This window comes from Chroicocephalus ridibundus, chromosome 2 (assembly GCF_963924245.1).
Source record: "Chroicocephalus ridibundus chromosome 2, bChrRid1.1, whole genome shotgun sequence".
In the NCBI taxonomy this organism is placed as follows: domain Eukaryota; kingdom Metazoa; phylum Chordata; class Aves; order Charadriiformes; family Laridae; genus Chroicocephalus; species Chroicocephalus ridibundus.
In genome coordinates this window covers 36,300,391-36,444,569 of record NC_086285.1, presented here as the reverse complement: position 1 = coordinate 36,444,569, position 144,179 = coordinate 36,300,391, and the positions used below count along the sequence as shown (strand labels likewise).

The 144,179-nt window shown below is 40.1% G+C and overlaps 2 protein-coding genes across 9 annotated transcripts; both read left to right on the top strand.

The window, feature by feature from the left end:
* The first annotated feature begins 1,217 nt into the window (after positions 1 to 1,217).
* On the top strand, positions 1,218 to 4,071 carry LOC134511306 (cytochrome c). Of its 2 annotated transcripts, none has more exons than XM_063325037.1 (3): positions 1,218 to 1,376; positions 2,440 to 2,616; positions 2,786 to 4,071. In XM_063325037.1, the coding sequence occupies exons 2-3, from the start codon at positions 2,448 to 2,450 to the stop codon at positions 2,932 to 2,934; spliced, it is 318 nt and encodes a 105-aa protein (XP_063181107.1). In that variant the 5' UTR covers positions 1,218 to 1,376; positions 2,440 to 2,447; the 3' UTR covers positions 2,935 to 4,071. The 2 variants fall into 2 exon arrangements, with proteins under 2 accessions (XP_063181107.1, XP_063181108.1); XM_063325038.1 differs by having other exon boundaries at positions 1,222 to 1,372.
* A 36,905-nt stretch (positions 4,072 to 40,976) lies between these two features.
* OSBPL3 (oxysterol binding protein like 3) lies at positions 40,977 to 135,447 on the top strand. Of its 7 annotated transcripts, none has more exons than XM_063325031.1 (24): positions 40,977 to 41,194; positions 61,662 to 61,784; positions 84,985 to 85,227; positions 94,861 to 94,980; positions 95,176 to 95,229; positions 95,439 to 95,552; positions 96,342 to 96,512; positions 99,897 to 100,023; positions 100,854 to 100,957; positions 101,099 to 101,191; positions 101,794 to 101,950; positions 104,324 to 104,454; positions 107,291 to 107,398; positions 110,223 to 110,357; positions 111,051 to 111,144; positions 114,218 to 114,468; positions 116,327 to 116,464; positions 119,340 to 119,403; positions 122,389 to 122,467; positions 124,520 to 124,664; positions 126,166 to 126,310; positions 126,991 to 127,117; positions 127,691 to 127,813; positions 129,351 to 135,447. In XM_063325031.1, exons 3-24 carry the CDS (start codon positions 85,135 to 85,137, stop codon positions 129,445 to 129,447), a joined length of 2,670 nt encoding a protein of 889 aa, XP_063181101.1. In that variant the 5' UTR covers positions 40,977 to 41,194; positions 61,662 to 61,784; positions 84,985 to 85,134; the 3' UTR covers positions 129,448 to 135,447. The 7 variants fall into 7 exon arrangements, with proteins under 7 accessions (XP_063181101.1, XP_063181104.1, XP_063181100.1 ...); XM_063325034.1 differs by having other exon boundaries at positions 40,977 to 41,207; positions 94,864 to 94,980; XM_063325030.1 differs by having other exon boundaries at positions 40,977 to 41,207.
* The last annotated feature ends 8,732 nt before the right edge of the window (positions 135,448 to 144,179 follow it).

Below are 144,179 nucleotides of genomic sequence, written 5' to 3'. Positions count from 1 at the left end.
GAAATAAACTAGTCAGGTAATCCCTGTAGGCGTAGCATAAAGAGAAGTAAACAGAGGCAGGACATCTGGGAAGAATTTTAGGTGCCTCAGACAGACTGTGAACCCTGGAGTACCTTACCAACAGGAAACAGGGGAGGGAAAAATTCAGCCAGGAATAGGAAATAAAAAGGTGTCTCTCAAGAACTGAAAGTGTGCCTACTTGTTAGGTCACCCATTCTTGCAAGAATGTTCAAATAAAACGTGCTTCGTATCGTTCACTGCCTGAGCTGTTGTTACTGGATAAGGAGCGTTTCTCACAGGATCACCTAGATTGGAAGGGACCTTTCAGATCATCAAGTCCAACCATTAACCTAACACTGACAAGTTACCACTAAACCACGTCCCTAAGTGTGACATCTACGTGTCTTTTAAATACCTCCAGGGATGATGATTCTACCACTTCCCTGGGCAGCCTGTTCCAATGTTTGATAACCCTTTCGGTGAATAAATTTTTCTTAATATCCAACCTCGACCTCCCCTGGCACAACTTGAGGCTGTTTCCTCTCCTCCCGTTACTTGGGAGAAGAGACCGACCCCCACCTCTCCACAACCTCCTTCCGGGTAGTTGTAAAGGGCGATAAGGTCTCCCCACAGACTCCTTGTCTCCAGGCGAAAAAACCCCAGTTCCCTCAGCCGCTCCTCGTAAGACTTGTTCTCCAGACCCCTCACCAGCTCCGCTGCCCTTCAGAAAGTCTTTAGAACTCCATGGCACACAGGGCGGGAGGCAGCGCCCGGCCCGGCCACACCTCGGCTCCTCTCCTCGCCCCTGAAAGGCGCCAGAAACCGGCGGCCGCAACCCCTGCCACACGCGCCCGGGGGGGAGGGGGAGGCGGGGCTCCTTTACGTCCCGGCCCGGGCCCCGCCCACCGCGCCGCCACGCGGCCGGCCCCACCCGCCCCCTGAGGTCGCAGTCCCCTCGCGGCGCCGCGCGACCCGTGCGCCGTCTTCCGCTGTGCGCATGCGCACAGAACCCGACCTCCCGCGCGCCCTGGCGCTCCTGGCGTATCAGAGTTACGTCTGACGCCATTCCGTAGGGGGCGGGGGGGGAAGGGACCCGCCGCCCGCCGCCGCAACCTACCCCGCTAGCCCGCAGCGCCGTGACGTCCACCATGGCGGACAGGCGTAGTAACCAATCAGAGGTCCAGAGGGCGGCATTGGATTGGTTGCCGCCTCGGATGGGGCGGGCCGAGTGCCGGCGCGGGTTGGTTGCGGCAACACCGGTTTACATAGGGCGGAGTACGGCGTGTCCTTGGGCTCAGACGCCGGACGGTGCGAGAGTTAACGGGGTTGCGGTCATTGCCGTGGGCGCAGCGTCAGCGGGGCGGCCGGACAGGCAGGTGCGGGCAGCAGCCGGTGGGGCAGCCGCCGCCGGGGCCTGGCCTTGGGCTCGACTCGGCCTGGGCCTGGCGCCGGGGCCAGGCGGGACCGTTAGCCCGGAGCGGGGCGGTGGGGAGGGCGAGGGACGGGACGGGACAGGACGGGGCGGGCGGCGGTCTCGTCTGTCCCGAGACCGCGATTCCCGCCTCCGTGGGCTGGGGCTGGGGACCCGGGCGCCGCGGCCTAAGGAGGCGCCCGGGGCGCGGCGGAAGGTCACGGCGGGGCCTAGTGCTCCCACCTCGAGAGGCCGCGGCCCGAAGGGATGTAGGGGGACCCGGCCTGGCCGTGCTCTCCCGGCGGCCACTCGAGGTAGGGGGTGGCGCGGCCCAGGTCTTTTGCCCTTGTGGTGTGAGTGCGCCAGGCCCCGCTCCAGGGGTCGGGCCCGGGTCGCGGCGCTCGCTTGGGGGGTCCCCCCGCGCCGGGATCCCGCTCCCTGGCTCAAGGTCAGGCAGCGCCGGGGTAGAGGTGTAGGCCGGAGGTGCGGTTGCCCTTGGGCGCTTTCGCCAGGCCGGGCGCAGGCAGCGCTGGTGGTGTCGGGAGGCATCCCGCCTTCGGGGTACGGGGGGGAGCGTGCCAGTGCTGTGCCTGCCGCCCGCTGCCCCTGCCGAGGTGGTGGGCTGGTGGGCTTTTCCAGCTGGAGAGGAAAAACATGCAGACAGCCCTGTCCCTTTACACACAAGGTTATTCGTGACTAGAAAACTTTACTATTACAGTTACACAAGCTATATGTGGAAGCTCAGTTTACTCTTCAAAAACTCTCTCTACGCTGTTCAAATGCTGTGGGGTAATTACTTTGGCCGAGGGCAGGTTTCTCCTGAATGTTTATCGCCTTGGTACTTTTTACATAGTCTAATGATTCTATGCTAATCTTCAAACCCAGGAGCTATAGCTTGTGGTGGATAGGAAGTGTGCCGGAGAATTACTAGACTGGTAGGCTATATATACAGTTTTGTAAACCAACAGGATGCTTTGAATAGGTGACCTTGAAATTGCGATACTGACCTCTGTGTGTTCTTGGTCTAGTACTGAAAATGGGAGATATTGAGAAGGGCAAGAAGATCTTTGTCCAGAAATGTTCCCAGTGCCATACAGTTGAAAAGGGAGGCAAGCACAAGACTGGACCTAACCTGAATGGCCTCTTTGGACGCAAGACTGGACAGGCTGAGGGCTTCTCTTACACGGATGCTAATAAGAATAAAGGTAAACTTCAAGCTGTTCTTATGAGTTACTAGGGACAAAAATACTCAGTTCTTGGCAGTAGTTCTAGAAAGTACTGATGTTAGCCCAAAAGTAAAATAATATGGAGGAAAAGAATATAAATATGTTTGTTATTTTAAAGTCACTGACCATCTCTTTTTCTTCTTTCTAGGTATCACCTGGGGTGAGGATACTCTGATGGAGTATTTGGAAAATCCAAAGAAGTATATCCCAGGAACAAAAATGATTTTTGCGGGTATCAAGAAGAAGTCTGAGAGAGCAGACTTAATAGCATACCTCAAAGATGCCACTTCAAAGTAAAAGTTATCTGCTGCCTTATTTATTTCACAAAGGAGATGGCGATGGAAATGTCTGTGATGAGATTGGTTTTTAAACTTTCTATTTTTACATGTACTGTGTCTAACCTTAAAATCTGTCTCACCCATCAGATACGGTGTGTCACTGGAGTACACGCTTGTTTGGCAGCCATTAACTTAATGGAAACTATGTAATTGGGTTGATTCAAATGACTATAATGTTCAGTCATTCTTGATCATAAATTAAAAAAAAATAAATAAACATTTCCTGCCTCTTCATTGTTTAAAAAGATATCTATTAATAATCAAATGAGTAATCATCAATGGCATAACAGCTTTGACAGTCCAACTCTTCCAGCTTAAAAAGCAGGGCGGTTTTTGGCATCTTCCACCATTCATCTTCTGTTACGTAACTTCAAAGATTTTAAAAAAAAAAAAAAAAAAAACCAAAACAGCAAAGGCTAAAAAAACCCAAGATAATATTTTTCTAAATTTAATCAATGCTAGGTGTTGTGGTATATATTAATCTGTCTAAAGCTTGCGATAAGAATTCATTTCATCTGACTTAAGTACTATTTGTGAAATGGCAGTTGTGCCCAGCCACTTTCTTTTATCTTGGGGAAGCATGTTACCTAATTTATCCAGACCGACAGCTGCATGCACCAATAGAGTATAACTCCCCTTCAGAAACATCTTCAGTTTTTTACATGGTATTGAAACCTTTTGTTCAGTAAATCTTCCAAAAACAGGCATTCTTGGTGTAATGAATAAACAGAAAAACATCCTGTTCTGGAAATGCAAGTGCTAAAGACCAACTGAGAGTTATTAAGTCTTCTTAATTCAGCAGAAGCATTCACCTAAAATCTACTGTTACAGGCAATTTCAGATGAAGGGGTACAGGAATGAATGCTCTGGTGGACTAAAAGGAAACAGTCTTCCTCTGTGCCTGGCTGTAGCTGATATTACTTCTGAAGGTTCTGTTTCGCACAGTGTAAAGCGGTATTTTTAATGTTTTAACTGCATTTTTTTCATACTAAGTGAATTGTTCAGATGAATGTATTTACTGTATACCAGTAAGGCATAACTCAGAGCAATCAATACTGTAAATTAAAAAAAAAAATTAAAAGTCTTGTTTGCTGTATGTGTCTGAAATTAAGCGAAAACCAGCGGGAAAGTAGAGAAAAAGTAGGGTGTCCAGCTTTACATCATTAGGAAACAAAACTAGAATTAGCAAAGTGTTCTCTTTAGCAGCACTTTTGGTGTATTTCCTGAGTGGAATGGGAGAAAACGTAGCTGGAAAGCTGTAGCTGTGCTGTGGGATTGGCTGAGTTTGAGATAACGTCATGTAGAATAGTGTGCTTCATGACTGAGTTGCAAAGACCTGTTACTCAGAACTAATGAGTGGAAAGAATTAAGATTACTAACAAGTTGTTCCAATGCTACAATATGTTTTGTGACTTTTTGAAAATTAAACGTGAAACCAGCATTTCCTGCAAATAGAAAGGCAAACTTAATATTAACTAACAGCAGCTTCTTTACTAAAAGCTTGTTAAGAGATACTGTCAAGTTGTAGTAGTTAATGACACTTCCAGTTTTCGCAAGTGATGTCCATCAAAGCACCTTTATGACTATGCAGAACTTAGATTTCAGTGTGCCAGAATCCTGAGAGAGTAGTTGTAGATACACAATGGAACCTTACCCAGCTCTGCAGTCTTCTGACATAGTTACGGTGGATTGCATGGGGAGAGTTGTGACAATTTCTGTTCTGTTGGCACCTTTATGAGATAACAAAATACTTTGTGATTGCTAAACTGCTCTTCCCTACTTGAGCTGGAGAAGAAGTGGACTGTGGAGAAGAGGATTTTGCAGTAAGGTGGCATTTAAATCTGCACGGGCAACAATTTACAAAAAGTCAGTCATCCGTCATCAGGAGTAGGTAGAGTGATCCTTTGTCCAAAGTAAGTAGGGGACGTGGTTTAGCTTGGCTTGTTCGATCTGTCTGTAACTCAGATGCCTTGGTGCAATGACAAGTGCAGCTTATACGTAGCTCTGAAGACGGAGGAAATTGACCTTTTTAATTCTAGACTGGGGATGCATCCTTGTGTATGTTTTAGGGAAAAGACCCTTCTGACCCTTGAAGTTTCATCTTTCCCTTTGTGTATACAGCCCTAAACAGCAACAGCTTATAAGATTTGCTGTAGCCATTTACCACTGGACAAGCCCAATACTATAGTATTTCTACTAGTGGATCAGCAAAGTAAGAATATTGAAATGGAAGAAAATTAGATTATCATTTGTTGAGATAAGTATTAATGGAAGTGTCTGGGTGGGTTTTTTGGAGGCTGGGAGGGAGGCATACAGATTATTTGCAGAATCAAGCTTTAGTTCTTTGATTTGTAGTTTTACGGAGTGGGAAGAGTGGGGTTTGCCTTTGTTTTATGAAGTAGCAAGTTTAGTGTTTTTCTTTCCCAAAGCAATATCAGTCTAGACATTTTGTATTTCGGTAGTTCCTTTACAATTCCGAATTAGGGAATCAAGGCACCATTGCCAAACATTGCACCATGCCATAAAAATGATTCTTGGCTATGAGGTTACAGATTTGATGGGGCATGCCTTTAAAACTGATCTTGAGATATTTTCACATGTAGTTATGCAAATGCGTGAAGATTGTCAATGTCAGTAATGACTGGAAAAAAGGTAAAATTCAAAAGTACACTTTTTCACAGTATGACTTTTCAAAACCCAAATGGGACAGGTAGGATACTTTTAAAGTTATAGAAGTTATTATTTATGCATCCCAGTGAAATTCAGTAATACATTTCTTATTTTTTTAGTCTTAACAATTCAACTGTAATCACTCTATAAACAGCTGAATTTGGGAAAGTTCCATTTGTAGCCATCTATGCAATTGTAGATAATTGCGTCATTTAAAGATGTGTTCATTTTAATAGATCTAGTTTTGTGGGGGATTATATAATGCTTTTTTTGGTATAAAATATAGTATCAGTGATCCAAAAAAAATTTGATACGTTATGCTTCTTTTATGGGGGAGAACAGAAATTAAACAGATAATAGTTAAGAACTATTAGATATTCTAGTCTCTCCTGTATATCAAAGGTCATTAAAGTGCACACATTTACCTCTGTAGTAAGCCTTTATTTTGCCTTTATCTAAAACATATTTGCCTAAACACATTTATCTAAAACACATCCTAAAAATTCTTCCAGGGCCAAAGCCAACAGAAATCTGTGTTACTGCACATAGGATGAGTTGTACCACTTCAAATTGATGTCCCGAAAACCAGGTTATTCTGGAAAGGGAGCAGCCCAGAGCTGGCAGGAGAAAATGTTAACCCTGGGGAATGGTGTGAAATCCTGTCCCTTTCCAGCGCTGTAATGGCTGAGCCAGGACTCCAGGTAGTTACTGCTTTCTGCCCATGATTCAGAACTTGCATGTAAGTATTTGCGTGGTTTCTGCCAAGATCGTTCTTTTGATCTGAAATACCAAAAATATGATGGTCACCGTCTGAAGAATTAGTTTCTGCTCAGAGGTCTCAAAGGAGGTGAGAGATGTGGATGACGTGTTTGCTTCTGTAACAGGATACAGATTCATATCCCCAAATTTCCAGAAGGCTGCATTAACCACCAAACTGAACACATTTGCTGGGAAGAAGATGCTCTGTACCTCTGTCGGAGCTGTCATTATGCAAAAGGAGAGCCAGAAAGAAAATGAGCAAAGCTAACTATAGCATAGTGTTCAAAACACATACCTTGGAGCAAGGGAGAAGGTGTGTTCTTTCCAGGTTGTTTATGTATTTAATTTTAAACAGTCTTGGATAAAAATAAACCTGGCAGTGGAGTTCAGAAGTCATTACTCTGCTGGTTTTACATCTCATTAGCGCTGTTCACTGCAGCTTGCTCAGGCAATGTGAGCCCCTGCCTTGTTCCTTTCAGAATCACCCACTTTCCAGATGCGTCTTCCCTTTCCTTGTTCTCCATGTGTCAAAACATGCTTCTGTATGTACGACTGTGCTGTCCCTGTCTTACCACACTGCCAGTCTTTTGGTCATAAACACTCAAAAGCTATTGACGGAAACATCGAGTCGTGTTCTCATCCTTACAGTAATCTGCAGAAATTCACTGCTGATGTCCCCATTCAGTCGTGGCTGTCTGGTGATAATTTCCTCTTGAGATGTCTGATGGTTCATAATCTATGTGGCATTGCCTTTTATTGATCTTTTTTAATTCTATATTTTTAACAGAGCTAACTAAAGCAGGTATTTTTATGTGGCTTTCACCTGCACTATGTCTCAGGTTTGGTTTTTTTTAGTGACGTGCCTCTTGGTGATGTGAGCATTCCCTGATGCGTAGTGCTTCCAGAGAAGTAGGAAAAATGCGCCACATACATACATACACTGAATTTCAAAAATATCATTGGTGTTGCCTACATGTCACTAGTAGCCTCAAGAATCTGGTGCTCTTACTCAGGTTTCATTGGAGGAATGTGCCTACGCTGAGCGTAACCAGCCTTTCCCTGAAAGCATTTCTCGCATTACTCCTTCCATTGCTGATTCATTGTTTGGAGAACAGAGAAGAGTGGAAATCGGACTTCTCTATATCTTACCATGTTTCCGATAGGACTCTGTCGTTTTATTTCCAATTATTCTGACAGTTTACCTACTATTGATATTAGATCTGGAGTTCTTCCAGTGCTTTCTTCAAAGGAAATGTATCACATTTTCAATTCCATGAATTTTTGCCATAGTGAATGATTTTAATTCTAATTCTCATGTACAAATTATCACTGGTTAGCTTACCCATCTGGTCTTTCTCTACTTCATTTTACATGTTACTGTTACAATTTGTACTTCTTTTGTGTTGGCTGAACTGCAAGCAGCTCCTTGTACTTTCCTATTCAAATGTAGTCTTTAATTTACACATCTCTTAACTCTGTAGTGGAGGGGTTTTTGAAGTTTCCAGGTAATTACTTTATTTGAAAAATCCTTCTTTCATTGCCTTTTTCGTTGTCCAATTATTTTTTTTTTTAATTCATCGTAAAGGGTTCTTTTTTAACTGTTCCTCAGACAATGACGTTATATTTAATTATTTTGTATACACCATTGTTTTGGACCCAGCTATTCTCATGTATTGAACAAGGATTGTGTCCTTCACATGGATACCTTTGAAATAGTCTTTTCTTGTAAGCCTCAGAAACAACACCTCCAAAAACCAATGATGGTTAAGCGCTGAGAAACTTCGGTGGCTGGCACTATTTAATCAGTTTGTTGCTTACGCCAAATGAACAGGAGGGGGAGCCAATGTACTAAAAAGCCGCGGAAGAAAGCATATGCACGTAAAGGTAATTTTGAACAAACCTCCGACAGTTTGAAAGACGAAGTTGATTTGTACAAAAAGCAGTTTTACCGCACGAGCTCAGCAGAAAGCGCTGGCGATGGTTAGTACAGCCGAATGCACTGATGTGTTTGCAATAAGTTTAGGGTCCTCTGGATTCTTAAAGCGATTCATATTTCATCAGGATAGCTCAAATTTGAAATGCCCTGTATTAAATTTCAACCTATTAAAATGGTAAAAGATTCAGTTTGAAAGCAAAATGTTTCTTTCTGACTACTCAAAGAATTTTAATCAGGAGTGGCAATCTCTAATGTGTACTCTGGCTTTGTTTCTGCTGTGGAGCTCACCTTGATATCATCAGTTGAAGTATTACGCTTGAAATGGATATACAGGTTGTAATATAGTTTCCCCACTAGCAGTTAGGTAAGAAAATGATGACCTTTGTCAGTAAAAATGCACTTTAATTCTGGTTTTAATACTGTTTTATGGATGGCGTTTGATGATAGACTTGAATTCCTCTGAAAACCATGATATTTCCTCATACTAGTATAACTGAATACTAGCACTATTGCAATTTAAGGTCCCAGGAAAACTAACACTTGTAACATTGAGTCAGAATTTTACTTAGCTGGGATATTTCTCATGGGGCTATCAATGTTAATTTAGCTATCGGTATGGATTTTTTGGCACATGCTCGAACATGAAAGCCTTTGCAGCCCTTCAAAAGACCATGTTGCCTTTCTTCATATCAATCCGGGGTCTGTGCGTACGTTGCAAGATAAGCTTGTTCACAGTGCCTAACTCTATCAGGAGCGGTGTGATCAGACATTAAAAATTTAGCTCTTATGTGTGTTTGCTGTCACTCTGAATTCTCAGAAAGATGACATCTCTCTCTACACCAGCATGCAATGACACATCAGAAAAAGCTTCCCACAGAAAGAAGCAATCCAAAGGGAGAGCTTTGCAGTTGAAAGATATTTCAACATCAGAAAATCTATCAAGAACACAGAGGAGTCTTTTACAAATGAACAGGGTCACAGGATAGATATCGAGATGACACAAATGAAGCAAAGAAAGGGGAAACAAAGTGGAAATGAAACAAGGTTAGCGCAGGGTGAAATATTATATGTTCAGCTTTTACAAGGACTGTGCCTGTGCGTTAGCCTATGAGTAGATGCCAAGTATTGCAGTATGAAAGGAAAAGCAGCGGAAACCCAGAAGCAATAAAAAACAAACTTGCATACTTTCAGCTGAAGGTCTGGCAACTCTGCGTGTGTTCAGTGAATATCCCTTTGGTTGGATGCCTTTAATTTTGCTTCAGGTCTGTGAAGTCATCCAATTGATGCTACCTGGCTCCAGGAGTCTGTACTTTGCTTTCACTGATTTTAGTGATATATATTCCACATTAGCAAATCAGCCAGCTGAGAAGTGGTGTGATGTTCACTCCATCCACGTATCGAATGATGTTTTGCAGGGCTGTAAGCTCTGATCCTTCTGTAACACTAGAGCCTAACGTCCCCACTTACGCAACATGCTTGAGTTACACTGTAGTTGATGGCATAGCTTTAAATTTTGCTCCAGCTTCAGATCTTACCTGAAAAGTACAGGTCAGTAATCTTCAGTAGCTACGGTGAACATAATATAGATAAAAGGGCAACAAAGAAGGACTCTAGCACAGGAGAGAGTAGCCATGCAGTGGAATCAGCATGAAAAACAGCCTTTGTTTCTTAGCCCGAATATATTACAAACATTGATGGGGATCATGCCCTAAGTTATATTTACGTTGCAGATTTTTTTTTTTTTTTTTTAATTTAAGGATGCTATTTCTCTGAGCTGCTCTATGCCAATCCAGAACTCAGTTGAAAAGTCAAGTCATCAAAAAAGTCATCAAAAAGTGAAGATGAAAAGACCCAAAGCCCAGTGATTCCACATCTTCTATAGTGCCATCTGTCTGGCTCTTTAACTGTCTGGCTCTTTAACACCAGTTTTCACTTTCTAGACAGTGCAGCCTGATGCTCTGGCTGATCACGTTAGCCAAATTTATGTTTTTCTCACAGAAAATGGTGTCTAATTACCTTTTTTCATTATTTTAAGAAAACTGTTTCTTTGGTAAAGCAGTTGGTTTTATTTTTCTCTTATCAATCAAATCAGCGCTGGGTATAGCACTGATGCTATTACCAGGATAGTAGGAGAGGGAAAAATCACAGTGAAGGCTTCTCCCACTGCCTGTGGTGAACTGGGATAGTCCCCTTCAAAGGTTTCACATCATAGCCTGGAGACAGCACCGTCACAAGTTGTGCATCCACGACCATTTGGTGCCTGGGGGCTGGGGTGTTCTTGCTACGGCTCTCGGAAGCCTTTCCCAGTCCCTTTCTCGTGATCTAATCACATCAAGTCTATGCCCACTCCTACGGTGGTTAAAAAAGGGGATGGAGGAAGAGACACAAATTGTTACCATGTGATAGTATCAGATCCCTACATCCATGTGATGTAGGGATTCAGTCTGGGAGAGTTTCCAGTTTGGGCTGGTGTGCTGAGAGACATTTTACCACCCAGAGTAATCTTTAATCTTGATCTTCGCACTGCCCATTACCGTTAACTCTCTGCTACGCCTCGCATCCCCTCACTGCAGCAATAACTTCCACCAGGTCTTGGGCACGTTTGACTTCTTCAAAAAGGGGGACAATCTCCACAAGGAAAAGTGGAGTGATTTCCAGGTGGGCATGATTTTCTTTCTATTGTATTACAATTTCCAAACATCCTTTCTTTCCAACCTTAGGTCACAGGTTGTGGTTCTTGCTTTAAAGAGCAGCACAGGACGCTCTCCAGAACAGTGATTTCTTAGCCGGTCTTTTGATTTCTTCAGGTCTTTCCTGGGCAATCCAATCACCCTTTTTTGTTTTACCAAAAGAGTTGGGCTCCTTATTTTCTATAAGATCTAAGTTTGCGGGGGGGGGTGGGGTGGGGTGGGGGGTGTCTGGGTTGGGTTTTTTTGGTTTTTTGTTGTTTGGTTGTTCCTTTGTTTGTTTGTTTTACAAAAACTAATAGGTTTTAATTTAGAGAGTGTCTGAGTGGCCCAGCTAGTCTCTTCCTCATGGGAGAAGAATATAATAACACAATCACAAGGGGTTTGCTTTTTTTCTTATTTCTCTGACTGCTTGAAGGTGACCCCGAGGGACTTAAAATATTGGGTAATTATTGGGTAAGTATTTCTTATAACTTCATCTGATGAAGTTCACTTTATTGGTGCACGTCAGATGCTCACTTTCTCTTCATTTATGGGCCTAATGTAATTTGAGAGCTTGTAACTCCACTGAAAGTAGTAGTAAATATCAGGTGTCCATTTTATGACAGCACTCAACATCAAAAGGTTTCAAAGGCAATTTTCTTAACTTTCAGTAGCCCAGGTGCATGAATCTAAACAAAAGCTTTTTACTGTCGTGATGAGATCTTTAACTTGGGAGTTTCATATTAGACCAAGAAAATATGAATGAAATTTTGAAATGTCTGACCCTCTGCTGACCCACCCCGCTTTCCTTTGCTGTTTTTCAGCTATTACAGCTACACACCTCCAGAGAATCAAATACGTGGCTGTGGTGATTGCTAAAACATTCAGCTAGCAGATGCTTGTTTTAAGCTATTTTTAAGGGAGTTCCTGCATGAACACAATAGCTTGTTAATTTTTCTTTTATTTTTGTTTAGCTGAGGTCATTGCCTCTCTCAGACACACGTGGAGGGTGGAAGAGGAAAGAGAGGGGCTAGCAAACTCTGGCCACTGTACAGAGCAATTTTCCATAGCTATGGATGTGCCCTGTATAGGTGGGACTTTCTTTTTTCCTGTGACTTGTTTGTGGGTACCATTTCTTTCCAGCCACAGAAGAGTAGACCTTATTATCCCTTTTGTAAAACCACCTTCTGAAGGAAGACCTGTTATTTTGCTGCCTAAGCCCGTCTTTTCCACTAAATGTGTATTTCAGTAGGTGGAACCAGTCTGACTTTGTACACTCTTTGGCCCATTTCTGAAACTGTTTCAAGTTTTAAGTGGTGCAAGGGGTTTCCTTGATTAAGAGGAGCAGAGTTTTCACTACTGTCAGGAGTGGTACCCACTTGGACTTGTAAAATTGAATGCTTTAAACTTTCTAACTGTGGGCAAATACGCACTTCGTTAAAATTTGCAAGTGAGTGGAATTTTTCTGTCTTGCCGAGCTTGGTAGCCATCACATAGTGCTACAAGCATTGAATAGACTTCGCTTAGTTCAAAGATGCTAGGGTTTTTCTCTTATGTTTTAATGGATATATGATACTGTGAACCTGCCAATATGTGTTTAATCACAGAAAATGCAAGTGTCAGTAAGTCCACACAATGTGTACAAGCGTGCCAGAGGCGTGAACTTAACTGTTTATTTCTTGTCAGTCTCAGGAAAATCAAGGTCTTAAAAAACTACAGGTGTCAACTAGAAATTAATGTGGCCATATGTCTCACACACGTCTGCCTAAAGTTTGACTCCTACACTCAAACTTCATTGGAGAGGATTTACTCTAAATATTGGCCTTGGTTTTAGTTCCCTGCCACCGTGACCAAAATGAGAAACCTCTTTTGGGCACTGTATTGGCAGGGAAAGCTGTGTGTAGACCACTGTATTAAAGCATCTCAACAGGGGCTTGCAAGGCTGGTGCGTGTATATATTTATATATGTTAGGCCTGAAGGTTTGGGCTTTTGTTTTTCGTCTTTGTTTGTTTCTTGCTGATATGTACTTTCCTGGATTAGTTCTCTTTAGTGTCAAAGCTTGCCTCAGAAAAGCTCAGAGGCCAATATTTGTATTCCATGTTTAAATTCCATGTTATGGAAGACATAGGAGAGGCAGTCCAGTACTTAAAAAGAAGCAAATGTTTTGCTGCTCTTGCCTTGAATCCCTTACAGCAAGAAAATCTAATTTAGTGACTGAAGCAACAACTTTGGTTAAAAAGACATCCTATAGCTGGAATCCCAGATTTAAGTCCTAGAGGGATCAACTCTTCATCCGGCATTTATCCAGCATTAAATTGTCTGTTCAGAAAGAGCTTGTCTACAGTGAATGGATGATGAAACTCCCCCCCAGCTCCTTCTGAAAAAATTGTGGTTTCTCTGTTCTCTCTGAACAAAGTCTTGTCTTGGTATTGCTCTGCTGTTTGGTCATTGATTACTATCTCAAATATATATATCTGGTCTACTTTCTCTTCCTGCTTCACAGTGTATGTACAGATTACCAGATATTAAAAGTCTGCACCATATAAGTTACTAAAATAATAATTACAGACTCTGTGTCCTGAGTGATTTTTTATTTTTTTTTTAAGTAATGGTCCCTAGCAGTTCAGAACTAATAAATTGGATGTTGGATAAAGATATCTAGCCCAGGACAATGTTTTCAGCAGCCCTGTTTTTGCAGCTCCTTTCCTACTATTCATATGCATTTTCTCAATCTGTGTCTGAAGCTCAGGAGGAAAATAATCAGCTTTTGTGGGATTTAGACATTACAGTGCTTCTCTATTTCTAAGCACTCAAGTAATAAAGTCTTTGGTAATCATCTCCAGCGTACAGTATTACCATCTTTCCAAAGCTGTCATTGCTGTTAAGTTTAATGGCTACTCTACAACTTAGAAGCAGCTATGAAAATCAAAAAGGATGGCACCACAACTAGAGACTGAAATCCAGAAAGCTGTGGTTCTTGCTCCAAGAAAAATATTGAATGCATTAGCAGAATATGACTTCATTAACAGCATTAAAAGTTACCATTTACAGGAAGGCAAGCTCTACTTTGGCACATATTTCAGTGAATGACAACAACTTTTTGAATATTTCAACTAACATGCATCGACAGCGAGTTGAGAGTAGCAGGTCTAAAAGCATTTAAGATTACAGCAGTGTTCTTTAGAGTAATATGAAGAATTGTTATTGCACTAATTTTTTTTTCATTTTAAAAAGACATTTTGCAGAACGTTTAGTGTATACTAATGTTCGTATATAATTAAAACCACAGGCACGTCTCCTAGCTAATTATGTTGGCCACTATCTTTCTAAAAATACTGTATTTTATACTTTACTTTTTCTATAGAGTAGAAAGAGAAACATATTCTAAATTTTGCTCCTTCCTGGCTTTTAGTTTTGCTTAGGATTGACTCTGTTTCAGGACTAGGGGGTTGGATTGTTTCCTTCTGCTTCTCGCCATCCTCACCTGTATACATGGAACCTACATAATTCTCATCAGTCCTTCCTGCAGCCCTGGCTGGATTTGTTTATTATCTCTTATTTCTATCTAGCCAGCAGTGAGTCCTCTCCTAGGCTTCCGCCACTGCTACTGCCACACTGAGATTTAGCTTTTGTGGTGTTATCTGTTCTGGGAACAGCGGTACAGATTTCTTGGATTTCTGCAAGCCACCTACCTGAATAAGAATATAGCACTCCGCAGCTCAAAGACTGCTATTGTTTCCTGAGCCAGAAAAACAATATTGATTATATTTCTTATCTGTTTTGACAGTTTTTTTTTTCTTCTGTTCTGTCTCATGATTGTTACATGAATAGCTGCTATAATTTTGATTTAGGACAGCATCATTCAATGTTTCAGAAAATCAAAATCAATTTCAATTAGTCTTTTCCAATTATCTTTTACTTAGAGGAAAAAATTAAAGTGGGTAGGAATGCTATAGTGTCTCTGGAGATTTCTTGTTTACAATTGTAAGGCTTGATTCTTTTCTCTTTTACAGTGATACAAATCAGGCATAAATGTACAATGTAAATGTACACTGCTGTAAAAGCAGGGGGGAGAGAGGAAAGAATCTGGGCTTAAGATGGGCAAATTGGTGAGTATTTAGATGCAGGTAGAGTGCATGATCTTCAAAACAGAGGGGGCAAAGACAGGAGCTCCAGGAATCCGAAGTGGACTGGGAATCTGAACTCAAATCCTGCAGAAAAGCATGACAGGCAGCTGGTTTGTTGCCCCTGCCCTGTCTTGCCACGATTATCTGTTCTCAGGTATGGCTCTTCAGACACGAAGACATACAGGTAAGATACCTGGCAGACAGAAAGGGAATATAACCACGTAAGACAAGCCTTCCCTCCACATCCAGGAACTGGGAAAGGAGAGGAAAGACTAACAGGCTGTTTCCATGTCCTAACTGGTTCTGGGTGGCTGCAGGGACCAAGCAGACCTCACCATAGCTTAGAGTACCCAGGGGGGTTCTGGAAACCAGGAGAGCCTCTCAGCAGCTGCGATGCCTGAGGTGCTGCAGATCCACCAGGACCTGCCTCTCCGTGCCCAGGCGTGGGAGCAGCTGGCGTAAAGCAGACTTCTCTCCCAGGCAGTTAGAGAAGTCATGCAAAGCCTCATTTGCTGTCACCACATCCTAACAGGGCCAATAGCCTCTTCTGTAGTGGAGCTGGTCACTATTGCTATTGTACTAAGAGGGGTGAAAAATGAAGTTTAAAGAAATGCAAGAAGAAAGCCATAAAGTAAATAACGTCAAGATAAAATCAAGCCTGATCTTTATCTCATTGCAGAGTGGGGACAAGAAATCAGCAAGTTCTTGAGGGAAGGAGAAGGGCACTACATCAGTTAATAGTGGGAACTGCAAATGCATGATGTTTGTGCCTCAAATATTCACCTTGTTGCTCACATCTGATTTCCTACCAATGTTTTCAACAATAATGGCCATTAAACACCACCACATATATACACAAAAGCTTGTATTGTGGAAATGGTATTCTCTTCCTCGGTCATTAGGCACACCCTGTGGCACTAAAGAACTGCTGGTGCAACGCAAGGACTTGTTCCCTCTTGCTGCCACCAGCACTGGATCCCCGTATCTGTCCTTCCTTCCAGTTACTGAACACGGGCTTTGGCACCCCTGACCGAGCTGCAATGTCACCAAAAAAAGCAAAGTTTCCTCAAGTCACTGAAAAATCAGCTACATAATTCACATTTGGTAAAGGTGTGGGGAGGAAAAAAAGTACAAATTGTGGGAGCAGCCGGTGTACTCCATATCCAGCACCTAGATGAAGAAATGCACGCACACTGACGTAAAAGGACGAAAATTCAAGTGTAGAAAGGAGTAAGGAAGCATGGAAGGGTCGAAGGGGCTAAGGGGAAGGTGAAGAGACTTCATGGGGGAAAGAAGGTCCTCAAGACTCCCATTCCTTAGGAAGGAGAGAATAAAAGGACTGGCGGTAGTCAAGGGAAAGGAAAACTGGCGAAGTGATCAGGTGGAACTTGGGAGGCAGACCTGGTGATGTTTACTGGAGAAAGAGCGCTCAAGGGAGACAAAATCATAAGGAAAGCAGAAGGCTTTAGGAAGAAGCAAAGCAAATGCAATTTAAAAGGACTGAAGTATTTCCATTAAAAGTGTGAGAAATGAAAAAGACTACAGAAAATTCACCTAGACGTAAGATGATGCTGGAGAAGCAGAAAGTAAGAATCAGAGCAGGACTAGGATGCTGCTTGCTCTGTTTTATTGTTTGGCCCATCCAGCATTCTACCCTGTGAGAATCCCTAGATTCTGCTCCTTTGAATACAGTCTACACCAGCCTCTTCTTTTTTCATTCTGAAAAGCTGACTGATCTTGCACTCATACAGCTGCAAGTCCATAAAAATTAAAAAACGTAATCTTACAGCAAAAAGCAATATTACAATAGCGAAGAGCTGGGCCTTCACAGGGCAGCAGCTGCAGGAATGGGGTCTAATTTTCACTCTGATCAGCTCTTCTGCTGAGAATTTTCATGTATCTGTGGTCTCATTCTGTGCAATAAGCAAGAGGCAACAACTGAAAAGTATGGAGGAGCTTCATATTATGAATTATGTAGTTACACCATTAGTGATTAGAACATATATAACAGGAGGACATATACACACACTGAAACAATTATAAATTATTCAGTTGAAACCACACTTACCAAAATGCCCAAGCAAATTGTGCTCTTTTATATGGTTTTGAGCTTTGTATCTTATTGTTCATAAAGATGTGAATCCTTTAATTTCTTTAATTTGTTCTCATGTAGAAGAAAAAGAACGCCCATGATCCCATTTTCTTTGGAGGAATTTCAGAGCAAAGAGTATCTCTGGTAGTGCTAAATAACTCATTGAACTAAGCCTTATGTGCAAACTCATAAAATGATGGTAATTCTTGGAAGCATTTTTCATTGCTGAAATTGAGAGCCCTATACAGTCGTCTTCTGATTAAAGATGCTTTGGAAATACGGAGTGGGGAAAATTACCACCCAAGCTCTTTTGTTTTCCTTTTAATAATATTGACATACAGTTCAGTAACAACCAAAATGTTGCTTATATGTAAATATATGGAAAGCTTCTATCCTCTGATAGTAAGTAAATATCTAGGAACATCTGAAGCACAGGTTTAATTTCAGCTGGGTTTGTTGAGAGCTAGTGGTTGTTTAGCTTAAATAAGTTTTAATTAGAATAATTAGGGTTATAATATGGTGTGATTTATGCTGTTTGCTTAGCTTTACTTAGCATGAGTACCTAGATTCACTGAAGCGTTTAGGCCACAATAGAGTTAATTTTCTTAGTAATTTTCCTAGCAGGTAGTACAGTGCTGTGTTTAGTCTTCCAGTATACGAAAAGTGTTGGTAACACACTGATGTTTTGTAGTGTTTTCCGTAAGTCTGGGACTTTTCAGTTCCCTGTGTTCTGCCAGCGAGCACAGCTGCACAAGAAGCATAAACCAGAAGATAAAGAGGCTCCAACTGTCAGCAGAGACTGCAAATCAAGAAGATAAGAGCACTCAACAGCCGGCCTGCCTGGACACAGAAAGAGAATCCAATAAGGTCTTAGAAGACACCAGGCCAAAAATCACCATTGGATTAAGAGACGTGTGAACGTGAGGGGCGGGTGTATAGATCGGAAGGGTATAATGCCCAGAGATTTCTTTGTTCGAGGTTCCTCCTTTTTCGGAGGCACCCAGTTCAGCCTGACCTTGCTGCTGCACCTTTCAATTAAATTACTTATTTTTATAAAATCTGACCCCTGAGACTCTGCTGAGGGAAACCTGGGGTCAAGCTTGAAGAAGGAGGGAATGTGCCTGAGAGTAAGCGTGTGTGTGAGGAGCCAAAAGGGGCACCCGTTGGCTCACTGGGGTCACCTGCAGCGAAGGGACCCTGGTCCGAGCAGTGACAGACTCGAGTGGTGCGTGTGTGCAACTCCTCAAGTGGTGTGCGAGTGCTCGGGCAGCAGCTTCTCCTTTAACATGTTTTAAAGAAGTTCTCATGCCTCACAGGGCAGGCGCTTTACTGCATTTTTGACGATAGTATTTTCATTCCTGATGAGCTTTCTCTGTTTCTTGAATTTGTGCTTAGGAGAAGATCTGGTTAAAAGGATGTTTCAGCAACCAAGTAAAAACTCCTTTAGGAGGCAATGTACTCCAAGGTGGCAGCAGAAATGGGAGCTTCCACTGTTCTCTCCTGCTCTAGGCTTGCTCTGACTTTTCACCCTAAGGGTTGGGTATACCTGTGCTGCACAATGCAGCCCGATGGAAAGATTTCCAGACTAATTCTTACTGCGTTAGCGTTGCTATCAAAGACATGAGAGCTGCATTAGCACAGCACTGCGTGAGAGCCAAGTTTTCCTGCCGAGAAACTAGCTTGGATGCCTCTACTCATTTAGCACTAGGTCAGGCATCGCAGCCAGGCACAACGTTCCTGCCTGGAGATGTGGGCAATGTTTATGAGGGGAAGAGCACTGACAGCTTCCCCAGGCATTTCACCAGGCCAGCCTGCCCGTTAGCAATCCCTGCGCAGTGGCCTTCCAAAGGACACGATCGGTCACAAGTGACACAGCGAGGCCGAAAGACCTTTGCATTTTTGGCTCCTGACCAAACTCCTCCATGAGAGGAGAGGCAGACGGTTGGCAGGGGCTAACCGGGAACATCGATCTGGGTATTGATTTCTTTCTTCCTCCAGCCTGAGTAGAGCGGGATCCTGCCCCTCCTTTTGGAGGGAACTGGCGGTGCCGGAGCCCGAAGCAGAGCAGTGTGTGTCAAGTGCCGATGGAAACGCCGGGGGAGGCTCTGCAGTCATTGCAGCCGACGCTTTGCCCAGCACCAGGAGCAGTGCGATCGATTTTGCTCCGTTCTCTTGTCATCAAGCTGAGTCAAGACTCAGTTCTCCTAAAAGCTGCCTCAGAAAAATGTCAGCAGAAGATCTGCTGCAAGTCCACGTATTGTTCAGAAAGCTCGTGGGATTAGCTGGGCCTAATGCAGTAGGAGAGTATATAATCTTTCTCTTCGGTTGCTGGAAATCTGTTGTTATGCCAGGCTCTGCCTGTCCTGAGAGAGAAGGAGTATTGTGCCAAATTTCATACTGAGTGAGTGCAGTTCTATAAATCATATTAATGCTTAGCTTGTTAGAACTACAGGCAAATAAGAGAAGGCTAAATGAGCAATATTCCGTACTTAACTATGTATGAGGTCCAATTCAAACAGCACAAGTTGGACGTACTGTCAGTGGACTCACTAATAAAGCCGTTTACTGGGGAACACTCACTTTACTTTATCCAAATGACAAGAAATCCTTTTTGGCATTGCATGACTGTGACGCTGCAAGTTTTGCAGTGCAGAAATAAACTTGAAAATTTAATTTAACACTGAGCAATAGCTTGCTGATCACAGACTGTAACTTTTATCTTAAGGTAAATCACTTTTCTCTAGACAACAGCAATTAATGCTTAGACATGGAGGTATAATGGGCAGTTCAAAAAGAGAGTAATGTGTTCATCCCTGTGTCTCATAAACTCATTGTCTGGAATGTACATAGCTCTGCTTAACCTTCAACAATGTCCTCTGCAGAACTTCCTGCAAGTGTTCCAGACATTTGCTTCTTAAAGGATGACCAAAAATATAATCAGATGAAAATGGTTGTGATTTATTCTTGAAGCTGTTTGTTGCAAGATTCTGACCCAGATTCAGTCCTCCTTAGGGCGGTTTTGCGCTGCACTCTGGGCAGAATACCCTTGAAAAGGGCAGAGCTGGTGGTGTGTTTGTGGACTACACTCCAAGGTGTCCGAAGCAGCAAAAGTCAAACTCTGCTTGCTCTGTGGATTTTTTTTTTTTTTTAATTCAGAAAAAACTAAAAGGAAAAAAAGAAAAAGATCTAGTCTGTAAAGAACATGCTGTCTAAAGCTTGTGTTGAGATCATGTTTGGTAAACAGTGCACAACAAGACATCAACGTGATTCCTGCCAATAAATCTGAAATCAGACCTTACTGTTAGAAAAAATAAAAGAGGAAATCAGCAATTCTAGCTATCACCCTTTGGGTTTGCACTTTGGCACTGATCCTGAAAATGCCAAGTTGGCACTCAGAGTTCAGCTTGACAAACACGACCTTACTTTTACCTTTTGCTGAAATGCTCTGTAACATAATGGGTCTTCATTTCCTGAGATGGGCTTTTGTCATTCCAATACTGCTAGGAAAAAGAAAGGTCACAGGAAACACCATCATCTCCCCTGGCTTTAGCTTATACCTGAAACTTACTGTTCTTCCTCCAGCCTGTCCTTTCTGCATTCTCCTTCCTCACATTTTCATTTCTCTTCTTCACCCTCTCCCCCTCCTTTAGCAGGTAAGACTGCACACCTCCGTGATACCTGGATTAGAAAGCTGTGCCTTAAAGAGGCTGAATGCTAATGCCAGCTCACCAGATTTCACAGGCTGTGGATTTAACCTAGCTGTAAGGGTGCAAGGGCTGCCACAGCAGCACAAGCCTCATCCGTATCTCCTGCACTTTCACTCTGCTGTGTTCACTTCGTTTTGTCTTTGCAGAAACACAACTAATTTCTCAACAACTCCCCAGGGAAAGACTATGCTTTCTGTTCTTCTTTTCCAGAGACTCTTCAGATGTGCTTCAGCCTCTGGCATGATCAGGTAAGTGCATCAATAAGGATTCCTGTCTCACTGCTGCCAGACCAGACAAATCCATCTTGATACAGAGAAAATCAAGTTTGTTTGTCTCACGCACAGAGACACATATACACGTATAGCTTCCTACTTGTTCTTTCTCATCCCTTTGGGCCTGATTGTCACACCAGCAGGCTACAGCATGATGGAAGGAAGTTTTCATTCCTGTATGATTAGATTTGTCCAGTAACATCCCACATCATGAAAGAGAGCCAAGATCAAAAGTAACCTCCACGATCTGCCATTTGTGGCTGATAAGCCGTGGTGTGCATTGGGAATATCAGCAGATGTTGTATTCCCCTACAAGTAACAAACCTGTTCTTCAGTGTTCAGCCTCAATTGTCTTGCTATCTGTCCTAGGACTGGGCAGGCAGTGGTAGGTGGACTCAGCACTCCAAACTACATTTACCTATTTACTGTCATTCAGAAAGATGATTGTGCTAGCCCTGCTCATTCACCTGGCCTGTTTCACCACTAAAATTAGCTTGCCACACGAGTATCTTTCACTTAGAGGTTATTATATAGGAATATAAGAGCACTGTTAGGACTCTTCTGCACATACCTGTTAGAGGAGGCCGGCACAGCTGATTTGCAGAGGTTGGGGCCTAATTCTTCAACATGAGCAAAGCTGAGATGGAAATATCTCCCCTTACTTCAGCTCATGCAGAAGTCAGAATGGAGAAAACAGCTGCTGTAACTGATAGCAGAAGTAGGCTGTAGACAATCCCAAACTGTCGGTAAGTGCATGATATAAGGTTGGGTAACCATGTCAAAAGATTCAAAGACTGATGCAACCTGTATGGTTTCTATCAGTGTCACAGTTTTGGCTTTCCTCATTAGAAAATAAATGTTTTTGTATCTTTCTCAATGGAAGATTTTAAAACAAGAGTGAAGCAGGTGTGCAAGTGTCAGAAACAATCCCCATACTCTCCCTGCTGCCAGCGTCTTTGGGAGCCGAGATTGGATTGATGTTTTCCTCCTTTAATTATGTCAATTTTAATTTGCTGGCTGTTCATAAGGAAGCCTCTAGCCTGGAACAGCTGCTGGGGCTGTGTAAAATTAACCTGAGCCATGTCCAGGCTCTAGCAGACGGGTGCTGCTCTGCACAAGCTGACACATTTGATGCTGACACCCCATCTTGAAGCTAAGCACAGAAGGCTGAAAGCTGGATATGCCCTGGAGATCCGTATGTCCTGCCTTCCCCCAGGTATATCTTCTTAGGCCTCACAGAGATGGATTTGCAGAGGGGAATCAGGAGGAGTGTAATTCTCCTCATCTGCAAGTGCCATAGCATATTTTGTATCATGAGATGGGGGAGTGACCGTGGCAGGTACCCCTTTCTCCCTGAGAGCAATATCATGACTGCTTTATAACTAACCCTGAGTTATGGACATGCAGATGAGATGATACCTTTGGAAAAACCCTTACTACCTCCCATGCCCTACTTTCCACCCCAAAGAACATGGTAGAGTTTCTTGAACTGAGGCAAATCCGCCTTGCGTGGAACTTTTTACAGCAGCTGAACTTCAGGGTGATTCGTGTGGTAGCAAAGGTGGTTTACCCTGAAAACAGTAGCTTGGGTGATGTTGGTTTAGGGCGGCTACCTCCGGGCTTTTGCCTGGAAATTTTTATCTCAGGACAAGTTTTGTTAGTGCTGTTGCTCTGGTTTTACCTGTTCTCTGAATGATATTATGCAGACTCCAGTGCTCCCAATGCAGTGCTTGGCTGCAGTTTGCCCAAGACTCGTTCTGTCCTGTCACTCTGAATGCTCTTATTTCAAATTAAGGCTGTGTTTCATGGGGAAAATCAGCAACGTTATGGTGAGTCAAGAAGAAGAATGAAGTCAGTTGGCATAACTCAACAAGGCAGAAATGTGCACGTTGAAGATTTCAACCTACAAAATGCCTTTGAATCAATTCGGAGCACTCTTTCACCAAGGACTAAATCCCTGAGGATTAAGGACCACTTTAGCTACATTAGGACCACTTTAATCCTAAATGAGGATATCCATTTGGGGCTTTAGCGCATGTTGAATTCCCATAGTCAGATGAATTGGCTTAATTTACCAAGTGTCCCCTTGCAGACAAACCCTAAATCTCCTTTGTTTTGCACTTTTGCCATGTCCTACAGCAAAGGACTGCTGCGTCACGCCTGCTACCCCATGTGTCTAAAATCCTCTTTCCTTTTCTAAGTCAATGACTCATCCCTTTCGTCAACTCTTGACTCTCTTTGCAAAGTTTTGTACGCTGCAAGCTATATAAAGAAACAAATTGCATTCCACTGTATTAGCAAGCAGCCTGGAGGGGCTTTTTATTATTTTTTTTTTTTTCTGTACAGTGCCAGAAACCAATTTTCCCAAATCTTCAAACTTTCTGAAACACTTGACTCACATTCCTGAGTTATCAGGACTACTTCATGCCTTGAAATTACTGCATATGTCGGATTTTACTCCTTCATTCACTGTGTTCTTTATTCACAGATGATAATTTTTTCCAAAATTATTTAGACGATGCTACAATTAGCATATTTCACATAGAACTAGCAAGTCCATCTACTCTCTCACTGTAATTAGAGAGAAATGCAACACATTTGAAAATAAATAGCCCAGGCATGAGGTGGTTTTGTGGAACAATACAGAACAAGTGGGTGGACAGGAATGTGGAAATAAAGCCAGGATTCTGAGTGGTAAAAATTGGCTCATCTCCATCAGCTTGTTAGTACTACAATAGCTTGAACTCTCTCATTTGGCAATAAGCTATGTAATGATAAAAATACATAGTATAAGGACAAACGTGTCCTTCTAAGCTGTTCTTTCAGTGGAGTTCTGCTGGCAGCAGCACAGCTTCAGAAACAAATGATCTAAACTTAGGTTTCTGTATTTGCACTCTTGGCGGCAACTCACGTGGAGTTACAGCAGGGGAACCGTGCAGAATGGGGGTGTGTCTCTGTGACAGCTAGAATGACTGGAGATATACAGGAGGTAAATGAAGAGATTTCTCCATATTGTAGTGATCTGAGTGACCAGGAAGTACGATGGCCATTAAGCAGTGGAGAGAGAAAAATACTGAAAAATTCCTTGGATTTTTTTCTCCTTCTTGCTAGCAAGGTTGCTTCTTTTCCTGGGTTAAATTCTGGAGTACTGTTTTCAAAAATGACAACATATCTTTGGAAAAATCAGGATACAGGTTCCAAATTCAAGGTGCTGTTGGAAGTTGTAATTCCATCCTGACAGTCATCCCTAACTTCATATCACGAGTCTCCTACACCACAGCTTCTGTTTATAGTTCCTCACGGGCAGACTTCTGGTTTGTGAAATTAGTTGGGCTCCCTAGGCATCTTCCAGGAGACCACGGGCAGTCATCTGCTTCAGCCATCATTTTGTTAGCACTAAGAGGAGAAAAGCAGATCTTTGTGACCTGGCTTCCTGGTGTAGTATCTATGGATAGAAATGTGTCTTGAAGCAAAACCTTATCTACTTTTTTTGTTGCTGTTTCAGGAATTCAGGTCATTAAATCCAGTTATTGATATTGATCTTTATGTGAGATTTTTGTTTGTCTCATTTTTCTATAAGTCAAAATATTTTACAACATCTTAGAAAGATCACGTCATAGATGCACTATATTTATTAGGCAGAAGCCTGATAAAATGTGGCCTTTTCTCCTTATGACTCTCCAAATATATTCTTCCACTCATTTATTTGCTGCTTCTGGCTGACAGCAGCTCTTCTAATGGCTTGATATAGCATTAAATATCATGAATTTGCAGAATATGGAGCATCAAAGAAGAGAAATACATAGTACTGTGTCCTCTCTCATTTCTCAGGCTAACATAAAATGTCATATGCGTCTGTTATTGAATTGGAAACAAGTTGTTGCTTTTCTTTAAATTTAGGTTATGGTAAAAGGCTAAGAGTACTCCCACACTCTTACATGGGAAATATTATGAGTATGAATCATCTTGATTGCGTTTTCTTCCTCCCTGATGCTAGCAGTAGGGCTATTGATCTCTCCCAGCAATGAGGTTGCGTGTACTGTTCCATTCCTTGACGTACATCTGATGGCTGGAATTGGGACCAGTACTTGGTTTTCACAGTTGTCAGCTGAGTTTCACACGTGTATTACTCCTACCCTGAAATTCACAGGACAAAAGTATTCATGCAGAGCTCTACTGAGCTATGGGTATAAGGGCTATTATTAGGATAGTGTTGGGAAGCAATACTCATTTTTCATTTATTATTGAATAAAGTATCTCAACAAGGTTATTTTGTGTAGCTAACTGAGGTTGCCTACAATGAATGATCCAACAGTCACCTGCATTGCCACTGATGACACAGAGGAGAACCACAGGAATACTGGGGAACCAGAATTTCCTCAGAATTGTTAGTGTTGATAAAGGTGAGATGTCTGTGGCCTTTCAGACAACATCTGCAGCTCAGAGGAGGCTGGGTAGGAAAGAATCAGAATTAAGAGCCTGAGAACTTGCACAGTGCTTCCCCCCTCACACAAGATGGGCCATCTGGGCTCAGTGCCCAGGGAGAGCCGCCAGGGACTGCCATCACCACTTATCTGCAGACAGAAGGACATGAGTAATGCTTTGGATGTCACCCCACACCTCTCCCGCTGCAGAGTGGTGGTGTTGCTGCAGCAGAGCCACAATCACCCCCTGGAATTCAGGTGGGCAGCAGGAATGCTGTCCCACTCACATTTTTCGTCTCAGACAAACCTCTGGGCATAAGTGACACTTTGGCCTTGGCTAAGAAGAAATACAGAGCTGAACGTGAGGCTTTTTCCCTAGATTCTTGGTGGTTCTTCTGTTATTGGGAGCACCATGCACCTGCAATCCTTCGCCAGGTTCTCACTTCTGTAGGTTCTCACTGTCCAGTGTATAAGGATGCTAACTGTTCAGTCTTCTTAGTGGGCTATTTTTCTTAGAGAAAGAAAGAGCGGGTTTGTTTGTTTTTTTTCACTTTTGTGTCTTAAGGAGATAAAGTCTTTGTCAATAAATTTTGAACATGTTGACCAATTTCAGCAAAAGGGATGGCTGGGCAGAGATCTCAGAGGCATGTGAGATCCGACAGGTGACTGGATGGGGGCAAGAAAGAGGGAGCAGCAGGTGGAACTCAGCTGAGATTTCTCTCTGACGGCAGCTGGTTAAGCAGTGATTGTGCCTGTAGCTCTTCTTACCCTGTGCTCCCTCGTGCTCAGCAGGAAGTCTGAAGGCTATAAACAAGGGACGTAAGTAGATCTTTGGATGTTGTATGAACAGATCAAGGGACTGTAAGTAGAGCTTGAAGGGGAGGAGGATTTAGGAGAGAAAAAGATTGGGGGCACAGTGATGGCAGTCCTGCAAGAAACATAGGTGAGAGTTGGATTACATATATGGATTAGTGCTCAGGACACAGAAAATACATTTGTAAGACATCAGGCTTAATTTGGATTACTGCAGTCCCAATTGCCATAGCTTTGTTTTTGTATCAGCTCTCCTGCATCAGCAATGACTAGAAAGGCAGAAGCAAACTTCCACAGCTACTTGAAATTTTAGCATGGCAAAAAATAGAGTTTCCTACCCAGGGAACAGCTCCCTGATAACTGCAGTAAGCAAATGGAAGTGCCACAACTCTAAAGTGCACCTGTGTGTGTGTCAGGAGCGGCGGTCTCTTTCAGTGCAGTGATCTGTACGAATTAGAGGCAGAAGTCACTACAGAGCCAGCTCACGTAAGTAGAGCTTACCCGAAGTGTAGTGTTTAACACCTTCTCCTACTCTTGGCTTTCTGATGTGTTTAGTGTGGGTGTTCTGCAAACGTGAATAGGCCTTATCAAGCTGTGACCTTGAAGGAGCTGCTGTTATGCAAGAAACAAGGTTACGCTTGTACAGTGCTTGTGTAAAAGTCCCTAGCAGTCCACCATAGAGGTTTGATGGGGGTTGAAGAGGTGAATGAAGGTATTTTCACTTGGCCATATGCCTAGTTCAGAGTTCGTACCAACCAGAGACTAAATCTACATGTTACCTACTTCCAGGAATAGCATTTGCAATAGATCTGATTGCTGTTCCCTTTGTCAAGGTATCTGTGTCACCCTTTTGCAGTTCAGTGTTATGTTCTTATACGACTTGAGCTTTACTGAAGTTCTAAGGCAAATGGCAACACCAATAATATCTCTTTGAGCCTCCAAGAAAGTGGTGGGATACGATAAAGTGAAAAGACTTGGGATAATTACCTCCAGACTTCCAGGATACATGTTACTCATCATGTATGTGATCTGATGTGAAGTATTGTGGAACTTTACAAGGACCTGAAAAAGGAAGTGCTGTGCCTTGTCAGGGAGCAAATGGCAGCTGGAAAGCCTGGTTTCAGAGAGCAAACCAGAGGCTTTGCGTGATATTCATTTCACCAAGCTGAAAGGCTCTGTGACAATATTCTTTGTAGACAGGCAACAGACACAGTCTCCAAAAAATGGTCCAATGCAACAAAAAAGCACAAGTTTATTCTGCAGAAAATAAGACAACCATAATTTATATTGTCCTAATCTAGGACTGGGAAGAAATAACAGTAAAAAATGACTTGACAAACCAGTGACACCCTTCTTTTCTTTCCAAAAGTTACACTAGAGGCAGAGTCCTTGCTACTTTATCTTGCTCCCCTCACCAGTAAGTTTCAGAAACTCTCTGAGAAGATAATTGTTTGCAGCTTTTATGATTACATCACTGGAAAGCTGTCAGAGGAAAATGCTTGCCCTGAGCTACCACAAAGTACTGCGCTGCCAAAGAAAGTAGCTCTTTTTAACCAAGGAACTAGACATCTCTAACTTTTCTCAGCTCTGCTTAAAAGACTTGTTGAAAACAGTGACAAAAGGCTACATCCACATGGACAGCTTAACATGCTCACAAAGCACATATTTGACCATCAGAAAGTTGTCAAGAATTTATTGTGGAGACAGAGGAGAAAGGAGAAGCAGATTGTTAATACAAGACTAGTGCTCATTATATGGATGAGCTTAATGCACAGTAAGGTGTAAGATGTCATTGCAAATCTCCAGTGCTTCACTTCATGAAACAGACTTGGGCTTAGTCACTCAAAGGCATGTCACTTTTAGCTGCGGGCAATTTGTTTGAAAAATAAGCATTGCTATGACTCAGCTATACACTAATCAATTTTATTGCATTGTAAATCAATAGTATTCTTGATAAATTGTTTTTAATTGCACACATTTTAACAGTTTGCAAACTTCTTAATAGTGATGAGTTTCTATACTAGCTCTTTTTACTACTCTGGAAAAGGCCCTTCCCATGCACAAATATTTAGAATATCATCAGATTTTTGAACCAAACTAGAGTTTACCTTTTATACCATGTTACTCTGACTCAGGTGCCTACTTTCGAGGTTAAAAGTGTCAGTGTTCCTCTCCCACTGAAAGGTGTGCTTTGGAGTGCTTTTGTATCAACTGAGGAAAACGGCCTTTATATGACAATGTTCTTTTTAATCTTTTGTATCACAACAGCAAAGAAATGTACAAAAGTCACACAAGCCAACACCACCTCTAGCCCAGGAAATGCAGGTTACTTTAAAAAGGGCAGTGCCATGGATGAGACATAGTAAGTGATAATCCACAGTGGATCCGGGAACTGACGGTTACTTAACAACTAACGAGATTAGAAATTTTACCCTTCTTAATTATTTCACACACTCACTCACTCCCACCACCACCCCAGTGTTATGTTGACTAGGTCTCAACTTCCCTTCCAGCAGGGACATCACTGTCCACCCAGGAAGGCCATCCCCTGGCATTCACCTACACACAGCCCTCTGGTATGTAGGATCATCCCTCACTTTCAGGACCTTTCCTCTAGCCAAGATCTTCACCTTCCTTTTTCCAGACCACCTTCTTTTTATTGAAACCACTTCTTTTTGGGAACCCTTCATTTTATCACCAGATATTATTTCCAGAATTCCAGGATCCCATTTTTCTCAGTCAGAATAGCCAGTGTGCAGAAGCACAATACACACGATCAGCCTTGCAATTGGTGGTTTTGTCTCATGTCTCTTCTTTAATTGCAGGATTCAGGATGTGCCACTTCTGTTTAGTCCAGGTGTTACCAAAATTTACTACCAGCCTGTACCAGTTGCAGTTAGTAAGTAGCAGGCTTCTGCTTGACAGTTCAGAAGTTCTCACACCTACACATATACACCCAACTATCTGTCCCCTGTTCACTTTCACAATTTAAGCCATTTTTTCACCTAGGACAGGCAGGACAGAAGCTTTCCACATTCTTCATCCACTGCATTAGCTGTGACTGGGATTAAAGGTCTTGGGGTGAATGCTTGAGGACAACTAGATTTTAAACTATATCTGGCTGGAGAAACACTGCTGAATCCTACCTGAGCTCTACTAGAAGAAAGAATCCGGTTGGGAATAACTTGGTCGTTTCTATCTTTTCTGGTACAGTCTGTGAGGGCCACCCTCAGGTTGCTGAGCCAGGTACAGAAGCACAATCCTGCCAAGTTAGTCATGAGGGAGATGTTAGGATAAGCTAGACAAGATAATAACAAAGTTAATACAAAACACCAGTAAAACTTGGCATCAGCACACACAAAGAGATTTAATAGTAGGCAACTCTGCCAGTACAAGGTTCTCCAAGCTAGCATCAGCTCAACCCAGTAAGTTCTAGAGCGCATCCCCATGAGAACATGGGTATATTGCTTACCAATTCAAGCTGGCTCACATGGACCTGGTGTGGCTGTCTCTGCACTGACAGCACAGTTACCTTGCCACCTAGTTAATTCTCCCCGTGCTGACTAGGAGACTGTCATTGTTTTGGGTTTGGGTGGGTTAATATAAACTAAAACCCACTTGCCTATATTTCATAAAAGCTAAAAAAGACAAGAAAGACTGGATCTGGTGGCTACGATAGCAGTATTTTACCAGAATTCTGCTGCATAGTTGCAAGGCTTTTACCCAGCTTTTATTAGAGGCTCTTTTGCCTTTTTCTTCTTTTGTATTTCTAGGAGCTAATTTCCATTTACAAAGTTATTTCAGTTGGATCAGATAGCTAGGCTTTACTTCTTTTAAAATGGCTGAAAATTATTTAAGTCTATTCATTGTGAAAAGAGGCCCCAGAGTGTTGGGCATTCACAATGGAAAACTATTTCTAGTCTGTTTTCTCAAGGAAACAATGCCTACTCAGCCAAGTTGTTTGTTCACCCATCTATCAAATTAGTTCTAATAACCACGAACCTGCAGACTGATTTCAGGCAGATTTGACAAATTTGCAAAGTTTCTGCAAATCATGTAAAAAAATCTGTGATTAGGTAGAAAAAGCCTATAATTTCCTTCATGATGCAGGAAAAAGAGGAAAAATTCAGCCATTGTTCTTCTGGGTGAGAACAGGCTGTCCCGTTAGTCTGTGCTACTAATTGACCAGGTGCAGAGCTCTAATTCAGCTACAGCACATCTGGCCTCTTCCCTGTCTGGTAATTAGAGGACCTGGAGTGAGGTGAGACTGTTGTAGGAGAGCTTACGGACATGTAGGCAAACCGGAAAAGATGAGGGAAAAATGAGGGTTATTGAGTGGAGCTTTGTGGGAAACATGTAGAGAAACAAATCTATAGAAGATCAGGCTTCATTAGTTCTGCTACCCATGAAGTACTGTCTTCTCTTTCCCTCTGGAGTTTCTTACTCCAAAGTTGTCAGGGTTTTTTTGGCCATTTATATTCAGAAATCTCACCTGAATGACTCATATCTTTTCAGCTGGCAGTTTGAAGATGTCATTGCCATTCAACCTATATTTACTCGATAAAAATGACAGCCACCTTTCCAAGCACCTCCTCCCTGAGATACTTTAGGAACACATAAGTCCAAGCAGCACACTCCGTTTTTCCCCACACACGATTTTTCCCCTTTTGTCTGTGTCACTTTCCTTCTTTTTCTTCTTTTTGGGAGTGAAAACTGAATATATACCTCACATTGACACTGGGTAACTTTTATGATGACAGTCATGATTTGTGAAAGTGTCAGCTGTTTATGTCTGGATTATTTTCTTTTGATTGTGAGATTTCAAGAATTGAAAGCATAGAGATTTTTAGCATGTACCTGCTGAACAAGGTGCTTTTCAAATTCAAGTTATTCTCAGTCTCAAATACATACAGAAGTGACAAGGCAGACACCTGATGAGGTGAGGGGGGAAAAAGGGAAAAATAGAGGAAAAATAGTAGAGGGAATGTTTGGCTTGGCACTTGTGGTACATGTGAGCCTGGTGAAGGATCAAAGGAGAAAAGAGGTAGATGAAATGAGGGAATGGGAAGGCAAAAAGCTGCACAAGAAGGCAATGTGGGATGTCTTTGAAAAAAGCTTCAAACCTTCTCTGTAGCAGCCTTTTGTTAACTGACAAAGTGAAGACCAGAAGAACACTGCATGGTATCATACTGTTTTGTTTATTACCTTTCATTTTCTTATTACAAATGTTAATACTTTATTCACTTTTCAACATCTGCTGAGCACAGACATCGGCAGATGTCTTGGACGAGCTGTCAACATGCACTTGCATCTTGAGCACCACAAATTGATTTGACAGCTAAACTGGACAAATTTAAACAAAAATTGGTTACAATCAAGACTGAAGTCTACCTTTTCCTTGCCAAAATAAAACCCTGAAAAACACTGGTTCATTTGACACAAATATTCCATTCAGGCTCAGAGAAAAGAGAAAAATATAATCTAACCCTCCAACATCACTGTTCCTGTTCCTTCAGTGAGTAAGTGCTTACCCATGATGTGGGAGCCCTAACCAACTGTCTAATGCATTTTCTGCGACAGCGGGAAGGAATCAAGTTTTTTTTGGCATGCAACTAATTAAACACACTAGATCAGGTAGGAGCATTAAAGCACTGCGTCTTCTTGGGAGTAGTTTAATCACTGCCAAAGTCAGGGATTCATTCTCTTATTTTTGCGAGTAAATGAAACCCCTCAAGCCACACCCTTTGGCACAGCTTGTGCTGTGGTAGCTCTGGCATTCCCCACTGAGGTACATACCTTCCTCACAGGGGAGGAAGGGGAACTGGTTCTCCCATATCTTTGACAAGTGCTCTAGTTACTACTTCACTTTTTTTTATCTGGCCCTCAAATAGTTATGGGTCTTTTCTTGCTGAAACTATTTGGCAAAGTCGATTCGTATTTGCAAACAGTCTTGAGATGACAGCAATCACGCTGGCAGTTTTACTGGTGTTTTTTTAATGGTCTTCTTGCCAGTTGTACTTAGAGCTGTCCTTGGAGGTTACAGTTCATTCAGAGCCCATTGCATACAAGTGTTCCGCAGCCTATGGTCCTTCCAACAAGCCTTATCTTGAACTTTCTCTGTTGGCATTTCATTTACAATTATATTGTTTCCAAACATTTACAGTAGCTTTATTAGATCCATCTGGTATTCTTCATAATCCTCCCAAACTGTGCCAAACCCAAATAATCTGTATCACAAGTAAATTATACTACTCTGAATAATATACAGAACACTGACTCCAGACAGGGTCCTTGGGGCATCCTGCTATTAACCTTTTTCCATTTTAAGAGGTAGTAATTTATTCTAGCTCTTCGTAGTCTCTCTCTCAGCTAGTTTTTAATTCATGACAGAACTTTACCTTTCACCTCTGATTCTCAAGTTCCTCTACAGTCTCTTTGAAAAAGACTTTATTGACAGCGTTTCAAGGCTTTAAATTAATTGCATCCCCTCATCCTTCATTAGCCATTATTTTAATATTGAAATAATGCCTACATCTTAGAAAAGAAATGCTTTTCCCACCATTAGCATGTGACTTTATTTTCACTTATCATAGCCAGTGCATGGGAGGCCTATTTGCTTGCTTTTCTTCCCCTATTGTTATGACTCTTTGCATCCAGCCTGTAATAGTCACCCATCTGCCTCAGAAATCCACCTTTAATTCTTTACCTCAACACTGAGCTAAAACTCTATAACCCATATGATTCCTAAAATCAACATGAGTTCCACTTTAAAGAGTGAATACTACGTTATTCATTTTCTCATTGCAAAGTAAATGTTTGCCATAACACATTGCCTTAGCTCTTTTAGGTCAGATAAATAGCCCATTTAATTCAAAGTGCTTTTTTCATTTTGTGGCATGGATTTTCCTGAATTCAGCTGCTTCTTATTTTAGCTCTCACTAGACATTCCTATATCACCTGCTCCCAGTTAAGTAATGTGATTTAATTTCATCTTTTCAAAGATGTCTCCAGGAGTCTTTTACCTTTATTACTTCTAACAACCAAGATAAAACACAGAATTCCCTACAGGTAGTTGTTTCCTTCCATTCCATTACACTAACTAGTGTGATAATGAAGGTACATAAACAGCTCCATGTCTCTGCCAAATATTTTTCTTCTTCAGTTATAAATGGAGGACTTTCCCTTTTTAAAGACTTTACACTTGTTCACTCTTGGTTCCTACAAATATGTACAGACCAACGACCTCAAATTTTTGCTATAGTATTTGCTTAACTTTTCAACAGCTTCTTTGGTGTTTTTTAATTCCATTGAAAAATAGCAGCATACTAAAATAAAAACCGTAACAGCTGGTAAATCCATGTCTATCTGTATTCAAAAGGAGATTTTAAAAGTGGCTGGCTTTAAAGCCTTGTAACGATATCCCTTTTCCACACCTCTTCTGGAGGCAGGAAAGTGGAAAGGCAGCTTCACTTCTCTGTCATGGCTGAGGGCACTGTTAATTGAATTTGTGCCAAGTGACGACTTACCGGATCAGCCACTGACTGGATTAAGGTGACCATGATGAACTGGCTATACCTGGGCTGCAGGTGAGTAAACTTCCTTTCATGCCTTTTGCTAGTGACCTCTCTACTTGTGTTTGCCCAAGGCAAGCTGCATGGGAGATTTGCTTTTCCTCTATTTTACTTTGTCAGTCAGTCGTATCAGACTGTGGCCACAAATACTTTTGTTCTTCTCTTTCTCAGCAACCACCTTTGAGTTCAATTTAAGGCTTTTGTTGCTTTATCATTGTCAAAACTTTCTTAACCACAGAGACCCATTCCTCAGCAGCAAACCCTTAGAAAAACAGCACGGATGAAAGGATGCATTGAGCAATAGACTGGGTAGCCTGTTTTACCTCAGTTATCATGGGGCAATAGTGGGGTGACGCAACTGTTCTCCCAATAGCTGCATGGATTTTCATCAATGTCTGGAGATGCAAGGGAAAATTCCAGCCACTCAACATGTTGGTCCGTTCAGTGAGGCATCTGACCCAAAGCTCATTGAACTTGAAGGATGATTTTTCCATTGATTTCAACAGCTCTAGATCTGGTCTAATGCAGCTGCCTGGAACTGTAATGCTACTTCAAATAAAGGTGAAGATTTCATTTCTTGGACATCCCTTCTGCCTGGAACCATTGCTAGCTTCTGGCCAAAAAAAACCCAAACAAAGTCTGTCTGGATTTACTGACTTGTTTTGTGTGGAGTCAGGGTTATGATGTCTGGGAAGATGTATTTTCCTGTCAAATAAGGTCTGCTGGCAGCACTGAAAATGGGAAATAAGCCATACTAGTATACTTATGAATTGTTTTGAAACTCAGGCCATGATACTAATGGCTGTGTTACAGAAAAAGGAGAAGCTACTACTGTACATCAGCAGAACTTAACCCACCCAGCTTAGCTTTCCCCCATTGTGACTTGGCAGCCAGACTGAACAGTTTTCCTGTTGGAAATCTCCTGATGAGAAATGAATAGCTAATTCACACCAGCAACAGGCATGCTTTCTAATCTCCTCTAGTGAAATTCTTACCTAAGTACATGTACCTAAGGGTTGTGGCAGTGCATAGGTCTGGTACATTAACTTTTTACTTAGGTGCAGGTTTGGGGGTGCAAAGTATGAATAGACATAAATTGGCTGTAACTATGCCTAGTCTGAGAACTGGGAGACTGTCTGATCACTGGAGCAAGAAAGCTCTGGAACAGCTCTTTGGTTGGAGGCCAGAAACACAGCTTTCAAGTGATTGTGAAGAGAGTTGATTATCTGCTCTTTCATTCTGACTCCAGTCAGTAAAAACTGTTTGTGAACAAGTTTAATGTCTGTAGCTGGACTTGTACACATTGTCGGGGTCATGCTCGTTACTGACATTATTGACCCTTGCTAAGTAAATCACATGCACTCAAATGAAGCACTAGCAACTTTAAAGAGTTCACACAATGGAAAACTTTGCCTATGCTGGCAGGAAATGTACCTTGCAGGTAAAATTTACAAAGTTTGAACAATATAATTTATTTTTACTTTGAAGTGAAATGCATGTATCCCATGGCCTTCCAGAAAATGCCTTCCAGATATAAATTCAGTGCCTTATCCTACCTTTTGCTTTCATGGTCCCTAAAGAATGAAGTAACTTGACGTCAGCAGTTTTTGTGCATTAATGTTTCCACATTTTTTTTCCTATTGTGTATATTCAAAGGAAAAGAATAGCAAAGCTAGCCCTAATAAGAGAAATCTGGATCCTATTCCCACTGCAGAAAACATGACAAGTCTTCAAAGATTAAAGAATCTGTGTGCAGTTCCTCTGAGAAAAGGAGAACAGGGACCTAACCTCTGGATTTGACGTGCTCTACGCTGTGTGCAATAGTTACAGAGAAAGAATAACACAAGAAGTATGCCTGGGCCTCACCCAGAGCCCAGCGAAGTAAGTTGAAACTTTGGTTGCAATGGACAATATACTGTCTTCTGTCTGCAACTATGTAAGACTTTAGAAAGGCAAAAGACCCATGGATGTGGAGTATCTCTGCTAATTCTTTGTGACCCACGGGAGGTTTCTGTCTCTCCTACTCCAGGGAGAACCCTTCACTAGCAACCCAAACAACCAGGCTTGCATCAGCAGGGAAGGACAATTCGTCCCAAAGTACACTGAATTACACTCTTTTCTAACAGCTGTATTGCCCTCTGCCAGCTGAACGGCATCTGGATGCCAGATTCTGCAGACCTGTATCACATCTCTGTAAACATGCTTTCTGAATACAGTAAACTTCCATGTACTCTGATATTTTCTGCTTTAAGTAATATGGAAAAAAACAGGACTATTTTTTTCCATCTGACTGCATTTTAGATAAATATTAAAATCCCAGAATACTTGGAAGAATGAGTAATAGTCACCAATGAGGGGGAGGAGGATAAATGTTATAAAACAGCGTCTGGCGTGTATGAAACCAGCACAAGACTGACAAATCCAGAATCTTAAATTACCAGTTTGTTTAGCTTTTCTTCTTAAAGGAAAATGCTACTGTTAAAAAAAAAAAAAAAATCAGAATAATTTTCTCTTGAAGACCTTGGAGTTGCCTCCCATTTCCAAGTCCGTATTAAAGTAACTGCTTGAAGCGTGTCCTTGTCTGTGTGAAGCAGAAGCTTAGTGATTCTTAACTGCCTGTTTCTCCTGTGGTCTGGACAATAGATTTCCTCAGTCACCATACAGTGGCCACTTGACATTCATGAGTTGGCCCTCAAAAGTAGTAAGGCTGGGAGCTAGACCCAATACAACTGGGCCCTCCCAGTTTCCCTAAAGTTAAATGGAACAGACAAATGCAAGTCCAAACAACATCAAGAAAAGTACTTTTAGTACCAGTGATGAATGTCACGACTTGGAATTCAGCTCTTTCCAAATCCACAGATCCTATTGTGGCAGGTGCTTCACAAACACACACACACACAAAAGACGGGGTTTTCCAGAGTCTGCAGTTTTGGCTTTTTGGGTTTTTTTGAAGAACGTAGGGTGCATGCCTTCTCTATTTTTTTGGTGGGTGGGATGGATCAGCAGTGGTGTGGAAAGAGGCTGTAAAGCTATCACGTATCGTGTTACCCAGCAGTGTATACACTATCATGGTCATGGCAGCCACAGTAAGTCTGTGCATCTTATTAATGTTTGCTGCCCGGTTCATCCTACTCCAGCTTTTTAAGTCTTGGGCCAGAGCAAACTTCATTTGACTATTTGGCACAGGGACTCTCTTGAGGAGCAATTTGGGTATAGGGAAAGAAACATCTGCTTACTTTCTTCACTGTGGTACAGTCCACAGGGGCAATTCCTTGCTGAGTGCTAAGCTCGTGGATATTTATTCCTTTTCAGTATTTATAACTTCTGGCCACACATCTGCTTTGCCAACATGGAAAAAAATAAGACTTCCTGCTCTCTCTGCCCTCATCTGAATGAGTAAACTGCAGCCAGTTAGCCAGTTTGTAATGTTGCTGTGACAGCAGCTCTGCTTTCCCCCACAGCTGTAGAGCTCTGATCACCATAAAAATGAAGGGCAAAACTGAGACTGACAAAAGTATTTGCAAAAATTAATGAGTTTTGCAACACACATGAGACGCTGTCACATGGGCATTACAGCATCAGGTGCCTCAGAGGTAAACTTGGTACCTCTGAGGTATTCAGAAGGGCTCCAAAGGGAATTTAACAAGGCTAATTCCAGCTGGAAGCCAGACAAGCCATGGAAGAAGGCCCAGTGACTACAGTCATGTGAAAAGAGGCCTGGGTAGATTAGGGAGATAGGCAAGAATTTAGAAATATGAGGAAGAAAGACACAGGAAAGGTAGTGACAGTAGCTTACATAATACCAGCCTATAAATGCAACAGGACAACGGCAGCATTTGCCAAAGCATTGTCAATGGGATAGAAGGCTTCTCAGAGGTAATTGAGAATAAAATAAAAGGTACTGGCATAAGGACAGAAATGACAAGATGGGGAGGGCTGGTGGAAAAAGGACAGCTACCAAGGACGGATTTATTTTGGTGCACAAGGGAAGACGTTGCTGAATTTCAAGACAGATAACTGCTGCTCAGGACTGAAGATGTATGTGCATAGTCATCAGAAAAGACAGATTAATCCAATAACTGCAATGTATACAGCTCTGCTGCTGTTCATACCTTCTCGGCCACAAGGATACTGATAAATATATTGCTCTGCTGTGAATGTAGCAGTTCTTCACAAGTCTTTTTTTGTCTTAGTTGTTCAGGACAAACTACAGGACTTAACTTGTATCTCACAATGAGCCTTTCTCTGTCTGGTCCATACACATGGTATGAAAGCTTGTTCACCATCACAAGACTAAGATTGCTTAAACATGAAACATCATTGCATGTCTTTGAGTTCAATAGAGATGCAGTAATTATTTTCACCTCATAATTAAAAAAAAAAGGCTGGAAATCAAATGACAATCCCTTTCATTACACCACTGAAAACATTATTGTGAATAGTCTACAAAACCACAAGAAAGAGCAAGCAAAAAGGACACACATAGTGGCAGAGTTTTAATTCAGGCCATGTAATTTAATTCTGAATTATATTACACCAAAGGGAAACTGAATTAAAAAAAAAATACCTGTTGGATTATGCAGAATGGAGTTCCTCTTCTTAATAGCTCTGGAAAGATTACAGTGTCATGAGGTTCCATCAATCAGAACAGAAAAACCAAAGAGCAAGGATAAATCGAAGGTTAAGTGCATGGTGCTGAGGAACACCCTAACCACCTTCCTTTTGCTATTATAAACCGGATGGGTTTGTGTTGATGGACCTATAAAGAATGAAAAATAGCAATCTATATTCTGACAGAGGATTTCTGCCTATATATTTCCCCTGATGTATACAACCATCTTGTATTTTGCCACCTCAGTTAACAGACTGTCGCGATTTCTGTGTGTTGATTTTCTAACAGAAAGAATGATCTTATTCTCAAAGGGCTGCCTATTAATTCATTAGAAGTTTCTTTAGCGCAGGAAAAGAGAGCACTCCAATATTTTTTTCATTGTTTCTGTTCAACAGAAGGGCAGAACAAAAGGAAAGGAAACTAAGCCTTAAATCCACAGGAAGAGCAAACTCCTTCCAGATGTAACTCCAGTGAAACAGTTTAATACAGCCCAGAGATGTGCTCTGTCCATGTTTTTAGCTGTGATGAGCACAGGAACAGTAAATGTCCTAAATATTTCAGGAACCTCAAATACTGCAATATGGTAGGACTCAAGATGGAGATCTTGGACTGGAAGAGAATTTTATTTTTGTTTTGTTCTTTTCCTTTTCATTGCATGGCCTGGAGACTGCACATCCTCAGGGAGCCACCCAGTTCCTTTCTAAATCAAGAGGTCTGAGTTTGGTTTCAGTGGGAGCTGGAACAGGCTGTACATGCATAGGAAACATGCTGTTACCTAAAAGTACGTTATTATACCATGTAATCACTAGAAAGGTGTACTATCCACATATTCCAGTTGCCTAATTTTCCTTAACCGACTTTCTGCTGCAGCTTATTTGGTCCCTTTAGTTCAACAATTGTGCTCTTTAAAAGGGCAGTGCTAATTTTGTCATAAAACTCACATTTATAAAACCAAACTTCTATAACACCTGAAACCCAAGGAATTGCTATATACTATTATTAAACTCCAGTTGTTTGCAAGCTGATAAATACCCTCTGGTAATGCCTGAATTCCCACACAGTAGCAACTTGAAGTTATGTTAAACAATATAATCAAAATTAAAATTGCTTCTGTTGATTTTCAATTGATTTTGTTGCTTGATGCTGACCAAAACCATCATTGCTTGGGTTTGCATTGTGGAGGCAGCATCTCCTTAAGCTATCATCAGGCTGAATGGCTCCAGTCAGCAGCAACAACAACAGGCGCCCTCTCTGCTGCAGCAGCACATAGGCCATCTCTGAAAGCAGGATTCAAGGTGTTTGGGTTGTTTTGGTGTCTATGGTTTCGGAAGCCCCTGCTGGATAGCGTTCTTAATAAAGGTGTCTCTCACACCCTTAGAAGATTTCATTCAAAGTCCAAAGCACTGCTCCCAGGTTATGCTACCACAGGTCCCTATCCATGAATACCCTTCCTACCTTTTCGGATGTCACTTTAGCTTGCTTTTCCAAGTGCTTCTGCTCTTCTAATAATACTAATAATACTGCTCTTCTAATAATACTTCTAATGCAGTATGAATGTCATGAATGAAGAAAATAATTTCTGTTTCCCATAATCACTCCAGCTGAACAAAAGCACCAAGTTCTGAATGGAATTGAAAAGCAGCTGATCAGTTTTGGGCACATGAGGCTGAGTGGGGAAATCAGGGGGGGTTCTTCCCGCCCCCCTCCTTCTCTCTAAAGCGTGGATTAAATCGCACTTTGGAAATCCTGTGCCAGGTCACATCCCGAGCAGGAAGAATTTCGGAAGGGTCTGGCGCACACATTAAAGGGTTCGTGGAAGCAGTCCAGAGCGCTTCTCACGGCGTGGGTCTAATTAGTCATTCAAGTTGTTTGCTTTTAAATGAGGCACACGTTACTTTTAGGACGGCGCGGGTCTCTCCCACCGGCGGACCAAGGCCGGGGGCGGGGAGGCGTTGATCCCCTCAGGCCGCTGTGGGGGTGGCGGGTCCCTGCCGGGCCCTCTCCGTCGGCGCCCCCCTGGGGGGACGGGGCGGGGCGGCCGAGGCAGCCATCAGTCCTCCGGCTCCGAAGGATCAGCTCCGCGCCTCCCCCTGAGGCACCCCCTCGCCCTGCCCCAGCTGCTGAAGGCCGGCTGCCGGGCTCAGCCCCGGCTTAGCCCGCGGCTCCCGTCCCCGCGTCCCCTCAGGGACCGCTCCCCACCTGGCCGCCACCCGTGACGTCATGGAAACACCCCGCCTCAACGGCCGGGGGGGATGGCGGCAATAACGCCTCCTTAGCACGTGGGGGGAGTAAACGGGCGCTTCCCGTTGGCCAGGGTGGCTGTCAATCAAGCGCGACGGTCCCGCCCACAGTCCCTCTCCTGGACGGTCCCCAGGAGCTCGGCGGGAGTGGAGGTGCTGCTCCGTGCGCCTCCGCCCACCCCTCGGCGCAGGTAGAGCGGCTCTTTATGGTTGCGGTTGTCGCTCCCGCCCGGCTTCTTCCTCCCTCCTTCTTGCTGTCTGTGGGGCGCCGCCGCCCGGGGGCCATGGCGGGGGCGCCCGCCGGGCGGTAGCTCGGCTGGGGGCAGGTGAGCAGCTCAGGTGGGTGTCCGGGCTGGGCTGGCGGGCCGCGGGGCCGCTTCACCGCCGCGCCGTAGGGAAGGGGCGGCGGGGCGGGGCGTAGCCCGTGGGTGGGGGGCGGTTGCAGCCCCCTTTCCTGAGGCGCGGCGACGTTCCTGGTGGTCTGCGGGGCGGCTCGGGCAAGGCAGGGTGGCGCCCTCCGGCGAACTCGTCACGCCAGAAAAGTGGCTTTTTACCACATAAAATGCACCATTGTGGCCCGGCTCGCAGCGGGAGCCCCCCGGGGGCCGCTGGCCGGCGGTGGGCGGGCGGCTGCTGCCGCCGCCGGAGCAGCGCCTCAGCCCCGCCGAGCCCCCTCTCCGATCACCCCCCGCGGCTCTCGGTTGTCCCCGGCCCCGCTGTTACAGCCCCCACGTCCGCTCCGGAGCGGCAGCCAACTTAAAACACCTTTTCCTGCTTCGGGAGAGTGCTGCTGAGGGCTGCTCGTCCTTTATCTCGCTGCCGGTGGCACCGAGACGGAGGGAATTGCAGATGAGCCGTGATACAGCGGGCAGCCGGTTCCCGAGCGGCTCCCGGGCGGCGAGGCGGCGTTCCCGGGAGGCAGCGGGCAGGGGCAGGTCTCCTGCCTGCTCTGGGCAACCGAGCTGGCAGCCGGCCGGCTGCTACATGTAACTTCAGAAATTTTGGGCGTGTTTGCAAAGCTGTCGCTTCACCAAAGCTGCCGTTCTCTGTGCTCCTGTAAAATAAAAAATGCCACCATTATTTCCCACATCTTTAAGAAAATAGGTTAATTAAGTCCAGCCTCTTCAGTTTCCAGGTTGATTAATTTCCACTTGAGGACAAATTAGGCAATATGAGCATTTAAATGCTCCATTACTCGACAACTTTGGTACAGTTTGCTGACAGTGAAGTACTCTTTACCGACGCTGATTTATTTTTACTAGGAGGCTATCTGGAATGGCTAGAGAAAAGGACATCTAATAAATTTTCTTCTTCCTTGTAAGGCAATTTGTCTGCCTTATGTTTTTGTCCTAGGCCTCTAATGATGGTGACAGTGTTCTTCCTTCTCTGCTGTCTCGAGAAGGGACAGAGGGAACAGTTGGCTTTTGCTTCATCCCTTGACTTTCATCAATTAATCATAGAGTTCAGAATGTTTCACTCTACTTAATTTCAACAGAGCTTGTAAGTCTGGTTTGGGTATTTAAAGCAGGTGTTTTCATGGACGTTTTCTGTAAAGCCCTGGGTAACAACAGTCTTAATTTTAATGAGCTTTGATTTTATTATTGAAAATGTTTAAAATAATATCTGAAGTAATCTTCCCTAGTCTGTACTCCAATAGACTAAGCTAAATATTCTCTATGTGGCTTCTAGTCCATTGACAAAACAATAATGTTTACAGTTCCTTATTCTCTTTTTCTTTACTCTGATATCCCCCTCCCCACACCCTGTATTTTGGCCCCATTTATGTCCTCTCTTATCATCGTGTATAATATGTGGGTTTGCCTGCAGGAAAGGTGGGAGGGGAATTTTAGGGATTGGAGATGCTCTCTGTGTATGACTGTGCACGTGTGTGTGCTGAACAGTTGTGGTTGGGCTGAAATTACCGGCATGTTCACCAGGGACAGGAAATGATGGTGAGACTCAGCTGGAGTTTGCTTACTGCAACACTGCATGTGTGGCTAGCTCATTCACTTTTGCAAACGTAAGTATACTGGGTTTTATACAAATCCTTATTTGGTTTTTTTGGTAGCTGTGTGTATGTCATTATACAGAATTGGGTCTCGTTCAAACCACATCCATTATAAATATATGTATGTCAGTCTAACAAGCTTTCCTTCATTTGTTGCATTCTGTAGGGTTTTTTACATGCTCTGTAGAAGGTAGAGTGGAATAGGGCATTCTGGCAGTCTGAGATCTTATGGTTTCTAATAAGCTGAATTTTCAGTTGCTACAAAGAGTGCTCTTGCCAATTTATATATTAATTATGTTTTTCAATAGGAAGGCTTTTCTCATTTTGTAGCTAATATATTTTAGGCTTAAACTTGATTTGCTGTAATATGCATTTCAAAAAAATGCAGTGATGAACTAGGCATCAAAATGAGTGTGGGACTGTGCAGTCATGGGGTACTTCTATACGTCGGAAGAAGCGTGGTGTTTGTATCAGCATATTTTGATCTTATTGAAGTCAGTAGAAACTTCTCAGCTGATTTCAGTTATGTTGAGATTTGATTCACCAAAGGTGTGAAGCTTTGGGTGTAAAGGTGTTACACCTGAAGCAAAGGTGTAAAGGCTTGGGGCTACTGTGATACACCACTATGAAGGAAGCCAGTGAAACTCCTAGGAGAATCTAATTGCCTTTTTCTGTATCAAGTTTCCAATAATAGGATGCACTTCTTGTGAGATCTGACAAACAACTCTCCAGACTGGGTCTAATGTGTTTCTGTTACCAAATTTACACAGCTCTGCTCTTCGGAATGCTGGATTTTCATGTTGGTCTTCTGCCTTTGTGGTTGTGTTCAAGCAGTATACTCTGGGGGACAGACTTTGTTTTTAGTCTCCTGCAGCTGTCACTTGTGGTACAAGTATGTAAATCCTTGAATGTTGTGCCTGGAAGTACATGTTTCACTGCTTTAGCTCCTCTTTTATCTGAAGGACAAAGAGGTTTTGTGTATGTAACTTTCTGCCCCATTGTGGGTGCTTGTCCTTATTCTGCTAACATAAAGTATATCTCCTCGATGTTAATTTCTAATTACCTTAGACTGAAGTTTGCTGTCTGCCTTCAGGCATGAGCGATGTGGGTGTTGATGCTAATGAATATGACAATCTGGGTAAAGTTGGAAACATAATAGCTAAGAAAAGCAGGGCTGTGGGTCTGATCCTGGGAGGCAGGATATCCGTAACTACTCCTCCTTTCAATCTGTTTTAGCTTGTTGCTCATGCAAAGTTCTTGAAGCTGCTTGTGACTTTCATGTAGTGTGTATGTTCAGAAATAGCAGATTCTATTATATATGAAGTTATGACGTGAATCAACACAGTGTTGGAGTAGTGGTTTTGGAGCTCTGTCAACATGGAACTCATGGAATGTTGTTGCAAGTTGCTTGAAATATTAGAAAAAAAAGTTAAGGGCAGTCTCAGCAGAGGAAGAAAACAGAAAGCTTGCACAAATTCTGTCTGATTTTCTATAGTCAGGTGTCCCAACTGAGATAATTGTTAAATGATCGGAGTTATTTATTTATTTATTAATATGAATTCGGGTACCTGCCTTGCTAGTAAAAGTGGTGAGAGCACTCTAAGAAGTGCCATCTGAGACTGAGAAACGCGTTCCGTCAGCTCAGCCTCTGCTGCCCTGCCTGTCTGGTGTGCCAGAACAGCCCTGACTCAGTGCAAGTTCCTTAGGGTAGAAGTCACGTGTTAGTACATAGCAGTAAGCACGACAGCGCTTAATCCTATTTCAGTGCCTGGGCGCTCCATGATGCTAACCACGAAAGTAAAGAAACAGAGTTGAGCCGCTTTTGATGTGGAGGGTGTTAAGCAATTTTTGCAATGCCTGTTCACTCGTGCTTCACAGTCTTTGGATGAAGGCTGTTCTAGACACAGCTCTCAAACCTTTTTCTGTGGAAAATAAGTACTTATAAGCATGATTTGACAGGAATCCCTGTTATGTGCAAAAGGAGAGAGGAGTAAGATTGAGAACTGACTTTCACTGACCTCTAAACCTTAAGCTGAAGTAGTGCACTGAAAATTGCTATGGGTTTCTATCTCTTGGAGGGATCTCCAAACTTACTAATCGTATATCTGTCTGTAAGACAACCTGATATAAAGGCAGTGGCTGCCTAATAGCATCTGGTAAGTCACAGAAGGAAGGCTGTAGATATGATTCTTTATGTGCCTCTGTGCATTGTTTTTCAATTTTGTAACAGTTTAGACTGAATTTAAAAAATCCTTCCTTTGCAGTCATTGAATAGCATAATATCTGAGCTCTGCATTCCTTGTTTGATCAAGAGGTGCATGTGTATCTGTGTTTCTAGATTTCTCACTTTAAAGTCCAGTTGTTAAATTACAAGTACTTGAACTGAAGATTCCCTCTTTAGTCTTTAAGTTGTGAGGTTTTGATGGCTGAATCATATTTAGATTGGCAAACACAGCTGCTACCATGTCAACACTTAATTACTTCCTTCTGGACGTTTTCTTTGGCACTTTTGTTAACATGGGTGTGCAGACACAGCTCCCTTTCCTCTGCCTTCCAATGTAGTGCATGAATTGGGAATTAAGGAGATTTTTATTTTGATGTGATAGCTTCAGATTCTGCCTGCATGTTGGTTGAGCTGAAATTTAAAAAACGGCCACAGCAAAAACACGGTAGTATGTGGTGCTGCAGTTGTCATGCAGCACTCGTATTTAACTGCTATTCTTAGAATGAAGATGGTAACATTACAAAATAGCAAAAGTGAGAAACTAATCCTTGTTTGTATCAGTGTTTATAATTATTCTGTGTTTGTGGTAATGATACCTGTTGGATCTCAGTAATGACTTTTTGTTGCCATTAGAAAAACATGAAGCATTAGGCTTTCTGTCCATTCAGTGTATCCTCTGATGAGTGTTTTCAAAGAGTAGAAGTCCGAAACGTTCCCCTGGCTGAATATAGTTGTACTCTTCCCTCATCTTAATTTCTGCCAATTCGGTTATTACTGCTTGTGATGATACAGCAGAGTCTCTACTGTCACAAGTGTCATTTCTTATCTGTTGTGGTGATCACTTAGGTCACTTTTAGGTCGCCCCTCTCTGATCTGACTTACGCCGCTACTTCTTGTGATTCTGGAGGCTTTTCCTAGTCACAGCAAATACATTGTTACTGTTCTGGTTTTAGTCTGTTCCATTTTTATATAGTTGCTGGTGAAATTAAATGAAGCTCCTGGTCTTAATGGTTCTGATAAAGAACAACTGCGTGGATATGCTCCATTTGCCTTACGTGTTTACTTGTTTTTGCCAGGAGAGTAGCTGAAACCACAGAAGAAACAATTTCTGAACAGCTTGTCAATCACAAAAAGAACCGTGTGTGCAGGAGACTTTATCCTTCTCTGTGCACAAGCCCATCTGTGTCACTGTTAATTCTGCTTGTTAGACAAGGTTAAGTCCTGCCCTTGAAGTTTTCACATGGGCACAGTAGGATATAGGTCTCTGGCGCTACTTTCTTCCGTCTCACCAACCACTCATGTTAAAAAAAAAATAAATATAAAAACAATAAAAAATTTTTTCAATGTCTCCCTCTTCACCAAGATAATTGCTTTGTCAGTGTGTCTAGAAAAATAGCCTTGAGGAGGGATAGAGAAAGTTTCTTCATGCTCTTAGTTCCCCAAGTGAAATGTGAAGTGTACAATTCTTATTTTTACAGAACTTTTGCTGTCCTGTCTGCAGTTGCAACAGATGGCTTTGAAACCAGCCGTGATAAGTTTTATTGTCAAAAGGGTTCTGCTGCCGCCTCAGGCTGTGAGGCATAATAGAAGTATCTCCCCTGAACATGCTATAGAACGCGCCTTGCTCATACTGGCACCTGGGACTATGCTGGCTGCAACTGTATTGCTAGAAAAAGGAGCTTGTTTAATAGCCTTATAAAATACTGTATTCTGAAGGAGAGTGAATAGTTCTGTCCTTTCTTTCTATATCCCTTGCTTGAGACAAAGCTTTGACAGCATAAACTGTGAATGTAAGCACAACTTATAATGTAGGGGGGGAGGAGGAGGGAGGAAGTTTCGCTATGAATGTGATTCAGTTACTAACTGTCTCAGATACCTTAAAAAAAGACACGGTGACTGTCTGTTGATCTTCAGCGGTACTGCTTGAGGGCTTTAAAATAATGAAGTGTAAAACGTCAGTAGCAAGGGGGATCCCGAAGACATGCTGGTGATTCCTGTCTGCATAGTGGGGAGCTGATGAAGCTAACACCAAAGGATGTGGGCTACTGAGTCTTTGCTAGTTGTGAAGATGACTGTGGTAGGAGTTTTTGTGGTGGTTTTCTTAGGTTTCCTCCCTGATACCTTGCTGCTTGCCAAAGGCGGGCAGGCTGGTACTGGCTGAGAGATACCTTTCTACTATTTGGGAACTGTGTGGGGTTTTACCCCTGCAGTTGGATGCATCTGTGCGGCTCAGTGGCACGTGACCTCTCAGTTCTTGTGAACTACACAGCTGTTTAAGAAGCAGATGCTCTAAGAACATGCTAGTCCATTATTTTTTTTTTAGCAATGAGTTTGCCACCTCAAAAGAAGCAGCCTGCATCAGGCTATTTGGAGATGGCATTATTGCTGAAAAATTGCAGGTATTTGCTTTTTAAACAAGTGATAATGGAACAAAGAAACAAAAAATAATAAGCAAAAGTTGTTATTAAGACTATGCCTGAAGATAAGATTTCTCCCTAACTTTTTTTTGCTAGTAAGTAAGAGGGATTAGTAGGGATCTGTGGTCTACCCTGGTACTGTCATGTCCTGGAAACTTCTCAGAACTGCATCTTACTTGCTGTTACTGTTAAATAGTGTTAGTTGATACACTCAGAACACCCATGCTTAGTTTCCTTAAAAGATAATGTTCTGATAATGGGTTTGTCACTTGTTAAGATATGCAGCAGGACAGGACCAGAGGCAGTGGGCACTGGAATACAGGAGGTTCCCTCTGAACATCGGGAAGTATTCACTGTGAGTGTGATTGAGCAGTGGCACAGGTTACCCAGAGATGTTGAGGAGTCTCCCTCCTTGGAGATACTCAAAAGTTGTTTGAATGTGGTCCTGGGCAACCAGCTCCAGGTGGCCCTGCTTGAGCAGGGAGGAATGGACCAGATGACCTCCAGAGATCCCTTCCAACCTCAACCATTCTGTGATAATTGTACTAGTGTATGTTGAAGTTTAGTGTAGTGCAACTCTGTTCTTCAAACTCAGATCTAGAAATGATTTTAGAAAAGCCAGTCAGAGTCCTGGTGTTCTTTTCCAGTCTTGCCTGGGCCTTAACTTAGTCAATAAACAACCTATTAGTTGGGATACAGGTCATCTTTCGTACAGAAGAGCATAACTATTGTTGTAATAGGCTTCTCATGGAGGATTCATGGTGTCTGTGTGGCAGAACTTGACTTCTAGAAATAGAAAAGAATTAGAACTCATAGGGTTTGCAAACTTGCTGATACTAAGGTCAGATAACAAGCAATTTGTGTATGAAGAGGAGAATCTAGTTCCAGGCTAAATCTAGTCCTGTTGTTGAACTCTAGTAACAACCATGTTGGAAGAGTTGGTATTTCTTATTTGTTTTCTGCTTAAAGTTGAACAATGGAAGGAAAATAATTTAGGTATTGGTCTACAGGACTTTGTTGTGTCTTAGCAAGAAAGCTACTGTGTTTTAAGAAGTTAATTCAGTAGGTGTACCCTTACTAGCATCAACATGTATTATTTACTGAATAATATGATAGACGGTTAAGATGCATGGTGGACCCACATTTGCGTAACACTGTGGTATCTGTACCGCTGCTAGGCTGAGCAGGAGCCCAGCTGGGTTTACATTCCTGGGCTGGGTATGAGGGACTGTTTTGACATATTATTTTTAACCTTCTGTCCAAAAAAACAGATCTAAAGGGAAATGAAATTTCAAGTTTGGGTGTTGAGCAAGATATTGCGCCAAAGTATTATGATTGATTCTTGTCTTCCTTAACTGAATGGTAGTGAAATTTTTTAACTGAGTGACCTAGCTAGGAAGTAACAATTCAAAGCTCTTACACTACTGCCACAGCTGCTGAAATTCAGGAAGTATAAACCCCATTCATTCTTTCCTGTTGTTTAAAAATAATAATAAAAAAAATAGTGATTGAGTTCACTTGCGGATTTGTTACTGCCATTCAAATGCACTTGTATCATCTGCAAGACATTAAAACCAGAAGCACTCAATATTGTAACTGTATAAACTTTATAAAACTAAGACTCACTTATTAAATATCTCCCAGTGCTCAGAGAATCTCAAATTGTTGAGAAAGGAGAACTTACTCAGGTAGGGAACTGCTGTCGTGAATAAATAAAGTACTTAGCCTTTTAGCTGATATCCAGTTTGTTTTTTTGAAACAAGCTTTTTAACATCCTATTTCTTAGAATATGAATAAAAATGCACTGCTGAAATCATTGTTTCATTCAATTTGCTGAATAAATATGGAACTTAATTTCAGATTCAGAGACAAAGTATTAGAATTTTCCACAGGATAGCTGTATTTTAGGCTTCACTCTTTATTTTATAGCTTATTTTCCTATGTATAATACTATATTGTACTGCACTTTTGGAGGTTCAACAGAATCAACACTTCCACTTGAAAATCAACAGCAGAGCCGTTGCCAGGATGTCACTTCCACAGATGATACTTATTGTTTGTTTGCATACATTTTTTTTAAAAAAAATTGCTTTCACAAAATGGAGCATTTGATTTGGGTGACTTGTAAAATATATGTTTGGTTTTTTTTTTTCCTTTATTGCAGGAACACTTAAGGATATAAGGTCACTTTTTTCTGCCATGTCATATGCATGCAATTGCTGGTGCACTGAAGATCCCTTACTGGTGTTAACCTTACAATTTAAAAGATAAAACTTCAAGTAATGGGAGACCATTAAGTATTTTTAAATGCATACAAGGTCATTGTTTTCATCAGGCAGGCTTTAATAATCTGCTTTTAGTCCTAGTTGATTAGTTTGATAAGCTGAGCAGGGAAGATGCAACTTCCCATTTATTTCTAGCTGTATTGTCAGCCACCTCTATTTTTAAAAAGTAATTCACAGTAATTTAGTGGTAGAACAGTGGCTGTATCTCAGTATCATCAAGTGACTGAGTGTTCTTGCTTTGGCAAACATTTGTGGGGCTTGTCTGTGGTGGTGACTGCTTCCTACTTGAAGAGGCTTGGTTTCTGAGCATTTGAAAACATCCACATTTTCCTAACTGTGGATGCCGTTTTGGTCTTGATAATCCAGACATAATGACAGTTGACAGTTCACATTGAACTGCCAAGCGTTCCTTGACAAATGAGCTTGCATTATTTACTTTATTATGACTAGAATGCATGGTTAGCGTAAATGCACCCTCTCTTCAGTGCAGGATGAGAGTTGCTTGCTTCTGGCTTTCTCAGAACCATATGAGAGTTGTTTTCTTCTGGTTTTCTGGCTACAGACTCAAGGAAGAGTAGCTGGAGAGCTGCCTGGCAGAAAAAGGGCCTGGGGGTGTTGGTGGACTGCCGGCTGAATATGAGCCAGCAGTGTGCCCAGGTGGCCAAGGCGGCCAACAGCATCCTGGCCTGTATCAGGAACAGCGTGGTGAGTAGGACTAGGGAAGTGATGGTCCCCCTGTACTTGGCACTGGTGAGGCCCCACCTTGAATACTGTGTTCAGTTTTGGGCCCCTCACTACAAGAAAGACAATGGGGTCCTGGAGCGTGTCCAGACAAGGGCAATGAAGTTGGTGAGGGGTCTGGAAAACAAGTCTTTATGAACAGTGGCTGAGGGAACTGGGGTTGTTTAGCCTGGAGAAAAGGAGTCTGAGGGGAGACCTTATCGCTCTCTACAACCTGGAAGGAGGTTGTGGAGAGGTGGGGGTCGGTTTCTTCTCCCAAGTAACAGGTGATAGGACAAGAGGAAATGGCCTTTAAGTTGCACCAGGGGAGCTTTAGATTAGATATTAGGAAAAATTTTTACACAGAAAGGGTTATCGAGCATTGGAACAGCCTGCCCAGGGAAGTGGTGGAATAGTCATCCCTGGAGGTATTTAAAAGATGGGTAGACATGGTGCTTAGCAATACGGTTTAATGGTGGTTTTTGTCAGTGTTAGGTCTATGGCTGAACTCTATTATCTGAAAGGACCCTTCCAACCTAGGCAGTGCTATAATTCTGCAGAGCCCTTCTGCAAAAAGCTCATATTTCCTTGCTGTTAAATGAATTTTATGTTCTAAGCTTAAAAAAAAAAAAGTTTGTCTGCGGACTATTAAGAAGATTAATGTCTTTGTCTCTGTGGCCTGTCTCACAGTCCTTGCATCTTGCAGAACTTGAATTCTTGAGGGATTTTTATTCTTAATATCATTGATCAACAGTCTGCAAGTGCATTGCCACTTAATCCACCTTGTGATGGGTGACTTAAGAGAGAAGGTGTAGGCTGTGCATCTCTTGTGCATTATTTTTTCAATAAAATAATATCTTCTATATTAGCCTACCCTAATGCATTTACAGCTGAGAGAAAGGATGGTATTTGGTAAGAAAACTAGGGATGAAGGATGGGAAAACAGTTTTTTTACATATTACTGTACATAACTTTAATCCTCACTACTTCTGGCTGACAAAACTGCTTTTTAACTTCCTTGTGGTTCTTTTTGACTCTTGGAAAACAATGGGGGTGTTCTGAGTAAATCCAGGCAAGTCATCCTATGAAATGTTTTTGCCCAGTCTGTGAATGCCACTGAAACATTTGCATGCAAGAATGTTTTGTGGAATGTAGGAGTACAAACAAAAATTTCAAGACATAGATTGGCTAGACTCGTGCTTGGATTGGTTATGTTGAAGAAGGGAATTGAAGAAAATTGTTCTGATCCTCCAATTCCTCCCTGCACAGAGATTCTGAAATGCTTGTTTCTGCATATTAGAGTATCTGAGTCCCAGAACTCTGGAAACTGCAGTCATCCTCTTTCAGAAAGGCATGGGCATGCAAAGTTTTGACATCAAATCAAGGAGAAAATATCAACAAATTTAGTTATCAGAATTGATATAGTAAAGCTACATATGTCTGGTAGCCTAAACATAAATTCTAAAAAATACAGTTTCCTTGATCTGCCACTTTTTGAAATTAATATTCCTTAAAAAAACCCCACCAAACCTTTGTTGACAAAAGACATACATATAAGTGAGTAAAACTGAAATAATTTCTTTTTATTAATGGAAACTTTAGAGTATTAAGGCAAAGTCAGTTTGCAGCCCAGGTTAAATCAGCAATAGTAACGTCGGTAAGTGGTATATAAAGGCTTCCTTGCTGAAAGTGGCTCTACTGACACATCACAAGACTTCATGGTCATGTATTTGTTGCAGTCAATACATTCGTATATTCCTTTTAGTAAAGTGACCAGGCATCATCTTAAAATAGTCAGAGCTTTGACCCCAGGTGTCCCATTAACAATTTCAAAATGTCCCTGCTTTGACTAAAACTTTACTCCAGGATTCTGGCTAAATGTATCCATAAGCAGTTTATACACCTGACTAAAATTGACATTTTCTCTCAGTTTTTATATGAGCATCTGCATTTCTTCTGAGCCTTTGTAAACTGGTTAACTTTTTGCTTTGTTCACTTGAGGGGGACTCTCCTGTTCCCTCAGTCAGGCTAGGACTCTTCTATTTAGACTTGAAGAGATGCAGAGAATCTTGTTATGTGGCTGACTAGGTATGCTCACAGTATTTACTTCAGGAAAATATTCTGCTGTCAGTCTTCCTTTTATGAGCTTCCATTGATCTCAGGTGTATTTTAGGTACTATTTTTTGTTTCCTGACCAGATTAGATGCTGGCAGTATCTTGCACAATGGCTTTTTCTGATGCTTCCCTGTATATCTCTGTAGGAAATGTCAAGGGTAACTCTTTTTCTCTTGTCAGACTTTCGTCAAACTGGTGATGGAGTGACTGTGTAATCAACTTGTACATTTAAGTACCTTCTCCTCCTTGGTCACTTCCAGCTGTCATAGCAGAACTTCTGCTTGTCTTACTCTTTGGGTCCTGACCTTGCCTTCAGGACTGATGAACTGCATTCCCTGTCACTGCTTCTGTTCATGTGGTTCCTCTCACCTAGTGTTCTAGTTGTTTGGTGCATCAGAGGTGCCTCTATACTTTTTGTCAGCAGCAATTTTTATTAGACACCTCAATTCTTTTGTCACTAGTAGGACTGTTAAATAAAACTATCCGCAAGATAATTCTTGGCAAACTCTTCTGATGATCAGTGTCAGGCCTGACGTTTTTTTGTCATATTCTGTGGCCAGTTACTTAGTCACTTTGCAACTCTTCTACTAAATAAGGTAATTGCCAGCTTTATCAATTTTTTTATGCAGCTGCTGACAGCTTCAGATGAGATCTACATATTTCTTTTGTCTTTTTAAATTATTATTATTTTTTAAAGTTAATCTGTTACCATTGACCTTGGTATTTCCTTCTGACTCTTTGACTTAATCTGAAATCTTGCATGTTACTGATTGTAGTAGTGCTGATTTCCCTTTTCTTCCCTCACCTCCAACTCTAAGGCAGGTATTCTGTTTGCTCTCCTGCCCATCATAGAGTATCTCCAACTGTTTTTTTGTTTGCTTAAAAGGTATAGATTATGTGTCGTGGTTTGAGCTGGACTGGCCATTGAAATGAACAACAGATGCTCTCTGAGGAGGACAATTGCGGTTTTTAAATGTTTATATTGGTTAGAGGTGAAATAGGCACAATAACTTGACAATGCATGAAAGTTTTATTTGCAACTCTGTGTACAATTTAATCTGCCTTTTCTTTCAGAAATATGTAGCAGTATCATCTGATTTCCTCAACTCATGCTCAGGAAGCTATTACTCTTGATTCCATGTTGATTGTGAAAGTTTCAAGGCCTGTTTCATAGTAGACATCCTGTCTTTGTTTCTTTACTAAGAAATTTTCACTTCTTCGCTTAATTTCAGTGTGTTGTTGAATAACTTTGTTTTCAATACCTTTAAATAATTTTTTTAAGTTTTAATTTTATTCCCATACTTCAGAGAAATTGCACCTCGTATATTAATCAACTCTTTCCCTGCCTCTTCGGGAGGTGTGGGGAAGCTATTTATCTAGTTAGGCCTGTTTCGTCTTGCAAGTTGTCTATTGCACACTGCATCCCATGAGGCATTTCTAGATTTGTTTCTGCACATCTAATGAAGCAGCAGCTCAGCATTATCAATTCTGGAGAGTTTGAATTCCTCAGTCTACTTGACTACTTAAACTAGTTCCTTTTGCTTATTGCTTGTTTGAGTCAAAGAAGTTAATTTCCCTTAATGCCTAATTCACTGTGATATTTTTTCATTCTAATAAAATAAAATCTGCACCAAGGCTGGTTTCTTGGAATCTACCACAGACTCTCAGCACTCTGAGCAGGACTGTCCTTTTTTAAAGTGAGTTGTTTGTTTTTTATTTTTTTGACCCAACTGGATTCTGTTCAGTGTGTTTGGGTTATTTTAATCTACCACAGTTCTAAGTGGTTTAGATAAGTATCGCCTTTACCTCTGCTGGCTTTTCTGAATAGTGTGCACATTTCAATATGTATTTTAGCCACCAAGACTCTATCCCTGTGGTATCTAGTCTTGTATTTAATTCAAGTTCATCAGTTTTGTAGTATAGGCCTGGTTTGTTTGTTTGTTGGTTTTTGTTTGGGTTGGTTTGGTTTGAGGCTTTTTTGTACACAAATACTTCACAATGTTTTATCTGGCCTGTTTACCAGGGCAGACTACTTGTCTGCCTGACCCCTGTTCTCATCTGTATTTGGACTTTTAGTCCTCTATCAAACTGCCAGAGATAAGAGTCCTTCTTGGCCACATCCTCGTTTTCCTTTGCTAGTGCAGTGAGGTTAGATGGGGAGATTGTGTGGGTGCCCAACAACTTTCACTTCTCATTTTCATCTGTAAATCCCTTCTTGGGTGTGTCACCTTGTCCTAGAGGGTCAGTGTCCTTGTCTCATGAATGAGAGATCTCATCGGCAGGAGAGTCCTGCTGAGTGACTCTGAATACTCTAGTGTTTCACCCATCTTTCTCTATCCTCGTTATTTTAATGCCTGTTTATCAAATCCCTTGAGATATAGCTGGATCAGTTGTTTGAAGTCCTGGCTTATAAATGATCTTTATATTTCCTGTGCCCTGCCCCATTCCGTTCTGTGACTGTAACTTAAGTAACCTTGAACACCCAGAAATAATATAGCTTCAGATCAGTAGGGAAATACATAAAGTGCAAGGAGGAAGGGGAAGGGCTGACATACATGAATCATTTGATGAGACTGCGAAAGCATTCACTTAAATGCAACTTTATTTATATATTTTTTAAAACATATATATATAAACATTAAAAAAACCTCATTGCATTTTAGTGAATCTATTTAACTGAAAATATTTATAACTTTTCCCATGAAATCACAGATATAGTAGTACCTGTTGCCGGAGTTTTTCAGCAGCTATTGCTACAGCTGAGGCAATTTTGCAGGTCACCACATGTAGAGAAAAGCATCTGATAAATAAATAGATTCTGGGCTTTGTAGCATCATAACTGGCCGCATCTATTTCTTTTTTTTTTTTTTTTCCTGCGGGAAAAATTCTCTGAATAAACTTACTGTGAATAGGTTGCAGCTTCTGCAGGATATTATGTATGTATTCTAGTGGATCCTGGAGGATGGTGTATCTTTTCTCTGAATCGTGTTATTTTAACATAATTGCTTTTTAATTAATTCTTCCATGAAAGTTTTGTCAACGTTTAGGCCTCAGCTGTCCTAACCTGAGGCTGATGAGGCTTGGTTGTTTTGTTGGTTTTTTTTTTTTTGTGGGTTTCTGTGTGTACATGTGACACTAAGAGGAAAAGAAGAAGGGTTTATACTTACATCGGTATTCTAATTTTGGAGAGGAGAGTAAAATCTCTCCGGTATTACTGGTGACAAGAAAACAAATCACCTTTTTCTAGTATCTTTTCTCTCCTGCTAATCCCTAGATCCAGATTTAGTGGACAGTCATGTAAGGATACCGTAGCTGCTTGCTTACTTTCCCAGACTAATACCGTGGTTGCTTTGGCTGATCTCCACTGTTTTTCCATCCTTATGCTTGTGTGGGTTTTTCTACTAATTTTTTAAAAGGCAGCGTGTGTTATGTCTCTACTTTCCACACCTTACATGATGGTTTTAAATGTGGGAAGAGGATGAGGGTTGCCCTGCCCTGCCTGTATCTGTCTGCCTCAGAGCAGAACAGCTCAACTAGGAGGGGCCCCATGGAGTTCTAGGTCACTCAGCTCTGACTCATGACAGTTAACACATAGCTTTAAGAGTCTGTTTATCCATAGTAGATGCATTATGTTGTGTATGTTGTATTTGGACTTTTTTTTTAAACATTCATCTGTTCTAAATAGGCTGTTGTGAATGGCAAAGTTTTAAAGTAAAAATGCTTTCTGTAAGAGTGACAGACCGGGTATACAAAGAGCTTCCAGTATTCGTCTCTGTGTTTTTTTTTTTTTTGTGTGTGCTATTTATCCACATTTTGCTTTGTTACTTCAGAAGGAAAAATCTTAATGGCGGTGAGTATCATGATTTTGTGATTTATCAGAAGTGGGTAAATGAAGTCTGTCTACGCCTGCATTGACAGTAGGGAGCCTTTCTGTTCTGCGGCAGCTCAGCCAGCAGTAGACCATGGATATTCTCATGCAGAACAGTGCACATCAGGAGGCTTGCTTTAAAAAAAAAAAATCTCTTAAGCAACAAATAGACATAGTTCCTTTAACCTGTTTTATCCGACCTGGTCTGCACTTCAGAAATGGTAGGTGAGAGGACGGAAAAAGCTGTGGCAATACTACCTTTGGTCTTATTCAGTGTAGTAGGTACTTCCTGGCAGACCTCCAGCTGGTGCTCCTACAGTGCATGCACAGCTCTGGGCAAACCTGGAGTTCAGCTCTAATGTTATTCAGTAATTCATATGGTCTGACAAATACTTTTTCTTCCATAAGTAGTGTTATTCTTCTTTTCCCCACTCACCAAAGACAGGAATGAAGAAGACCAGAACTCTTTGATGTCTAAGAGTTCAGCTCAGTAAAGAAGAGAGAAGAGGATGGATGAAACCAGAGAGAGAATAGGTAAAGGATACAAGCCAGGTGATTGTTTTGGGCTGTGGGAAGAAAGGGAGTTCACAGTCATGGCCTGAGGGAACGTAGAAAGACTTGTCATTGCAGCAGTGGCTTTTTATTTTTTAAATTTAACTCCCTAAATTGTAGAAAACTTGCAAGCACTTCAGTTAAGTAATGACCTCTAAAATGAAGGTGAACAGAAATGCTGAATCTGTAGAGCACACTTCTAGCTGTCAGCCAAATTTTCTGCCTGAAACCCGTGATCAACTCAGAGAGGGAAACTGAAGCCTGCTACGTAGAACTCCTTAATTTTTTTTTTTAAATCCTTGTTGGGTAAAAGAAGGCAGAAGAGAGAACTTGTTCCATGCCTTTATCAGGGTGCTGCAGTCTCTGCTGCCGTAGCAGATTTTGGACCCGCTTGTGTATGTCATGCCAGTACAAAGGCTGCAGGGAAGGGTCGGTCAGGAGACTCACTCCTCCTCTTCCTCCCCTGTGGTGCCTAGCTCGGTGGCACAGGAAGAAGCATGTGGGTACCAGGGCAGCTTGCTGGTAAAGGAAGCATCTCGACTGGAAACATAGGGTGAGCAAGATTCAGTACAATCTGCTAATAAAGCGATGAAATGGCTTAGTTTGAACAGCAGCAGGTATGCGTGCTTCTGTTACCTGCTGTAACTGGAACCAGAGTGGTGCAATAGGAAAGCAATTGGTCTCTTGTAAATAGTTCTGAATGAGTGTTGGAGACTCTAACTTAATCATCTTTACAGTTTGCTTCCTGCTTCTCTGTGGTAACATGCAACTCGTGTATGCCCGTGTGCTTTTTCTAATGGGAAGATTTTTCTCTTCTTGCAAGACAGAAAAACTGTGGGGGAGCTATTAAATTCTGAAAGCTATATTTAGTTTAGAGCAATTAAAGCTAGCACTGTATAATGGCACTTGTAACTAGCTAATCCATCATGCAAACTATAAGATTTTTAATGTTTTAACGGTTTCAGTCAGACTTGGTATTACTGCCAGCTTTTGCTCATGTGCATCAAACTCTGAGTTTTAGAAGGCATGTCTGTTGCAGGATGTTTTGGGCAAGTCACTTGCTTTCTTACTGTTCACTGTTGCTTTGTTCCTAGTTCCATTTTCAGCGGACAGCAGTATAATTCTGTGTTGCTTCCAAAAGGGGTAGTTCTGATCTACTCTCTTGTCTGCGGCTGCCTGATTTGCTCTTCTCATCTCTGTTATGCTGGCAGCATGTTCATACAGTGAACTGATTCAGCAAATGGTGTGGCTACAAATCTGGCTTTTTTCCTGGTTAGTTATTAACTAGATTAATTTCCCACTCTCATTCTACTCTGTAGTTGTGTTGCTACTGGTTTTAGGAGGAGTTGCCACAGAAATAAATGGCTAAATTTGAGAAGAGAGTTGTCTGGTTGCTCCCCAAGGGCCCTCTCTTGCTTGCTGCAGATTTACACCAAATTACACTCAATTGCCAGTTTAGGTCTTTGTTACACTCCTGGTAGGCTATTCCAGCAATGCTTAGAAATGTGTAGTTTCTTTGGGACTAATACGGTACAAAATAGCTTAATGAATTGTAGAGTTATTAAAAGGTTAATTATTGCATGCTCATTCTTTTTTTTCCTCAGGTACCAAATAATTAATTTTCTCTGTTCTACGTTAAATGAGCATCCCTCTATGATGCTCACATTAGCTGTAGTCACCCACTGTGAGATATGTTTATTGTTCAATTTATCCTTCTATTCCAGTGTATCAAGCTCTAGGATTTTTCTAATGTGTTTTCATGAGTATGTCTGTACAAGTGTGGATTACTTTTTTTTTGTGCCTGTGAAATAAAAAAAGTTGTAAATCAATCAACAGTGCAGTTATACTGGTCTGTATTTCCCAGATGATTTTAGGAAGTGTACACCTGTATTGCAAAATATTCAGGAAAAAATATATGGATGCATCCCTGTGCTCACTGATCAGACTAGATCACTGCAGCACAGTGGTTTGAGAAGCAATGGGAAACACAGGACCTTCTTTGGACCAGCAAGTTGTGGGGAAAATTTCACTTCTGGGAGGAGGAAGACCTGCCGTGTGTGCAAAAATATGGAAAGATTTTTGGAACAACAAAGGCGTCAGTTAGTTTTATGGGGTGACTAAGTCGTTTGGTATGAGCCTGAGCTCCCCGATTGACTTTTTGGATACCTTTAGAAACATCATCCAAGGTGAAGGCCCCTACGTTTGGCTTGTCCTAGGTGACATGGATTTCATGAATTCTGCAATTGTGACAACAAGGCCAAGCTCTTACACAGGGGGCTGCACAATAAAGTGGAAAATCATGGATATTGCTTTGGTTAACTCTTTTCTAAATAAAAGCTTTGAGATTGAAATGGTGGAAATAACTCCCTTTTCCTGTCGTGCAGTCTGTGGAGTTGTTGCATAAGGTCTGACCTTGTGGGCTATGTTGAAAAGTTCAGTTATTTTTCTTAATTTTGGGATGGTGTTTTGTGTTTTGTTTTGGTTGTGTGGTTCTTTTGTGTGTGGGTTTTTTGGTGTTTTTTTTTTTTTTTTAAACTCATCATGTGTGTTGGAAGTTACATGGAACTGCTGATGTCCTAGTATACCTAGTGAGGGAGAATGCTTAGGTTGTTTCCTTTTATCTGTCACCTCACTTTGAGGTCCCTCTAGGATTCCTACTATTTCAATGTGGTATGTAATATACTCCTGATAACTAATGTAATTGTCTCTAACCTATCTCAGATGACTTTTTTTCCTATTTCTCTTACATTGTTCACGTAAATAACACAAAGAATGAAAGGCAATTTTTCAAATCTAGGTATTTTTATATATTTTTTCAAAGGTTCATCATAAGGTGATTTTGTTGCCTTAGCCCTGAGAAGTTTTTAGTATATGATTAGTTGGAAGTTTTAAATGTAGAACAGCTTAATTTCTGAGTTACTGGGAAAACCGCCAGCCATAGATTTGGGGAAGTCTGAGTAATAAAATTGTAAAGCTGGTTCATCACTCAAATATGTTATTATTTCAGCTGCGTCTGCCCACCGCATGCTCCTACAGGCTAAAAATGTCAATAGGCCCTTACATTAGTAGCTATTTTAGGTCTCTAATCTTAAAAGGCAGCACAAATGAAAGAACCTTAGATTAATATAAAATATCAAAGTTAACACATCAAGTGTTCTTTCTTGCTCTAGCTTTGAAAACCTCCATGCTTGATATTTGGATTCTTATTAAAAATACACAAGTTCATATATTAAAAAAATCTCATCCTAAAATTAGATCACAGATGTTTAGACTCCAAACCAGCTGTGGATGGTGGCATTTTCAGGAATGTAACAAATAGAAGAAGCAAGGAATTGAGTATAAACATGAAATTAGGAGTTACTAAATGTAGATAGCTGATAATAGAAAGCAAAAGTATTGCTCACAACTCAGTCAGTTGAAAATGGGAAAAATGATTTCCTTTTTACTTGGAAAATAAGCTAACGCTTTAAGAATACTACTAAATAAAGGCCAGTAATATAAATCATTCAAGAAATTCAGAAGAATCTAGTTCCATTACTGAAATGAAGCTCTGTGGTCTATTGACAGCATATAGAAATAATAACTAAGAAAAAAGTTAAATTATAACTACTAAAGCTATTATTTTAAGAAAAAGCACAAACTACACAATGAATAACAGTTTTGAATCTAGGGTACAAATCACTTGAGCAATTCTATGTTTCTCATATTGGTATTGAAGAAAGACCAGGAAAGCCTCAAAGCACTGGAGGAAGCTTAATGATGTGCTAGTTTTCATAAACAGGAAATTATATGTGGTACCCAGACACTGGTTCATCTGCTGTTGATTACAGACTTTTGGAAAGATTATTATCGAGCTGATATGGGAACTGACTTGGTGCAACAGAAATTCAAATCTAATAATTGGAATGAAGAAGCGTATAGTCTATGAACATAGAGGCTAAACTATTGATCCTTTTTAGCTCAAATTGTGCATGTTAAATTTTGTCATAAGCCATTTCTTTTTGGTAGTGTTGATATTGTACAAAGAAGTCCTGCAGGCTGCTAAAACTGTGAAATTGGATTGTCTGCAGAAAAAAAAAGCATTCGACTAAATGTCGGAACTGCATATTGGTTGCTTCAAAGCAACAGCTGAAGAGCAATATGAGTTTGTCAGAGTAGTACCCCCTGGCATCTCTTTCTATGCAGGATTCCTCTTTCTTTTTTTGTGCTGACAAGATGTTTGAGTTCCCTACACCCTCAGTAGGGTTACATAGTTGTGCATAATTCCGGATGCTTGGGGCAAGAAAGATTTCTGTTACAAAATGCATCGCTCTGTTAGCGTGTTAGTAGACTAAAACTTAGTTGCTTAGTTATATAGAACATTGCTAACCTGAACTTCTAATACCTTTTCCTCTCCTGAAAGATATGTAGTTGTAGATGCTCTATTTTAGGGAAACTTTTTTGTGGGGGTGGGGGGGTGATGACCCACAAAACAAACCAAGGTAGAAAATTTTCCAGATATTCGTATATTGTAATCCTTGCCTCCCTTGTGCTTCCCAGGTATGGAAGGACAATGCAGCACGAAGTTTTGTTTCTCATCTGATTCTTTTGTTTGTTTTTTTCAGATCCAACACCAGACTCATGTGAGCTTGCCGCATCTTGCCTAATGGAGTTGCTCAGACATTCGCTGCTGTAGAAGAGGAGACTTGGATTCCTCATAGTTGGCACTGAGAGACTACCCACTCACTGTAAGTCAGCCTTCCTTATACCATGGATGTGGTGCTCTCCCTATAGGAAAGCAGAAGTTAAATTGTTGTGGCGCCTGTTTCAGCCTAGAGGGGACATGATGAAAGAAGCTTCTTGCTATGAAGAATCATTCCATCAGTGGAGAATGGGAGAGGACTGTAGTTTAGCTGGCATAGAGGCAGGACTTCAATCCACTTTTGGGATAATACGTTGTGCTTAACTGTATGTCTAGAAGACGAACTGAAGGATTTAGCAAGGAAATGGAATAGGTAAAGCTGAAGTTGTGCTTATGTAACCTTATATTCTGCTGACATGAGGTTAATTGTTCAAAAATACCTCAAAGCTGTGTTACTTTTGAGGGAAATGGAAAAAATACTGTTTGAGTTGTACTGTGTTTGGGTTCCCTTTAATCTTAGGCTTTGGAGTTTCCACTGATCACCTGCCATGTCAGGAAAGGCCTCTCTTGCCTATTGCGCCATTGAACTCTTTGTGGTTTGTGTCTCATCTTGAAATGATCTCTATAGACTGCAGCCAAAGATAAGACTTTGGCAAGGTTGAGATTATGTTACTGGTGATACTGAAAAACTTCTCATGGTGCTGGTGGGTGTGTTTTTTGCCTGAGTACTTACTAATTGTGAGATTTATCATTAGGAGGAAATTCTATCCCAAGTCATATTGCCAGTCATGGCACATGCTGCCTTCTCTGATAGCACATAAATGTATTCACAGTGCATCCTGAATACCTAATTTCTCCTTTGGGCTAGGGACATCGATAATGCATTTGAGCTTCCTGGCTGGCTCTTGTGCTTTGTTTTAACTTTTTTAAAAAAATTATATATATATTTTCTTGGCCTTTCTAACCTATGGGTATTAAATTAGTATTATAGGGCACATAGGATGGTTAGGGTGTTGTAGGTCCTAAATGCATATAACTTACATATCCAGTCTTCCACAACTGCAAGCAAATGTTCTGAACTATACACTTCTTATAGTCCTGCAATTGTATATGATCTAACATTTTGAAATTAGTGTTAACAGGCTTACATGGATCTCCTACCTGTAAAACAGAATATAGCAATGCTATTCAGCCCTGATTTCTCATTATACTTGCATCTCTGTGTGTGTAGGCTTAGTCATTGCTTTAAGCTTGGTGAATTCTCTTAGGCTAAATCTTTTATAGTTTCTATTGTGAGCATGTAAAAGGTATCGCTAGCTGTATATTGCCCAGTAGGACTTACTTTCCCCTGGAAAGCTGGAGTTGGGTTGTGAAAACTGAAGTATGTAGCAGGCACGAGGGTTGACTCTTTGATAGATGTGGCTGCTATAAAGTTGGAGTTGGAGGAGCAGAGCAAGGAGTGGTAAATACTTCTACTTGGTTTTATTTGCGTTGGTAGGTATGGCCATACTGCTACAATGGGCACTGTGGGAGGTGCCCAGCTGCTGTAGGATCCTTTTACCTATGCGGATAGCAGAGTTTATCAAATACTGTTACAAAATAGTTAGCTGATCATCTTGGGAAGTTTTGTATTTAAGTATCAAAGCAATGATTCATGATTGTCTAATGACTTTCAAAAAGTTTCAGTGTACTTGTCAGAAGTGAATATAGACCTGCTCCACCCCAGTGTGCAACATGTGGCTATTTTATTTACAAAGGGGGTTCCTGTGGAACAGGTATGTTCATGATTTCACATGGAGTCATGCAGGAAACCTGTGAAAAAGTTAGGGCAAGCCCTGGCTTTGCTTATCCTAATCTTTCAGTGAAGGTTGTTCTCCATTGAAAGACAATTTTGATAGTTGCTAAAAGGAAGGGTGGTAGATCTACAGGGATACAAAACTAACAGAGTTTGAATAGTTAGAAAAAAGGGATTTTTTTTTTCATTGCTCCTTTAAAAACTGTAGCAGAAGGCTGCAATGAGAACTAGTATTTATCTTAACGATAATATTTTTGTTTCCCTACTGACGTAGTACAATCCTGTTGGCATATGTTCTTGGAATGCATTAATACTTTGTAACACCCTTTTTTAAAGATAGATTAAATGTCACATTAACACATGGTGTGATTTCACTGAATAGCTCTGTGTCTTTGAAAAGGTAAGAAACAGCTCAAAGTGAGTTCACTTTAAAGTGAAGTTATCTTAAATTCATTTTTATAAAGTTGCAAAAAAAGAGTGGAGAAAGAAAAAGGATGTTTAACTTACTGTCTTAATAGTTGCTACTGAAACAAATTAATTTTGTATTATTGTTTAAGACTAAAATAAACTATACATCTGAGCACCATGGGTGTCATCTATGGAAGGCAGGGGTGAAGAAGCAGGGAAAGCTTATCTCATAAAAGCATAATTTGTAATTTCTAGTTTTAGTTGTAGGAACTTTGATCTGAAACAGATAATACCTGATTAGACAGAGAAACCGTTCAAAACATCTGGACTGCTGATTTAGTATGATTACATAATAAAGTAATTTTTAGAATTTGTGTCAGTAGAAATTAAATGTTTGTGAAATTATGAAAAAGTGGATCAAATGTGCAGGCACAGTTTCATTAGTATGGCATTGTAAACTAGTCATAGCTTAAATGCATCTTTTAGGGCAAGTTGTCACTTGTAAATGCCAAACGTGTCAGACTGATGTTAGGTTTGAAGTGATGTGACAAGGATGTGAATTCCTTGGTCCTGTGGTGTCAAGGCCAGAGACTGTTCTCCCCCCAGTAGCGACAGAGCACATCTTGGCCATGAAAATTCAGGTTGTCTTAATAGTTGTGGCTTCCTACCTTGGGAGAGGCCATGAACTTAAGTGCTTGAAACAGGCAATTAGCATAGCCAAAAGTAACTTTTAAGAGAAGATTGTGAATCTCATCTACTGTTATTCAAGCCTTTGATTCCTCATGTTTATATGCAGAGAAAAAAAGCAACTGCTGTGTGTCTCATTGTTCCAGAGAAGATCAGGGTTGTTGCCCTTCATTTTAGCAGCAGGAGCAAATTGCCACCTTACCGCCATTACGAGGAGGATTTTACAAAGTGAGATTCTGTTTCCAGAAAGTGATACAGGTAGTCCAGATTCTTACCACTGAAAATGTTTTCATCATGTGCTCACTGAGCAGAAGCACAGTCTCTTCATCTGGAGGTCGTGAACTCAGTCAGTCCTTTGATGTAAATTGGTTTTGTACTTGGAGAAGCCATTAAAAACTTGCCCCTTGTTTTAAGAGTAGCTCTAAGATACCCTTTCTGTCTTTCCGTATATGTTTGAACATGCGTTTCCATCAGCCTTATCTTTTTTAGAAAGCCTGGGCAACTTTTTCCTGTGTTTGCTGATGTGAACTCTTATAAGTTGGTTATTTGTCCACCAGGTGAAGAATAAAAATGCTGCTTCAGATACATCAGAAGGCAGAAGATTTGTTACATTACAAGGTTGACCTTAGAAATGTATTTATGAAGAGCAACTGTTACATAGCTTCAGGGCCCATTGCTTTCCAGTTGTGCAACTGCAAAGGTTTGCATGCAATGTAATAGCAAGAGAGGGGAAGAGAAGGTTGCAGGTGTTGGTTGACTCCTTTAGTAGTGTATGGTAATGATGATGTGGGACTGAATCTCGGATCCTGGCATATGTAATAGTGAATAAGGTATGTTTTTCGGCTTCTAGTGCCTCCTTTGCTCATTCTCTGACTCCTAGTTTAAATGTCTTATACTCCCATTTACTTTTGGGAAAAGGTCATACCCTCGTTTTAATTCATATGGCAAGTTCTTGTAGCAGTAGGTATTTGAAGAAGAAATGAAAATTGCATTGTTCCTTTTGTTTTGAAGAAGCTTCCTACATCAAGCAGAAAAATGTTGTGATTATTAAAGTAGGTACTTTTCAAGGAAAAATAAAGATTACTTCAAAGAATGAGTAATATGTTAAAAGTATATTTTTTTAAGCCACCTGTGTAATGTTCACAATCAGTGTGCTTCTGTAGAAATGTGTGTTAATCTCATTTTATCGTCATGTGTTGGTCCAAACATGTAATCAGTTGTAGATTTTTTTTTTGTTGTTGTTGCACATCTTATCAAAGCATATATGAAGGATGAAAAAAGGTCAAACTTGACCAAGGATAATTATTAGTAGTGATTAATAAACAGAAATGTATTTATGAAAATGTAAGATGTTTGCAATATGTGTTTAATGAGTTTTTTAAACTTACTGACTATGCCACACTTATGAAAGAAAATGTCTACTGCGGAGACACATGCTTTTTGTTTACAGAACCATAGCACGAACGTTTGAGAAGAAAATATATTCTCCCATCAACTGAAGTTGTGTTGAAAGAACATTAAGATTCTGGCAGAAAAGCAGGCAAAGCCTTGTCTGGTAGGGAGCAAAACATGGTGGCTTGTAACTTGCAGGCAGAATAGTGAGCATCACAGCAAGGCAGCATAAAATGATTTTAAAAAGCTTTAAGAAGATTTCAATACAGCAGCATGTTTTACTGTGCCTTTTGCTGGCCTTCCCTTCTGTCCAGGTGACTTCTGTGCTTCCCTGTTTCCTGGAGGAGACTTGGGCTCTGGTGCTGTACTTTTGGAGGATGACAAGTTATTAAAGAAAAGGAAAAGTTCTTGATCTAAGACCAGATTTTGTATGATGCCTTAACTTACAATGTATTGAAAGTTTTCCTACTCATTTTTTCTCTTAAGTTTTGTCAATGTATACTCCAGTGTCCCCAGGAGTTTTTTTACTCACGGTATTTAAATACCTGAACAATTTTACAACTGACAACAGATGCGTTTTAATGTACTGCAAGTAGTAGCTTATTTTAAGCAGCAGGAATTGTGCCTTCAGAAAAATCAAAGAAACTTAAATTTTATTCTACTTTACAAGTCTAATACTAAGTGATTAATTAAAACGTTGATACTAGAAAATTGTCCTTCTATATTGTGGCCAGTGTTTGGAGCTGCTACCAAGCGGACAAGTGCTACAAAATGAAACAATTTAAATTCTTGGGTGTTCTTATGTTAGCTAAAAGGTAGATGCTGTCAGCTGTGGCAACAGTGAAAAAGCTGAGTGTGTTTCTGGTTGAGAGACATCAACAGAATTTGGTGTTGCTGCCGAGAAGGATAAGGAGGACTTCAAATGTGCCTTGTCCCTTTATGTGTGATTTTTAACACCAGCTTTTATTGGGCAGCAACTATTTGCTTCTAAAGGTTGAAACTGTTTATTAATGCAGCTTTTAACAGTTAATGATGCACCACTCCGTACCTGCTGATTTTATTTTTGTCATCACTGGACAAAATGCTATTAACAAGGTAAAAGGCACCATGAGATAAGCTAGTTTGTAGTTTTTCCTGTAATACCCTCCAGCATCTGGCCAGCACTTTTTTTTGAGAGAAAACGTTTGGTTCAAGAGAAGTGGAAAAAGCATTCATTGTTTTACTCAAGCTTTGGGATTCTGAAGGAAAGTAGAATCTTCACTGTACAGAGGGAGACAGGCTGTGTATTTAAGAACTGAAAAGTTCAGTAGGTTTAGATTTGTCATGAGGATAGTATAAATAGGCAAATTTTCTGTAGATGGCGTTCATGGCTAGTAAACTTCTGACTAAATTTAGTGCGTTGTAATGAAATGGGGATGTGAAAATATAAACAAAGCAGACTGTTCTCTACCTATCAAGAGGAAACATGCTACGTATCTCTGTGGTCACGTAAATTAAGGTGATACTGGAAACCTACAAAAGTGTCCTGAAATCCAGAAGATATTTTTTTTTTTAGTTGCCTCTAATATTTTTGGATGTTTGCTTTTTATGAAGATACAGAAAGATTGATTCTCATGAAAACCTGATGAACTATATGTGGATATTTGGTAGTAAATTTAGCTTAGCAAAACAAAGTACTTTTACATATAGCTATACATATTTGCTTAAGTAACAATTTATATAGCGTCACATATGTTTAATTCAGATTCATAACTTTACACTTTTTATTACTATTGGAGTGGTGACTAGGATGATATTCTGTGTATGATCTGTGGTAAACTGCATTTCCACTAAAAATTTGTTAAAATAATGAAAAAGTAATTTTTAAAATTAAGCTTAGTTCTACATATGTTGCACATTTTTAACTTACTGAACCAGAAATGTACAATTTTACCAATGTACTGAATTGTTTCTGATTGTACTTCAGAAGTGTAAAACCAGTTCCTTGCACAGTGTTTTGGTATTTTGTTAATTTATTAGGTAAGAATTAGCAGGTTTTTCAGTTCCCATTTGCTTTTCCCCCTTTTGAGTGAGTAATATACAACTTTTAAGACTAGGCAGCATATATTACCTGAAGCTGTTGCTATGTAAAAGTTCATGTTAACTTTCCAGAGCAGTCTTGAGTCCAAGTGGGAGAGTAACAGCTCTTTCTAATCCCATAGTTAGAGTCCCCTTAAAACCTTCCACTTAAGCCTATACTGCTCTAATTTGCTTTCTCAATTTAAATCATGTTTAGTAGACTGTCATCGGGCAGTGTAATCATAACTTCAAAAATAAAATTTCAAAGTTGAACGTTTTTACAAGATTATTTTTTGCTAGTCTTTCAGGCTGTCCCTAATGACCACAACTTCAGTTTTTCTAATGTTCTTTCATCATCTGGGGTGACAGAGTCCCCCTGTCCTCTGAGAAACAGAGGAGTTGGTTCTCTGTCTTCTTCACTTTGGTTCTTTTAATGGGAAGGACAACAGGCATAAATAAATGCCACACTCTAAATAACAATCAGACAGTAATTTGCTCTAATGATAGATTTTACAAGGAGTAACTACCTAAGGTTTTTTAATCAACACTGGTTAAACTCAGGGTTTATGATCTGTAGTGTTATAGTTTGGAAAAGATATTAATGAATACAATGGTTCACTCATTTTTGTTTAAGTAAACATAAAGGAATGAAAATAAAAGTGAGAGTTTTCTACAGCAGACCACTGTCTGGAGAATTTTTTGCACATGCTGTATCTTTGCTGTATGACCAACTATAGAAGTGTGCACATCTGTGTCTGAAATACCAATAAACTTTTTGGTTTGGTTTTCTTTTAAATCAGTCCTTGGCAGCATTTTTATTTTACCCATTGTTGTTGGAGGATGTATTGGAGAGAGGAAAAGTGAGGCCAGCAGTAGGTGAGGGAGGACTGTGTCTGTCTGGCTATAAGAAAAGCGGGGGTTTTACTGCTCCAGTTAAATCATCTTCTTGGCTTTGTGCAGCATGGGCTCTTCTACAGAAGTAGCCTGTATTGGGCAGTTTTCCAGAGAAATACTTGGATGTATCAAATTTGGAGTTGAGGTTTCTTTCCTTACTAGCCCAAATCTGGCTGGGGGGTGGCTGGAGAGTAAGGGAGTTCACTTGCCTGTTTTCAAAGTCATCTCATGACCAGAAACTCCAAATGTTTTGAAAGTCTCCTAAGCACAAAATTATTCTTCCCTCACACCATGATTCATGTTTTCACTTTGAATGCTTTCACACTGAATCTAGAAGGCTACTTGCTCTATCTAGCCAAGCCATAGTTTATACTTCAACTTGAAAATTTTTGTTTATGTATTGAGTTTTGGTTTGTTTTTCTTTTTTTTTTTTTTTTTTTTTTTTTTTTTTTTTTTTGTCCTCCCCAGTGCCATACAGTTATCAAGGGAATCTAAATGAAACCACTAATGAAGAGGTGGTGATAGCTAAGTAACAGCTGTTAAGGGCATGATTCAGCATCTCACCCTGCAAGTTGTGAGATTTCAATCTACCCTGTATTTGCAGACTCCTTGGTAAAGGAATGCTGGTGTTCAGGTGCAGGGGCTGCTATGATGGGTGTACTCTGTTCTTCTCCACACTTGTTTCTGGCACTAGCCAGTACCAGATGCTGTAAGAGTAAAGTGCACCAGTCCTTTATCCTGAATAGTTATAAAACATTTGCCCTTTTGTCAGACTCTTACTATAATCTTCATCAGGGTGACTTATGATCTTCTGTGAAAAAGGCTGTCTTTAAATGATTTTTTCAAGTTTATAGAAATTGCACATCCTATTCTAGTAAGTGTATACTTGATTGATGGTATATACAAAGATGAATAAATTTATATTATAAGGATTTACTTTGGATATATTTGGCAAAAATAAGTCTGTTTTCAAAGGTGGTGTATATTACTTCTACCGGCAACAATTGCCATGACCTAATGTATCAACTTGAAAAATAATGCTCATTTCATTTAAATAAAAAAAGTGAAAATACAAAAAATAAAATCCCCAAACACCAAGCTAAAGAAAGCAACGACTGTAAGTAACTGTAGCAGCTGCAATAACAAAGTTGCCCCTTGAAGTGAAAGCGGGGCGGGGGGAGGAAATAAACACTTCCCCCAGTGAAGTAGCTTTACACTGTATCATTAAATCTCACTTGACGAAATTGAGATGTCTTGTTCAAGACACTTGCAATGAGAAACCTCAAATTGCGTTTGAGGCTATTCTCTTCCCACTCCCAGAAACTCCCAGCCTGCAAACTCTCACTGGTTTTGGCTCTTTTCTTCTTTAGTTTGTTTTCTTCCCACAGTTGTATTCCAGATGGAAGATTTTTGAACAATATCACAGAAGTATTTGTCAAAAGAAGCAGCACACAACATTCTTCAATACTGAGTATCTTTCAGATTGTCAGTATGTCAACACAGGATCACTGAAATGAACCGTGCGTTCGTAAAAGTGGAGGTAGTGGTAGGAGAGAGGCACCACGCACCCCTTGTCATCGTCTCTGGATGACAGTGGGGAGTACAGAGGACAGTAGGGCTGAAAGATGTAGAGGACAGTGACTAGAGGCTTTGGAGAAATATAAGGAATGATAGAACGAAATGAGTGATAAGAATTTCTTACAGCTTTATATTTCTGCACTTAAACTCAGCTTTTGGCCTTTGTGTAATATAAGTATCATTCAAAGCAGAAGTAGAAAGACATTTTCAAATCATGAACAGATTTCAGGGTTCTGTAAAACGTAAGCAGGCTAAAGTCTTATTTCTAAATGCATTTCACTTTATTCCTGTCAGTGTTGTCTTGCCTCTTTTATATGTTTGAAAAAGCAAATTTAAACATTTTGAAAACCCTTAAGACTGAAGTGCAACTCAACGCACATGACTATCACGTTTTTTTTCTTCTTTTCTTCGAAGCCCTAATGGAGGGGGATATAAATACCTCTGCAAAGTTACATTGGTCAAACCACATGTTTAGTGTGCATCAGTTCAAGCAGATTTGAACATTTTTGGGTTTATCTTGTTAGAGCCTTCAGACTTGGTTAATTCATCACTAGCAGCACAAGACTTGAGGAATACTTCTGAAGTGGGATCTTTTGCTGTAAGATGGAGGCCCTATTAATAGTGGCTTGCGGGGATAAGGAACCACTAACACTGTCTTTTGCCTGGATGTCTGGCTGTATGTGGGGTGCTCCAGATGTGCTGTTAGAATGGTCACCTGTGGGAAGATAAATTCATGTTTTCCAGTTAAATAAACATGCATCACGTTTTATTTAACTTATAGCCCAGAAATCTGGCCACAACATGCTGGATATGATATATGCCTTTAAAATACAAAGGGGTTGTCATAAAAAAAAAATAATGTGCACATTAAAACTTGATTATAGAAGGATCATTAGCACTTGAAGCGGGTGATAGCATGCAGATGTGCGTATAGAAAGCATGTATATAAATATGCATGTACTTTTCACAGCTATTGGAAATAAAGCAGCTTTGTTACCTGCACAAATTGTAGGTTTTGCCATGGAAGATGCTGCAGAAGTTCTTAGCCTGATAAACAGAATACAGCTGCTGAAGTAGAGAGGAAGGCTGCGGTCCACCTGAGTCCTCCGGCAGGTGGCATTCCGACGGATCTGAATCCAGTAGCCAGCTCAGAAAGCCCAAGTGATGCAGATGTTGAGAGAAATGTCCAGATCTGTTGAGACTGCAGTGACTCAGAGCTAGGGGGCTTCTGCCTTAGCTTTCAAATACGTTCTGTCATGGGGCTGGTGTAATCTTATAGGCAGTGACCTTTAATTGTCCTTCAGCATTGCAGCTTCAGGCTGTAACTGCCATGATTGAGTATTAGTAAAATTCCTGTCATTAAGCTGGACTGTGAGAACAACAGGTAACATATTATAAAGTGCATGGTAAGGAAGCTGTACCTTCCTTTATAAAGAATATTTTATTGCTGTCACAAAAATACTCACATTTCTGCATGCAACTGTATTTCAGAGTACTCTGAAATGACTGTGAAAACCAGCATTGCTGACATTTATTTATTTATTTATTTCTGTGACCAGTGGTGAACAAGTCCTGATTCAGTATGTTACAGGGAAGATCTAATGGAAGAGTGTTTAGTCGTTTTGGATAAATCATGGCAGCCCAATTTGAACTGTTTGCTTTCACACAATTTATTTAATTTACTACCTGTGAAATATCCTGTTCTGTGCATGTGGACATGAAGGCTGTTTACTCTAAGTGGATGTTGTTGAAATAATATCTCACTGCTTGCTCAGCTGAAGAAAAGTCAGGCCTGCAGCGTCCCTGGAGTTGGTTGTGAATATAAAAACCCAGTGGTTGATTATGTACAGAATGTTAATTGTCACTCTGCTCTGTTCAGACATAACTAATGTGTGACTTAATTTAGATACATTAGCCTGAGAATCATTACATTCACATGGGAAGAAATGCATTTGTCACATGTATTTACTTTCTCATGCTTAATGCATAACGTCCAACTTGACAATTCCTGCACTTGTTGGTGAATTTAAGCCTCTTATATTTGCTGTACAAGGTGGTTAAACTGCTGGTTTTAACTTCCAAATGCCTCATGCGTTTCCCACATCCTCCCCTAGCTCTAGGAAATATTCCAGGCAGAGGGAGTGGGGCAGGGAGGAAGATGGAGAGTATGAACTAGCAACAGGAGATGTGAGCTCTGTCTGAGCAGTCTGTGGAGTCCCCAGGCAAAATTAATACAAAGTCAGATCCCTTTACACAAGGCAGGAAAAGCAGTGCGCTGCAGCATTTACTATAGTGGAAACTCTAATTAGCTCTGTATGCTAGAATTGTGCGGACAACCCACAAGAGCAAATGACAGACTTTCAAAATGAGCTGCTGGAGTAAAGACAAATTTAATCCAATTTTTGGGAATGATACTGAATTTTTTAATAGCTTGGTGATTGGTAATGGGTCAGAACTTGTATGGCTGGGAATGCTATCATTTATGTGAAAGCAAAATGTGGAGCGTAAAAGCTTTTAATGCAGTTTTGGGTCAGCCTAAATGAACTGCGCTTTAAGGTGGGTGTTTTGGGAGGCACGAAGATACAGTCAGCTTTCACTGGATGCTATTCAGAGCCTGACATGTGGCTCCTGTTTGTCCCACTTTCAAAATCTTTGTTCAAAAACCTAATGGTGCTGAAAGGAGAGAAACATAAGGAAAGAGATCAGAATCTTTTCCTCCAAGTAATTAAATAATTTTTTTGTACTTCACACATATAGAAATTACTTGGATTTTGTTGTATGGGCTTTGTAAATGAGCTGGCGTGTGGTTCTATTAGCATTTTAATTCACTTGACTAAAACGAAGAGATGGGATACACTGCCAGGTGCTCAAGAAATGTGTTGTGTTGTACTGTACTCTGTATTTCTTGACTTTCACCTTTTAAAAGTATGATACTCATTCAGCATGATAAGCGATCTATTCTTTAAATCATTTCTTGGTGAAGCAATTGATACTGGAGTGTGACAGGAGATCCTGCTTGGTTTGTCACTGTATTTTATATTATAGTTTGGTTACTGACTTGAAGCGATCACCTTCACTGTTCATCTGCCTAACTGGTATTGTAAAATCACACTAGAGAACAACCTTTCAATGTCTCAGTCTGGGAACAATGTGGGAATAGCCTCAGCAACAACCATTTTATGATTGTCCCAATTAGCGTGCGTTTTCTGCTCTGGGAGATCATTCTAATGAGGGACATCAGGAGGCTGGTCCTTCAGGCAAAATAGGAACTATTGGTCCTTTTGAGTCTCTGCCCGTATGTGCAGGGTTTCAGAGCTTTGTTAGGCGATGGTACTGTATGTGGTACTTTTCTCGACATCTTTGTGTTGCTAACCACAAAATGCTGCTCATAAATTTCATCCATAGAGAATTTGTTACATAGAAGCTTACCTCTTCTACTCCAAGAAAGCCAGTAAGTCTTTCCAAAAGGATATTTTTGCAGCAGTCTCTTTGTTGTGCATGAAGTGAGAATATGCTCAGACTACTTTGCTCTTTTCCCCAGACGCTGATGAGCAGTCAGGCGAGTTAGCATGCCTGAGAACGACAGTCTGAAACTGGAGCTGGGGGACTGCTGCCTCCCATGGCCACCTCGTTTGCTTGCTGCTAGGACAGACAGTTGACTAATGTTCTTATTTTTGAGTACAGAAGAGAAGACTGGAAGACTGCAAATGCTGATGATGTAACTTTTCCAAATGTAATCCTTCTAACTGCCATCAGTCATTCCAAGATTTATCTTTAATGTGGTGTTCCATGTAAATCCTTGTCATTTTGGAGTAAAAAAAGTAAAAGATTTGAGTATTGTGGACATATTTTATTATGTGTTCTCAAAAGCAGTATAACGTAATGCTTAGAAGAAAAGATTGGGTACATTTTATATGGAAATTTAAAATTCTTTTGCCATTCACAGTAATTATTTCCACATTCCTCCTCCATCTCTTTGCTTTCTACATGCATTTAATTTTTCTACCTTTTCACAATTAAATGCATAGGACAAAATAATGAAATTCAGTTGAATGGTTGTGAATTAACTGTCTGTATGGAATAGGTGTATTTTTTTTTTCTAGAAGAAAGTGTGAGTTATCAAAATGCTTTGATGTCTGCAAACTCCAAGTTTTGTGGTCAAGACTTGATGAAAACTTTGTACATAGTTTCAATCTTGAGCGGCCTTTGAAAAGACAATTTTGTGTCAAAAATGCAATTTTATGGCATAAGCTTTCTAAAGGTGTTTTCTTGCTTTGTGTTCTATATTTTATCATGTAAAAAAGATGTACTTGAATGAGTTCCTCAGACCTTTTATCCTAAATGTATCATTTGCTGGCAAAATTCTGGAAAACACAGTGAAAGATGAATATTAATAAAAGTTAAGGGAAAAATATGTAGGTCAGCATGGGTGAAGAGGGCATGACTGCCATCTGTTAAAAAATTAGCTCTGTGTTATGTTTCCTGCAACTTCCTATGTTATTATTTTAGATATTTTTTTATTAAAAATAAAAAACCCCAACTTTTTAGCTCCTTCCTCTAAGAAATGGCTTTTTTTAAATTTTATTTTCCTTTTCAGAAATTAATCAAGTGCATTATATGAAAAATTGTGGAAAATCTCTTGTTAAGTAGGTCAGGATGCACCTTATGCTGCACCTACTCATAATTAACCACAGGTTTATTTTATTTTTGTGTTGTAAGCTCTGATGGTCTAGAAAAGTCAGTACCATATGCCAGCATTTTAGAAACAAACACAAAAATGATGAGAGGTTGAGAGGGGAGTAGGGAGAAGAGGCAAAGACCAAGAATGGTGGTGCTCTTTTAATATTAAGCAGTTTAAAGGGAATCTACGTCACTTGTAAACACTTCTGTTTATTGCTGCTTTTATAGCCTATAATTAAAATCCAGGTTGTTCAGTTGCAGTTCTAGTATAACCAACCTCAAAAATGCTATGAAGCAACCAAGACGCTTGACTGCACATGCTATAAAACTCTTCGTGTTGTTGTCTGCTGTCTCTATAGCCTGTCTATGGTGACTGTAACTGAAGTAAAAAATGAGTGTACTCATTAGAAATAACAAATATGGATTGTTAAATTGTAGCATCCTTTCACTGAGCTCAAATCAAGTTATTTGTAAATTATTCATTCTTTCATATTGCTGAAGCATCATAATTAAAACTGCTGATCTTTTAAACCTCTAAAAATTCTTGAGAATGGGAGTGTAGCTGAAGCTTTTTTTTAATCATGTGGAATTTCTCTTGTTGTTAATTAAATTCAAATAGATAGTCAATAGCTTGCAGTAACCTAAATCAAAATGTAAGATTAGGGACAGAGTATCTTTTCCAGATCTGTCTGATCAGTTGAAAACAATACAGCTTCTACTTTCTTGCCCGCAAGTTGGTGATGAGCATCCCTGCATTTTGGCCAAAGCAAAGTATGTGAACTACCCCCTGTGACAAATGGCTCTCCACTGAAGCAGATTAGGGAGGGTTCCTGTGATTTTTAAATTATTTTTTAAAATTTATTTTCTTTGTAGGGGAACTACTGGTCTCCAGAAAAAGGACAGTTACAAATTGCTTGGGAGCAAGAATTTGTTTAACTGCAGTTATAAAGTGAATATGAATTTGAGCTCTAACCCATCAGTGGAGACACCGAACTGCTACTGAGATCCATTAAAGTTCTCAGCAGCTTTGTATTAACTCTGAGCTCTATTGCTGGAGGCGGGCCATATTTTTACATTGGGATGTCATATTGTAGTAGACCTGTATAAACAAACTTAGTGCATTAAAGCTCTATACATCTTCCTTGTTCTGGGCTGTCAGTAATAGTATTAAATTATTCACAAAGTCTTAATTGAAGCTTTCCTTTTTGGCCAGTCTCCTAACTTGCTTTTAGATTTTGTTCCATTGTAGCTAGGCAGTGGCAGGACAAGATCTGACATGAAAGCGCTTACTCTGAAATAGACTTTCTGTTCTTCCTGAGCATGGTTGCTGCTTCTGCAGCTTTGTGTTCACGTTCTTCTTTTTTCAAGGTCAAAAGTTCTCTTACCAGCTCTGTCCAAGTAGAGCCTCTAAGGTAACCCTAGATGGATTCGGATTCTCTTCCAGCATTTCAGAACTTGAGGAGTTCTGTCACGTGAGGTGGGGAAAGGATCCCTTTTATGGTCTCTTTCCTGCTCAAGAGCTACCTTGTTAACTGAGTTAGAGGCCCTCATCTCTAGCCTGCGTCTTCTTTTTCTGACCCAGCTACTGTGATTGGTATTTTCCTATTTCGTATTATTTAGGCAAAACATTGCATGTAATCATTCAGATTTATAATCTGGTTTCCCATATTATGCATCTTTCTGCTTCCAGATCTCTTTCAGTTCATCTTTATCCTATGCCATGAAGATAATTTGCAGAAAACCTGATCCTTGGAACCTCTTTCCTGGTTCCCATTGTCAAAGTGTTCATTACAGTCATAAATATGGATGGATTTAAGGCCAGCTGTGATGTAGAATCTTCCAAGAACATGGTTTGCTCCCTCTGCACCTGCATCTGCTTTTCTCGGTTCTTGTCACCTGCATAAGTGTAGGCGATATGTGTTTACAAGCAAAGGGACAGTTGCAGGCATTGCCCTGTCTGCCCTTGAAGAGCTCTAGCCCAAGCCTTAACATCTTTAATTTTTATTTAAAAGAAACACTTTTCTGTGTACACTTTTTTATTCGTATTTGCATATTTTTTAATCAAAGGCTTGGAGTTAACAAACACTTACCTTTTGGCATTAATAACAAAAATTCTTGGCACTCGTAGTACTAATTGTCCTCAGTATACTTTATGTGTGTTAATTGTTCCCTACAGCGTATCTCTAAGGTTATTCACACATTGCATGTTTAGAAACAGTGTGTTGGGAAGTTAGTGGCCCCTCGCCTAAGATGATGTTAGAAAGGGTTAACACTGATGTGCTAATCCTGCCTTTTTTCAGAATACTACACACCTCTTTTGATGTTTCAAGCTATCTTAATATGAAAGACCAATATGTAGAAATAATGTGCATAATATTGAAAAGAAAGCTGTAGTTCTGCATTTATAAATACTGATGTTGTAAAGTAAACTGAATAAGGTGTACTGGAATGGATTTACAGACAGAAGCCTCTAATGATACGGTAAGTCGATCAAGAAGAAATGCGACATTTTCATAAATCATGGTCATTACACTTTATAAAGTGCATAAATGAATTTCTGTGTATCCTAGGAAGAACTGAATCTTGCTACCACGGTCATTAAAGTTAATGAGATTTAAATTTTGAGCTAATAAGCCTGCTTTTAAAGGAGAAGCACTAAACATTCTTAAAGGGAAGTGTTGTTTCTGTTGTAACTTTTTTCTTTTAGGAATTAAATGACATACACAAGACATACATGTTAATTCCAGTGTATCATGGAAAAACAGCTATCTGGGAGGGGGACCCTAGTTTTTTGGTTTTGGTTTAGTTTTTTTAGAAATTAGATATGCCAAAGTGTGAAAACCAGAACGCCACATCAAAGAGGACAATGCAGGCTTGTTGAATCCTGCCACTTTTTAATGAACACATCTAGTTTTCCTGCATGAGATAAAGGATCTTGGTGTTGTGTTTGTTGTTCATGCATACCCCATAATGTTTTTCTTCAGATTTTTGTGAAGGATCGTGGCTGGGCTACCAAAACTCTTCCATTTGCTGTTCTACCTGAAACCACAGGTGACTGGTTTTGGGTTTGTTTTTCCATAGTTAAATCAACTATGTATACTGGTTTAATAAAACATATTGCTTGATGTCAGCCTTGGTAGATTTATGCATCTCACATCATTATGCAGCTGATCAGGTCACAAAGAGACAGTCTGATTCAAAGTTACATGGATGCCTTCAGTGATTTGACAGGAAAGTGATGTCTTTTTCTTGATGTACAGACAGTACTGTCTTAAGATCTTGAATTACTACATGCTGGCAGACTGACAGATGTTTCCACGAGAAGGCACTGACTTCCAGAACTAACATTGTGCCTATCAAAACTGAATCTAGGAAAACAAACAGTCTGTATTTCAGTAACGTTTTAGCAATTGCAAGTGCAGTGTTAAAAAGGAATAAGCCTTGGGGCATAGTGGACTATCTTTGTTTTAGTGAACAAAGCAAAGCTTTAAATAGTAACAGATAGCAGAAAAATGAGAGGCAACCAAGCTAGTGCCAAATGGTAATGTTTCCACTCGTACCAACTCTGGGACGTTATCACTAACAGATGGGCCTTTCCAAGGTTTTTAGTACAGACTGTAAAATGATACCACGTGCCTGTTACTTTCCTTACTGGAAATGGTAATAAGCCCTTCTCTCTTTTCTATTGCCTGATCATCCTTTGTCTTTTCACTTGTAAGGTCTTCCCTAGATGAATGGCACTTCCCATGCAAACAGACCCACTGCTTCTTTATTGAGCACAGGGAGGGCTGTCAACCTCATTAGCATTGCTGTATGCAGTGTATCTGCTCCCAGTCTAGAATTTGATCCCAGCTCAGTAGCTGTTATTTTCTGCTCCATCCTCTTGATAGGGAGACTGTGGACCCCTCTGTTACTGGGTCGCAGACTGGTTCCTATGGCCCCCCAGCTTCTGGCTTCTCAGTCAAGTGTGTGAGAGTCATGCTAAGAGCTGGAGGGGACACGTGGGACCCCACTCAGTCCAGTGGCTCCTGCTAGAGAGCCCTGAGCTGCTAGGCTGTCCCTAGGCAAGGCTCTTTCCAAAAGGGGTGGGGGGAGAAGGAGAGTTATTAATTATTTAGGACCTGACTGTGGGCTAGGTCAGTCCTTTAAGTTATGATTCTTGACTGCAATTAAAAGTTGGGTGGAAAAGGTGGTGTGACAGCTGACTACCATAGTAATACAATGCCGCCATTACTGCATGTGTTTTCAGTATCACTAGTCACCAAGATTTTTAACAGATCTGTCTAGACTATATACCCAGCAAGTTTTTTATACAAGTGTAATCTATCGCAGATCTCCTGGGGAGGGGGAAACAGCGTCAAGATTATACATTTAAAATGAATCATGTTGCATGGAGTATTATAGTTAGGTTCTATGGTGGATGTGAGGGAAAGGTGGTATTTTTATGTATGTATTTCAAGATGCCAATTGACCTACTTGTAAATTTATGTAAGATTTTTCTAATAGAAGGATAGAATTATTTGCCCCAAGGGGTAGTGAGACAGCAGATATTTGCTTTGCTTCAGGAGAGTCTGACTAGACTTGACATTGAAGCATATTCTTCATTGATGTCTTTCTTGGGACGTACTCTACTAGATTTTTTCTGGGTTTTTTTTTGTTTTGGTTTTTTACTTTCCTTACACTGCAACGTACAGGATTTTCTTTCATCAAGTGATGAATGTTATACATGAAAAGTCATTGGTGTTAAATGGGGTGTGTTTGTCATTTGTCTCGCTTTTTTGCTTTCTCACTCTGTGTCTGTTGATTAGACAATTAGGAGAATTTTGCCTGAACTACATTTTCCTCTTTTGGGTCACTGAAATGGTATGGTTTCATTACTATGATAGCCTCCTCAAGGAAGTGGGCTAGATGGAACTAAGTGTTTCTTTGCATAACGGACTACTTCAGAGAGTAGTATGTGTCCATGGCTAATGAAAGCATCAGCTCAACACAGGCTGTGTTGGGTGATGTCTGCAGAGAGCGCCTACGATGGAAGGCAGTTCTGAAATACTTCCTGTTACTGTCAGTCTCCCTAAGCTGTTTGAACTTTTGTTTTCAAAGATAGTTTTAATAACTTAGTTGTTTTAAACTGCTTTATGTTTGTTTCTGCAAGTTTTCTTCTATAAAGAGAATAGCTAGCAACAGGACAGTTATTTGTGTGCTTTGTCCTTCAGTAGTATGAGTCTTATGGTAATTCAGGAAACAGCTAATACCCTCCTTGAAAAGACATCTCCAGTAGTTGTACATGGTGTATCTGTAGTCTATAAATAATTCTTTCCTTTTTTGAACCAGATGAGACACTGGGATAGATTAAAGCTGACAATTTGAAGTATAACAGAGAAAGCCATGAAAGCATTACTTGAGAAAGACTATTGCTTTGTTTATCCAGGTGGACATGAGTGAATGTAACTTAATAATAGCTACAAAGCAAAGGTTTCAGCACGAATTCTTTTTTAATTCTATGAGAGTCACTCAATGTTGCTTGCAGTTCTATTTTGGATTGCTCAGTCCTGCGCTTGCTGTGGCCACATGACTCTCCTCAGGCTGTTCTTCGTATTCTTCTGTGCACAAAACCTTAATTGATTACAGTTATAGAATGAGATGTATGCTTCCAGTTCTGCTGCTCAAAATCTCTCGTCAGTGTTCTTTCACTGCTGAATCAGCTCTGAAGCAGCTGTTAAGGCTTTATTTTTCTTCCAGAGCCATAACAAATTGCATAATGTTGATTTTTACTGCAGTTTTCAATTGTTCTTTTTCTAAATTTCTGCCTTTTTTAAGATGTGGAAAAAATTGTGTTTTGCTGTGAGCTTATTGTTTTGACAGTAGCAAGAGATGAATTGTGATACTAAGAAGCTGCTTTGAACTCGTGCAGTTTTAAAGGTTTGAGAACAACTTCGGATGGTACTTTTTTTAAAAAATAGGTCCTCTCATATGTATACATTAATTGATGTAGAACGATAAGGCTCTTAGTAACAGATGATAAGTAGAGATAAGTGCTGTTTATGGGTTTAGGATGTAGTAGCTATAAATAATATTTGATACTCACGTATTCTTAATTCTTTAAAATGCACCTGGCAAGGTCATTTGCAAAAGTACTCTCTTGGCCTACTTTTGCTGTTTTTGACTAGATAGCGAAGAATTAGGCCAGTATTTAGCACTTGAGAAAATTCCTGTCCTAAATTTATTTGGATTTCCCTCAGCCTCACGCCTCTGATGTGTCTTTTGGGGTAGGCCAGATGGAGAGGCACTGTGCGCTCCAGAGGAAAGGTGGGCACAAACACAGTTCTGAGGCCGTCCTGTGGTACGGGGAGGACCAAAGTGTGTTGAACCTGAAGTAGGTGGATCATGACAACCTCAAAACATCAGTTTTAGCCGCAATTTTAGCATAGGTAGCATAACACCAATTTTTATGCCTGCTTTAAAGTTGTAATTACTCTTGTGCCTGGTAGCCTTAAGTTCCATGGGTAATGTAAAATATCAGTTGCCTTAGAGAGGCCCAGCCACTGCTGCTGGCAGCCAGAATATGCGAGTCAGTTTGGGATGCAGGATCAGTGTTTTCACACCTTCCTAGAAGAATAGGTGGGTTATTGTTGAAGGACAGCCACAGTTTTCTTTTTTATTCCTGAACTTGAGGAGAATTTTAAAAAAGGAGCACAAAGTAGTTGCTGGAGCATGCAGCAGTTTTCAAAGATGATTTGGGGCCATGCTCGTTATTCATATACACTTTCTTGTTCAAACTGGGAAGTCTCAAGGTAGTAAGTTACATTACTGGGAAACCCCGATAAAATAATAATAAAACACTTTGGAGAGAGGGCACGCTTCACTCCTGCCTTCTTCAGGTAACAAAAGCCTCTTTTTCAGCCCATGTAGTAAATTAATTTGAAGTAATAAAGGAAAATTCAAAAGCCTAATTTTGGAAACAGACTGACGAAATACTTCAGGTGCTCTCTGTCAGATTTACCCCATCTGTCTCCTGCCCTTAGTTTAAGCACTTCTGGTTAGGTGGCTGAGTCACCTTCAGCTCATTTGAATTCTGGAAAAGTGCCCGTCTCTCTCTTTTTGATTCAAAAAGGACAAATGACATTGCCCTGGGAGATCTTAAGTACTTACTTAGGTGGCTAAGTCTGTGTCTAGGTAATGTCAATGTTAGCAAGTAGAACAGTGCATTAAAAGCAGACCTTTGTAGCGAATCAGTTAAAGGTGAGGACCCAGCACCTACACCGGGATGGGACTAGTCAGGACAGCTCTAATCTGGTGCCGTGGACTCAGTGCAGTGAGCACTGGATGCACTCCTGGAGCACAGTTCATCCAAAAGAGATTTGGTTTCCATGTTCCAAGACTGTCCTGCAGTGCAAACCGAAACGTGGGAAGAGGGGAGGACCAGGAGATTTGCAGCAGAAGTGCCCTTCTGCTCTGTCCTAAAATGCTAATGTACACACACAACTTCATTTAGACTCCACACCAAAAACATGATGATAGAAATACTCTTCTGATTATATGACTTCTTTTTGTGTGAAAGTCCATGAGACCTCCTTTTTTTTCAGTTACCTGACACTTCCAGGACATCACAACCATTGTGCTGTGTGTTCAGACAGGCAAAGGGCGTTGTGTAACTTACATCTAGTGCATCCTGAAGATACACTCGCAAGGTACTGATGACAGCAACTTTCAGTGCATTTTGCTGCAAATTAGAGCCTGTTTCTTGCCATGAACTCTGCCAGTCTCTGCCAAAATGCCGGATAGTCACTGATGAAAGCCAAGTGCTGAAGTGCTCATTTTGAACACAGAGCAGTGAAGAGGACAGGCGATATCTGAGCAAACTGTATGCCAAAAAAGTAAAGCACTTGCTGCATGGTACTTTCAAGGGGTTATCTGAAAGATGAGTTTGCAGGAAGCGTGTTTCCATTCTTCTTGTGAATATTTGACCTCTGCTTGTTAATAGAGATGTTACCATTAAACTCTTTTACTAAATGCAGCTTGAAACTAAGCAAGAAAGTTATACTTTATACTCACTCTGCAGTTTAAAACCTGCATAAATTGAGATAAATCTAAACCTGCTAAAAGCGCTAGTCCTTAATGAAATGCCACACAAATTTACCTTCCAGATAGGAAGCGACTATACCTTCTCCAAAATGCACTATTCCAAAGCTCAGTAGTAATTTCAGTGTAAAACCCATGCACTAGCCCAGTTCAGGCCGTGCTATCACATTGCTGTGCTCTTCTGGTTTTCTTCAGCTGTTGCATTGCGCTCGCTAGTTTTGTGCCTGTCTGATGGAAATAATTGCCAGGCTGACTCAGCAGTGACAGAGCCCCAGCAGAGCTCACTTTCTCACCCGACGTTTGGAGACTTGGGCTGTTTCACTATTGCTGCTGAGCATAGATTTGGTCTGGGGGTAACTGGGTATTTCTACCTAGGTAAGGTAAACACTAAGAAGAGAGAGACCTTGTTTCAGGTGAAAAGAGGGCATATTGTTGAAATGTTACAATAAACTATATTGCCACAGAGGCACTATAGATTGGAAAAGGTCTCTGTTTGGAAGTTGGATGCTTCAGACTATGGCAGTAGGTGGAGAGGTGTTCTGCAACATAATGTTGTCTTCGTCTTAATTATAGCACCGGGTTTTACTTTTTTTTGGTGTTTTTGTTTGGCTTATTTTTCTGTGTGTTTTTTTTGTTTTTGTTTTTTTAAAGGGAAATGAATTCATAAGATACAAAAAGTGGTTTACTAGGGATCTGAAAATGCTGCTTCTCTCGGTAATAGGTTTTAAAGCCTTTTCAAGAAAAAATGAATGGCAAACTTCAATAACCAGCGATCCCAGTTCAGGACTCTTCTGACAGGTGTTCATTCACCTGATGAAGTAGTGCCTCCCTGTTTTGGCAATGATATTTCTCTTCCCTTTGTGCAAACTTCCTTACCTTTTTCAGTGGTGGTTCTTGCACTCTTCCTAATGTGCAAATTCCTTGCCCAAGACAATAAAATCTGAAGTGATAGACTCCTATAAAGCTCCTCTAACCACCCCAAGTTTTGGAAAGCATCACCCTTTTGTTATGTCCTCTGTTTGGTTTTAAAAAATATATGCAGTTACCATGACAACTCTTGCCCACACTGGAAATCTGTTATTGGGAGTTTCTGGCGTGGCTTTTATTTGCATATGCTGCGAACAGGGCTGTTATTAAACAGACTGTTCATTATTCTTCCAGTCACTGACTGAGACAACTGATGTGACAATAGTTACAACTTTCTGGTTCCAGGTAAGAGTGGTCATGCACATTTCTATGCAGCTGCGTTTGCATGTTCACTACTTTATAGAGGTTTTTTTCCCCCCCTTACAACCTGAAGCCATGCTTACTTTTGTAAATTATCAAGGAACTGGGAAAAAGAGGTATTTTTCTGATTACCCACCATCCTTTTTGTGAGACATTTTATTAGATGCTTTCTTCTCATTTTGAGGCTGTTTTGGTCCATTTTATACACATATTTATTATACTCTATGTGTGCCTTTATTAATCTTTTAAATGAATTTACATCTTTAAAAAGATGCTTGATACTGTACTTTGTCCTCTGAATAAACAGTGAAGATTAAAGCATGCATTTAGCATCCCGAATTCATGTTTTTCCTGTTTGAGACTTGAAAATTGTTGAATTAATTTCTAATAATGTACAGTAATGCAGACAGCTTGTATTACCAAAGGCTTTATTATGATTCATGCTACAGGATGTCAGTAAGAGACAACATCTGATAACTTGGCTTTTTGTTGTTCTTTTCCCTTTTAGAAATTTCCATGGGATGCAGATCATGCCTCTGGACTGCATTGGGGTAAAGGATGAGTTCTGTGTTTCTTTCAGGAGTCTTCCAACACATTTTTTAAATTACCTTTTAATAGTGTTCTAAGTAAGCTTATGTGAAACAAATGGTATTGGATCATGAGTGAAGAAAGAAGCTTTGGTGTATCCCAGAAGATGTTGTCTCCTTCAAGAAGTACTAGCAGCTGCTCCTCCAAGCAGGGAAGTCGACAGGTAATGCAAACTTTTTTAGCCAAACTGAAAGCATTACTGAGATTACTTTTGCTCTTGAATATCGGCGAATCTCTTAAACTCCATTTTCCTTTTGCTTGCTTATATTATTTCATCACTTCTTTGTTTTCCTTACTCTCTCGTCTTTTTTTTATTGGTAGCAGCATCTTGGTTTGAGTCAAATGCAGTGAACACACATTACTGAATAGCAGGCACTTGTAAAACTGGAATGCTACCAACGAATTTGAATTTCTGCCACGTTGTGTGTATGGTGTCTTAATAGGGAAATATTGCGGCTGTAGTGGCTTGGCCTTAGTGGTTTGATCTCGAAATCCCAAATTGTCCCTGTAAGATACCACTTTTGTGGTAGAATATTGTGTAACTGCTCTGCTTATTTCGAGTTTCCAGGGAAAGGTGTGCGTGCATGTGTGAAAGAGAATGCACTTTTGTGAAACTTGACATAGGGCCTCTTTGACAATGAAAAAGTGCCTGTGAATGCCTGTGTGTGCTGGTTTATTGCTGTAGGATTGTAGTTATGAAAATAAGCGTTTATGTAACGTGATACATCTGGGTGCCTAATGCAAAGGATGCTTTATTTTCTGAAGATGTGATGCTATTCTTTAAACCTTAAAGTTTTAAAAGACATGTGCCAGTGTTTGCACCTGACAAGTGAGACTGCTGAAGACAGCTTTTGTGTCTGGTCAAGAAACATTGACTTGCAGCCACACTGAGAATTAAGCTTAAACGTGCTCAATCCATGCTGGCAAAATCACGAGCAATAAGCTCAGCATAAACTTTTATTTGTACAAATGCTGGCTTAGTGGAGCTCTTGAAGTTGCCTCAGGTTGAAATTTTAATTGGAATTGAGCATCCTAATCCCCCAGAAGCTTTGGAGACCTCAGCTGTGTTTTGAAATAGCACCTGCTTTTCTGGGACTTCTGTCCCTGTACATGCAGTTGGCGAAGCAGACAAATCTCTGAACCATTTATGCCTTTGAAAGTGCCGTGCTTGTAAGAAATGCTGTGCATTTCTAGTATACTGAGCAAAGAAATCCTTGCTTTCAGGATGCCTTTTTTGTTTTCCTGCAACATTATTTTTTATATCCTCGGTATGAGATTACCTTTAAAAAGTGTAATTTAAAACAACTTGTATTGTCTGTTTCGACAGTTCATGTCTATCAAGTGTTATCACGTAGTATTTAAATAATAAGATTTACATGAGCGTGACTAAATCCACTGGTGTCTTACACAGCCAGTATAAGTAGCCATACTTAACGCATAAGCAATTTCTGCAAGAACCTCACTTACTGCCGTTTAACGCGATCAAATCTGTTGGCTAGCCCAGGCTTTTGATACTATTATTAGCAGGTCCCATTTCTTAGCCATTTTGTTCTCACCTGCTGTCTTTTGGAGAAACGGAATAATCCACTAAGTTTTAATGCCATCTTGTCAATCCCCAATGTTTTATTCTTTGATCCTGTACAAAAATGCAAGGTGTACCTGACAAAGGTGAGAGATGCAACTTGATGTTTTATTTGCATTCCTGGTACATGTACTCATTCATTATATTCAGGCAGATGGTAAATTGCCTCGTGCACCTATCAGGTCAAGCTAAATGGAGGCATAAAGTAGGTTGTTTCCCAATGCAATATTGAAGGGCAATACAGTTGATATTTCTTCATGATAATCTGGGGCATTGTTTTAAGTATCTCCACTTTGATCAATGTTTCAGTATTAATCTTTTCATGGTCAGTCATTGCAATACCAAGTAAGTAACAGTATACCTCTGCATCTGGGCAACCTACATAGGTTGACGGATTGTCCATGTTTTCAGAAGGTAATGATAGAGGTGAGCCCACAGAAGTTGGGGAGTTTGTGTGACTTGTTATGTGCTCGGAAATGGTCACTAAGCAGGGCTAAAAGCTCTGCTTGCTTGCTTTCTTTTTCTGTATAGTCAGAAAATTTACAAACACGTTTTTCAGAAATTATATGTGCTTCTTAAGGTTCCACTGGTCTTCTGATATTTTTGTTTTTAAATAGGAACTTCTAATATTTGTAAGGGATACTTTAATACTTTCTCTGTTTCCTTTTTTACCAAGTGCAATAACTTTCTAGCTTGTCCTTTGACTTTGTTTGCATCTGCTGAAGTGGTCTAGAGGTCTTCCTTCAACGTAGCAAAATTTAGAAAGAAAAAAAAGAAATTCTAAATTACAGTTTCTTTCAGCATTGTCAGTGTTTATGTGCATGGCTCTGTATTGCTTTTCCTTCCTTAATTCCATGATGTTTGAGGTGTTTTTCATATGGCTGTTTTTTCACACTGAAGTTATCTTGCAGTTTACAGAACAAACTGTTTTGGTGGGGAAAACAAAGATTTAAATATCCTGTGCAGTATGCACTCTAGATATTTACTTGAGAATAACTCCTGTATGTCATTTTCCCTTATCTTTTTTTTTTAATTTATTTGTTAGTTATGGTTTGTGGTGGAAGCCTGTTTCAGTGAATGTTTTGTAGTTATACTTTTCTGTGCTGCATGTGGGAAGAGGGACCTTTAGGTCTAACAGAAGCCAGTACTCTGCAAGACTCACTGGCCTGGGCACAGCAGTGTCACCGTTGGGTGAGGAATGGATATTTTCTCCCTGTTCCGGTTCCCAATAGACTCTGGTCTTGCAGATTATAAAGATCTTTACCTTGCTAGATAGACCCTTTCTTCAGTGGTGTAATTCATACACCACATTCTGAAATGTGCAGGGGAAGGGACCTGGACAGGTAATTTGTTTTTCTGCCCAGAGTAGTGGGATCTGGGTTTTGAGTCTCTCTGATTTCCTAGCCACAGACTGTTGCAGGTACACGCTAGCACCAAATAATAAGAAGCTACTTGAGACTGTGATATGGAACCCTCGTAGTGTTCAGTTCTGGGCCCCTCTGTACAAGAGGGACATTGAGGTGCTGGAGCGTGTCCAGAGGAGAGCTACCAGGCTGGTGAGGGGTCTGGAGACCAGGTCATATGAGGAGAGGCTGAGGGAGCTGGGCATGTTTAGCTTGGAGAAGAGGAGGCTGAGGGGAGACCTCATTGCCCTCTACAACTACCCGAAAGGAGGTTGGAGAGAGGTGGGTGTTGGCCTCTTCTCCCAGGTGAATAATGACAGGACCAGAGGAAATGGTCTGAAGTTGTGGCAGGGGAGGTTTAGATTAGATATTAGGAAGAATTACTTTACTGAAAGAGTGGTCAGGCACTGGAACAGCCTGCCCAGGGAGGTGGTAGAGTCACCATCCCTAGAGGTGTTTAAGAAACGTCTAGATGTGGTACTTCAGGGCATGCTCTAGTGGCAGAGATTGGAGCGGTTTGTTTTTTTGTGTGTGTGTATAGTTGGACTCGATGATCTCAAAGGTCCTTTCCAACCATGAAGATTCTACGGTTCTAGTCCAAGGCTGCTGTGCCCATTAAAATTTAATTATTGCTTCCTGCAGAGCAACATGTGTCAGTGGTGTAGAGCATAAGTAGTGTCCTGTGATGCAGAAGACAGGCCACTGTGCCGAAAAAGAGTTGACTGAAGCAGGTCTGCAGGACTTGGAGAGGCCCACTCCTTCCTTCGCTAAACGTGGTGCCCTTTTTCTGCCAGATGCAACACATTTGCATTGTAAACTGAAGATGCTAACAGTGAATCCTGTTCACCTTTGCCTTGAAGCCCCATAGCAGGTTGGAGGCTACTGCCACATCCCACCTCTCTGCTTTTCTCTGCCCGGCTCCTTCAGTCGTGAAAAGGGATGTCTTCCACAAAGCTACAACTCAAACTGTGTTTTGTGAGGAAGAAAAACTGGTGTTGATCTTTAAAATTAAATTGACCTGTGATCAAAAGAAGATATATTGTGGTAGTTATTTTTAAGTCTAATGTGTTAACTAACTTTTAAAATAGATTCAGTAGGGAAAAGTTTTATGTCAGAAGAGCTGCTTAAAAAACCCTCATGTTCTTAAAAAGAAAATTAAATCATTTCTGCCAATTTTATGAACCGTAACAAATGCTTTAGTTGCAGCTGATGCCAGCCCTTATCCTCCACAAAGCGGGTTTCTATTTTTGGCACTTTAAAATATTCGGTACAACTGACTGCATTTTACACTGGAAGAAAGTCTGGCACTGTCATCTGTTTCGTTCAGGGAGCTGCAAGCACAAGCATCGGTCTGAGAGCCGCTCAAACTCATTACTTCATTCTTTCTCCTGAAATAATTTGCCTTGAGGAGCTGTGTGGTACAGAATATTGCAGAAAATGAGAAGGGATTTATTTTATTAATAAAGAAAATTACTACAGTTACCTAATGACAGACTTATCTCTGAAGATCAAAGTGTATGCTTTTTTTTTCCCCAGTCACAGAGCAGGTATATGCCAAGTGGTGACTATGGGGTGTATTACCAGTGCTGATCTGAAATGAGCACCTCTGGACCTGAGAAAAGCAAAGAGTATGTTCCTCCCTCAGCCTCAAGTGAAATTTCTGCTTGGGCAGCAAATGCATTGTTGATCTTTTTGTGCAGATGTAGGCCCGTAGGGATACAAAATCTTCTGTAGTGTCATAACCTTAAGACACTACTAATCTGGGTATCAGGCTTATGCTAAAATTGTTAATGCCATTCAGCTGGGAGGTTTGGGGTGTGTTTTGGGGGGTGTGGTGGTGAGGTTTTTTTTTAAATTTAAGGCTGTGGTTTGGGGTATCTCTTAGTTCCCTGTTGTGGGATAAGAATCGGTAAAATGGAGCATAATCTGAATGCTTCCAGTAGCTTTCAGGAAATCCTGTATCTCCAATTTGCTCCTCTGCTATTTCAGACAGATGAGAACAGTTGATAACCGACCAGACTGATTCATTTGCCTTCATTTTAGAGAGTAAGCAGTTTTCTTTTGCTTCTGCAGCTGCTGCTGCCAACTGATGCTTTTTCCTCATTAAATTAGATGTCAGATCTCTTGCAAAACAAAATACCGATCAAGATCCTGTAGGATTTGGGTCTAGAGTGAAAGGATCCAAAATGAGTCGCAGCAGCGGTATTTTGAAAAATGTGGCAGTTTTGGGGGTTCAGGTGGGAAAGGTTGGACTCTTCTGGACAGATGTATGTAGAAGAGGACCAGATGCTGTTACTGCAGTGTTGTACCATGCATATATCCAGCAGTTCCCCAAACTCTTAATTTTCTGAGCTATTGCTTGCCTTTTCTTGGGTAACTTAGTTGATTACATTTTGTGCTTTAAAAAGGATCCATTTCTAATTTAACTAAAGCTATCTTTACGTAAAGCTTGCAATTGAAGTGTGAGGTTCCCATGCCAGAAATGTGAGTAAGAGACTTGCCTTCACCTGAGATTTGGCAGGCCATTGGGCCTGTGCAATGGGAAGAAGTGCTCCTACTTCAGCTTTTCTTCCCATTTTCACACTTTTTAATTGTGGAGGCACTTTCTTGGCCACCTCACTGACCAGAACAAGAGAGAGAAATGTGGCTCTCCTACAGGAACGTGGGAGACAGCTTGTGCCTGGACTGCAGGAGAGGCCCAGACAAAATTGGAGTTGTAATGCAGGCCAGTATGTTCTCTGTATTTAAAAATATTACCAAAACTATTTGACACTGTGTATATTCCAGATGGGTGCGTTTGGCTTAACTATTTTTCAGGTTCTGCCTCATCATATGCCCAATGTAGCATGGATCTGCCTCACTTGAGGAGTCCCTTTCTTTCTAAGCTTGTAAAAAAGTGAATCTGGATTCTTTTTTCTTGATTGTGCTGAAATTTGTGCTTGCCTCCTGCAAGCAGACCACTTTATGAACCATACAGTGTGTTTAAGCTCAACCAAAGTCTGTGAGAACTTGATCCAAAGTTCAAGAAAGTTTCTTCGTTAGGTACAACACTGGAATATTGAAAAGGAAGTGCTGTTCACTGGTCTTGACTGCTCTCAGGTTAATTCTCAGCAGAAAAGTTACATGTTTAAATACTGCAGTTTAATGTATTTCAGCTAAGGCAAGAGAAATAGCTTGCTTAGTAATCAGGCAAAACAGCTTTTAAGCTCTTTGGCTAATTTCAAGAAGAAAGAAACAAAAAAATTTTTTAATGTTTTTCTTAATCTTGCAGATGTTCCTGGTAGTTCTTAATTAGAATTATCTTTCACTAGTTCCATCAGGTTTCTCACTTTTTTAACTGTTTACCTTTTTCCAAGTCCCCAACGTGAAATCAGCTAATGTCACGGTTATTTTTTATATTGGCTCATTTAGTAGATCATATTTTCTGAGGAGATGAGATTTTATCCACATGTGGACATTTAAGCAGCTGTTCAGCTGTTACTTAGTTAAGGTGAATTGTAGCATTACACTGTATTTGGTGATACTTAAAGAGGCTGCTCTTTGTCATCATGAAACATGATGATGGATCATTCAACTGGAATGTTCCGTCAAAAAAAAGAAGCCGGGGGGGGGGGGGGAGGTAATTCTGGAGGCTTAGATCTGTCTTTGTACTTGAATAGCTGTCAAACTGCAGCTAGCAAGCTCTAGCTAACTGGCCTTGCATGGGCACAGGCTGGCGCTCTGCTTCATTCTTTGCCAGCTTCACCCTGTGAAAGACCTTTGCTCTTGGCTTCTAGGAGCAGCTGCGGCTGATGTTAGGCTGGTGTGCTGGAGACAGCCCAGGAGGTGGTCTGCTCTCCCTTCATCCTGCTAGCTCGTGATATCCATGAGTAACTTCTGTGTTCCCTGATCTGGTATCGTAGTAATTTACCCCAAAGCAGGAAAGGGTTCATGATCGTTGATAATTTTAAGTGAGTCCCAAAGCAATAAAAATAAAAAATAAAGAGTATGGAGTGTAACTGCTGGTTTTCAATAGGAAAAATATTATTTCATGATCACTGGTTAGAAATGATGGTATCTAAGTAGCTATCAAAATATCTTTTGATCTGGAGGGAGTAAAGAAGCTATTTGTTACCAAACTGACAAGGATAAAACCCAGACCTGTAGGCTTGCAAAATGTGTGCCATAACAATTTTGGTCAGGATAACTGCAGTTTTGACTTACCTTCAGGTAGTAGTACATCATTAGGTGGTCCGTAGGGTGTTGAATGATGGGGGCTGCTCAGCCCCACAATTCTACTCCTTACAGACTCTTGTGTAGTGCTGGCAGAGTGAAGTCAAGCCAGGGAAGCAAAGCAGCTTTTCACTTTGTTCCATGAAGTGCAGTGCAAGGAAAATAATAATAAAATAGTGGAGTGCCACCAGTAATGTGGTGGAATAAAAGATCACATTCCTTGGGCTATTTAATGAATGTCTTTTCAAAGATGGTTTGCCATTATGCCTTGTTACTCAAGTAATGAGCATATTACCTAATGTAATTGTTTTCCTAGGTTTCCGGGGGTGAATTTTAAGGATTCTGGAGACGGATAAATGAGCATATGTAGTGAGTTGACCCTGGCTGGATGCCAGCTGCCCACCAAAGCTGCTCTATCAGTCCCCTCCTCAGCTGGACAGGGGAGAGAAAATACAATGAAAGGCTCATGGGTTGGGATAAGGACAGGGAGATCATTCAGCAATTACCATCATGGGCAAAACAGACTTGACTTAAGGAAAATTAATTTAATTTATTACCAATCAAATCAGAGTACGACAATGAGAAATAAAACCAAATCTTGAAAACACCTTCATCCCTGCCCCCCTCTCTTCTTCGCAGGCTTAACTGTTCTCCGAGTTTTCTCTACCTCCTCCCCCCCGAGTGGCACAGGGGGATGGGGGAATAGGGGTTGTGGTCAGTTCATCACACGTCTTCCATTTCTTCCTCCTCAGTGGAGGACTCCTCACATTTCTCCGCTGCTCCAGTGTGGGGTCCCTCCCATGGGAGACAGTTCTGCAACGTGAGTCCTCCCACAGGCTGCAGTTCTTGAAGTGCTCCAGGATGGGCTCCTTCCACGGGTTGCAGTCCTTCAGGAACAGACTGCTCCAGTGAGGGTCCCCCATGGTGTCGCAAGTCCAGCCAGGAAACCTGCTCCAGCATGGGCTTCTTTCTCCATGAGTCCACAGGTCCTGTCAGGAGCCTGCTCCAGCACGGGCTCTCCATGGGGTCACAGCCTCCTTCAGGCATCCACCTGCTCCTGTGTGGGGTCCTCCACAGGCTGCAGGTGGATATCTGCTCCACTGTGGACCTCCATGGGTTGCAGGGGGACAGCCTGCCTCACCATGGTCTTCACCAGCGCCTGCAGGGGAATCTCTGCTCCAGAACCTGGAGCACCTCCTCCCTCTCCTTCTTCACTGACTTTGGTGTCTGCTGAGTTGTTGCTCTCACATATTTGCACTCGTCTCTCCGTCTGCAGTTGCTATTGCGCAGGTTTTTTTTTCCCCTCTTAAATATGTTATCCCAGAGGCGCTACCACCGTCGCTGATGGGCTCAGCCTTGGCCAGCAGTGGGTCCGCCTTGGAGCCAACTTGGCTCTGTGGAACATGGAGGAAGCTTCTGGCAGTTTCTCACAGAAGCCACTGCTGTAGCCCCCCAGCTACCAAAACCTGGCCATGCAAACCCAACACAGCACAACTAGCACTCTTGCTGATTTTCGTTTCATTTTTGTTTAAAAGTTTTTTTTGAGTCAGTCAAGTTCTTTTTGGGAATACTTCTCTATGTATCTTACAGGGAGGACCACAAATACTTACCTACCTGGTGTAGTTCTGTTTTGCCCAAAGTGTTTCATACTAGTCGTTTTTTGTCATTAAAATCTATACGTTAAAGGATTCTTTGTCTTTTTCAAATCTATGAGGATGGTACTAGCACATGCCATTTCCTGGCAGTTGTTCACAATTCTAGATCTGTCAAATCCTATGGTAGCTGGCAATAAATAATTCATGAGATCACCCATCACAAATCTTGAAACTTATGTTACATTGTCATCAGCAGTTGTTCCATAAATAAGAACTGTAAAAATACTATGAGACTTATTGTCTTCTCTGTTATCTTGCTGCAGGGTCTTTCATTTAAGAGTTCCTGATGGCAAAAAAGAGAGATCCTCTTTTAATTAGAGGTGTATCTGATTGAAGGGTGTTTTTTATTTTTCTTGTACTCTCCCTTTATGTCTTGTTCCTCATAATACTTGAGTTATTTACCTGGATTTTTCATTTGTTGTTATTTTATTTTATTATTATTATTACTTTAGGGAGGCTGCAATTCACACCAAACACAAAACCTTGACTTAATGAATATGGGCAAAATAGTTTTATAGAAAAGGTCTTCATTTTCAGTATCTTTTATTTCTGCTTCATAACCTATAAAATATATCCTTTTAGCATAGGCTGTTTCTGCCTGTGATTGCAGAGGTTTTTTATGCTAAACTGTGACTAGGCTGTGGCTATACACTGTGTATATGTGTGTACAGAAAAATATATGTGTAAAATTCTGGTAAGCAGATGCATTCAATGAAGGAAGCTGTAATAAAATAGTGTTTTGTTTAGTTTGTGTTGTTTCTATCAAAATAAAAAAGAATATTGTCTCTTGGAAGATACATAACAAAGTGTAAAGATGGATCTAAGCTTAGATTTTGATATTATTTGGGTTTTTCTTACTTAAAGCCTTCTTCCCCTTGAATGTTCCTCTTAACATTTCTGTTCGTTGGAAGAAATTAGATCTAGATTTGGATTTTCTGTTTAAGCAGGACAGCTGGGAAATTGTAGAAGGACTCCGGGGAGCAATGAATTGTACCCAGGAGCCACAGAAGCAGGAGGGCTGCTTGCTGAAAAAGAGGAAATGGCCTTTGAAGGGCTGGCACAAGGTAGGAAAGGAATGTGCAGCTGAAAGCCTGATGCCATGGGAGTGAGCCTTGCTTGGTGCGGTTTTGTGGCAAATAGGTAACTTAAGAGCAGAGAAAGTGTTCTCCAAAAGATATATGGGGGTGGTGGGTTTTTGTTTGCATTTTTTTGGCGTGTTTTATTATTTTGTTTTTAATTATCTGCATTTCTGTTTGCAGAGATACTTCTTTTTGGACAGAGGGATTTTGAAGTATTCTAAATGCCAAGCTGATGTAAGTGATCTGAAACCCTTTAAGGCCATTATAAGGTAACAGCACTATTTTATCCAAAATAACAATAATTCCATATTGTTGGCAATGGGAAATAGAATTTCAGCAGTTCTAAACGGTAGTTTGAAGGGGGGGAAATGATAGTTTCTGCAGGTAATAACTATCCTTTTGCTTTATTCTGGAGTAATTGTATTCTTTTTACTTTTTTGCAGATAGAGAGAGGGAAGATTCATGGCTGTATTGATGTTGGACTTTCTGTCATGTCTGTAAAGAAATCAACAAAATGCATAGATTTGGATACAGAAGAGCAGATATACCATCTGAAGGTAGGTCTTCAGGATTGTTATATCCTTGCTCCCAAAATAACATTAGCTGTGTATGGTGAAGATGACCTTTTTTTTTTTTTCTTAATAGTAGGAGGTCTGTTAGTTACACTAATAACTTACCTTTTAGTGTCAGCAGATTAGGTTACGCTTTATACCTTGAGAGGCTTTATTGTACTGTTCCAGAGTCAGTAACTCTGTTTCAAATAGCAACTTTAAAGATGCCTCATGTTTAGCAGCACGCTTTTCACCCAGCACTTTTTTCAGCAAAGGGTGTGCACTTGTTGTACAAGTGCTTTTATTTTCAGTGGTTGTATCTTGCTCTTTGTCTTATCTATAGGAAGTATTTTCCACAGTGTAGATTTGTGTAGATTTATCTATCCTTTTGGGATAATTTGTTTCAAAATAGATGACCAAAATCAAATTTCTATTTGTGGTTAGTTGAGCCTTGACTAAACCTTAAAAAAGGCAATTAAGAAATGACAAACTAAATGTTTTTTTTTTAATTATGTTGTGGTTTTTTTCCATCTAGAAGTTGCTAAGTATTGTGTTCTGCATTGGAAGTCATAACTATACTAGTTGAATTTTCTCTTTTTCATGACTTTATCCTGTGATTAATTTTCTGTCATGCTTAAGCTCGTACAGTATGCATTTTAGGAACATTAGAACAACTTTTCTGATATTTTACCAATAAAAATGAGCCAGACTAGCTGTCTAGTGAGCACAGAATACCTTAGTTTCTTTGTTAGTGATTTTGAATGTAAACGTTATAAAACCTGAAATTTTGTGTAGGTGAAATCTCAGGAGCTGTTCGATGAATGGGTAGCAAAACTTCGTCATCACAGAATGTACCGTCAGAACGAAATCTCCATGTTTCCTCACGATGTCAATAATCTTTTCTTCCCTGTGTCTACTATTGCGGACTCTGTCCCTGGTTTCTGTGATTCTACTCCGGGTAGAAAGGTAATAGTTACGATTTATAAATAATGAGCTTTCATCAGGGATTAAATTAGTCTGGTTTGTGTTTATTAAGTAAAAAGCATAATGGAAGTTTGTGGTGGGGTTTAAGTTATGATCTAAAATGTCAAGAGGAAAATTATATGATTTATTGATTTACTGGCAAGGAGTTATCGCTATGATGCTGTTAAATCTTATAATTATTGTCTCATTGTTTTAATGCAGTAAATTATATATTCGCAATGACTTTAAAACTTCATATTGAGTTAGAATCCTCATAATTTTTGAGACATGTATCAGTATTTGTCTGATATGTGCTGGTAAATATTAGTCTGGGTCACAGAAGAGCACTCGGCTAGATTTTTTTTTTCCATTTAGCATTTTTTCATTTATCCTTTAGCTAGTAAAACCCATCCTCTTTTACATTAATGAATCTGACTGCTTACCTGAGGAGTATATAGGAATTATCCAAGAGCCATCACCTGTGGCCACTATTTGTATTTTTAACTGAGGTAGAAGTGTTATTCAGACCAATACAAGGACCATGCTGTAGGTGGGTATGGGGTCTGGATGGGTCCAGTCAGCAGTGTGCTTCTCTTTAGGTCAAGTCTGTGACTTAGTTTCACAAAAGACCTGACAAATGCTCAGTCCAACACCATAACTGACCTCTTTGATGCAGTCTCACAGAAGAGGGATTGTGTTCTGTGGCTCAACACAACCTCTGTGCCTTCAGCAGTCTGCGCATTGACGGGCTGACATTCACCCAAAGAAGCTCTTCTGCTCCAATTTAGAACCAGTGATCTCTTTTGAGAATATTGTGTTATTTACTATAACTGAAATGACTCTCTATTTCTGTCAGCTCCAGAGTGTTTCCTAAGCAGCGATCACCTATTCGTTATCCTCCTATCTAAGTTTTTCTTTTCGCTGGCTATATTGCTTTATGATCTGAGTGGGCTTGTTCCCCAGTACTTGCAGTTCATTACTTTGGTAGGACTATCCTGCAACCGAGTATGAATTTTACCAAACACAAACATGTCCCTGAACATCTTTTTGTTAGTGGTTGAGAGGGAGGGGATCTGTGTGAGCCGGCAACTGAAAGAACAGTAACTCACCCTGCGGTAACAGGGCTGTTCTGCAAAGAGCTGTCTGCCTGCTTTCTGTGGTGCCAGCGCCTCTGTGGCTCTGACAGCCTGCTCTTCTGAGGCTGTGTCTGCAAGGAAATGGCAAACCTCCTGTGGCCGTTCAGTTCTTTTCTCCCAACAGACAGCAGCGATGGAAGGGAAGAAGAATATTGAGGGCAAAAATGGAACATTGCAAAGCCCATGATATATCTATGCTTGTGCTCTCAAAAAAAAAAAAAAAAGAAAAAAAAAATCCACATGACTACCATATCTAAATTCTATGCTCACTGTCAGAAAACTAACCATTTCTTCTTTGGCATGAAAGACTTTAATTCAGTTCTAATTTATTAATCCAGATTTGCACTGCAAAGAAGCCCTACTTATTTTCATGTGAAAAATAGAAGGGGATAGTTCTTAAGCTGCAGTTAATCACCTTAGCTCTGCTGTAACTAAATGGAATTTTGCCAATTTACACTATCCCTAGCTTGATGGTAGTCGATGTCAATCCAGCAGTTGAGGTTATTTTGAGAAAAATATATCAAGTGAACTTTGCATTGCATTTTATTTGCTGTTAGAAACACCTGATCGGTTTTCACATCTGTTTTTTTGTTATTGTTAGGAGGGAGGTGTATGTATCTACATATTGTTAACGTGGAATTCTAAAGCTTAACCATGTGGAATTCTAAAGCTTGGATTCTAAAGCTTAACCATGCTGATCAAAAGCAAAACTATGCTAACTAGAGCTACATAAACTCTCTTGCCTGTTTCTTGGCATTGCCTACTTCCTTCCTCCCTCCTATTCATGCCCCTCATGTATGAGAGTTGTGGAAAGGTTGGTTATATGAGATAGAGTTCTGAAGAGATAAATGTGGGATTTGTTCACAAAATGCCAATAAAATTGCTCATCTTTAAATTCAGTTTTCTTGTGCTTTTAAAGGCATTGGGATTTTTATTTGGTTATACATATACAGATGACTAAAGCTCATACAGCTTTACGTAGGAATAAAACACCTAAACTACATAGATTAATTTTAAAATAAGTGTGCTTATTGATGCTTACTACAATTGCATACTGATTGTAGAAATCGATACAGTACTGAATGACATCACACAGATAGTACATTTTATTTTATTCTGCAACTCAAGTTGGAACTTATATTGTAAATTTTAAAAGACCGACTAAGAAAACTACAACTGACTGAGGTGTAGATGATGTTTCCTATGAATAGATTTAAAACTAGTACTGCCTGAGTTTTGATATAAGGTGAGCAAGAGGTAACGAAGTCTGTAAAGTGTGTGCTTCAGAGAAGAGCCAAACAATTTAGTCAGCTTTTCTCATAACCAGTAAAGTGGTCGAGTAATGGCACTTAGGATGAGGCATTTTAAAAATTATTTTAAACAAGATGATGACAAAGCATGTAATTTGTGCGATTTCCTGACATAGGTATTATTAAAGATGAAAGGTTTAGTAAGGTCTAAAAATAATTAGGCATTTGAAGTGCTATTATTTGTAGTTACATTAGAGAATAAAACAGCATTATAAGCCACAATCAACTGGTAAAAGTATTGGGTAGGAATTTCTTCCCATTGGAAACTACTGAATTGTACTGCTCAATTAGCTCTTACACAGAATTTCCAGCATCTCCTGAAGCATCCGATAGTGGGCGCTGCTAAAAATTAGATAAATTTAAAAATGGTGACAGAGATGTTGTAAAAGGTAGTATTTACCCAGATGAAGTGTCTAGTCACACATGTATTAAGGCCTGTCAAGCCAAATCCATACTAAAGTCACACAACCTTGAGTACATTTTTTAAATAAAATGTAGTAGATCTTGCTTTCTACATGGAAAAACAGCCTTAACAAATACGTGCATGTTACATTTAAGTTACTTTGTGGGCTTCTTTGGGGAGCGTGGAGGAGGAGTAGAATGTCTGACTTTGGCCTTGTTCAGATATGGTGCTTTAATTGTATTGTTGACTTAATTTATGCAGAACTTTGCCCTTCCTTAAAATTTAGTTTTCAGCAAATTTTTATGGTTCCTTTAGTATTTGTACTGCTTGTAGACAGCAGTTATGCTAGATATCCTGACATTTTGTTCAATGACTGGTACACCTAGTTTTTTTAGTTCGTACACTTTTTTTCCTCTGTATTATTGATGCCTTCGGTCCTTGTCCTTGATCATGAACCTCAACTGTTGGTTGTCAAAATTTGTGCACGGAACATTAAAATATTGTTTGTTAATAATTCACTTGTTCTTTTTTGGAACAGGGAGGCAGCTTGACCAAACAGAATTCGCTGGCAGCTGGAGGTAACTTGTCATTTTCCTTTTCAAGTAATGAGTCCAGGATTTCGTCTTGGCTACAGTCTTCTGAAGACATGGAAAAATGCTCAAGAGGTAATGATATTTGAAGGAAGCTGAAAATAGCCTAATATTTCCCCTATTTTTTCTTGACAAGAGTACTATGCCCTAAGTAGTCATTACAGTTAGAGTTTTCTCTGAAACTGGAGGGAGGAAAGGGGTGTTTGTTGATTAGCTGGCTACTCACGTGTTTTCAAAAGGACTAGTGATTATGGATGTGGGGTTATCAATTGTGAGCACCTCTTAAAGGAACCTATGTATTTCAGTACATTTTCTTTTATATACGAACAACTTCAGCAGTAAGATTTGAACTTTCTTGAGCTGGCTATTCAAAAAAGCATCCAAAATCTAGTCATTTAAAAAGCACTAAGTCTTTGTACTTGAAAGTCACCTTCTGCTTTCATGCTTTCCTAAGAGCGTGAAGATCTCTCTCATGTTGGTAGCGTCTGTATAGTACTTATTTGGTAAAGTTCTACCTACTAGTGAGCTTCAGCTCTAATGTAGAGGAGCCTCATCTGTAGCTCTGAATGTACAGTTCAGTCTTGATGCCTATGGCATTGTTACCCTCACCATGAGGAGCTATGACTTGTCCCGAACTGCAGTAATTATCACATTATTCTCATTTTTTTTGCAAGCAACTAGGATAAAATATCATTATCATTATCCATACTGTATAGATGCATTTTAGTACTTTGAATTTGAAGATAGAAGGATACATGCTTTTTATCCAGTTGTCTAATAATGTGCTTTTAGTCAATAAGTAACATAAGCTAGCTGCAATCAAAGTGAGACTAACCTACAAAGAAAAAACTTTCAATGTGTCTGTTACTTTAGGGCAACTGAAAATATTCTCTTGTTCAAAACAGACCTCTCCAACTGTCACACATATTTACTGGAAATGAACCAGCTGTTACAGAGCATGGATGTTCTTCACAGGACATATTCAGCGCCTGCTATAAATGCTATGCAGGTTTGTTGTTTAAAAAACAAAACCAAAAAAAGGTTTTCCCTTGCAAATCCAAAAAACAACACCAAATCCTAAAGGATCAAGGTCTTTCTTCTTAGCTCTACTAGTTTAATGTATTATTTTTGTCCTGTGTGTTGTTAAAAGGCTGGACCTTTTGAAAGCCCAAAGAAGGAAAAGAGAACACACAGGAGGTGGCGATCCAGAGTTGTTGGGAAAGAGGCTAAAGGAATGTTACAGGTAACCAGTCCTTTCAGTGCCCATCTTTCTCCAGTCTTAGTTATTGATCACTTCCTAGTGTGACCAGTTGAGGAAATATGAATCCTTTCTTAGTAGTGTCCTGTGCTAGCTCATTTTATGTGGGTAATGTATCAGACCAAAAAAAATATGTTATGATTGGTATCTGCAATAGGATCTGTCTTGCTACCTTCAGGAGACTGGCCATGTTTTTTACCCATGTTTTCAATCTGCCTCCAGTTTGAGGGGTTGTTGTGGTGGGGTTTTTTATCGGTACAGATTTTTGGAAATTCTCCAGATAGTTTTGTACATGTTTGCATCCAGAGGCCATTAGATATTTATAAGTGGGGGGAAATAGTATAGCATATGGTACAGCTCTCAGTGGACTTGTTTCTCGGAGTTTTGCCAAATCTCCAATTGTGATATCTTGGGCAAAGTTATATCTATGGTTTCATCTGCCAGGTGTCATCCATTCCAAGCCTATTGGTAATTTACAGTAGTTTTTCCATTTTTGGTGTCTTCAACATGTAACCCAGGTGGGTACAATAAAACAAAATTTTCTTTACAGTTTGTAAAAACATCACAAATGGCTGTTCTCCTTACAGGTGCCTTCAGTATTTTCTGCCCCAATGAGACTGCATGCTTCCAATCCAAACTTATCTACAATAGATTTTGTAGAGGAGAAAAATTACTCCGATGGCTCTGAAACATCATCAGAATTTACTAAAATGCAGGAGGACTTATTTCACATTGCACATAAAGGTAATGAAATTGTTCGCATGTGATTTTATATCATCACAATTTAAATAATGACGTGACTTCTAAGAATGCTTCCTGTTTAATGTTCAGAAAAAGCAGAAAATGCCCTCCCTTCAATTCCCTTGAGGAACTGCAAATGCTGAGATCTTGAGTCATTTGAAAAAAGTGGCTTAATCATCGCATTTTTAATTTTTTTTTTATTTAATAAAGGGCAGTCCTTTGTTTTATGTGCTAAAAACCTAGGTTTTACTTTTTTTTTTTCAAAAGGTAAAAATCCTAAAATCAGTTGCTATAAACACAACAGCAGATTATACTCTTTTGTGTTTGCGTGGATATGTGTTTATATGAGCACATGTATGTTTGTATATTCGGTGTGCTTCACTGTATTTCCCAGTTAACATTTGTTGGTGATGCAAGGGTTGCTATGGTAGTAACCTATTTTTAGTGAATACAGAAGAGTAAAATCATGTAAAGCAGCCAGAGGGGCAGCTTGACTAGAAATGTTTCTTCTCTCAGAATCATTTTTCATTAACAGTGCTTTGCTCCATCACCCTTGCACCAGGAACATTTTTGTTGTTTAAATGATCTTGGTGAGGAAGGCACTTAAGCATTTATATCTGACAGACTTTTGGAAGTATTGGCTTTGTCTCCTTGTGCACAAGATAACGGTTGGTGTTATCAATAAGCATTCTTTGCTTGTTTTTCCCCTCTGGTGATGGTGTATCTTGATGCCATTATGTAAGGAATGCATCTAAGTAGTAAACTTTATAAAAAGCCAATTGTAATCAAAACTGATGTATGCTTCCAAAAAGATAAAAGGAGTGCGGGTGGGGTGCGGTTGGAAAAGTTACTATTAAGCAGAGCAAAGAGATTACCTTCTCAAGGTCATCTTAACTGAAATGTCCATGTCAGAAATTTTGGTTAGATTGACCCATGCACTTGAGGGGACAATTGACTTGGTACTATTTAATACAGTATCATTTTATTGAAAGTACGAAGAATTTTTTTCCAAAGTTGCTTTCGAACACACCCCTTCCAGAAAAGGGTAGCGAAGAAAACTATTGCTTTAGCTTTTGATACAAATTAAATAAAATGTCACATTAGTACTTTAGTATGTAACAATTCTTGAAAATTTAAGTTAGAGTACAACTTACTAAATGACATTTAAGGTCACCAAAGACTCTGGTCATGTCATCCGCATATGAAAGGCTAACAGAATAGATCATAGTGGATACATCTTCCTCCCCACCCCCTGTGTTACTGTTAAAGATTTCTTCAAATAGGTGAAAGTATGAGAATTAGCTTTGGTAATGGTTTGCAGTGTTGAAATATCCCTTAAGAATATTTTCTTAGAAGTGTAAATTAGGTTACAACAAATACTCAATGAAGTGATGATGATTCAGGTTAACTCGGAGTGGGTGATTAGAAGAGAGAGGTAGCAGAGATTTCTTGTTCTTTGTTCTTTCCGTGCATCCATGCTCAGATTTTATATCTCCATTTCCCTGGAAGCGGATACATTTTTGCATTGGCAGTTCTCTTGACTGTGTTACAAGGCTCTATTAGGCCCTCAGAAATCCTCCAATTCTCCAGTTAGATTAACGTTGTAATCCTACATGAACAAATATTACTCAAATTTTTATTCCTAGTGGTTAAAGAAAAGATTAAATGTCTTAAAAGTAAAAAAATAAGGAAAGTGCATTTCCCCTTTAACAATCTAGTGGTTTTTAAATTGCATGATCTGTTGTCTGATTTTAATGTTTCAGGCTGGTGATACTGGCTCAGGAAGGAGTAGAAGTAGCAGCGTAACATGCACAACATTCAGGATCTGACCCTTTGAGTCACTAAATCATCTAACAAGCTGAAATTTTTTTATCCCAGAAAGAGTTAACAAAACTCAACAGCACAATTGACTTGCTTGTGGGGAAACTACTAACCCTGTAGCTGTTTTTTTGATTATTTTTTTTCTATTTCATTTTTTTTTTCTTCCCTCTTTTCTTCTCCCCCACTGGAATTCTTAAAGGAATGTGGAATAGAGTCATGACCATCTGAAGATCCAAGCTAATTGGGGAACAAAAGCAAGTGAAGAGCAGATGTGGTTAGTTAGCTTTGTTGCCATCTGTCACAAATAATCAAGAGTAATTTTGACTGTGGCTAATATAGTCAACACGGTAGCATACACCGTAAACATTTCTCCTACTAAAAATCTACCCTATAACCTTGATTAATACTACTTGTTTTTAGTAACCTGCCGTGGATTTCTCAACCTAAATTCTCGTTTCTGTCACCATAAATGATGTTTCATTGAAGTTTTACATAATTGGTACGTATACAATTGTTAGCTGTTTTTAACTGTCACTTTTTATGAAATGGTTCTAGTTTACTTCACCTTGAGGTCAGCTTTCAGCACCATATCTACAGAGAGAGAAAAGCTGAAGCAGATGTTGGAGCACGATGCATCCTCATCTCCATCTGCACAAATAGTTGGCTTGAAGAATGCCTTAACATCCGTAAGTGACGTGCCTGGAGTTCAGCAAGCTTTATTGTCATCAGATACTACTTTTAAATTTAATAGTAGTTAATTTTGGGTTTCTTTAGTGTCCGTTCTGTGGTAGAATTTGCAGTATTGAATCACAGTAGGTTATTATATATGGTGTTTTTCAAAGACTCTTTCCTAAATGTTAAAGGTATTGTGAAATCACTGAAGTTTGTTAGATTGATTTAGGTATATAGTATAATCGGTATCATTTTATGTCAAGAATCAGAGGTCTGCTCTGTGATGTTAAGTCTGCTTTCTCTTGAAACATACACTGCTTAATCACTCAATTCTGGTAGGCTGTGGGTTTTCTTCTCCTTTTCTTTAAACAGAACTCAAGTATTCACTGCATGACTTGGCATAAGATAAAGGTGAGAGTGGCTGAAAACACTCAGCTGTCACTTCTACTGTGCTAGAGCTTCACTATGCTGCACCAAGACACTGCAAAGCAAATTCAAGTAAAACTCGTTTATATTGACTTCCAACTTTAATTATCTTTTAGTCATCTAAAAGCAGCAATGGAGCTGTTAGGGCAGAGTTCTAAATGACAAAAGATTGTCCTCTTTAAAAAGGTGGGGGTTTTGGTTGATGTGCTTTTTGTAATTGGTTGAGACCAGAACTTTCAGGTTGGTCATGTTTGAACATGTCAACCAGACAGTGATCTCATCTCAGAGCAATGAGGGCCATCACTACTCTGGTCTTAAAATTTCAGTGTTTGTTGCAAATTTCCAATCAGAGGCAGATTGGGATATGAAGACTCTCTGTCATTGATAAATGTGATATAGATCATCTTAGAATTATTTCAGTATGAAAACTTCCCTTTGCTTTACAAAAGCTGCATATGGTTATAGTTTTTTAAGCAGATAAATGCCTCTTTGCCTAGACCTTTAGAGGCTGTGACGTCTTCATAGTATTTACAGAAAGCTGAAACCTGGTGCATAATAACTATACTCACTCACTTGAACTCCTTTTTTTTTGGCTTTCAGATGTTCCACTTCTGATATTTGAATAAGTGACTTTTATTTTTCCAGTGTTATTTGCCTACCATTTTATATCAAAAAATCTGTTTTAAAATTTCTGAACTCAGTGAACACTCAGCTTAGCATGATTTTTTTTTTTCCAAGCAATGAAATTCTGTTGTCCATCTTCATCCTGTAAATAGCTTCTGAAAGTCATCCTTTTAGGTCTTATCTGATAATAAGCCTTTGGAGCCCATTCGGAAGTCATCTGTGAACCTTGGCAGTTTCAGCAGAGCTTAACACCAGTGAGGGCTATTCTTAGTCTGTAGATCTGTAAAGCCATGGTGCCAACAGAAATTTCTCACCCTGTACAGCAGAGAATCCTGTAGGAGAAAGGAATTAGCTTCCTTTGAAGACATATAGAAGCACAGATATGATAAACTTGACGTGTTTCTAAGACTTCCTTGCAGAGAGTCCCATGTTGATGACTTTGATTTAATGTTTGTTGTTGGTCGTTTCAGTTTGTTTTCTGTACATGAGGAACATGAGGAAAGCTATGAAACAGAAGTCTGTTTTGCCCTCATCAGCCTGGCAGGGGAAGAAAAGTGAACATGTTTAAAGTGAATAAAACACCACAAAAATAGCATCTCTGCTTCTGCTTCTCCCTCATTAAGGTTGTAGCCTTGACCTACACATGGTCTAAGAAAAGCAAATACAGAATGGGGAAAAGCAAAATATTTTTATTTTGCGGGGAGGAAGAAGATAATAGAAGGAAGAAAACACTTAGTAGCAAACAATGAAAATTGGAAGATGCTATTACAGGAAAGCTCTGTAAATTCTAAATTCTTTTTTGCACTTATTTGATGTCGAGGGTATAACACAATGCTGTCCGCTTGAACACTTGACACAGAAGTGCTATATGCCTGTATGGCAAATTCAGACCACACATACCTAGAGCCAGAAATTACTTTCTCCCTTGCATCATCACTTTGAGCTTACTGTCTTTCTTGCCCTCAAGACAATTTCCAACAAAAATTACTATTGAAATCAGAAGCATTTGTGGGACAAAGCAGATGTGTAAACAGCAGGGTTCTCCACATCCTAGTATTGATTCAGATCACTAAAATGGGCAGTAAGTCTTCAGTATTGCTCCAAAATTAGTAACCCAATCTTTTTTTTTCAGAGATATTTTCATTGCAGGCAGGGTTGCATTCTCTTCCTACAAGTCTACTCTAACTGACATCTGCCCATCAGATGCACCCAGCATGAGTAAATAACATGTAACAAACATGAGTTTGCAGTAGAGGCTTTTTATTCTGATCATTGCCGTTATAAGCCGATAGGACACAAATTGTAGCTGTACCTGTCTGAATTTGAGTCTTATTTCTCTGTCAGCGGAAGGCAAAGGGAACTGTCAGTATACCAGGCTGATGGGAAAATCAAATGGTTTTGGATGTGGCAAGCATAAGAATTAATGTTGAGAGAGACTAGGTTGGAGATAGGGTTGAAGGAAGGGAGCTTAAAAGAAAAAAGATGCACAAAATTTATTTATAACTTATTAAATCAGCCTGCAAAACCTAGTAACTTGAAATATACCTGCCATCTTTGGCTTTTTTTCTCTATTCATGTGACTTTTCCATCACACTGAACAAGAATAGTTTTAATTTCAGAGATAATGAACAAGGTTTGAAGCATTTATAATAAAAGATTTCCTGAACCAGTAAAAAATCATGCGATGGTGGTGTTTTATATTGCACTTTAAATACTCTTCACCTCTTTTTACACAATAAAGCCAAGTTCAAGTTAGTTGAGAGAACTTTATATCCCCAATATTTTTGTTAAATATTCCAGGCAATAGCACAAAACACAGATCTTAAAGACCGGTTACGCAGAATACATGCCGAATCTATGATCCTTGATTCAGCATCTAATGCAAAATCAAGTCCTGATTTGGTCAAGGTGGGTATGGATTTCCTCTTTCAAGTGATGTCTGTTCCTCAAGCCCCTACATCTAGACAGTGCTGTATAGCTGCATCTTGTCTTGTTCTTCATGTCTTTGCTGTGGTGTATTGTGTTAGTAAAATGAGTCGCTTTCATGGTTATGAGTCATTTCTGATGATGCACTGTGTAATAACTGATTTCAAAGAGTTTCCTTGTGAGCAGTTTTCCTGAGCACATTTCCATGGCTTTTTTGCTACTGGTTCCTGGTGGTCTTCCTCATCTCCTGCCTGGCTTCCCATTCAGCATGAACAGAGCTGATGCCTTGTTGCCCTCATGCTACTGTTTCTCTCCCCCTTCTTCCCTTGTAAACTTTCAAGTTCTGTAGTTCTTTCTGTTGCCTGTCTAAATAATGTTAGCCCAGAACGCTGGCTACCAGTGTGGCTTGTGTAAGGGTTAGAACAGCTCCCAGACATTTCCATGAAAGGATCAAAGAAATGAGACATACAGGAACCCTCTCAGCCTTTTCGTTTTCTTTGTGTGAAGCCAGGGAGTCTTCTACATATTCAGTGAGCCTGTTTAAGACATGCTGTTGTTCAGACAGTTTTTTGGCTTGCTGCAGAATCCATGTGAATATGGTTATTTATAGGTCATGGGATCTACGTGTTAATGGTGCTAGTGAGGGAAGCAAGAATTGTGTTAATTCGGATGGATTTTTCTAAATGTTACCTCATACAGAAACTTCTGCTGTGCTTGTAGTATAAATCTTTCATTAGAACTTGAGTGGATGTAATGGCAGGGGTTTTATATAACTTATTTCCTTTTATTTTTAATGATAGTTTAGTCATTCCGTCTGTTCACTTCTGGTTTAGTTCTGTTTTAGTAGAGATGTGTTTTGGTCATATTTAGCAGTTCGTTTTGGTTTTTTTTTCTTCTTCAAAGTAGTTGATCATTCTAATGCCTTTTGCTTTTAATCCCATGAGAATTTGAACAGCACTTAAACTGCTATCCAAACAAGCATTAATGCATTGATTTTTAATTTCAGTTCTTTATTTTTATATTTAGTGGACGTCCTTGCAATGACGATGGATTATTTCCTGAAACTTGTTCTATGCACTACACACACCACATACACACGCACAACAAAAATAGCCTTCAAAAGGTCATTTAGAGGTTTCATTCAAAAATTCCCCCTGGCATGGTTTGGGATGGAGCTTAAGGATGAAATCACTTATACTGGAGAAGTTTGGCTTAGATTTGTCTGAGGACTGTGATACAGTAGTGCTGCGGTGAGGAAGACAGGGCCACTGCACAAAACTTGGCGCTATGATAGACAGGTGAAAATTGAAGCAGTATAAACTATTATCTCAAGTCTTTGCATAACGTAAAAGTTTACTTTGTCTATTGGGCAGTTTATGTTGTAGTTTATCGTGCCAGAGTGGGAAAATGAAAGAAGACAACCTGAAACTGTCATGTGATAAATATAAAAACCTGATGTTCTTTTATGAGCCTTTCCTGCTCGCTTTCCTTCTCAGATTCAAAATAGTATGGGAAACAATCCCAGTAGCAATTCTTACATGTGTAAGATTTTCTTTTTTCACTTGTAGCACCCTAGCGTAACTGCCTTCCCACAGAAGAGACAATGTGGAGACTTCCTCTTTTCTTGCTGCTGTATCAGAACTTTTTTTTTTTTTATAAGTCTTTTGTATGATAACAGTTTGGTTTGTTATCATGTCACCATTATCAGCATGTACTGAATAACATTCCATACTACAGTAAAATCTACTGGCAGAAAAGCTTTGAAAGAAGATTTGTCAGTTTGATTATAGGCATGTCAGATTGTTCCTTATGTTGTTCTGAAAGTAAAACACTACAATTCCTCCAAAATCATGATAGGGCAGTCATGGTTACAAGTTAGTAAAGCATCTCATGGAGAAAAGCTTGAGAACAGCTGATACACTCCTTTGGGCCAGGTAACCCTTTTCCTTAGTGTTGGTGGAGTTATAAGGGAAAACAAGAGTGCACAATGTTCTCCAACTTTTTTACTGCATGCACAGAATGAATCAAGTCTCACTGGTCACCCCACCTTTGCTAGGCCACCTTTTGTAACTCTACTTACATCAATGATCTGTAGAGCTTCCATGGGAGGAGTTACCAAGATCTCTGTGGCAGTCAAACGTGCCTGCAGCAGCAAAAGCAGTATCACTTACATGGCTTTGATAATACGTTGGGTTTGGTTTACACAGAGCTGTCTCAGGCGTGGATATGAAGGGAAGCTTTCAAAGCACGGCATAGAAAATTACCTAGTGAAGAAAGAGAGCTAGGAAAGCATTGCTATTATATAGAAATCAACTTTGCCCCTCTGAATTTTGTATGCCACTGCACCACAGGCTTTGCATTAAACAAGGCGTAGGAGGAGAAGACTACCTCATTTGCTAAGATCAGAAGGGAATGTGAATCCAGGATGTAATATAAAGAGATTGGAGTTTTGCTCTTTGGGGAGCTTTTTCATGATACACTTGTGTATATCGGGCTAAATCATTCAAATATCAAAGCACTTTGATTTTTATTTTTGTTTGAGGAAAACGTACATGCAGCACCATAACTGATTTACTGAATACACATTGCTTTTTTCCTTCTTTTTTACTTCTTCTCTTTGGTCTGTTTTACTTTGGTTTTAAATCCCTCTTTGAAACACATGCTACCTTTCACTAAACTGGAGAGGAGCATGGGCAATCTTCTCCCAGTGTTTTACAGCCCTTTGAGTTATGTGACTGTAGAATTGCATGCATGAGTGTTATTTGTGGTACTTCTCCTCTCAAAACTTCTTATTGCTTTTAAACAGGAAAATTCAAGAGAAGAAAGCAGAGGTCTGGTTCACCAGGTCTCCAATGAAAGCAGACTGTCTATAGCTGACTCTCTCACAGAATTTTTTGATGCCCAGGAAGTCCTACTGTCTGCTAGCTCTTCAGAAAATGAGGTCTGAGCATTAAGATTGACGTCATTCTGATGTAGTTTCTGATCCGCTACTTGACGTGCAGTCTTTCTGAGTCATCTGGCACATCAGATGACTGCCAGAAAATGAAAATTGTCAAAACGTTTAGAAATTAATATGCTGCGTGTATTTATTTGTTGTCATTGTCTCTTCACAGTAAAATGTAAGAATTATTATGGAGAAGTCTTATACGCACATTGAGGCAAATGGCAGTTAGGTAGCTAGTATGCAGACACTGCATATATTGTACTGTCTGCCTGGAGTTGTTACACAGGTGCTTAAGAAATGGTATCATAGAAATATGTATTCATACCTGTCCTTGTGGTACCTGTAGGTACCTCGGGGCTGATGTCCTGCGTATTGAAACTTAATAGCTCATTTCGTCACCTCTCTCAGACTTGGCTTTTGATATGAGGAAAGCCGCCCTAGCTGTGGGGCCAAGAAGATGAAGCATGTCTTCACTAAAAGAATAGTTGAATTTTCAATGATGTTAATTTCTTCCAAACTCAATTATGTCATCTTTGGACTTCTTAGTACTTTCCGGTAATACTGAAACACGTCTTAAACAGTGTAAATCTATTAAAGTGGTAATTGTAGTGGAAAGTAACAATTTTCATGTGCATATGGGGTTATTTTAATGAGTGATTTATCTTGCTTATTTCCCCACCCTCCACTTAGGTATCGGATGATGACTCATATGTAAGTGATATCAGTGATAATGCCTCAGAAGATAATCTAAGCAATGACATGGAGAATGAAAGACAAACGTTAGGTAAGTTCAGTGCTTTATTATACCATGTTTTGAGAATTTTCTTTGTTTCTTTTTGTTTGGGATTATTTTTTTCTTCTCTTACTAGAAATAATTTGATATCACAGGCTCTGAGATGTGAACAGCCTGTGTTTTTTTCTCTTACAGCCTCAGATTTGTTTAGAACAGCGCATTGTTGCTAATCTGATTAACAGGACCCAGGCACCGTTGATTAAGCAGGATGGTGGTTCTGTATCAGCAGAGAAACACGTATTTTTTTGGTTTCTTTTGTGCAACTCCCACTCCTTTTCAGTTCCTTTCATGGCCACACCACTTTTCAAAGTAGCAAGGCCTAGCTGCTTTCTTTTTTTCAAAAAGTAATTTTCTTCTTGTCACTCTGTTTTTTCAGTCTGCAATTTAAAAACGGCATTCAGAGTTCTGTTGTTTTTAGCAGAATTCAGTGTTTAAACATGAGTATATTTACACACTGGCAGGCCTGGTGTATGACCATAAGGATTTCTTTTTTGCATGTTTTAATCATGATAGTCGTATTAGTACATATGCTTATTTAACTGTCTTGCTAATTAGAGACAGAATCAAAAAAAGAGGGAGAAGAATTGGTCATAACAAACTAATTGGCTTTGTGCCTTCAGCTCTTTTCAGCTAACCACAATGTTCTTTCCACTCTATCAATATATTTTTATCTTCGAAAATGCTGAACAGTGCTTTTGTACAAGCAGCTGTTTCCTGAGCATCTCCAAGGACCAGTGGAAGAACTCAGGTAGTTTGATATGCCTGGGAGATCTGTTGTATTCTGTTACTGTTGAAAAATGAAGATTGTTTTTTTGAAAGATAGGAAATAATACAGATTGATTTTTCTCATGATCTGGACCTTAGAAAACTGTACTAATCTGTCTGTTCATCTTCTTGTAGCAAAGACCATCACTGAAGCTCTTCTGTATTAGCAGTGCCTCCACATGCTTCTCTGGTACCTGCTATTTCTGTGCTTCAGGCAGCCTGCCACTCCCGTTAATAGCAAACTGGATGTCTTTTTCCTACAGGGCTTTAGCTGAACTGTAAATTGTAGGATTATGATAAAATCCTCTGGCCACTATAATGTAGAAGGTCAGACCGGATGATGATAACGGTCCAGTCTGGCCTTAAAAGTCATTGAGTCTAGTTGGAGGCCAGATGTCTTAATCTCCTTCAGTATTGTTGCTGGCCATTTGTCACGTCTCTTGCAAACCAGGTTTTGCATAGGCTTTTCTTTTCACGGAAGGTGGAAAAACTTCACTGTATAGAAAAGCTGGTATCCAAATATCTTTGTTGTTTCTCTACTCAGTTTTGTCACCAGTTTACCCCAGTTAATGGACTGGTTCAGAATACATAGTTCAGTTAATTAGTATTCTGCTTTTAATCAGAAGCTGTCAAAGGACATAGCTAAATCCCATTTCAGAGAGCTCTTTTGAACAAGGACAACTTTTTAGCATTTACCTCCTTCCTCTCCAGATATCCCCTCATTTCTCAGGTATCTACAGGAACATTCTTCTTTTTGGCCTCTTCTGATATAAATAAACTATTCCAAGAGGGAATATTCCAAGCCCACCTCTTAACTCAGAAACAGTGTAATTGCTTCTGGTAGATGTTTTGATTCATAGTGCCCACACCATTTTTATGCAAAAAGAGAGAGATGGGCAGCAGACTGCAAATAGTTCACCTGTCCTTGTTACAGTAACTCTATCGTATGAGGTACTAGCACTTCTGGTTGGTGAGTGGCAGGAAAGATGGAAACTTCTTCCTCAAAACTTTGAGGCTGCAGATTACACTTTAAATCCTTAAACCCATCCTAAGGCATGGGCCAGCATAGATAGCAGTGCTGGAGACGTTAGCCCTTGTGGTTACCTGCACTTTGTCACTGTTGGAAGCACTGCTGGTATCGTGCTTATGTCAGTGGACCAGCAGAGGAAATACTGGTTGAAATTATGCATTTAAGGGCAATGGTACTTTGGGCATGTGCAGCACAGGAAAGATGTGCCGCCCAGTGCTGTTTTAATTCCTCCAAGACAAAGTGGTGTGAGAAAAGCTGGATGAGGACAGGGGCTGACAGGCTGGGGCTATACCTGAATGTCTCCAAATGGTAACTGATTCTAGGGCAGGAGCTTCCTGGTGCTTCTAAAGATAAAATATGTTCTTGTAGTGGCAACCGTATTCCTCTCTGAAACGAGATTGATGTACAGCTAAGCAATGTAAACACTTCAGAGTAGTGCCCGTTGCAGAAGCTTTTAACTCTGTTTTGATCCTGCCACAAATCATTTCATGGTGCACTTAGAACTATTTATCCTGTTCCAATTGCTTTGACATAGCAACACAGGCCTCAGATATTCATGTCAAGGACTCTTGACACAAGTCCATTTTTTTTTATCTTCAGCAAACCCATAGCTCCATAGTTGCTTCAGCTTTTCCACCTTTAAAACAGGCCATTTCTCCACCAACATATGGGTGTAACTTAAAGCTAACATCACGGAATTTTTTTAAATACTTAGCATTATGGAGAGCACTGTGGAAAAGCCTGCATGTAAATCTGGTGAAGTAAATTTCTCTGGTAGGAGTATTCAAAAAAGCAGGAAAAGATAGGTAGGAGTTGTTATTGTGCTTGTATCTGTAGGTTACGCCTTGCCTTATGAGAATTGTCAACTTAATTGAAGCTCTGTCAAGGAGGGAGGTTTTATGTCCCTTAAACAGATAGGAATCCATTTCTGTTTTACAAATAAAATAGTTATAGTACTCACTCTTTCAAATTCAATGGGAAGCCTGAGCCTTTCTTATAGGCTTTAAGGTGAAGGATGTAAATTTTTTATGCATCTTTTGTACCTGACATTTACCTCAGTTAACATACAGAAATTAAAAGCTGGTTCTTAACTTTATCATTTGTGTAACAGGTTATCTTCAAACCACAAGTGAAATACTTGAATGAATTGTGAGGGTGGGAGGAATTTTTGACAGAAAAAAGGTGGTTGCATTTTAATGTATGTTTGCAAAGGGGATGAAACTAAGTAAACAGTGAATTGACTTGGTCTGCCACTTCCTTCCTTTTCAGACTGTATTTCTGAAAGTGGAATTGGATGCAATTCTAAACGGAGAACGTGTTTACCAGCTCCATGTCCTAATACAAGTAACATCAGCCTGTGGAATATCCTGAGAAATAACATAGGAAAGGATCTCTCCAAAGTGGCGATGCCTGTTGAATTAAATGAGCCACTTAACACCCTTCAGCGTCTCTGCGAGGAGCTGGAGTACAGTGAACTACTAGACAAAGCAGCGCATACACCTAACCCATTCGAACGGATGGTAAATATATTATTCCAAACACTTAGTAACATTCAATATAATTAGAATAGAGTAAATATAAAAACAATCTGCCAAAGAACTGAAGATGTTCTGTTCCATTTTTCTTTTTCTCTCAACTGGGAGAGGCAGACTTTCCAAACGTGTGTCTTTACATGCTTACACACCCCCTATTTTTGACTCTTCTGCATAATTTCTGTTGCTTTGTCAGGACGTCTCTCTCCCTATATCTAAACAAAGATGTAGTTTAGTTCTGTTTTGCAGCTCTTTGTAAGATTAAAAATTAGAAGATTAAAAAAGGAAGGGAGTGGTTGAGCTGGTAAACTTCCCTCTTGAGTATGAAAGCTACAGTATGTCTTTTTTTTAAGGGTGTCTAATCTAGTAACACATTTGTGCGTAGAAGGTGCTGCATCTTCCAGCCCTACACTACTGCGATATCTTTATATTAACTAAATGAGCTCCATTTCTTTTATTAACTGGTTTTGTGAAGTTTTGGGTTGATCCAAAATGTTCAGGATCTCAAAACCAAGCAATATGAATGTATGTTAGGTACAATAATGGTGTCATCTTCTGCCAGTGCAGAACCCTGAATTCAGCATTTGGCAAGAGAACAGGAGAAAAATGCCTTTCAGTTGTTCCGCTTCCAGGTATACAAGAACTACTTAATATGTAAGCCCATAAATAAGGGATTAAAAGCTCTCTAAAGCTAGAGATTGTCCCTTAAACTGACTTAAGCCTTTGCAACTCAATATGTCTTATCTTAAAATGAGGTTATTAATGAATGTAAATAGCCGTGTTATAAATACTGTTTGAAAAGCCTCTTGCTCCATTCTGATGCTGTGCAAGGGTTACAATTTTGTGCCTGTTCTCAGGACAGAAGGTGTGGCTATTAACATGGGGTTTAGGTGCATGGCTTTTTTTGTTCTCTTGAGAACATATGTTAAAAGGAAAAGGAAGTGAGCAGTAGTTGTTCATAGGGGAGTGAAAATAAGCTTTTCCCCTCCTTCCCACACCCAAGCGTCTGGAAATTGCCTCAGAATGGAGTATTCTTTGTCTTTGAGAAATTCCTGAGTCAAAATTAATGCTAGCTGTTTCATAGTAATTGTAATAGTTCATCAAAGAGCCGTTCTGAAGTGGATGTAGTTTCTGAAATTGTGAAAAGAGAGCATCTACGTTTTCACGAGATGAGGAAAAAGAAATGAAAAGGGAGAAAAATGGTATGAGAGAGGCCTGAATTGAACAACCATAAATTCCAATTCCTCAGGTTTAGGAGGAATTATGCCTTAGCTGACTGCAAAAATTTGGAAGGGTTACCTGTGTCTCAGTCATAATCAAGAACAGTTTCACAATTAGGTAATAGCACACAGTAGATAAAAGGCAATTCAGTTCAAAGTGCATTAGAAATAGCAAACTTTGTGAAAACTCATCCCATGCTTCCTGTGCCATGTTTAGGAGATCCATAGAATCACAGACTATAATTAAAAAAGCCAGTTATAATACAAAATCTAACAGTGATTTTTAAGGTTACTGCTTTCAACTGTGTTGCAGAATGCTAAGCGGTTTCAGAGAGTTTTCAGAAATGCTGTTTTCAGTTGATTAAATTTGCAGGGCTTGACCCTAATAACTCCATCCCTGGACCATTGAATGACTCTCTGAAAACTGAATAATTCTCTAACGTGTGAGCTAGTGCTTAACTTGCAGGAGGCATTCACGTTTGTAGTCTGCAAATGATGGGGAAAAATACAGAATCTGATGTCAGGATAAGACCTTTTATTTCTTCTGTTAAATCAAATTATTTAGCAAAAATTGTGCATGGCTGTGGTAAATTATTTAATTAAAATTCCACATATGTTATTCACAGGTGTATATAGCTGCATTTGCAGTCTCTGCATATGCATCCAGTTACTACCGAGCTGGAAGTAAGCCATTTAATCCTGTGCTTGGAGAAACCTATGAATGTATTCGTGAAGATAAGGGTTTCCAGTTCTTTGCGGAACAGGTACTGTATGCTGCAACCCTTACATTTGCTACTTGATACACTGCTTAATTCTAAATGCGTGGCTGGAATCCTCTGGAATTAGGGGAAATACAAAATTACTTTACGTAACCTGAGCCCAGCAAAACTCAAGAGAGGTTGCAGCATTATAAATGAAGGAAATTGTTTTCTGAGGAAAGTCTGCTCACTCTGGGATGGAACATGTCAACCGGCAGCTGACAGTCGAGAAGCAAGGGCTGGCAGGCTGCCTACTACAGTAACTAGATAACTTGGTTAAGTAGAGTGCAGTTCCCCATGCTGAAATCTGATCACGACTGCAACAAGCATTCACATTCTTGTCATTTTCTTTTGTGTGTGATCATTAAAAATACTGTATCTTCAGCTGTTTAATGTCTTCTTTTATAACAAATATTTCCCTTGTGTGAGTCAATCAACGACTAGTATTTGCTATGGCACCGTGAAAATTTCTGCTTCCTGTCCAAATACTTTGTGGGCTGAGCCTTCCAAGTCTGGTGCCACAGCTTAGTAGGTGAGGGATGTATCCAACACATCAAGGTCTGAGTGTTTATGAAAATAGTTCCCCAGTAGGAGAATAATTACTAAGTATGGGTGAAAAATATTAGATTTAAACCAGCTAAGCTACCAAAATTGCTAAGCTTGAGACCTATCTTAAAAAGAGATAAAACTTAAATAATCTGGTGCCTAGCAGAGTAAGAATAATTGAAAGCTGTCTCATTCTGTCTAGACATAACAAAAAAAAATACAAAAAGTGCAGTGAGGAAGGGTGTACAACCTAGAGATTTGATCCAAAAAAGCCTTCTAAGAGGCATCCTTTAGGAAACGAAAAGTGTTTTTCACCACCTCTGAAGATACAACATTTTGTACATTATAATTTAGAACTGACAAAAAGGAGTGCTGTTTTATCTTTCCATAGTCTTGGGAAATGTCACAGGCAAGAGTAAAAATAAGGGGAAAAAAAAGGCAAAACAGTCAAAGCAAGAATCAAATTTAAAGTTCAAGTAATATATCTGGTCCTTCATTGTGTTACTTCAGTTCTGAGATGATGTGTATAGAGCACTGCAGTGCTGAGTAAAGATTGGTACTGAGCTTAATGTTAGATTGAAATAAAGGAAGAGATTTTCCCCTGAATATTGGATTAATCAGTACAAAGGCTACTTTTTCTAAAGAGGAATTTTAATACATGAGGGGGCTTGGGCTATTAACAGCTATTGTTCTAATACACGCAATATGTGACATGAGTTTATAGAATGGTAAAGTTACTGTAATAGTATGGCATGGAGGAATATTAGGAAGGGAGGGCAATATAGGAGGAAAGAAATTTCATGCAGTTTGCAAGCATAAAATATTTCTCTTTGCATCAGGAGCTGTTGCTTATTGTTTGTTTGTGCAAGCATTTTGATGCTTACTCTAAATAACTTGTTAGTGCAGATAGTATGTAATCCATGAAACAGGTAGGAAAAATCTATAAAATAACAGAGATTCTGTTCTATTACAGAATTCTGTACTATTCTAAACTGTGAGTTTAGAATAACTCCACTTAGCTCCATGACCTTACTCTGGAATTATAACAGTTTAAGTGAGAGCTAAATTTAACCCATGAATTATAACGACATCTGGGGTTAATCTTAGTGCAGTATGTGAGAGAGAGTGTTGCTCTTGGGCAATTAGGGCATAGCTGAGAGTAATTAGTAGGGGTTTTTTGTTTGTTTTTTTAAACCAAGTAGAGGATGTTCAGTAAGTAACTGGATGCCTGCAGAAAAAGTGCTGGATAACATATTTGCAAAATGAGTAACAAAGAAGAAAGTAAAAGTGTATTTGATCCGTGTATGTGGTTAAGAAATTAAATTCATAGTGGGAAATAGCAATTGGACTTGAAAATAAAGTTGTCTGTCAAAAGAACAGTAGGCATTACACATCAAAGAGTTCGTCCTGGTCAACTGTTAGTCGTGTTCACCCAGAAGGGTATTATTTGCTAGTCCATTTTAATAGTCTGCATTATGTATTTCTTTATTTACTCACAGTCTTTGCTTTGCTGTTGTGGTGGTTGCTCTAATGTATGTGCTATTACCCAAAAGCTGATAAAATGCAGTGTGCGTGGTTAGAGTTTTGCACTAAAAAAGCCTGAAGTGTTACTACTACAGTAGTAGAGGTTTGCCAGATGGAATTTCATGGCTTGATATCTCCACCCGTGGCCCCCTCAGGGATGCTGATCACTGTGTCCTCCCTCATAGTCAGGGTTTTGTGGGTATTTACTGTACAGAAGAATTTGTCCCTTTGTTTGTTTTGCTTTTGTCTGTGTGCTTAAAGTGCAGCTTCTGTTAATATATTAAGGAGGCCCTAAGGGTAAATGTAGTTATCACATTAGAGACAAGGTACAAATACATAGTCAGATCTTCACTCGGTGAGCAAAATTCACAGTCCTTTTAAAATAAGGGCTTCCCATTTCTTTCAAGGCTTGGTAGGTCTCTGTACCTTATTAATCTCACTGACTCCCCCTTCAGGCCACAACTGCAAAAGGAAAGTAAATGTTCAATTTGTAAATGCCATATATGAATGAATCATAGAATAATTTAGGTTGGAAGGGAGCTTAAAGACCATCTAGTTCCAGCCCCCTGCCATGGGCAGGGACACCTCCCACTAGACCAGGCTGCTCAAAGCCCCATCCAGCCTGGCCTTGAACACTTCCAGGATGGGGCATCCACAGCTTCTCTGGGCAACCTGTTCTAGTGCCTCACCACCCTCTCCGAAAAATGAAGGAGGAAAAAAAAAAAAAAGAACCCAAACCAAAATGACTGTTCAAGTGTTAATATGTCCTTTTCTTTTTTTTTTCCCCCCTCTTTTCATGTCTTGCTATTAGGTCAGTCACCATCCACCTATTTCTGCATGCCATGCTGAATCTGTGAATTTTGCTTTTTGGCAAGGTAACTCTTCAGTCAATCATTTACTTTTACAGTGTTCATAATATATTCATTGTATGTCTAACATGAAATATCTGAAATTGGGAAAAGGTGAAATCCCCTGCTTAAATTGTGTTGGAATGTCTTTAAGAAATGCTATCCTGTACTTGCGTGCTTCTTACTGGGATGTTCTGCCATTATAAAATTTTCAAGGTTTGTTTTTAATTGATTATTCTTTTCATGTACAAATACCTGCATTCCTTTAAAATCAGGCTTGTTCTGGGGAGGGGGGTTCTTTAGTAAAGAAGATTTGTCCCTCAAGCTATTTGTAAAACAAACAAGCTAGAACACAGCTTGAAAAACCGCAAGTTAAACCCTGAGCCTTGTCAGATCTTGTAAACCTGTGTAGAGAAAAAATTCCAAAAATGAGCATAACAGCAAGGATAAATATATTTTCCATGTCTTTCTCTGCTGGTGTTATTACAGTATGTAAGATTTCGTGCTATTTGACTACTAATGTTGTGTTTCCATAAAACCTCTTTTGGAGCTTTGTTTGCTGTGTAACGCTGGTGAAGTTGTCAGCCAGTCACAGTACCTGCGTGGTTAGATATTTTTGGAGCGTACACAGAACATAACTGTGCCTTTTAACTCAGTTAAAATCCTTCATGCAGCAGTTTCTCAATTCACAATGTAGCCGCATTATAACCTTTAATTCTGTTATGATTGACTCTGCTGACTTGATTATAGTTATTACGGATGGAGCCATACTGAACAGAAATTTGAACTCTGTCATTAGTCTGAGTTTCGTTATTCAATATAATTCTTTGCTTTGTTAACAAATTCAGGGACAAGAGTCCTTTTGTTCTTAGCCAAAAATCAGAGATCACCAAAAATTTATTCAGTTACTGAATTCTATATAAATAAGACTGGGTAGCAACCTGTCCTAATAAAAACCGATGAGACTGATTTGTTTAACAGATTTTGACAACAGCTGTCACTCAACTGTTTTAACACTTGCATTTAGAGAACAAAGCTCTTCTGTAAACATGACAGCTGAGAACCTGATCAATGAGAAAGGGTCTAGGATTTGGTCTTGATTAGCGCAGGAGTCTCAGTCAGGGTACCGCAGGATTTTGGGGTTTGGTTTTGTTTTGTTTTTAAATGTGGCTAGTTGAGCTTTTGGGAGATCTAGGCAATGATTTCTTTCCAATGCAAACTCAGATTGTAAATGCTGTGGCCTCTTGTTATGGGGCTGTATTGACTTACGTGGAAAGATTAACATCAAGTTAATCATAAAGCTTGCTTGTCAATGAGGTAAGTTCTTTCTGTGTGCAAAGATCTTTTCAGTTACCATATTATCTCCTCAGCCGAAAAGGAGACAGTCCTCAGCCACATTGCCAGAGTAGTGCTGTCATCCCACCAGACGCTGACCTTCGTTCATCTGTTTCAACATCAAGAAATCTCTTGATCATCGTTAGTGAGCCAGAAGACTGGCTTCTGACAGGGACAGTTATTTTGGAAATAATTTTCCCTGACTTGTGAAGCTGACTCTGCTTTTGCAAAGGAGTGTGGACACATGAACAATGGAAAGGCAGAATAGAAAGTTCCAGCTATTACAGCATCTGTGCCTGAATTAGTCTGAGCATAGCTTTGAAAATAAAACTTCGCTTTTCTTAGTTGCCCTAAAAATGTTGCATGATCAAGTTACACATTGGTTCCCAAGATATTTCCCATGTACTGATCTCTGTGGGACAGCTGTGGCATTTATGTGAACATAAAACATAACACAGTCTGATAATACAATTTAACTGTTAAACTCAGCAGGGTGTGCCTTTGCCCTTTTTTTCCCATCCCACTGCAGAAGAGAGAAAGCTAGTACAGAATTCAGCTTAACACCATAATAGTCAAGGTAGTTTTGGACCTCTTATTGTGCAGTATAGGAATCAAAACAGCCCAGCATCAAACTTCAAAAATTAAAAAACCCCAAAGGTCCTTTTGTCAAGTGATAAGGAAAGGGTTGCTTTTTTCGTGAGGAATTCTGCTCTATGTCCCATTCCGGCCTTTGCAATGGTAGGCAGCTTGGTGTGGCTCAGTCCTATCGCTTGAATATATATACTCAGGAGAGATGTAATTTCCTAACTATGGTTTGAGCATCTATCTCACAGTCAGCATTAACAGCTTCCCCCCACAGTTGCACAGGAAACGGTGTTTTGGTTTCCTTGTGTTAGTACTAGCATCTTTTTGAGACTAGAGAGGATTTTTTCCCTTTTTCAGATGGGGCAGGGAATGGCGTTCCTAGTGTCTAATACAGCAAGGATACCATTCCCTGCACTCTGAAGTCACTATGAAAGTTACTGCCTGATTATTGAGCCTAATTTAAACCTATACTCCTTCTGCCATGCTTCTCTGTCCATGTTTCTTTCTCTTCCAGGTGTTTTTGCTCGATAAATTTGGCTAAATTTGCATTGAGATTTGACGTCTTTTTTTTGAGAAATGACGTGGGACTCGGATGTGTCTTTCTGTGATTCAGACAAGATTTTAAAAGGCCAGTTAAACTTACAGAGGAAGCTGGAACTAAATCCCTCTGCAATTTTGTGCCTTTTGAAACATTCTTTTGCTTTTCCACTGTGAATGTTCTTAGTTGCTATATTTTTGTATTTGAAATCATGCTTTTGTTTTTGGAAATGTGTGCATTCATTCACTAGCAACTGAATTGCAGATAAATATATGCTGTCTATAGCTTATTCAAATTACTCTTTTGAAAAAGTTTTTGAGAGAGGACTTTTAAACCTGTTACTTTGCTATTTAGATAACCAATAATGTAATGAAAAAAAAAAAAAAAGTCAAACAAAACCACGTTCTAAGAACCACAGAATTCTTTGAACATTATTATTTTGCTGCACTTTGTTATTTTTAATTTCTGGAAAATAAAACAGAACCCAGAAATACAATGATTCACCCATGCTTATGACTAAGCCTGTCCTTTTTTTTTTCCTCTTCCTGTTTCAGATGTAAGATGGAAAAACAAATTCTGGGGCAAGTCCATGGAAATTGTTCCAGTCGGTACAACACACGTAACTCTTCCAGCGTAAGTGCTGCACTCGTGCATTGCTGTTCACACACAGGCACAGACGTGCTTGCACACGCTGGAGCCACATTTATCATTTATCCAGATGAGAACAAGCTGTGCTGTGCCTTATTAGACCTTTGGAAGAATTGGTGATTACGATTTAGTTTAAGGGGGGGAAGGAAAAAACAAACACAAACAAGCCAAAACCAGAAGCATAAACCAGGGTTACAAAAACCAAAAGATGAAATAAACATCATTGCTGTGTATCTTGAAAAAAGCACAGTTGGTATTTTCATACTTCAGTTGAATTTCAAGGTTCACGCAATTTAACTCAAAGGGAGAAACTGCATGGTAGAGGAAGCTATGAATTCTTTTGCTTGTATTCAAGGTTTGGGGGAGCAGGTGTTGTGGCTGCTGTCTTTTGTACCTATATTTGTACAAACCCTCACTCCGTGTGGCCTTGGTCTGTAGGTGAAGCTAAATAGCTATCATCACTGCATAAATAATTATTGGAAGTGATAAACAGAACCAGTTGCATCTCTGATGTTTATTATCCAAGGAAGTAAGCAGCCATGGAGATGAAGCATTGAGTATAGTTTAATTTTTATTTTTTTCAGTAGAAATCTGCAGTGTTCCTATGCTGGCTTGTCAGAGAGCTCATTATATATCAACAATTAAAATCCTTTAAAATTTGGCCTATATCCATTGTGTTTGCAGAACCAGAGGTCTAAAGGTTGAGTAGTATTCCAATTAAATCTGTTTTCCAAAGAGAGTCTACAAAATTAATTATTCTGTCATCTGAAAAAAAGAAAAATAACCCAAGAACCTAGTACTTATCAGGCTAAGCGACTAAGCATGCCTTTTTCTTTTAAGTGCGTAGAATTGTGATATAGTAAGATAGTATCCAAAAGGTAATGTATAAAACATGTCGTGTTCATAGTGGCTAGCCTAAGCTGTGGAGTGAAAGATCTTTAGGATGTGAGTGAGGGTTCAGAGACAAGGTAATTAATGGATTAGGGCCCATGGTGGGCTGATGAAGTGGAAAATAACCTGATTCATGTGTCATCTCCACGTGCTTGCTTGTATCCCTGTGTATCTGATATAGAATTGGGTACAAAAAACGTACTGAGCCTGTAGGCAAAAGTGAAGCATTAGTATTAAGTTTTTTTCTGGAGCAAATACAGTGTTTTTAGCATGCGTAATAGAGCATGTGACCTGCAGGTAGGGGCAGGAAAACAAGTTACTGTGGGGTAAATTGGCTGCATATCTGCCAGTCTGTAAAAATTGTCCTTGTGCCTCCTCTTAGAAAGCACCAAGTAAAAGCAAGTGATTAAGGGGAGGGAAGGAAAGATGCTAATATTCTCATGGGATGTGTGTGAGGCAGGTGCCTTAGTGAAACTGGTGCTTTGCAAGTTTACCCTTTACCTTACCAGTAGCAACTTGGCTATCAATATCCAGAACAAATTGTAGAATATATGTCTTCATGAGATTTTCCTTTTCTTGAAGTTTTATGAAGGTGTTTTGTAAGAACATATACTTCTTTAATAAAAGGTAAAATGTTGTATTACCTATTGGTATTTTTCATCTCCCCCGGGCTGCTGTCTTCTGATGTGCAACTGCATCTTGAACTACCGGGTGAGAACTTTTGCTCTTGCCTGAAATACACACATAGGCTCAGCCCTGAGAGCCTGAGCCAAGCTGTTCCACTCAACAAGCCTTCCGATGACTCTGGTGGCCCACGTCCTTGTGTTGTCAGCTGTCACTGTGTTACAAGCTGTGAAATGGGCATTTCGGCAGTAGACGATATTAGAATGATTACTTTTGGAAACTTAAAACTGGTAAATAGGGGCAAGTAAATTGAGAGAAAACTGAGTTCAAGACCAAAGTTTACAGCAGAAGTGAAAAGGGTTTTCTGAGAGACAGGATTGTTGTCATACGGTTTGTTTTTGAGAAAAAAAAAAATGTTTTGTGGGGTTTTCCTAATCAAGCTCTGTGCAATTTTTTTTTCACAAGTTTATCAGCTTGTTTGAACATCGCATGAGATTTTTCTTGTGTGTATTTTTCTTACAGTTTTAGAGATCATTTTGCATGGAACAAGGTGACATCTTGTATCCATAACATCTTAAGTGGGCAAAGATGGATTGAACACTATGGAGAGATCATCATCAAAAATCTTAACGATGACACTTGCCACTGCAAACTGACTTTCATAAAGGTAACCACAGCAATGTCGGCAATGCCTTTTCTAACAGACACATCGGTGGGTGGACGGTCTCTGCTGGAGCTCAGTACAGCTGCTTACCAGCAGTTTTTTTCCTGTAGTTCTGCTGTAATTACCTGTGATTCTTTGAGAAACTTGTAACTCTGAAGAAACTACCACTCACTAGGTAGAGCCAGACGAGAAAGAGAAGCAACAGCTTTCTCAGGTGATTTCACTTGACATGCAGAAAAGTATGGGGAAAGGAAAGGAAGAAATGTGATCACAGAATCATAGAATGGTTACAGTTGGAAGGGACCCTGAAGACCATCTAGTTCCAACCCCCCTGCCATGGGCAGGGACACCTCCCACTAGACCAGGCTGCTCAAAGCCCCATCCAGCCTGGCCTTGAACACCTCCAGGGATGGGGCATCCACAACAGGTGGACAAAAAACCTACTCTGTGTTTGATGAGAGAGGTAGGCATAAGGTGGTTTACCACATACCTTCTATTAACGTATTGTCATGTGCTGTGATGACATTCATTCAGCAATTGTAGAACCAGTGCTTACGTGGGGTGCTTCACCCAGTGCTCTTTTCTAGCCCTTTGCAGGTACTCGGAGGAGCTTAAGTGAGAGGCTGTGGTGTTACTCAAAGCTTTTGCTTCAGTACAAGGCATCAAGATATGACTTTCTCAGGATATGCCCTTATAACTGAAATTAAAATTAGGTTTTGGCAATAAATTACTTCTTCCTAGTAAGGCAAAATCAATGAAAACCTAAAATGATGCCAAAATTTATAACCTGAGAAATAGTTTTGCAAAGCATACTAGGAGATTTGCCTTAACCTGCACATTCTGCATCTGATTGCTGAAGAAAGGCTGTGTTTTACATAGGAACAGACCATATAGATACAAGCTAAGTACTTCAGCATACTTATGCAGCATGGCATGCTCAGCAGCAGAAGGAAAGCTTCCTTTTCTTATTTGTTTTCCTGAATTCTTTGTGGTTTCTAAGAAGCATGGGGGTGATTTTTTTTCCCAAATACTTATTTGAAAGTACTGTAATGTATTTGCAGAGTTGCAATGGATGTTTAGAGTTCAAATTTTAAAGATTGAGAGCCTGCAAACCTTACACCTTTGGTATTGTAAATTGTCTAAAGTGGAGATTACTGTGTCAGTTCCTTCTCTTCCTCTTCTTCAAATTCGGGGAAGATGTAGATAACTAAGGTGGGAGTCGGTCTTACTTGTCATTGGGCTAAATTCAAGATCAGCTATGCTTCACCCAGTACTGCCCTGAAAAAAGACAAACAAAATAAATACAATTCTCAATGCTAGTATTTTAATAAGCTGATTAATAGTACTAACAGCAGTTGTTTGCATATGATATTGTAATGCACACCTAAACGAATAGGTTTCATTTCAGAAAACCACTCTACAGCACGGTGCTACTGATGTGGCAAAATCACTCACACTTGATCTCTTATGCACCTTTTTTTCCCCTTGTTTCTTCTAATTCTAGGCAAAGTATTGGAATCCAAATGCACATGAGATTGAAGGCAGTGTCATGGATAAAGCCGGGAAAGTTGTGCATCGACTCTTTGGGAAGTGGCATGAAAGTTTATACTGTGGGACAACTTCATCTTCAAACTGCATATGGAGAGCAAGTTAGTGATCAGAATGGCTGAAGTACAGAACTTAACGTCTGCTTGAGAATAAGCTTACTGTTTTTATCTCTTTATTAGGCCCCAACTTCTTGGTATTCCTATCTGGAATATGAGATTTTTGTCAAGCATTTAAAATTTAGACTAGAAGAATACATCGTTTAACTTAAATAATATGGAAAACTTAATCCCATGGTTTCCTGCATTTTCTCTGTTGCCCCCTACTTTCATATTTGGGTATGAAGTGGGTATTGAGGACTCCAAAAGGAAGAGAAGAAAAAAAAGGAACAATGCCCGCTACTTTTTGTGTAGAAGAGTGTTGTGTATTTCAGGTATTAAACACTAGAGGATAGCCCACAAAGCTCAATTCTGTAATGACAGCCATATATGAACTTCTCCCAAACTCATGGAGTTTTGTCTACTGTAGTTGGAAAAAGCACTATGATAATACCACCACCTTCTCACAGTTGTGCTCTTATTCAGCTGAGAGAACAGAAGCCTATTTTGTTGTAGTGCAATTATCAAGGGGGATGTTCTCTTTTGTCACATTATTAAAAACCTCTTAATTCCCCAGAACTGAGAGCATGGTTCAGAGATGAACAAAGGACTGAGGGGAGCTTGGAATTTTCCTTCTAAAGATAATAGGATTTAATGGGAATTCTGAATGTTCTCTTCTTCTGTAGATCCGATGCCTAAAGATTATGAACAGTGGTATGGATTTACTCAATTTGCACTGGAGTTAAATGAACTGGATCTGCAAACTAGGTCGTTACTCCCATCCACTGATACACGTTTTAGGCCGGACCAAAGGTAAGAAGTTTTAACTCTTAAATATCTTCCTCAAATAGCTCTTAATCTTCTGTACACTCACTTTACCCTAAGCTCAGACAATTTTGTGTAGATACTTGCAGTGTGTTTCTATTTCTACGTTAACGTGCACCTGAAAAAGGCATTTTAATCACTTATCAAGAGATGGTCTAGTCATTATGGACCAGAGTTTCCTAAAATTGGCTCTTGCATGTGTCTAGATAACTGCTTTTCCAAAGATGTTAAAACTTCAGTACTTCAGGTACTTGATGTTGAGCATACTGTGTTTGAGTAACCAAAAACTGAGATACTTGAAATGTCTTTCTGCGGTGGAATTCCTACTGTTGATAACTTCCAAGGGAAAGAATATAATGTAACAATGATTCTGAGCTTGTAATGAGAGTCACTTTTCCTTAAGTACTTTTTGATAGTGCTGTTGTCTGCAGATGTAGCTGTTTACCTTTCAAACACTGTGAACTGCCTGCTGTAAAAATTAGATTCTGGAGTTCTACAGGACCTGTCAAAGATGGGGTACAGGAGCACCAATTGTGTCTTTTATCACTGATGGTGCTACAGGTTTCTAGAAGAAGGGAATATTGAAGGAGCTGAAATGCAAAAGCAGAGGATCGAGCAGCTACAGAGAGAACGACGGAAGGTGCTGGAAGAAAACAATCTAGAGCATCAGCCTAGATTTTTCAGGTACTATATAATAATTAGCGTATAATGTAATTCATTGAAATTCTTATTATAATTCTGATTCTAAACCGCCATAGAGCAGAATCCAGTATTTTCCAGGTTTCTTTTATATTCTTGATTTTTGTACTTTGTCAATGTAGAACACTCAAGACATAGTTAAAACTCAGAATTATATATTGCTTTTTCATTAGTGCATCCCTGAAATTCTAATTTTTTTTGCCTTGATGGTGATTGATAGTCTACGTTTGAATTTGCTTGAGTGAATGTAGCATCTTTGATTCTTTCAGGCAAGGTGAAGTAGCTGGCTTTAGCTTAATTACCTCTGCTGAACTTCTGTTGAATTCAGTGGGATTGCCTTGTGCAGAAGCGTGCAGATTTGGAGACTTTCATTTCCAGGGCTATTTTTGAACGTGTTTCCCCTATATGATAGGGAGACAATTATGATTCAGAGGGCACTTCATTTCTTCCTGTTGTAAATCAATTAATGGGAGACTTCAGCCATCAAAAGACAAAAAAGAATGCTAGTGAGGACATGGCCTTTTCCCCTCCAGCTCCTCTGTTCTCTGGCAATGAGAGAGCTGGAGCCAAGGTGAATGTTGTATGGGCCTATGTATCACAGTTAACAGATCTGGGATCCTAATTTTTTTTCTGGATCGATAGATACTGTGTTTCTGATGAGCACAGAAAAGTTTAAAATAGGTGCAAAAAGGAAATGCCTCAGACCACTACTTGTAGAAGGAGCTGGTGAGCTAACTCATCACATGTCGATCACGCCAGCCGAAGAGAAGCAAGTGTTGCTTCCAGCAGGCTAAAAAGACAGGATAGAGAAAAAGTCTAATACTTTGTAACTGTATATTCACAAGGAGGAATGTGAATGCTGATGAGGATTTGAATCCTCACAATGAGGATTTGAAAACTGAGATTCGTGCTGTAGATTTAAATAACAGAATAAAAAAATTAATTACTATATAGCAAAAGCGTTACCCAGTGTTAGAGTAGATATGAATTATGCATTTGGCTTTTCAATAGTGATTTCTCTCTTTAACAAATCACAAGCCTTGATTTACTTAAAAGAATAATTTGCTGCTGTGCCAAAAATGTTGTACGCTAGATTAAAAGCAGAGGCACAGGATCGAGTGCAATGAGTCTCACCTCTTGACTGAGAGCTACAGGCTCTCTTTATGTAATAACCGTGGTGAGCCATCTTTGGAGACGTAAAAGGAAAGTTTCCACATTCCACTCAAAGCTGCCTTTGAGACCACGAAAATAAGCCTGGGCTGTAGTTTTAAGTGCTAAGCACTGGCATGTGACAGTGAAATAAAGAGTGTTGATCTCAGCTGAACACGAGGCTGCTGAGGTGCGTCTCCGAAGCCCAGTGCAAACATACCAGTTCCACTCCCCGAGCTGTATCGCCTTGTTTGAAGGTGCCCGGTTCATGGGCTGGATTGGGTATCTGTGCATAGTGCTACATTGCATTACACAGCATACGTATGGAAAATATAAGCTTTACATTTAAGGCATTTGTTTTAATCTTTGATAGGAAATCCAACGATGACTCCTGGGTGAGCAATGGAACCTACATGGACCTTAGAAAAGAACCTGGTTTTTCCAAACTGGACAATCCTGTCCTCTGGTGAAAGAGGAGCCAGCTGAAGATATTCTGTGCTATATTCTCAGATCTGATGTAAATGAAGTATATATAAAATATATCTATATATATACATCTATATATATATACACACACACATATAATATATGTGTGGGCCGTGTGTATGTGTGTAAGTGTGCATATCTCCGGAATTGTGCTTAATTTAGAATCTGATAATTCATTTGTTTTCTTTACTCTGATTATTGCAGTGATTGTTTGAATGTATAAATACCCTAACTTCTTTTTATAAAATATTTAATAAATAGTGATGAATGTTAACAGCGAGAGGCAAAAGAGGAGCTTTTACACTACTTTTCCAATGTGTAATAATGTCAGTTCTGAATTAACTTATGCCTTATTGAATTGCATTGGAGACAGTAGCATCAGCATCTCCTAGCTGTGCCGAGGAATCAGAGGGCAAGCCTTAGTAACTCAAACTGTAAGTAGGCTTCCACAGTTCAATGAGTAGTTCAGCTGGTTTTGGGCTGGTATAAATTGCTAAAACAGATTATCAGCTGGTGCTGGAATCTGAGTATGATCCTTTCCTGCCTGTAGAAATGATTTAAATAAGCTTTTGTTTCTATTAGCTTTCTTCTTAGCATTATGGAAGAGGTGGTTCTGAGCTTACATCAGTGGTTCTACTGCCTTATACATAAACTCTACCCGGCTAAATGTAGTGCTAGAAATTCAGGATTCGCCAAAATTTTCCACTGGGAATCTTCAGATTTTATAGCCCCCAACAGGGCAAGAGGAGGAAATCCTTTGTACATAATGCTTGAGCACTGACTAGATGGAGAAGCTCTCTCTTTTTCCAGTAAGTAAAATCTATACAGAGCACGAAATCCTGTGCTTCCATAGCTTCATTTGTTTTTATTAACCTAAAAATTGCAACAGTAAGACTTTTTAAAAGGTAAGCAAACTGATTGTTTTAAGCTAGAAATTTTTTCTTAGTATTTTGATATTTTCTACCTCTTAAGAAATAAACAGCATATTTAAGATCTTATATTTAAAAAATGACCATCTGCCTTATGGAGAAGTGTATGGAGTCTTTGATCTTCCTCTGTTTGTTTGTTACGTTCAGATAAATATTCAAGTGTCTTGCACTAAATCAATTGCATCTCTTTCCTGTAATTTTATACGTACGGCTAGATTTGTGAAACTACTAAACTATAGGTCAGAAATTTAGCAGGAAACAAATGTAGCAGAAGTCGCACTTTTGAATGAAGATTATAGAGACAGGCAGTATTTTTTGGTTTTTCCATCAAACCACAATGGCACAGGCATTAACAGAATAACTTTCATTCCTACCTATCTGCAACTCCAGCCTGACCCATGATTCAAATCTGTTCTATGTGTCTGTGACTCTGGCAACAACGCAGTTTCCAAGTTCAGATCTATATCCTGTCAACCCTCACCCCCCACCCCCCGCTTCTTTTTCTTACATGCCACTTTAATGACACAAAATAAACCCAAATGTTGTTGGCATGTTTAACTGGCTGATGACTGGACCAGTCGGAGAGGGCATGGATAAGGGAGACTCCTAGGGGCACTAGTAGCTTAGAAAAGTTTGCGCTTTACTGTGTGCTGCATTGTTCTGAAGAAAACCCATTAAAAATGGACAATGTCTTATATGTAACATGAAGGAAATACTGTGAATGCTTCCATTTTAAACCAAATCACTGATGTCGGATTAGATGTATATTTGAATTTTGCTTTCTGTTACCTTGAAGTCCCATTGTCTTCGAGGCAGAGGAATTGCTCTTTCAACCTTCTTCACTTTGCCCAGGAACTCTGCCTCACTGTAATTTATTACCAAAGAAGTTAGCATAATTCTTCCTATTTAATACATCTTTTAAAGACTGGACTACTATGCCAGCAGCTTACAATAAGGCAAGGTTCACGTCAATATGAAGACAAAATCTGGGCTTTGATGTCAAAGGAGATCTTAACCTTTGGGGGCTGTTTGGCTTTTCAAGGAAAGTGAGGATCTCTTCATGGCTTGTTCCCTTCCCGGCATTTTATTCTTGTATTGACAGTCAGCACTTGGCACAAAAATGAGTTGATATTTGTAATTATCCTTGCTGTTAGTAATTACCATTTATACTAAAAATAACATTCATTTAACAACAAAAGAGGGTAGGGGAAATAGAAAAAAAAAGTTTTTAAGAAAGGGAGAAAAATTTGTGGAGGATGCATTAAACCTGCTCATCATCATATTTGGCAGCTACTGTCGTTACTGTCTGATCTGATTGCTGGGTTTGTATTTTCTATGTATGGAGGGGATTTCTCCATACTTTGTATATGACCTAATAGTTGATAGCATCTGAAGTTAAAGGATCAGAGGCCCAAAAGGCAAAGTTTAAGAATTGTAACACATTAAAATCAGCAGGTGTTAAACTCAACTACTCTCATATTGGGTGTTTGAGTCATGATTTTTGAGAAATCAGACTGGCAGTGTTGCCTTGTATCTTACAGTCTAAAATGTCAAAAATACATTTGATGAATAACAGGAAGCATTAGGCTGAGTGGTGCCTTATATAAAATTTTCTTCAGCAAAATTCCCATATCAAGAAGGGAAACTTCAGAATTTTACTATCTCCAGAAAAATAATGCCTGAGAATAATCCAGGGCATTTCTTCAATACATGAAGCAAAATCATTGCACAATAGCTCCTTTTGTAAATCTGTAATACACATCTGCAAACACCACGTAACCAGTTGTGAATGATCCTCTGACACCGTGTTTCCAACTGCAGTATAGTTATCCCTGCTTAATTTTGTATGAAACAATTGGGTTTAGTTGTTAAACTCCTGTGACTGTGTATTAAGAAGTAGAAGAAAATTGTCTTGATGTTACTTCTCTGTATTTCTGCATAAAAATATATTCATAATTCACAAACCTTAATATACTCTATACAGTTATTCTTGGTAAAATATGAAATTTTGGTAACTTTCTTCCCCAAAACTTCAGACGTATTAATGGGTGCAAAACTTATATTAGCTTTCTGCAATATAAGACAGCTCTTGTTTTTAATAACTGACATTGAGGAACTTTTTTTTCCCCTATTTCTACCCTGAATGGTAAAAAGAAGGTATCGGGCAACATACTGCTTCCTTTCATATGCAGCAGTGATCCCCAAGCTGTTCAGCTCAATGGATCGGTCTTAAAATTTCCTGAGGAACGTTGCTTGCTGTTACAGGTCTTTTATAAGCATTACTTAATTTTATTTTGGAGGGCAGTTTGAGAACACTTATCTAGCACTGCCTTTCTTTGTGTACCCCGCTAAAAACTTAGGTCAAGACGACGGAGCAGCTCAGGCCGTGGGGTGTTAAAACACTGTCTCGGTTTTCAAATTAAGCAGCAAAGAAAGAAAAAAAAATCCAGGCAAATAGTGTTCATAGGAACAGAAACGCACAGCTCTACTTCCAGATTTGCAGACTTGACACTTAGGTTCTGGTTTTGGTACAGTGTTAAGTTTGTGATTGTGAAACAGCGTAGCTTGTTTAGGAGGCCACTCTTGGTAGTAGCATAAAGGGCCCTCTAGACCGAGTGGAACTGGAGAGCACCAGTAAGCATTGCATTCCTCTGAATCTCTGCTCCCTTGGATATGCTTTATGTGTTCATTTGCCAGCACTGATTTACTTCTTTTAGATGCTTTTTGAAATACAGATCCAGTGAAGTACTTAAGTTCTTTATACAGAGCTTGGAAAATTAGATGCATCGAAGGAAGAGCGAAAACAGCCAAAATTTTGAGAAGGAAACATCCCAGAGGTCTGTTCTTCCACCAGGAAGTTTTCTTTGAAGGGACTGGAAGTAGGATAGCTGCTTTCTTTTAAAACCTGGCCCCTGGAGGGGGTGATGGCTGCAAACACGGTCACCTTATTATTTGGCAGTTAAGTATTGAAGCCAGATCGCTGTACAGAAAGGAACACAGATTCATGGGGCCAGAACGTACAACCAGGGACAGCTTTCAGGTTGGACAAAGGTCCAGTGCTGGTCTCAAAAACAAAACCCAAACAAAACCCAAAAACCAACCTAACAAAAACCTCACCCCTTCTCATGCCCTAGACCCTCTTCACCCTCGCTTTCCCTCAGCTGTTTACAGTCCTCTTTAGGTTTTCTATGTGGCCCCTTATATCTAAAAATCCTGATTCAGTGTCCCATTTTTCTCTATTAAAAGAAAAAAGTCAGAAAAATAGGAAAGCAGTCAATTCTAACAAGCTTTTAAACGACAAATCATGCCTAAAAACTGTCATTAACAACTTTCCCCGTAAACATTGTGCCCTACTTCTGTATCTTTTCCTTGACTGTGCACAAGACTTTCTTCCCACCTGCGCTCTGGAGTCAGACCTGGTAAGGGTAGCACGCTATGGAAATGTGCAGGTACATCTGCTCAGCATACGCCTAATTAATGTCCTTGCATCTGCTTTTGTGTAAATCTCTTCTGTCATCTCTCTAGGTGACCAGCTTTGCAGAGGAGGAAATTTTCAGCATATCTTATTTTGTTCAGTACAGCTTTATTTTTTTTTGTGTGCAACTCATACAGAGGGGGCAAGCTGAAGAGGAGTGCAAAACTTGTCCCACGGTGCATATATAATAGAGAGAAGGATGAAATCCAACTTCTCCCCATAACTGAATACATCTTGCAAGGGCTAGAGTCAGATGGTGCTATTCAAAGGAGTGAAGTTAAAATGGAAAGGGTTTTTTTTTGGTTGAGCATGTTTTCATTCATGGATTATGCCTACTATAAATAAAATTCACAGTATTCACTAACTCATCCTTTCTATTTTCTAGCTACTGGTGGGTGCAACTTACTCCAGCAGCTGTGGGTTCATAAGAAACTGCACATGTTATCTGGCTTATCTGTTGAAACTTAGCAAATGCTGTAACTTATCACCAAATGTATTATTGTACTGCTCAGTGCTTAGAGACTGTTCTTGCTGCAGCTTTTGAAAGCAATAAGAGAAATTTTCCAGATAAATAGTTGCCATATGTTAAAAAATTATTTTAAGCAGTTCTTTTTTTATATAAATTGTGGATTTGGTGCTTTTGTTGTATAAAACAAAACTGTATTAAAGCTCATGGGAATGTTTGGTAGGTCGATCCACAAGGGATGATGAGCTCCTTCAGCTCCGCACCTTTGAGACGGGTGGTATCCCTGAGATTCAGGCAGTCTTGTATTTATGTTAACAGTATTTTACTAGTTCCGGTCTCGGAAAAACATACCATGTGTATGAGGTATTACATACGCAAAGCTACTAAATGCTGAATTTGTTGTTTGTTTTGATAGGGCATTAGTGATTTCAGAATGAAGAAAGGTATCTTATGTGTTAGAATTATCACTGACTTTCAGATTTCTGAGAAAACTTTCTGTAGTCAGGATCATTCCTGTTTTCTGCTTCACTTACTCCAAAAATTTGTAACAATGTTGGAGCACCTTGATGCGCAATTTGATTTATTATTTTTGTCTCTGTAACCAATTTAGTTGGATGTTAATAAATCATACTTGCAAAAGGCCATAGAGCACCCTGACTTTTTCCCAGGGGTCATAAGCATCTTTCTTCAAAGGTTGTTAGTGACAGCTGAAATAAGTCTAGCTGCTGTAGTGATCTGTGCTTTTTACACTTTCCAAAATGGCAAGTATGAAAGAGCTTCCATCTGCTAGAAGCTTTGTTTATCGCTCTTACAATCTGTCCGGTAGTTGTGCAATGTTCCAGTTGTTTACCAGTTACCTGCACGCACTGTACAGCACTGTCGCGTGGTTGTTATGCCAGACACTGGGGCAGGGAAAGGGATAAGCTGATGGAATTCATTTACAGCTGGAAGGTGATTCTTAAAAGCAGGTTTTAGTAGACAGATGTGCAGCATAAATGTTATGCTTCAGCGTGAATGTGGAAACCACAAACCACATGTTCTCCATAAAACAACTTTTAAAAACAAGGAAACATAGCTTTTACTGGATAAAATAAATAACTGGAAGGAAAGGGTATCGATGTGGTGTTTTCTCCCTTAGAGATGGTGATTCAGGATGGCTCTGCCAATCAGATCTCAACTACGTCTCACGGTCCCACCATATGCGCATAAGAAGCAATACAGATGGATTAGGATCTTGAAAAATGTGGGAGTACAGGGAGTGTAATTCCTGACCAACATGTAATTCCAGTTCTGCAGCACTTCCCAGACTCGGTGTGTACAAAGATTTGGTGGGAGGGAGCATGGAGGTTCCAGGAAGAGCTGGGAAAATTGGATCAATAACTCTGTTACCATGCAAAATAACCTCAGCTGTTGTACATGGCAGAATAAGGATAGAGGCCAAAAGAAAAACAGCTTTTATAGTGGGGAGAATCAGCTCCTGTTTTTTGAAATCCAGCCATTTTGGTTCTGTATTGGGTGAAGAATTTTGGAACTTATCGTGTCAGCGGGAATCACTTCACTGCCGATTAATTTCATAGAGATCTAATATGCTTTAATTGTTACCTGAAATAACTAGCATTTAGTCCAAGTTGCTGGGAAAAGAGCAGTTTACAGACGCAGTAATGTGGTTTTTTTCATAATTATAAAAGGGAGAGGAAGATGGCAAGGGATCCTCATTATCGGTGCCCTGATCATGAACACCGAGGGTGGCAGGAACTTCTCTTACAGAGAAGTGGGTATGGGGTGAATCCCCCGTGATTGCCCCTGGGGCTAATACCATGCCAAGTACCCAGGTGTGGCCAGTGCTACCCAGACAAAACAGGCTGCTCTCCCCTCCAGAAGTGTAAGGTAAACTTGTCTCGTATGGACCTCGCATCCAATTTGTGTTTAAGCTCAGCTGTCTCTTCATTTACAGTAACGTCTATTTTAAAGTCATTTTGCTTACTGCAAGATGATTCAAACCACCACAGCGTGAGGAAAAACACTGACAGCTGAGCAAAGCTTGCGCTGCGTAGTAACTGACACATCTTGGCTTCTTTTTATTTTCTTTTATTATTTTTTTTTTAGTGCCTCTGTTACATTTCTTTCAACTTGCAAACATTGCTCTTCATGCGCAATTTGTTGATTTTTAACTTAGACATTCACTAGCGCAGGAGATGCGTAAGAATTTGTAGGGTTACTCTGAGTTTTTAAATGGGGTTAAAAGCTGGTCAGATACCAAATCCTGCTGTATACTTCTGAATTTGTATCTTTGCTTACTCTGTACCAAGGGAAATATTTGAAATTGCTATGTGTAAGCCCTCATTTGAGGTAAATCAACATTGCTCTACTGAGCTGACTATAATTGAGGCTTAAGTTAACTGAGAAATTGACTCTGTGGGTTCACTGATTTAAGTTTTTACAGGCTCTTGGAACAATAACAAATTCCTGGAAGACAAGATGTTGTGTACGAACATCAGCTGATGTTTCTGTCTGTAATTTTGTAGGCTTCAGGAATTATTGGCTTTCTCTAAGTGTTAGGGCACTATTTCCCTTTGAGGATTTTTTAAGCTGATGTTCCGCTTGTTATTTTACTAAGACCAGCTGTTAGAATTTGAAAATATGTTTTCTTGCTTAGCTAACATTGTTTTTCTTTATTAAAATTTCTGTAATAAAAAAATTGCTTTCCTACATTACAAATTTCTTACTTTTGAACTTGTGTTGAAAAAAGATGCAGCAGCCGTGATAAGGGCTGCAGTAAATCTAGTTTGAATTACTGCAGTACATGCCTTGAAAATTCCTTTCCTCCTTAGGTTTTATGAGAATGTGTCTGCAATGCCTAGATTGCTGCCTAGAGCAAGGAAGATTATGTAGATTTATCAATAGATGAGAACCCGTCTAATAGCTGAGAGAGATTTACTGTTTTGTTTACTCTTAGGTTTGTTACCATCTCAGCCACTGACAGACTGAAGATGGAGTGAAGTCAAGAGATCATCCTACTTGTATTCATTGTTTGTTGCTTGCGCTTCGGCCAGTGAAACAAATCTTGTGAAAGCAACTAGAGCTATGTAATAGCTCTATAGGTTTTTTGGATGGGAAAATCAATTTTCTTATGAAGTTCAAAACTAGTGCACCTAATTCTTAAGTCTTTTCATGGGAAAAACTTCTACTGAGGACTTTGTCTGAGAGAGAACAACTGCAAGCAGGTCAGTTAGAGCAAGCTTGACTGTTTCTGAGTTCTTTAGTAACCACAGGATGGTGAGCCTGGCCCATCCTTAACCTGTCCCCTTTCATCTTGGAGACAGCGTAAAACTTCAGTCAAAGTTGATGGAGGGTAGAGAACTCAAAGATATTATATTCTCACCTTTTGTGAATATCAGAAACTGGAAAAGAGATCTGGATGCACCACATCGCAAGAAAGGCCACAGTAGGAGCTGCACTGTATTTTATCTAGCTGCAAAGCTTCCTAAAGCTGGCAGTCATGTGAATGCTTTTGTCTTGATACCAACAGGAATTGTTTGTTTGAAATAATGGGGGAAAGGAATGAGAGGAAAGAGTACATACATAGTCTTGAAATAAGATTCTCAGTATTGAAGTGTGCAGTCACGAGGCCCAAGCCAAAAGAACGACTGCGGTTCATGCTTTCCCAGTACCGGTTGCTCATTGTTTCCTTTCACGCTAACACTTCCTCTCAGGACACAGCTGGTCTTCCTTCTTTCTTAGAAATCGCATTGCTCACACCATGGTGTACTGGCATTGGTGAGGCCAGACAGTAACTGCGGAAGAACCGCATAAGCCCCAGCTCAAGCTGCCTGCGACCAGTTCTGTAGAAGGAAGTGCATTCCCGTCTCCCATTTGCAAAGAGGGCAGTACTGGCAATAAGAAAGCCACCCACCCAAGGTTACTTGCATCACCCAAAACAATGCATCATTCAGACAAACAAGGGCAGTGCAAGCAGCAAGGACACCAGTTTCAATCATATGATAGAGCAAATTAAATAATTTTTAATTGTAGGAGAACAGGCCAGCACTTTGCTTCATACGTGGGGCTTTTTTCCAGCGTAGTGAAGACCCGATCTCTATGGGTAACTGCAGTATAACAAACAGTGTCAATAATCTGGAGTTGTGTGACACTAGCCCTGGCCACCACCTGTACAAATTTGCAGGACACCACTGCTGTGTACTGGTTCCCCCTCTGTTCAGAAGGACAGCTGCAGCCTTTTACACCTACCAGTCTGTTTTGACCCACACCACCCCCTTTATGGCACCTTGCTGTCTTTTGGGGCAACGCTGTTGCATAATACAAAAGGAATTCCCGTGCAATTGGCAGCCCACGCAGTTTTCAGCTGCTTGCCAGCCCTTGCTCCTTGTTTCAAAAAGCACTGTGTTCTTCTCACCTTGCTTCCCTTTGATGGGGGAAACCCAGGTATGTTCTTACCGCAGTGTCTGTAAGACACTGAAAAGACCCTTCACGTGCTGAAAGTAGGAGGAAGCAATGGCAAGCTGAAAAATGAAATGGCTTGAAAAGAAACTTTAGTCTTGGTACCCACCAGGGCTGAGTTATCAACCCTGTGCGGAATGGGGCGGTTTTTTTTCTCCTTTCATCCTCCCTTGCGGTGTGCATCTCCAGTGCAGAAGGTGCAGAGACCCCAGGGAGCCCCAGAAGCCCTGACTCGCCCTGTGGTGACAATGCAGCTCCTCAGGACCCTCTGTAGCCACTGGCTTCTTCGCTGTTTGTGGTCTTCTCCTCAATGTATCTGCTACTTGTGTGGGCCATGGCCTGCTCCAAAGATCTCTGAACAAAATCCTCAATTTCTGCTTTTGCGGGTACTTAAAAAATGCATTTACTTTGTTCTTCCAGAAAAAACCCTTTCAGATCGGAACAAGAATTCCAGTGTTGGTCAGTTCTGAAAGAGAGATTGAGCTGACAGTTACCAGCTAATGGGAATAGGGGTTAAGGAGCTGCAAAACAATATTTGAGAAATATAACAAAGGAGGCACAAAAAACAAAAGGGAGAGACAAAATTTGTTTTAAATCATAATAAAGCTATTGCTACAAATGTTGTAGTAGATGAAAACATGCATCTGGTGTTATTCGATGAAATATTAATTTCAATATCTCCTGAACAGTTTGCTGCCTTGCCAGGAACTGCAGTTGCATACTGCAGGTTCTTTGGAAAATTCTGCCCAAATCATTTGCCCCCGCAGTCGGATAGCGAGTGTCATGGAGGGCGCTTGTGCATGCACATCCATTCAGAGGATGCAAGAGGAATTGTGTGAAACCTGGGGAGCCGATCGAAGAAAATTGTTCCTTACAGTCGACTTTCCTCTCTGCAGGCAGCTTCAGTCACAGGCTCTTCTCCACGGATCATTTAACTCCTCTTGTTTTGCTAATTTTGTCCTAAACTTTCTAGGTATTCTTTAGATGTGCTTTCCTTAGTTCTTCCATTCACTGTAACTTTTAAGATTGTCTATAAATAACAATATGAACTGAACTAATTTTAGCATCACATTTTTTATCAATCTGAAAATGTAACAGTAGAACAATCATGAGTGGAAGTACAATTTATTAAATCTCTGCATAATATGTAATCTTTTACCAGCAGTTGTACCTAGCTGCCCATAGTACTAGGCACTCTACAACTAGACTTTAAATACTGCCACACACTGTACGGTTATATTTTAAAGAACCCTGCTAGAGCGCTTACCGTCTGAAAGGTGTGTGTGTGCAGAGATACAAAGATGAAGGGCCTCATTTTTGTCGAGGCTCAGTGACAGGTATCCTCTGTTTGCAATGTTTTATTGAAAAAAAAAATCCTAATATTTATTAATACAGTTCGTTATTTGAATTTGTAGGTCCTGTTCCAACTGGCTGAGAAGCAAATATGTGAAAAAAGAGGAAAAATTAAGAAGCATAGGGAAAAAGCTTCATTTCAGTTTTAATTGCAGATACAGTTTTTAAACTTTTGTAGTTTAATGTGGAATAATATGCTTTTAAAATAACTGTTTATATAGGACCTACATAAATGTTTGGGGCTCCTACACAATAGTTTGATAACCACTCCTTTTGTCTAATTTAGAAGGAGGTCCTACTACTGAATAGCTTGAACAATATAGCAGCCAGATGGTTTATGATAAAAGATTAATGAGACCAGATGGTTCGTAATAAACTATTATGGAAAAAGACTTTTGAGACATGCAAGAAACGTTATCTATTCCTAAGTCTTCATTTATCATTATTGTAAAAGAAATAAAGTTCTGTGGCTGCCATCTAATATACGCTTTAAAGTTAGAAGCACTTAGTTCATGCAGCTTCATGCAAACTGTCCTCCATATTATTGTTAGAAACATCACTAGAAGACTCCTTGGGTAACCACAGTCTATTAGACATGATTCTAGACTTCCTTTTCTAACTATTTTCTTAAAATCATGGGAAAATTCATCAAATAATCACAAGGCTTTCATAGGTAGATCTTTAAAAAGTTACAGCTACCCTAAGCACTGTCATCGCGGGGATAAGAGAGCTTTTACGGTGGCAGAGGGGAGCCCTGTGCCACAACACGTGTGCTACAGAAAGGCAGATACAGCACCATTTTCCCCCATGCCAACATCAATACTTGAGTCATCAAGATCTGACTGAGTTACAGCAAACAGGCTTTACTGGGTTATACTGAACACATCTGCCACTTTCTGTGTCTCAACTCTCCAGTTGTCCCTTCAAGGGACTAAATGATTTACTAGTGACCTCTTTTTTCCTCATATATGTCCCTAAAGGTAGCAGAGCTGAAGCTGACAACAAACCAGCCTCTAAATAGGGGCCAAACTCATCTCATGGGCAAAATTTTCAGATGGTTTAAATATGCCACCTTCCCATCACCACCATTAAGAACTGAATGGACAGAAGCTGACATAAATGGGTAGGAAAATGCAGCAGAACAGCTTTCTGGCAGCTTTGCGCTCACGTGGTCCCTCCTGGCTCACTGCACCCTCCCACTGGTCTCCCCTGAGCAGGACACAGTCACTTGCTGTTGGCTAAGCCTGTCACTAGCTGCTGGCACTGTGGCAGGGCTGGTGGCAGCCCTACCAGCAGGAGAGCGAGAAAGCTGTTGTTTGCAACAGGAAATGTTTCGGAAGACTGAATTGTACAGGGGAAAACTACAGAGCATCCCACCAAAACAGGAGATGAATTTTAATGTGAAATACAAATGAGGCTGGTTAGCTGATTTGAAAGAAACAAACAAAAAAAGCCTCCTCAGATCTTTTATTCTTGCAAAAGGAAATGGGGGAAGAAAGAAGTTCATTCTTTCGCTGGTGATTTGGCTTATGTTGCTGGACACCTTTAAAAAGATTTGTTACCCCAAATATCCTTCTTTGCTAAATGGAAGCTCAAAATAGTTTCACACTTTATTTCCATTTCCTCCACAGAACTGAAGCCAGCAGACCCTTCTCCAGCCAGTGTGAGGGTTTTAAAAAAGCCTAGCGTGCAGCAACAGAGAGCTTTGGACAACCTCTGACACATCAATATACAGGCTGAATTTCAGAAAGCGCTTTCTAGCCAGGCTGGATGCAGCCTGAAACACCTCACTGATGGCTACAAGGCATTATATACCATTAGTAGTGCTGTTAATACTGAGACCATGAAAGCATTTAGAAAAGTTTTTAAGATAGAGACCCAAAAATATAGCCATTTAAGAAACTCCCCTTTGCAGCCAATTTTGGACTTACATCCTAGTGTCAAGGCTTGAAAAAAATAAGGCCATATTATGCCATCATAAAAAAAAAATAATCTAATGCCAAACGCTTATAGGATGCAGAGACCTGTTCTGCACCTGGTAGGAATAACCATTCTGCAATGCTGACATCTTGTGGTGGTCTGCTGAATGATTTCTTATCTTCATATTACACCTGAGGAATTTCACACAGAGGTGAAATAAGAGCATACAACTATTGTGCTGGGTTTGTTCCTTTCAGGCTGCTATTTTTTTGTGTGTGTTATTACTCACCTATTATGTGTATTACTTATTTTTTAAGTTCTGGCTCTGAAGTTCTCACGTTGACAGTCTCATTATTTAAATAAGGTAGCCAAATCTTGTGCTGTTACCAAAAGCAGCTTGTCCCAAAGGCAAAAGTTTCTGTTTTTCTCCTTCTGCTCTTTCCTGCAAGAGGAGCTTCTCCTGCAGGGGTAATGCAGAAGGATCTCCTAATGCAGAAGTGACACACTTCATGCTTCAGCTCAGGAGATGGAGCGCGTGGCAGACAGATCCCAATGCAGACCACACTCACGTGTATTTCTCTGATGCAATGTTCTCCCTGCTGGCATTCCAGTCGGTCACGAAGTAACTGTGTGCTGTGTTTTGACTGTGCAGTACACCTGAAGAGCATTTCCACAAAGACTGAAAGGGCAAGGTGGGTGTTCAGCCCTACACGTCTCCTGTTTGCAGCCAGTTTTTGTAATAGTCTTTGAAGCCTCAAATTGCTGCATATGCAAAAAACTGTTTGCTAATACCCAGACTTACATTTCTGTCTCTTCTAATTAAGGAGAAGCCTCCTATGCTGGCTTGTGTCTTTCAAGTGGATTGAAGATTAGTGCCCAAAAATTTTTCTTGAAAAGATGTAAATATCCCTGGGGTGGGCACCCCATATTTGGTGTACGCGCAACTATCAGTAACGTCCTTAAACTGACTAGCAAGTGTCACTGTTTTTGTGTCCTTCCTCCCCAGCGAATATTTCCATGGTAATGTGGTTCAGCGCAACTTGCTGGCTTGATTTCTCAAAATGTGCTTCAGCAGACACTTGGCATTTGAAATGGATCACACGTTGACACTCCCTGGAAAAACACATGATGGTTGATGAAACGTGTGCTATTACTGGCCACTGTGGGAGTTTTATTACTGGAGCTAGCGATTCTGCAGCTTGGTGCTGATCCTAAAAAGAGATCTCCTGAGGATGTGTGGGTGCTCTTTCTCAGGATAAGGCTCTAAGAATGGAGCTTTGTATTTTTTTTATTAGTCCATAAAAAGTAAATTATCACAAATGCAGATACTTATTCAGTTCCATTCAGGCTATTTGTTCAAATTTCTGTAAGGATGTGCAACCCCAGAAGGCAAATCTATTTATCATTGATTCAGTAAGGATGTCACCTGGGAGAATCAGAAAGGGGTGATGGATTAAAACCTGCTGAAATTATGTGGAAGTTTTGCATAATGTACGTAGGTAAAGAGAGTGGAATAAATGAATACTGCTTTAGCTGTACCATTAACTATTACCTCTCACCCAGGACTGTTCATTTAAGGTCATGCAGCTTTCAACTTCCTTTTGTTCCAAAGCCCAGGCGTTAAGACCAGATCACCCCTAAGATGTGGTGATGTGACACTTGTGACTATACCCGCAGCCTCGAATACTCTCCCTTCAAACCACATGGGAAGTACCTGGCCTGTGACACGGTTCACTTGAAAAAGATTACTTTGATGTTTATCATCTTGAAAAACTACTCCTTGGGTTTCTGCAGACTGAACTGTTTCTCACCACATTGGTCCTTTGGTATCATAACCAACCCAGTTGTTTTGGTCTGGTGTCGCATTGTTTTCAAAGGGCTGAGATAACGGTAACAGCCCTCCATTATCTCATACTGCGGTTCATGAACCTGCCCCCGTGCTCCATGGACCTCATTTCTCATTTTCCGCAACGCTGCTGTTCAAGGTCCCTGGGCTGGGGACGGATCCTTGGCTTGGAAGCTCCCATTCGGACCACTGCAACTTTGCAAGGCCAACTGTGACAATCCAAAAGCTACCGACCTGCATCCAAAAATGCGGCAGGGCTGTTGCTTCCA

Excerpts from the sequence above, each read along its gene's own strand:
- LOC134511306 (XM_063325037.1), top strand. The coding sequence starts at position 2,448 with ATGGGAGATATTGAGAAGGGCAAGAAGATCTTTGTCCAGAAATGTTCC. Across the intron at positions 2,617-2,785 it reads GGATGCTAATAAGAATAAAG|GTATCACCTGGGGTGAGGAT; the intron begins GTAAACTTCAAG and ends TCTTCTTTCTAG.
- OSBPL3 (XM_063325031.1), top strand. The coding sequence starts at position 85,135 with ATGAGTGAAGAAAGAAGCTTTGGTGTATCCCAGAAGATGTTGTCTCCT. Across the intron at positions 119,404-122,388 it reads GAATTTTGCTTTTTGGCAAG|ATGTAAGATGGAAAAACAAA; the intron begins GTAACTCTTCAG and ends TTCCTGTTTCAG. Across the intron at positions 124,665-126,165 it reads GCAAACTGACTTTCATAAAG|GCAAAGTATTGGAATCCAAA; the intron begins GTAACCACAGCA and ends TTCTAATTCTAG.